This window comes from Chaetodon trifascialis, chromosome 13, assembly GCF_039877785.1.
Source record: "Chaetodon trifascialis isolate fChaTrf1 chromosome 13, fChaTrf1.hap1, whole genome shotgun sequence".
NCBI classification, from domain to species: Eukaryota; Metazoa; Chordata; class Actinopteri; order Chaetodontiformes; family Chaetodontidae; genus Chaetodon; species Chaetodon trifascialis.
This window is the reverse complement of record NC_092068.1, coordinates 15,381,525-15,496,472: the sequence shown is the minus strand read 5'-3', so window position 1 is coordinate 15,496,472 and position 114,948 is coordinate 15,381,525. Positions and strand designations below refer to the sequence as shown.

General features: G+C 43.2%; 4 protein-coding genes and 1 pseudogene across 8 annotated transcripts; 2 read left to right on the top strand and 3 right to left on the bottom strand.

Moving 5' to 3' along the window:
* Positions 1 to 28,710: 28,710 nt before the first annotated feature.
* Positions 28,711 to 70,498, top strand: LOC139341114 (leucine zipper putative tumor suppressor 2 homolog). 2 transcript variants are annotated; one of them, XM_070977460.1, is made up of 9 exons: positions 28,711 to 29,033; positions 48,330 to 48,444; positions 63,157 to 63,810; positions 64,725 to 65,387; positions 65,518 to 65,640; positions 65,951 to 66,097; positions 66,443 to 66,958; positions 67,081 to 67,185; positions 67,322 to 70,498. In XM_070977460.1, the coding sequence occupies exons 3-9, from the start codon at positions 63,190 to 63,192 to the stop codon at positions 67,502 to 67,504; spliced, it is 2,358 nt and encodes a 785-aa protein (XP_070833561.1). In that variant the 5' UTR covers positions 28,711 to 29,033; positions 48,330 to 48,444; positions 63,157 to 63,189; the 3' UTR covers positions 67,505 to 70,498. The 2 variants fall into 2 exon arrangements, with proteins under 2 accessions (XP_070833561.1, XP_070833560.1); XM_070977459.1 differs by lacking the exons at positions 28,711 to 29,033; positions 48,330 to 48,444 and adding an exon at positions 51,426 to 51,846.
* A 78-nt stretch (positions 70,499 to 70,576) lies between these two features.
* pdzd7a (PDZ domain containing 7a) lies at positions 70,577 to 86,684 on the bottom strand. Its single transcript, XM_070977993.1, has 15 exons — positions 86,072 to 86,684; positions 85,329 to 85,466; positions 84,967 to 85,141; positions 84,373 to 84,549; positions 83,572 to 83,719; positions 81,941 to 82,001; positions 80,803 to 81,321; positions 79,057 to 79,212; positions 78,362 to 78,534; positions 77,164 to 77,255; positions 76,965 to 77,056; positions 76,724 to 76,792; positions 74,969 to 75,640; positions 74,544 to 74,644; positions 70,577 to 71,829 (listed from the first exon to the last, which is right to left on the bottom strand). The coding sequence occupies exons 1-15, from the start codon at positions 86,262 to 86,264 to the stop codon at positions 71,653 to 71,655; spliced, it is 2,943 nt and encodes a 980-aa protein (XP_070834094.1). The 5' UTR covers positions 86,265 to 86,684; the 3' UTR covers positions 70,577 to 71,652.
* Positions 86,685 to 88,498: 1,814 nt separating this feature from the next.
* sfxn3 (sideroflexin 3) lies at positions 88,499 to 97,290 on the top strand. Its single transcript, XM_070977015.1, has 11 exons — positions 88,499 to 88,592; positions 90,430 to 90,602; positions 90,919 to 91,089; positions 91,890 to 91,988; positions 92,527 to 92,602; positions 92,761 to 92,846; positions 92,958 to 93,085; positions 93,548 to 93,597; positions 93,796 to 93,845; positions 93,943 to 93,990; positions 94,096 to 97,290. The coding sequence occupies exons 2-11, from the start codon at positions 90,439 to 90,441 to the stop codon at positions 94,190 to 94,192; spliced, it is 969 nt and encodes a 322-aa protein (XP_070833116.1). The 5' UTR covers positions 88,499 to 88,592; positions 90,430 to 90,438; the 3' UTR covers positions 94,193 to 97,290.
* Positions 97,291 to 98,383: 1,093 nt separating this feature from the next.
* On the bottom strand, positions 98,384 to 105,122 carry LOC139340899 (peroxiredoxin-like 2A). Of its 4 annotated transcripts, none has more exons than XM_070977016.1 (7): positions 105,021 to 105,074; positions 102,395 to 102,641; positions 101,140 to 101,325; positions 100,378 to 100,469; positions 100,149 to 100,289; positions 99,292 to 99,456; positions 98,384 to 99,213 (listed from the first exon to the last, which is right to left on the bottom strand). In XM_070977016.1, exons 2-7 carry the CDS (start codon positions 102,588 to 102,590, stop codon positions 99,118 to 99,120), a joined length of 876 nt encoding a protein of 291 aa, XP_070833117.1. In that variant the 5' UTR covers positions 102,591 to 102,641; positions 105,021 to 105,074; the 3' UTR covers positions 98,384 to 99,117. The 4 variants fall into 4 exon arrangements, with proteins under 4 accessions (XP_070833117.1, XP_070833118.1, XP_070833121.1 ...); XM_070977017.1 differs by lacking the exon at positions 105,021 to 105,074 and adding an exon at positions 103,214 to 103,321; XM_070977020.1 differs by lacking the exon at positions 102,395 to 102,641 and having other exon boundaries at positions 105,021 to 105,122.
* A 485-nt stretch (positions 105,123 to 105,607) lies between these two features.
* LOC139340900 (peroxiredoxin-like 2A) lies at positions 105,608 to 107,298 on the bottom strand (annotated as a pseudogene).
* Between the last annotated feature and the right edge of the window lie 7,650 nt (positions 107,299 to 114,948).

Below are 114,948 nucleotides of genomic sequence, written 5' to 3'. Positions count from 1 at the left end.
TCTTACTTTTAATCTGAGCCTTTTGATCTGATCTTTCAGAAATGCCACAGTCAATATGGAACGCAGATTGTTCCATCATCCATATGACCTTTTGTCATGTTCCTGGGTGAGAGGGCAACACCCAGCTATGAGACTGTAACTGTTGTTATAATACAGGCAGCACGACAAAACACCCATAAATAGGACAGCCGCGTCATGCATGCACAGATCAACACAGCCAAAGGGCCATTTGTACAAGTGCCAGGTACCTGCAGTGCGTACAGCCTGACATGTGATTACCAAACTGTCATGGTTGGTCTGTTATTTACGTAAGGCAGCCTCGGTTTAATCACTGTTAACAGGAAGAGCTTGTTCTGCATCAAGAATAGCAGATTGGAATACTTTCACTTCATGCATCTAAACTGTGTAGATTAAATAAAATGCTGAAGGAAATTAACCACAATAGATTACCGTCGTATTTCACATGAGAACTGAATCGATGAAGACTGACGGTGTGGGTTGAGTGGAGGTATTTGTTGATGATTTATGTTATCAGTGGTTTTCTTCTTGTTTCACTAGGCTAACATCTGTGGTTTTAAGTTGTGTGGTTACGCCCTAAAATCTGTTACATATATGTAGTGATCCATTAACTTTCCTCCAGCACCATCATCAGGTCAAATTTTACATTTGCCCAATACTTTCATTTATGATTTGACTCATTATGGATATTAGCCCAGTTTTCTGATTAGCATGAGTGTCTCGCTCTAATTACATTCCCATAGGCTGTAGTGTAGTGCTAATTACCACATATTAACACGCTAACACGCTCAACGAAGATAATGACGATTGCTAACATAACACCTGATTAGCATCAGCATTTTAGCATTGTCATTATGAGCATGTTAGTTTGGTGGCATTAGCATTTGGCTTAAAGCACCTAAGTGTGCTAAAGTACAGCCTCACTCACTGTTTTCTTGTGAATTAATGGACGATTTTACCTGTGCTTCTGAAAATAATTCAAATAAAACAAACTGACAAAAAAGGTTCTTTGGTTGTAATGGTCAAAATCAGTTAATAGCCTGTGACGAGTGATATCTTGGTGGAAAAGGATTTTATTTTTGTCATTGCAACCATCTAAAAATAATAAATCTGTAAGAAATTATGTGCTATGTTTTTTAAGAGACAAGTTCGTTATTGTTGTATACATTTCCTGAACAACAGACATAGTGACAGTGGAAAAAGAGTCAAAATCATTTAACTGTGGAACACCATTTTTCTGCCTGTGCTATTTTTAAAGCACATCTCATAGAAATAACTTGTCAGGTGACTTAATCCGAGATTAAAACACCTGGTCTTCCTCTGGTCTAGATTTAGATCCCAGAGAAAAGATGATTTCAACAGATCTTCTTTCTTCCTCGTGAATCCACGCTGTGGATAAATAGCCCCCCAGGAGAGACAGATGAAAGGCCTTTCAGTGACAGATTATAATAAAAAATAGATTTTAGCTTGCAGACATCAATCATATATCAAGGTAACCTTCAATGAGAGTACAAAGTGTGGGGGGGGGGGTAGGAATCACAATGGTGTGGTTGATAGTTCCCACTCCTCTTGTCCTTCTCTTTTATTCCCGCTGGCTCTATTATCTCTGCTTGTCTTCGTCTTGTTTATTCGTTGCTCCAAATTCTCCTTGAGACGCGAGCAGCGGCACTTTTGTTGTCATTGTCATAAACGACAAGAATGAAAAGACACACCTTTAAAAGTGTGTGTCCTAATTCACGCGAAATCACAGTCACATAAGGTGGAAGATGTCACAACGCAGGAGGTCAGAAAACAAAGTCAGTGTGACTCATTAACCGTGGGGACAGGACTAATAGCTTTGACGTGACAGTGGAACAATTATTGTGCAACACTCATTGCTTTGTAATGAGGATGCAGCATAACAAAGAAATGAGAACTACTGAGCTCACTTCAAGATTTGATGTCTGATGTTTGAGGTCTAAAGGTTCACTTTTAACCTTTTCTTCCAACCTATCCACCCATCAAACCTCCATCCGACATTCCCTGACTCTCTTTTCGTTGCCTGAGTCTTTGCTGCCCCTGTGATGTTGGAAATGTCAGACAGACGGAGATACGGTATTAAGAGTTTTGGCAGTCTGGATGTATTAAGAGGATCCGGAGCCTCAGTCAAGCACAGTACAGCTAATGCCACTGGGATGAGCGTGACATCTATAAAGCCCTCACTGTGGTCTCACATCCAGAAATCAAGAGAAAACTAAATGTTGTAGCCATTCAGTCTTTAGACTTCATGGAAACAGTGATGGTGCGCTGTAATTTCTGTGTGCAGCCATTGTATAGCCAACAGTAATCCACATAAACAGGCTCATAATGTTGTTTCCACTCTGAGATACTTTTGTCACCATTATGGAAAGCCTGTCAATTGAACTGACAAAAGGAAGTGTGTCACTCTGCACTTTTCTTCCCCAATACAAACACACACTGTTGCTGGTTCATGCAAACAAGCAGCTCCTCTGCCTCCTCCCAGACCGGTTTGACGCCAGAGAAGCCACGCGTCTCTGCTGTCACACACACACACACACACACACACACACACACACACACACACACACACACACACACACTCACATATCAATCAGCCCTTTATCTGCTTCCTCCACTCAACGCGACCAGGCTTGCTGTCTGTCTGTCACGGGTTTCTCAGACGTGACACGTGCCTGTCAAACTCAGAAAGGCTGGCAGCTGCTGATAAACCTGACAATTTCAAGTTTCACCCCCCAAGACAACCTGAGTTAATTATAGGAGATTGAGATGATCACTGAATGAGCAAACTGCCATTTGAGGCTTACTGGTTACTGTAAGCTCGGTTGAATAAACCACTCTACTTCTTTGTTACAGATGGCTAAGCATCACTCAATTTTTTTCTCAGATTTTCCCTGACAGCAGCCAACAAAATCAATAACAAAGGCAGCTTTTTTCAAAACAAGTGCATGAAAAGGTGCCCTGTGGTTTTCTGTGCATGCAGCAGGCGTGGAGGAAGTAACAGGAGAAGGAAATTAGAGTTGTAGTCACCTGCGAGGGCAGACACACCCAGGCGATTGTGATCTAGTGACACATCATTTGAGTGATCAGCTTGACAGCCACACACACACACACACACACACTGATATTTCACTTTAACACCAGGTACATGTTTTTGTAGCAGCTCACTGCAGTTTCACTTGAAACCTGCAGTTTCAGGAATGACTCTGAAACATTCATGTTCCTCTCCTTCCTCCTCTTAAACAAATTTGAGCTGCTCAGGTGTTGTGTACCTATGGAGATGTAAAGAGGATTCACACTGACCAGCAGGCTGTAGACACAAATGTCCCGGAGAAGCGGAGACGAAATGTCTAATCTTTGATCTTTGGACTTTTGAAATACTGGCAGTGTGTAAACATTTTCCAGCGCAGCTCGTATATGTCGCTTGCCTTTGTTGTTTGAAACTGGTCTGAAAAAGCAAAGCATTGGTTTTAAACTGGGCCCCAGAGAGTTGCGCTGCATGTTGCATGTTCACCGTGTGCATCTCATTAAATTGTGTGTTCTTCTGCATGTGTGTGTGTGTGCACGCATGCCCATGTATTACAAATCTGTTTACGCAAGTCACATTGTGGGGTCTTGCCACACTTGTGGGGACAAAATGCAGGTCCACATAATGTAAATCATTAAATTTTAGGGTGATGGCTTTGGTTAAGGTTAGGTTTAGGTTAAAGTTTTGGTTAGGCAAGTAGTGATTATATTTATGGTTCGGGTAAGTCTGCAGGAAATGAATGTAAGTTTATGTAATGTCCCCAAAAATTAAGGAAACACAACTCTGTGTGTGTGTGTGTGTGTGTGTGTGTGTGTGTGTGTGTGTGTGTGTGTGTGTGTGTGTGTGTGTGTGTGTGTGTGTGTGTGTGTGTGTGGTAGGCATGTGTGTATTGCCCAAGGCAATACTCTGGCTTCCACTTTGAACCATGATCTGACACCTGACAAAATTCATTCTCACACCTGTGGCGCCACCTAGTGATTCCCCCTTTTCATTAATGTACTTCTGCCGTTTACCACTGGAGGTCACAGACAGTCTGCTTATGGAACGTCCTCACATATCACTAGGCATTTCACCATTTACTCAGTATAACTCCTCAAATACTAACCACCTGCCTTTACAAATGTGATCATATTTTCCCTGCTGTCTGAAATCAAACAGCTGTGGAGATTATCCGGTATAAGAAGAGATGTAAGTAATCTCATTGTGTTCTGTATGGTATGTGTGCAGTAGTATGAACTGTGAGTTTCTTCTGGTCCAGAGGTGAGTAAAGCTTTCATTGCCTTCCAGGCTGAATGACATGTAGGCTGAAGCAGCAGGATTACCTCTCTCAGTGTGTTTGATGCAGGATGCAGGTGGATAGAGAGACCTGGGTCAGCCTGCTCCTTTGTTTAAACCTGAATGGAGACCTAAATGTTCATGTTTTTCTACATGAGGACGGTTCCAATTGTGCCAGAATAAGCCTGCGTTGATTTCCTTTGACTGTCTGACTCTCTCGTTGGACTGTCCTATTAGTCAAAAACATGGCCCCATCTGGCAAAATAAAACAAGCCTGCAGGCTGGCAGAGGGAGAGGGAGACTGACCTTGACGCAGAAAACCTGGCATCAATCCTTCATGTCGACAAGCATCCGACCTGATGAATGTGTCACCGGACAAAAGTGAGGCTGAACTCCTGCCAGCTCCAGAGGCGCTTTTCCATAACTGCCCGTGACCTCTGACCTTCCTGTGCAAAAAGAAAATTCCCCCAGAGGGAATGCAAACATTAAACACTTCATTAACATCATATATGTCACCGTCACTGGGTGGAAACTTTGCACCTCTAAAAACAAGAAGTTTTCAAGAAGAGATAAGAATGTATTTGTACGTGAACTTGTACTCAACAGAAGCCACAAGTGACACAAAACAGTAATTATAAAAACACACTAAACCTGTAACTCCAGACGTGTCAGAAGTACTTGAATTCTTGGCTTAAGTACAGCTTACAGTACAAGACATACCACAATGTAAAAACACTCTGTTGTAAGTCCTGCATTCAAAAATGAAAGGTAAAAGTACATAAATATTATGACCAAAATGCATTTAAACAATCAAAAGTAATGCTAAGTTAAGGGTATTTAAATAACTGTACTGAATTATATTACTTGAGTAAAGAGTCAGTGGCCATTACAACAATATCTATATAAACAGCCTTACAGACATACTTACATTAGTTAACATTAGTTAACATAAGCTACTGGTCATTTAAGACCAACAGGGCAGTACAAGAAGAACATGCTCTTCTTTCAAAAGTTACAGACTGCTCCTTTAATCATTTGCGGCCCAGTGAGCATCGACAGAGATACAGAGCATGGCTGCAGAGAAAAATCCTTTACTGAGAGAAAAAAGAGCCTGTTAGGGAGGAAACGGTGTTGCAGATAAATTAATTTGCAATAAAGTTTAACCCCATTTGCAGCATCGCACAGCCACAGGATTCGGTGCAGTCCTGCGTCGCTAACAGGAGGAGTCAGATTGGTGGCTGGTTAACTGACCGGAAAGCTCTCTTGTTGAGCAGTGTGCACCCTCCGTGCATAAATTCGATCTCGCAAGCAGAATATCAAATCTCTTTCAAATTGGTGTGAGCCAAGCACAAATGAATAAGACTAGATACACACACACACTCATACACACACACACACACGTTGCATCTGTCATGGGGTCCCAGCTCTTGTTTCACTGAGTGTGAAACACAATCAAGAGCAGGAAGGAAAGGCAATTTCAGGCTTCAGCGACGGGAACTCTTGTCTGTATTTCAGTGTCATTCTTGTTTAGGGTGGATGGGGAAGTCAGACATAGAGCACGTATGTGTCTATGTGCGTGCGTGCGTCCTCGCGCGTGTGTGGAAACATGCACGTGTGTCTCCTTTCTGCTGACTTACACCATTTCCCACCTCCTTCCATCATTTCATCGCATCATTTATTGGAGGCACATGTTGCTGGCGCTCTCTGTACGTCAATACACTGTCAAGTTATTTCACTGGAATGATCTTTGCTGCTGACACTTAGCGCCACTTGTGCATCACGCTGTTGGTGGGTGGAGGACACCCTGCTCTAACAGTCCGAGAGGGCCTTCTTTTGCCACATTTGCATTAAATCACTATTGTTTGTTTATTTTTTTAAAATAGATGATGACATTTAGGTTCCAACTAGATCATTTGTGGTAAGCTAAAAGTTACAGTGGAACTATAAATTTCACTTGTGGTGCATTTAAAGGAAATTGGAGACATTTTCAATTCATTAAATTACCACAAACTGTCAGTTTGCATGCAGTAAAATATTGTTTAACATTTCCGCTCACTCAAAATGAAAAGGACTGAATATGTTTTAACTCAAAAACACATTCACACTTGCAGGCTTTTAGGTTCTCCAGTTAGCCTGACCTGACCTCTGTGCCCCAGTCTCACCTGTGCATATTTTGGTGCAACTTTTAAATGAGGCAGAAGGGAAATAAATCATACAATCTATTTCTATTTAGACATCTGTTGTTCCTCTTGCTTTTTGGGTCACAGGAAGAAGAAGGAGAGCTGGCGAGGCAGTCCCATCAGAGTTGCATTTTGTGGCTGTTTGTCAAAATAACTGGCTGGCAAGTATCTGTCTGCGGCGCTCCACAGGCTACAGCAGAAACAGAGAAAACTGCTGCTCGCCAAGGGCGTGAGAGTTGGCAAACATGCATCTGGTGAGATATTGACTTTGTGTAGCTTCAGCTTAGATCCGAATTGAGCTGACTGAATTTGAGCAATGTGAATATTGGGTACTTGCATTTTCTATCTGAATGCATAAACCATAAAAATAAAGGAAAATTGAAATTGACTAACATTTCAAAGAGGGGCATTCAGACCACATAAAGTGAGACAGATGGTTTTCAAAGTAAAACTCAGTGCTATACATCTGTGGCATTTACATTCCAACTTTAAGTATTCAGTCAAAATGTTCAGAATATGACACAGCAAACTCAATCGGCTGATGTAGACCGTCTACGGTGAAGAGCTGCAGAACAAGCAGGCAGGTCGACCTTGACTTCAGATGGTTTTGTCAAATTAAAAAAACAAAAACAAAAATACAGTTTGGTCCTTGTACAACACAGAGTGACACACTGATGTTATATCACTCACACACACCAGAATAAAGGCAGTAGGGCACAGATGACACAGAGAGATGTTTTAATACTCTGGCTGACAGACTGTGTGTGTGTGTGTGTGTGTGTGTGTGTGTGTGTGTGTGTGTGTGTGTGTGTGTGTGTGTGTGTGTGTGTAAGAGAGACAGACTATACAGAGTGTGTGAGATGGTGTATGAATGTGCTCTGTGTAGGTGAATGTGAAGGGTTAGCACTGCGAGATGAGAGGGTTAGAGTTAGTTTTAGAGTTAAAATTACAGTTAGGAGATTTAATGAGTCTGTGTGTGTGTATTTAACTGAGTTAGCGGATCCAGCTCCAATCCTGGATTAAAGCTCATCTCTCCGTGTTTATCTCCCAGTGGACCATCTGAGAGGCAACAGAGGGGTTTGACCCAGTTAGACACACACACACACACACACACACACACACACACACACACACACACAGAGCGGCAGCAGCATTGCACCAGCACAACATGACACACAGACAAAAGCCCAGAAAAGTGAGGCGTAATATAATGAAGAAATCTGTGCGGGTATTCCTGCTTTGGTGATTGATTAATGGAAACAACAGTACCAGGTGTCCAGTCAGCAGGGAACATTTAATGACTTTGTGCCTGTGTGTGTGTGTGTGTGTGTGTGTGTGTGTGTGTGTGTGTGTGTGTGTGTGTGTGTGTGTGTGTGTGTGTGTGTGTGTGTGTGTGAGTTTGCGAATCCACTTGTTACCTGCACCTCAGGCTCAGTGATGCATGTTCCTGTGAGATCTGCATTGCAGCAGTCGCTCTCCCGCCTCCATCATCATCAATACCTGGTCAAACAACCGATGATGCAGTTAGTGAACTGGATAATGGGTAACAAGCATCATACTTTGCTTTGAGATCCATCTGGTTTTATGAGCGAGCAATAAGCTATTGACTCTAATCACCAGGGTCTGTGGGGAAATCTTACACCAGCAGGGCTTAACATTAGATGAGTGTTTGAAGAGAAATGTGAGCACGAGCAGAGCAGCTCTATGCCAAAAATGTCACAGTCATCCTCCAAAAGCCACATTTTTGATATGATTCTGCTTTTTACTGCTGTTTTATTTGATTTTTTTGTGCTGAAAGTGAAGGTCAGACAGTCTCCGGGGTTGATATTAGTGCAATTCTTGACTTTACAACACCGGAGAGACTTTTTCTTCTGTTTCCTTCCTTCCTGATCGTGGCTGATGTGAGTTTTAATGGTGTTGCAGTTTAGTGTGTGTTATGAGCCCAGGGTCAACCCAAAGGGCCTCAGTCACAACATGAGCGTGTTCTTTATACGCTCCCAGGCCTTCGCTCTCTCTAAAATATGAAGCATGATTAAGATGAAATGACGTAGGTGTCCAGAGAGGCCACTTGGAGCCTTCAAGTCCTCGGCAAACAGGAGGAAAATAGTTGTGGAGTTCAGTGGAGGACATGGGAGGAGCGTGTTTTCGGTCATCTCTCCTCCTTTACACTGGAGAAAATGGAGGAAACAAAGAGCAGAACTCAAGGGGCTAAACTCCAACAGCCATGAAAGAATCCATAAATTACTGAACAACTGTTGTGCGATTGTGCTAATTGACCTTAATCACATCCAGTTTCCCTCTCTTTTGAATCGCAATGACAAATGAACGAGAAGAAACCTCCCTTCATTTCCTTCCAATCCTTGTTTCTGCATCCAGACCCGCACATGCTAATCTCTTACGTAATAATGGTCCGCATGCACACATGCTTTGAATTATTTCTCAGGCCCCCACTGTAATAACACTTCAATATTTTTATAGCCTTCTGCTATCAAACAGAGCAGCCCTGACTGACCCTGGGCTGTCGAAAAATAACTGCAGCCTTGCTGTCTCTGCTCGCTGTTAACAGAGTCCTCCGGGAGAGGCCCCTGGTTTTTGCTTTCTGTTGATAAAACACGGGCTGTTTAGAGTCCATTGTGGGCCCAAAAACATAAAATAAATGAGACTCAGAGAGATGCACTGGCAAAAAAAAAAAAAAAAAAAGCAGAGGGGGTCAGGAGGAGGAGGATGGATGGAGAGCAGGGTTTACAGACTCTAAAAACAGATGCTCCCTAGACTGGCCCTGTCTCCCCACATTAGTGCTGTGTACCTGCTTTCCTCTCCTCCTCTGTCATCCCTCCTTCCTCTGGCCTTTTCTCTACCTCTCACATGTACCTCTTACCTCCTGATGGAAAAAGTATCTCTCAGTCTCTCCTCACCTCTCTGATGCAGCTTTTTTCTCAAATCCACCCCAAAACTTTAAACCCTGACGCGCACCTACAAATGACAATATCACTCGTTTTTTTAATTGTGTAAGAAAATAATCTAAACTCAAAAGTCGTCTTTCACGCTTTTCTGAGCTTTTCTCAGCTTGTCCTTTGAAATATCTAAACATCTGCCCGGTGGCCTGGCTGCAAACATGGTACAGACTCAACAATGTGAAAACTAATCTCAGAACCCATCAGTTATTGTCTGATGACAAGTTAGCCTCTGGGGACAAGAATCAATGTTTCAGGGCTTCTAGTGCAGCCAGCAGATATAACAGATAACAACCGGGCCAAGACTTCCTCTTCTGTTCCGTCCGTTATTGTTTACAGTCCAATTAGCAACTGGACTTTCAAACTTGATGTTTCAAGTTTCAGTCTCTAAACAGATATCTGCATATGGATGCAAACAAACTAAAAAAAGTCAATAAAATTAATCAGATGATAGCTGACACGTTCCAGGATCGCATTTCAGCCTATGTGCTGTGCATGCAGACAGTGATGATGAGGCTGTCTGCCTCCCCCTTTCCTGGTGGCTCTGTTTCCTTTTTCCCTGTGTGCTGACTGTCTCTTCCTGTCTGTGTGGCCCACCTACTGGATTGGCTGCACCTGTCCACACCTCCCTCTCATCACCTGAACACACCTGAGACTCATCTGCCAGTCACTCACCTGCTCTCTTGTATTTAAACCCCAGTCGACTCCAGTTTTTAGCTGCTTGTTTGGACAGTTGCTTGCCTTCATTCCTGACTCTCTTTTTTCTTGTCTGCCTCAGGTTGATCCCCAGTTTTGGTGAAGTTTTGAGTGAATCCTTCAGCTCTCTGGAGTCTTCGTCCTCCTCGTTCTCTGCTCAAGATAACAGTTGGACCATCTGATTCGTGTGTTGCACATTTCAAGAGTGGGAGCTGTTTAATTAAAGACTTTTCTCATTTCAAACCTCCCTGTCTCTGTGTCTGACATGACAGAATCACAGCCTGTCCACCACAAAACTGGAATTTCCCCAACAAACAATTTATATTCTTGAAGAAAACAAGTAAAAGTATAAAGCTCTCCAGCGTAATCCACTGAGTAGTTTATCAATAATCCAACGTGTGTGTCTGTCGGTGGTCTCACTGGAGAAGGAAGAAAAAAACTCAACAACTGCTGCCTCTAAAAGATTATTCTACTCAAATGTCCCATGAAACTTTACACACAGCTCACATGAACCAGATTCACCTCATTTGAAATGAAACAACTTGTTATATTAAAGATCTGCTGTTTCTTCTTCTTTCGATTTGCACCACAGTGCACTCTTTCGCTTTTAACAACTCCAAATTTATCTCCATAATGGGAACTATTAATTTTACAGTCATAGACTGCTAATCCATGCTCTTGTTTCATTGCAGTCCCTTACCATCCCTGTAAAAATTAGCCTAAAACACCTATCCAAAGCATACCCAAAGTAAATTGATACCTGTTCCTGAACCATTTGGAGTACATGCACGGTTTTGGTCTATTTTGAAAGGCAACACTCTGAACTTGTATGCCCTGCAAGTGCCAGTGGCAATGAGTAATTGAATTTTGAACACACTGAAGTTTATATATACACTTACCTTGTTGCACTTGTTTTATATTCTCAAAGTAATTACTTGCACTGCCTGCACCTACCTCATACTGTTTATACTTCATGCCAATCTGTATGCATTTATATTTTGGATATTTTGACTATTTGCACTTCTGGTTAGATGCTAAACTGCATTTCATTGTCTATGTGCTGCACTCTGACGATGACAATGAAGTTGAATCTTATCTAATCTAATCTAATCTAATCTAATCTAATCTAATCTAATCTAATCTAACACTGCTCAAAAATGTAAGGAAATACTTAATCATCACAGTACAACACCAAGTCAGTTAAACTTCAGGGATATCACCTTACGTTTACACTTAGGGAAAACGCATATGTTTTCATGCGGTTTGGCCTCTCGTTTACGCGCAGTTTTTTTTTTTCACAGAAAACGATTATTTTTAAAAACTCCGGCCAAAGTGGAGATTTCTGAAAACGCTGGTTATGTGTTGGCGTGTAAACAGGGTTAAACGGCGTTTTAGGTTCCAAAATGTCACAACATGCGACTGCAAATACTTAACATCATGTGAGCGACCTATGTTTACACTCACGCCCATAGGTTTGGCATAGTTATGATGGCGCTTGACGGTGGATTTATCCGGGTTCATGTAAATGACAACATTTTTGAAAATGATGTTGTGTGCACTGTTATTTTTGAAAATGGAGGGGCCAAAATATCCGTTTTCCAAAATACCCTGCTATGTGTAAACGTAGGGTCAATCTGTCCATTGAGGAAGAACATGTGATTGTGGCTCAAGCACACCTGCTGTGGTGCAAATGAAAGTGACAACAGGTGCAATGGAAAGGCAAAACCAACACAACGCCCAGAAAGGGAACAGTTTGCATGTGGTGGCCACAGACAGTTGCTCTCTCCTCATCCTTCCTGACTGATCCTTCTGTAAGTGTCCTTGTCACTAATGGCTGCATGAGTCAGTACCTGCAGCCCAGTCAGGTTGCACAGGTAGTCCAGTTCCTCCAGGGTGGCACATCCATATGTGCGTAAGGTTTGCTGTGTCTCCCAGCACAGTCCCGAGAGATACCAGGAGACCAGTCATTACACAAGGAGAGCTGGCCAGGGCTGTAGAAGGGCATCAACCCAGCAGCAGGACCAGTATCTGCTCCTTTGTGGAGGAGGAACAACAATGTTACATCATTTTGTTATCAATTTATACATGTCAGTAAAGCCTTTCAACTTGAACAATTCATTCATCATGATCCCATGTGTTTTCTCTATTGGTGTATTTAGGCGTTCTCCAAAAAACAGCAATTTACTATATATTTATCCACATAAATATCTATGTTAATATTCATGAAGATCGAATTTTGGCCATCCATATGCATTTTTATATATCTTTACGTTGAGACTATTTACTACATTTATCTCTTGAGATTGTGCGTAATATTGCTATTATCTCTGAAATGCAGATTTGCCGGAGTTTTAAACACGGTTGTTTGTCTGTACTGTAGTTGCCGTTTATTCTGCCTGCTGCTTAGCTAATTGTACTACCATTACATTTTGTTTACTATAATAGCAATCTTATGTGATTGTATGAATATGTGCATATAAATGAAAATATGTCTTTACACATGTATGTAACACACTGTATATGATGTCATGTGCATCATACTGCATCTTACCAGCTGATAGATCAAGTATAGTGTAAACTGTAAGATCCTACATGCTTTTATACAATTGCATCATGATTATTATCAATTATTAGTCACTGTCTTCATGGTTTACCCAAAATCTATCTTCACCTTGAGTTAATGCAAAATGCTGTTGCTCTGCTTGTAATAAATTCACAGAAAATTCCACATCACAAAGAAATAAAGTATTATTATTATTTTAACAGTGCACTCATATATTTGTTCAAGTGTTTTTGAATAATATCTAGGTAGGTGAGAACAAATGAGCATCATCAAGGCCCAAAAATTCAGTGATAATCAGCTCTGAATGTTCTTAACTGTCAAAAAGTAGCAATAATAATACTTTGTAGGGACTCAAAATGTATTTCTAGATGTACTGAGTTAATTCAAATATGTATTTCTGCTTAAGTGCAACAGGTTATCATTTGTGTTTCTGTAGATAAATCCACTTGTTTCACTTTGTTTTGATATGAATTTCACTTATTTGTAGTTTGGGTTTCTCAAGATGTGTTTATAAACGTTTAAAAAATAACATATATATATATATATATACATAACTAACACCAGATATGAAAATACACATGTTTACATTTGAATGACTTACAGCATCAATGCATGGAAATAGAACTGGAACTATAACAAGTCAGACCAAAGTAGTCTGTGTAGGACCAGCCAGCAGTTTCCAGTCAGGCAATCCTTAAATCCAATTCGAGACAAGATTTACAAAGTTACAACGATGCGCGGTTTACTTCGCTTTTGTGGAAAGGTATGTCCTCTAGATATACTTCACATTTTCTATTGTTAATGTGACTTTGACTGTATTCCAGTTTCACAGTTCATACTGTTCAGTAGATGCTTTCTGTGAAGCCTCTTTTTGTCTGCTGTGTAGATACGGCATGGTTCATCACTTTTAATCCTGTTTATTTTTCTGTACAGAAATCAAAATACTCTTCTGTCGTGGCACCAGAGAGTAGACGGACACCCGACTCTCAGAGCAGGTAAGGAAATCCGTAACTGCTATCACTGTTGTCCTGACTCTTCATCCGCATGTTACATTTTACTATATATATTTTACTACATCTACACACTAATCTCCAAACTCTGAAAAGACTGCAGCGACACACCAGCTTTAAACTGTGGTTGTCTACTGTTTCAGCATATAAATGAAATATTAGCAAGTAAATAACACACATTATACCATACCATTATACATTATGGGACAACCGCTCGGTCTCCCGCCTTAGCTGAACGTAGCTCAGCCAGTGTCGCGTGATCCAGAGGGCGCTAGCTAGCTTACTAGCTTACTGAAAACGGCTGGCGTCACTTTGCTCAAAGTAAGTTTAAATATTTCTAACGACTCCCGCTGCATGTAATTATCATTTACATGAGCTTAGTAATATATATAAACTATCCGAAATCACAACGGTACTTTTGAACACCTTCTTACCTGTAAAAGGGCAGATAGTATTAGAGAGACTACAACAGGTTGTTGCTTTCATTTAGCTCTGCATTGAACGAGACCAGCAACGCATCGTCCCCCACAGGAAGCTCTAGCTCCTTCAACATCAAACAACATCTTTAAAATAAAGCCATATAAACTGCTAAATTAACATGTCAGTAACCAAATACAAAATCAGAGCGTGTTAACAAACAAAATGCCTTTATATGGCTATTTTCTCGGTCTACGACACATGGCTTCTGATTAGCTTCCTCGTTCAGTTTGGTTAATGATTTCACACAAAGTGTGTGTGTGTGTGTGTGTGTGTGTGTGTGTGTGTGTGTGTGTGTGTGTGTGTGTACAGTGTGTGTACAGTGTCAGGAAACACAAACTTTTCCCCTGCTCCTGTTAGTAGCACACCTGAGCTGGACCTGTCTCCTGTCACACATGATAGTGACTCAGTTTTGAGCATGATTACGCAACAGAAAAATTAACTGTAGGCTATTTCTTTTTATCAACAGTGTCTCTGTCCCCCAAGCTTTTGAAGCTTTTGTTGATGACACCAAGAAGGCCAAAAGCATCCCGTGGACCCGTCAACTCTTTGGTCGTCTACTGGGAAAGACCTCCTGTGACAAAACCACCAGGTCACAGAAGAAGACAACGAGGTTCTGGAGGTCGGGGAAGGTATGTATGTGTGGCACAAAGTGCAGCACTCAATATGAAGCAGACATTTATGAGTTGATGAGTGTGTCTTTGTATGCGCGTTTCCTTACTCCAATATCATTTCTGGCAGGTTGTACCAGTGACTGAACAAGAGATCCCAAAGGAGAAGAGCAGCCCCCTGCCACCTCCAGCTGAAAAAAAGAAGAAGAAAGAAGATACCATCTCTGCTGTAAAGCCCGGGAGTTTTACCAGTCTGGGGTAAGTACATCTGCATATGGACACACACACACACGCACACACACACACACACACACACACACACACACACACACACACACACACACACTGTAGAGACATGTGTCCATCATAGTGAACCAGGATAAATTGTTGACTTGTGTTTGACTCTTGTGTTCCAGGTTCCCAAACCCTTTAAAGTTTTGCTATATGAACTCCTGCCTGCAGAGTCTCCTGACACTGGAGGACTTTGTTACAACCATCAGTTCTCAGAGGCAGGTTTGGAGTTCACACCGTGAGACTGCACTCATGAGGTACAGCACCCTTAAAAAACAACCACTCATTTTATTCCCAAGTTATACTGCGAACAACAGCAATAGAGACCAAGCCTCTAACCATTTTATCTCCCTCTCTAGATCATTTATGAGGATCGAAGACACCCACTTCTCCACTGATTTTCTTCGGAAGTTTAGCGACCTCATGCACTTCAAGGAGGACGTCTCTATCTGGAATCCAGAATTCGCTGATTTCCAACAGAAAGTACGTAAGCTGGTTTTATGGTTTGTTGTTTCACCGTTTCCTGACTGGTTCTCCTCTGTGTATAAACGTCTTTGTATGATTGTGTGTGTATATCTGCAGGATGCTCATGAGTTCCTCACCACCGTCCTGGACCATATAAGATCATTGGGCATGGAGCTTCAGGTGACAGCAGCCAGCATGGGCTTGACCTACAGATGCCCAGTGCAAGATCTCCTGATGTTTAAGATGCAGAGCACCAGGACCTGCAAGAGGTATGACTACATACAGTAGTCACATGCATTCATGTGCAATGGTGGAGGAAGTATTCAGATCCTTTGCTGAAGTGAAAGTACTAAAACCACTCTGTAAAAGTGAAAGTCTACTCAAGTAAAAGCATCTAAGTATTTAACAAAAAGTATCAAAGTGAAAGAACTTAATGCAGAAAACTGTAATACTATTGTATATCATTAGATTATTATAACTAATGTCAAAGAAGTATTTTACTGCAGTAGTTGGTTGAGGTGGAGTTGATTTTTAACGATTTTAAATTGGACTGCAAGTAAGTATTTCCCTTAGAAATTGTTCTGTTTGTTTTCTTGACTTGTTGATTCATTTTATTGTTTGGTTTGTAAAATTTCAGAAAATAGTGACGCTTTCACAATGTTTTATCCAAACAATTGTCCAAATCTTCAAAAATAAATTGAAATAATTAATTTAACTTCAAGCAAAAGCAGCAAACCCTCACATTTGAGTCACTGGAACCATGAAATGTCAGACATTTTTACATGAAAAATATTTTAAACCATTATCAAAATATTAGTCATTTCAGCTCTTGATGTATGTCCAGAAGTTTATTTTAAAACAAAACATCATAGGTCATGTACTCTTTATGTGTTTTATATGTAAAAATCTAAATGTGTAAAGTAACTAGTCACTAAAAACTGTCGATAAATGTAAAAGTAGAAAGTACAATATTGCTCTCTGAATTGAAGAGGAGTCGAAGTATAAAGTACCATGGGAAGAAAATACACATTTGTACTTGAGTACATGTCAAGGCAGGGTAAATATTTCTATCAGTGACCGCTGCCTGACGCTCATCTTTTAAAATTTGTTTTAAATAAATCAGAACTATTAGACGTATCAACCTGCAAATATGCAAACAGTAAGAAGATGTTTAGATATTCAATTAGGTCACATCACTGAATGGGACTGAAGTCTTGTCATGACCTCTACAGCTGTTTTATAACTCTATTGTCTTTTGAATGTGTAGCTGTGGTGCAGAATCCATCAGAGAGGAGGACTTTACAAACTTGTCCCTGAACCTGTCACCTGGCTGTGGAACAGTGACGGACATGCTCCAGGATTACCAGAAGGTATGAAACACGTCTCCTCGTCATTCCCATCAGAATATAATATGATAATATGATGTAGAAAACACATTTCAATCCCAGCACCACTGCTTATGTTGCTGTGTGGAGGGATATGTAGTGGTCTTGCTGTGTTTGCAGTGTGCATGTAAATCCAATATGGAAGTGAAAACGTGTGTTCTGTGCTGCTCTGCAGGAGGAGGAGTTGGTGTGTATCTGTGAGTGTGGTGCCATCACGTCTAGCCAGCGTTCCTCATTTGTGAGCCTGCCAAAGTAAGTAACATCACATCCATCATTCCTGACCACAATGCACAGTGATGATACTGGTCAACCCAGGGGTGTCAAACTGGGCTCCACTGACCTTTAGAAGGAACTAAAATAGAGAGAGTTAGTAGTGCCATATTCATAAGTTTTTCTGGAACACTTGGTGCTCATATGTCTTCTTTCTGTCTACAGAGTGCTCATCTTGCACCTGAAGCGCTTCAGGTTTGCGGAGGATTTCCAGGTCCAAAAGGTCCATTACCCTGTGGTCCTCTGCAGAGACCTCGTGATGTCCTCTAACCAGGTAAGGAAAAACTGAATGACCTTATACAAAAACTAAATAAATCACCAGACTGTGGATGTAAGTCAATGTGTGGACTGTATGTACTAACTCTGATATCTGTGCTCTGTCTCAGGGTGCTGGCAACTACAGTTTGGTCAGCATAATCAGTCATGATGGCTCAGGGGCAGAAAATGGTAAGATAACATAACATATATAACAGATAACATATTATTTTACTCACATTGAACATAAGTAGAAATCTTTTTTTTTTTGCTAACCAACAACTTTCTTAATTTGGCTATTAGTTGCTGTTGCTGTCAGTCACTGAATGAAAATACAAGTTGTAAATCATTTTATCTTATGCACCTGCTTTTTATTCTTATTGAGAAATTTGTGGGACACAAATATGAACCCTTTATTTCTGTGACAGCCCACCTAACAATGACTCCTCTCCTTTTAGGACACTTCTCCTCTGACGGCCTGGATCGAAACGTCGGAGAGTCGGACCCGAGTGACCGTTGGTTCACTTATAATGACGCACGGGTGACTGAAACAACTGGAGCTTCTGTGTGTGAGCAGCGGACCGAAAGCTCATACATCCTCTTTTACAAAAGACACGTAAGTAGAAAACACCACACACGTGCACTGACGTGAAACACGTGAAGGAAATGTGGCAGAGACACAACACAAACACTGATTTCCTCAGATAGCTCTTCAGATTGTTTACAGTTGAGAAAAGAAATTTTGAAGGAAAAAATCCAAAAAAACATTGATCTTACCGTAAGTGTGTTTCTGTTTCAGTTGGACTGAACTCTGCAAATGACCTGCCAAACTTCCCAACACAAAAGATTTCAAAGGACCAACCCTGGGGTGTGAAAGGTAAGTGCTGTTTCCCCTCTGTGTCATCCTTGCTACAGGGTGGAGATGAACATGGAGGTTGAGACAGTCTACCAGCACACCCAGCAGAGGATGGACGAACACACTGCCTTCAGTCACTTACCTGCTGCCATTCCTTTCATCTTTTCACCTGCTTAGCCAGTACTTTACCCACTCTCACACTCGTTGCCAGCCACACCCACCTGTCCACTCGACTGATCCTCATTTCCAAGCAGACCAGTATTTTAGCTGCTCTCTCACACTCACTCACAGCCACATTGTTCTTTGTATCCATGCAAGACTCTCCAGCATTCACTGTTGGACTGACCTCTTGTTACCGAACCTGCCAGCCTTCGACTACGCTTCTCCTGTTCCCTGTTACATGCGTCAGTTCTCTGTCTTTGACAACGAGTTTTGCCTTGCACTTCCTGGTTTTTCATCTGCCTGTACTTGCTTGGTTTGTGCTTCACCATATATTTCAAGAGACTCTGAAATTTGGTGTTGTGCAGCATCGAATATAGAGAGACATTATATCCAAACTGTACATTTGAGTTTGTTGCTGCTTATCTGTCTCTGAGTCTAAGATTAAAGTCAGTAAAAGCCATCTCTATGCTCTTGGTACTGCATTTGGGTCCTAAATGCACCTGTTACACTTCAGTCTGGCCCTACATAGAAACACCAAGTTCCACCTTACCACAGACTCGCTTCAAGAGGCTTGAGGGCTTCCTCCAGTGACATGAGGCTCTGACGTCTGCTGCTACTGCAGCCAGCCAGTTTGCAGTACCTCAGGAGCTGGTGTTAGATGACTTAGTCAGACAGCTAACTGTCACCCTGACCCAGCGGGTGGTTCTGGGGCCATTTCCAGTCCAGTCACCACCAGTCAACCTCCTCCTGGAGGATGCCCTCAACCCTCTCCAAGCAACTCTGTGTTGATGTGGAACTTGCTGGATCCATGACAGGCCACATTGGACTGTAACAGGTGATCTTCAGACCCAAATGCAGTACCACCAGTACACAGATTGCTTTTACTGACGTTAATCTCAGACTCAGTGACACAAGCAGCAACACTCTCTAAAGTACAGTTTGGATATGATGTCTCTCTCTATATATATACATATATATATATTCGATGCTGCAAAACACTGAATTTCACTCTTTTGAAATTTTTGGTGAAGCACACACCAAACAAGTACAGGCAGACAAAACCCAGGAAGCGCAGGGCAAAACTTGTACTTGTAGGTATGTACCAGAGAACAGGAGATCAAGCATAGTCGAAGGTGGGCAGGTTCGGTAACAAGAGGTCAGTCCAGCAGTGAATGCTGCAGAGCCTTGCATGGATACGAAGAACAATGTGGCCATGAGTGAGTGTGAGAGAGCAGTTTAAATACTGGGCTGATTGGAAGAGGAGAGTGAGAGTGGAAAAGTACTGGCTGAGCACGTGAACAGATGAAAGGATTGGCAGCAGGTTAGAGACTGGGGGCACTTTGAAAGGAATGGGTTGGGAGGTCTGGCAGGAAGGCGGAGGCTGGTCACCAACATTGGACCGAAGACATCAGTGCCTGGTTCCCCGTCGACAACACGAGCAACATCTTCTCCTGGTTCCCCATCGGCAGCACAAGCAACTTCTTCTCCTGGTTCCCCATCGGCAGCACAAGCAACTTCTTCTCCTGGTTCCCCATCGGCAGCACAAGCAACATCTTCTCCTTGTTCCCTATCTGACTTGAGCAACATCTAGTCCTGGTTCCCCATCAGCAGCACGAGCAACATTTTCTCCTGGTTCCCCATCTGTGGCATGAGCAACATCTACTCCTGGTTCCCCATTGGCAGCACGAGCAACATCCTCTCCTGGTTCCCCGTCGGCAGCACAAGCGACATCTTCTCCTGGTTCCCCATCTGCTTCATGAGCAACATCTACTCCTGGATCCCCATCGGCAGTGCAAGCAACATCTTCTCCTGTTTCCCCATCTGCGGCATGAGCCACATCTACTCATGGTAGGAACAGGGAGTGTAGGGATGAGGGTGGCACATGGCACAGACACCCGCACAGGTGGTGAGGGGTTTGCTTTTGTTCCCTCCTGTTTTTCCTTTCTCTAAGCAGGGTCCCCCCCCCCCATGCTCGTTTAGGTGCTGGGGTTTTGTTGTATTAGTTTGGGCTGGAGACTGCCGGTAGTCACGTTATTCGTTTTTTGGTTTATTTCAGGGTTAGGTTGACGTTAGGTAGGTTAGTGGAGAGACGCTGGGAGCGACGGCCCATTGCGTGGCTGGCCCAGTGTCTTCCCTCCTTTTGTTCTTTTTGGCCGGGGTCTCCAGCCCCTTTTCTTTCTCTTTAGATTTTTTGTGTGTTTGATTAAAATTTTGGATTAAAGAAACAATACAGCTTTTGGGGAAACTAATACTCTTGGTGTGGCGTCCTCCTTTGTATGTTGTTGCCTCTTACCCCTATTGAGCCATTATTTCTTTTTATTGTTTGTGTGAACATTAGTCATAATCCACAAACGCTTGTGTGTGTGAATCATACAGCTTCTGGTCATAATGATGATAATAATGATCTCATGCTCATCGTTAAAATAACATTATTGCTTTACTGATACAAGATGAAAAATAATCTTGACTTACGCCAGGCCAAAGTTTAGGGTCAGGTATAGAACATGTATTTAATTTCTTTGTAAGGAGAGGGGCTCCATTCAAAAGATGGTCTTCCTACCCTCTCATTACAACACACAGATACACACAAACACACTCTCTGCACAGCCTTTTACTGTGACAAACAAAGAAGCCGTGCATGACTCATGCTGAGTTCAAGGACCCTGCAACGATAACATTTATGGCTCCAGTTCAGTCATACTGTAGCATTAGCTGGGAGGACACTATAAATGACTGTGTGTGTTCACGCACATCTGCTGAGTGTCTGGAGACAGTCACGCTGTTTGCATCACCTTAGCCAATCCAAATGTTTCCACAGCTGCTGTTTTAAACTAAGACCTCTCATTCTGTTTTCCACACAGCTACTGCATGTGTGCTTGATATTATTTTCCTATTTGTGGTATGAATGAGTAGGGAAGCACAACCTTTCTAGAGCACTGTTGCGTCTTGATTTTCACACCAGGGGTGTGAAAAGGTGTAGAGATGATTTAAGAGTTGTGCTGTCCTGCAGCTGCGGCCTTGACCTCCTTTGATATTAGAAACATGCTGGTAGCTCGAGCAGTAAGTCACCCATCAACATTTCACTGTCTAACCTTTAACACAGCCAATACTGTGAACATGCACACATCCTGTGACTGCATTTGTAATCACATAAAAACTATGCACAATGCAAACAGTGAAAAAAATAATGTATATACAGTGTAAAAAATCCTATTATGGACTTCTGATAGGAATCAGATGAAATAAGGAGTTTTGAAAGTCCAAAGCCAAATGCATTTGGGCCTGATTCAGACATTTTAAAGGTCAGTAAACTCTGAATCTACCAAGGTCACTGAGGCACAAAATGTTATTATTCATGCAGTGCTGATGGCAATGTACAGAAAGTTATTACAAGGGTTGCAGAATGTAAAATCACAACTGCTTGACTGAATGTTACATAATTTTAGCTTTTTTTCTCCATGTTCTCATTCATCATTTCTCAAACGTGCAGTAATCTCGTCATTAACCTGCAGGGATGGACCGCTTTCCTGCAGCACAGATTTACACAACATGACAGCGCGCTGCCTGCAGCCTTTGCCTGACTAAAATAACCATCTGCACTGAGTTCTTTGGGACACGTGCAGCATAATTCACTGCCACTTACTACTAGCTACAAACACAGACGCACATAGATATGCACACTCTAATCTGGGTCAGTACACTTACTACTTGTGATGTGAGAGCACAAAAATGTTTCATTTGACAAAGAAATACAAACTTGTGTTTATGTGTATGAGCTGGTTTCGTCAACTGACATTTTGCATGTGAGAGCATTTGACTGCATCTGCATGTAAAGTGTGGTTATATGAAGTGTTGTGTAGCCGAACAGGGTGTAAGATTAATTCAACCCACCTCCTTATGTCTCATAAAGAAATTAAACCTCAAACCTAAAAGCCCTTATCCTGCACTCACATTCTGCATGTCCAAATATGTCTGTGGCAGCTTCCTTTCTGGTTACTATGACATTTACTCACTGTTTTTTTCCCCATATCAATAACGTAGGATTATAATTGCTCCCCTTTGAAGTGTCTGTTTAAATAATCCAGGGAGGATTGCTCTTGGCATCCCATTTTCGGCTCAGCGAGAAAACTGAGCCGCTGAAAAAAAAAAAAACCTGAATCTGGAGGGTGAGGCTGAGAAGCTGTGTTAGCTACTGGAGGTAGTTAGCTTTAATCTGGTCGGCCTGGAAATCTGCTCTGCTGTGTTCACATCACAAGGAGGTGCAGAATAGGGGTGGTTTTTGATGTAGCATCAAAAAAAGTAATGGTTCATCTGTGCACCCCTGACTCAAAATGTTTTTTTTAAGATGCACTGCATTTTGGATGCAAAGTGTAAAAAAAAAAGTGTTGATTCTGACAATGCTGACAACAAAACCTCATGTGGATGCTTTTAGACTGCCATGTTTTTGCCCTCCATCAGACTACTTTGTACTGCAGCTACTCTTGAAATGCCAGCATTAGGTCACATCATTTGTGTTCAGCCAACCAGAAAAATGCACCACCAAACTGCAAAACAAACCTCAAGATGCAAGGTGCATCACCACAGCAAGAGATTGGACTTCTTTGACAAGGAAAGATGACCCCTTACTTGTCTACTTCATTTATGCTAAAGGGGTGTTCAGCGATACAATGTAATCTGTAAGATATTAAAGTTAAATGTGGGCAAATCCATAATTAGAAAAAAAAGAGACAAAAGATGGAAGTTGGAGCTGAAATACAACTACAAGGTTGTTTTTATTTTCAAAACCCATAACTTCAGATCCTTTGGAGCTTTGCCTCAGTACAGACGGGGGATTTGTTTAAGGGGACACAGACTGAAAGGATGGGAGAACAAAACATAAATTCATACAATTACAGTACACAAAACAGATTATATAATCCTTTTCTGAAAAGCACTGCAATTTGTTATTGGACATTGATGTTCAGAGCAATTTAATGAGGTCACATTCATTTCTAAAGCATGTTATGGTTGTATTTATATATTCCATGAGTATTAATGATATCTTTCCTGAATGCAGGGGTGTTGGTGAGGTCAGGGTTCATCTACAGTGCCAGAGTAGAAGGGCATGGATGAGCATATGGGACAGTAATTAAAATGTATGAAAGTGCATCAGGACGGGGAATAAAAGGAAGATCAAAGTGGTGGCTGGCTACTGAATAAATGATCTGTGTGGTTATTTTTGTTGCACAGACATACTGCTAATGAGCATGTGTAGAATAGCAGTATTAAATAATCATCTTCAGTGCGTGCTTTGAGTGAGTTTGTGCTGCCACGGCCCAGACTGTATCAGCAGCTACAGAAGCAAAGTATTTCACTGAATTACACAGAAACTGAGCCGTCATATTGTTTTACAAGACCAACCTTGACGGCAAAGAGACGAGAGGCTCTGAACAGACGACCATACCACAACAGAGATGAAGCTGTTTTCCGCCTCAGTTCTTCTGCTTCCCAGCCACACTGATTCTACTCGTCGACAAAGAATTCAATATTGGATGAGCTCACAGACTCAGACCAGAGCTGGAATCTGAGGTCTTTCATGCTACACTGCACTCTCCTGATTTCACAATTATGGGAATATGTAAATAACCTTCCGCGGAGTGCTGGACGTGCAGCTCTGGGATTGGCTAGCTCTAATTGGGAACATGACAATGTGACAACCATGTTCAGTCTGCCTGCCTGTGTCTCACTCTGCTCTCTCTCTCTCTTGCAGTTACTGGGAGTTGGCTGGAAGGCGGAGCTGGGAGGGAGTGCCTGCTGGAACCCGCTGTTCTGGGTGGGGCTTGCAGGGGTTATAAAGGACTGCCCTTTTGGTCACACACTCTCTCTCAGTTGGACCTGCTGCAGCCTCTTCAGCCTGTTTCCCTTTGTTTGGTTTGCTGCACCTTACAACACACATTACACCTTGTTTCACCCATCCACACACTCCCCACATGACTGATACCCTTCCTACCACACATGCCATCTGTTATTTACTTTTGCTTATTTGTTTGAGTTAAATAAATTAATTGTTGATTGATATATCTGTGTATGGCCTCCCCTTTGTTGCCGGCCTTGAGCCAGCTGGTAACAACAACGACATCAGAGCACTGGGTGAATTCTCAAATGGCTGAAGCAAAGATAATGGCTTTATTCAAAATCCCAAAGGGTTGCATTGTTTGGCAGTTTCAGCCTGGATGCACTTTGAGCTTCATTGTTTATTGAACAGCTAAAATTCATCATTTGGCAAACGAGGCATAAGCAATTCATGAGTCATCAACTATAAAGGTTTGACAAGTAAAGGGAGGGTTATGTAGAAACAGAAGAAAATTAAAAATGCAATGATGCGCTAGAGGAACTGCTGGGAGCACTGTGATATATCTGAATCATGTTGAGGCTGAGGGTCAGGCTCTGGTCAGGTATCTGGTGGTAGATGAAGACCCTGGGGGGACACAGCATGTGTAAGTCATATGATCCAGGCTTTCAGCCTTCACACAGACAGACCAAAGCGGATTGGAAACAATGGCTCGCAGTGTATTATTCCTGCTGAGGCATGAGTGTGAGGAATTTTCCTTCAATCTGTTTCATCTTGTTTTATGGAATTGTTACACCAAACAATGTTGCGTGCGACATGTGGGAGTCGAGTTGTTTCTCAGAGTCCCCCCTCTTGGGGCCCCGTGCCTGTTCTCACGGTATCGGAGCTGCTGCAGAGGCATATGTGTACTTGACTAATACAGCATGTATTTTCAGTGGAATTCATATATAGACTGTAGCAGTCCAGCAAGGAGAAGCAAACACGGTGGAAATCCGGAAACACCCTGAACACGCAAGGCTTCTCATCAACATTTGAAATATTTAAAAGTTTAATATTCATGTAAACGTGTATTCATGTACACGTGTAAACGGTCTTAACAAGACAAAAGATGCAAGCAGCCATGCTAGCTTGTGCACAGTTATGCTTTGAGCTAAATGCTAACATCAGCATGCTATCACACTCACAGTGACAATGGTAACGTGTGATGTGTAGCAGGTCTAATGCTCATCATTTTCATCGTCTTAGTTTACTGTTTATTTAACATGTTAGTGTTTGCCATAGTAGTAAACACAGAGTACAGCTGATCTGATGGGATTAGTTGGAGAGGATTTGTATTTATAGAGGAAAAGTCAGAGTTAAGTTACTGCAATTCATCCACTGGGGAACATCTGTACCAAACATCATGGCAATCCATTTGATGGTTACTGAGATATTTCACTCAAATTCACAAATGCGGACCTGCTGGTGGCTCAAGAGGAAGAGTCAGGACATCACTGAAGTTGCCAGGATTCATCCTCAAGGGATGCCATGAATTTCATGGCAATCCACGCAACAGTTGTCAAGACATTTCACCAAAAAAAAAAAGCAAAAAATGTTGACGTCATTGGTGATTTTTCTCTGCTTTGCAGGAGCAGCAGCATCCTCTCAGTGATTATGAAATAAACAGTCTTGTGTAAACCTCACAGGCTGCCGAGGGCAAGGACTTTATACAGAGATCTACACACACAGCTGCAACAGTGCACACACACATATTTTGCATATTGTGTAAGTAGACAATAAAGTAAGAGGGCGTTTGTGGTGCTGGAAAAAATAAGCAATGCTTTGCCCACAGACATGAAGCCCAGAAAATATTCACCTCTAATCTTCTGCAGTTCCACCCACCCCAGCCTAATGAAGTAGGCTCCAATGGGAACCCACTGGGGATAAGGAGAGGCTGCAGCACATTTGCACGTTTCATTTCAGCTGGAAATCATATTAGCATTGCAGGCTGCCGAAGCCTGAAGTTTAAATGAACCATGGAGACGATTTAAAGGAGAAAGGGGTTGAAAAGAAGGGCTGTGGTGGTGAATTGGGAAGGGACTTAATATGGCAGGGAGGGAAGAGATGGAGCTCACATTCATGTGGATGAAACAACAGGAGATGAAGATTACTGGATGGAGTGGAGTTAGGGAGAAGAGGAGGAGCAGAGGTAGTTGACAATCGGGAGGGAGAGATGAGCAGGAGGAGGAGAGGTGGGGGTTACGTACTTGGCATTGGTGCAGGAAATAAATTGGTATGTTGTACACAGAGGAGGAGAGGTCAGGTGGAGTTCAGCAGTGACAAGGCTCCTGAATATCCCTCTCCTCGAGCAGGAGGGCCCGACGAACATCAAAGACAGAAGGTGGTGCTGTGGAGGCTGCGGAGTCAGATGACAGTTTAAAGCTGCACAAGTCTAATAATAGAAATGTTTCTACCTTCATGTTTGAGCTGTTTACAATTGTATATAATAGTGTAGATGACTGGTGACTGGCGTATGTGATAAATATGTAATTCTGCACTGCCCAAGAATTCAATTTAATGACTTCCTTCAAGTCAAAAGAGCAAAAGAAATCATCATTTTCTTGCATACTTGTCAACTATAGAGAAAACAGGAAATGAGGAAGATCAAGAGAGTACAGTATGCAACAAAGTTCCTCAGGAAGATTCAAACCAGGGGCATTGAAATTCATGGTCAGTGCCACCAGAGCACCCCACTTTGTCTTTCTATTTGTAAGAGTGATATAGATTGATCTTTCAAGATATTCTTCATTTTTTTAGGGAAAAAAATCCTCAAAACAAGTGAAACTGCACCATTTATCTCTGCTTTCATTTTACCTTTGAAAACTTTAGACAGCATGTCCAAACTAAAGAAAAATAACTGACAAACTGAACACATGTATACGTATAGATTTATCACGACTGGCCAGACTGTCACACCGGTAGAATATGAGGACACTCAGGTAACTCTATATGGATTAACACCACTGCAGCAGCTGCTCTTTCTGACTAGCAGGGATTTTTGCACCTTAAGACTTTGTGGAAATCAATCTGTACATTCCTCAAATTAGGTAAGTCAGGCATTCATTGTGCTCCTCTTACATGGATGAATCAGGCAGGTGGCGGTCTATTGTGGTTAGAAGAGCAGGCCACATATTGTGTTTCCAGGACGGCTGAGTGGACAGGGGGCGGTGGGCGGGAATCTCTCGACCTAGGAGTTCAAAGCAGGATAGTGGAGATGAGGAACTCACCTGCAACCAGCTGGCTCTCCTGTTTTGGACGTTACACAGTTGAAAAAGCATATTAGCCTCATCAAAGAAATATTCTGGATGATTTATTTTTATATCGGCAGTGTCCCTTTGTTCTTATGGTGCAATGCATCCTTTAAATTCCACTTTAAAGTATTCAGATCACCAGATTTGCATATGTTTGGACAGTGTGAGGACAACAAAGGTACCCCAGGTAAATGCAGGCGCAACATGCAAACTCCACACAGGTGGAAAGACAGCCCTATTGTCCCTTAAATGCACATTTAAATGTCTGTTTCATAATATGCATTATGTGCTTCAACAACAGCAAGACAGTGGTTCCATCTCAGGGCCGCCCCAAGAGAACCCAAGACAAATCTGAGGGAGTCACAAGATGGTATAAAGCATAAGAAAGAAAAATATAGATTTCTGTTATACCAATTAGATTTTCATCATTACATTTTGCATTTGTAAATATTTGTGTCAAGAGGACACAAATAAATATTGATTTGTTTTAATGAGTCATGAGACAAAAAGGTTGGGAGCTGTAATGAAACAAGCAACCAGCATTTGAGGAATGGAAGCAGCTTTAATCCATTTCCCTCAAAACTGCCAACTTTACATAGAAAGTGAATGAAATAATACAAAACAGGACATGTAAAAACAATTTAAAAGGATTTTAAAACTTATTTTAAGACAAGAAATAGACAGTGCAACCCCTGGCTTGAATGGGGGCTCCTTATTGGTGGAGCCCAAACATGCCACATGTCATATACCTCGGCTTATACCTCATTCTCATTGCAGCTGATCTGTAGAATAAAGTACTCTTTTTACCTCAAGTTCATCTTCATTGAATATTTAATTGACAGTGTATCTAATGGTACAGCAGACAGCAACTGTACAGTTAAAATAAAGAAATATATCAGATTATCAAAACACTAAAAAGGCACAGAAGGTGTAAAACCAGCATCCAGTGGGAAAAACTTAAATGGTAATTGTACTTCAAAAACAAGTACTACAAGGACAATTTGTTCATCGGTGGTCGCATCCCCCCCTTGCGGACCCCCTGGCCCTTCCTTCCACGGTCCTAAACCTCACTCTGTGGATCAGTAGTCGAGCCCCTGCCGGATCAGAGCGTCAGCCCGCCCCGCAGAGCAGCGGACCGTGCTCCGCCGGTGATAATACCAAACACACTCAGCCTGAGCAGCAGCGGCGGAGCAGCAGCGGATCCACCGAGCTGCCGTGGACTTGGACGGGTTGGAGAGACGGAGCAGACCGTAACTACAGAGAGGAAAGAAGAGGAGAGAAAGAGGTTTTTCTTTTTGAGCTGGCTGCTGTTTGTTAAAGAAAAGTTGCAGCGGGGATACGTTCACTGTTGCGGGAAATATTGCAGTGCGGGCTGCGCGTGAGGAACATCTTGCTTAAGGTGAGTTCAAAACGCAACGTGCAACAGTGATTTAGTGGGAAAGTCTGTGTTTTTCTGCTGTTTTCTCCATCAGGAGGGCTCAGTAAAGTTACTGGCTGTGTTGTAAAGCTTTCTTATACCGTTTTCACACATCTAGTGAAGGATGAGAGCAACTTACTTACTAATGTTATTGCTAATTTGTGCAAAAATACCTATAAACACGCGTGGTTTATAGCCCTTTCTGTCAGTATGTAGGTTGATAATACTAAGTTATAGAAGTAGTAGTGCTGCGTTTGAGTGTGCATGGGCTTAAGTTACATGATTAATTGGTTATTGAGAGTTTGACTTGTTTGAGTGATTAAAGTATAATCTGTAGCTGATCCAGTTAATGCATAGACTTGGTTTTCCCACCAGTTTCTGCAGTTTCCTGCACTGAATTTAGCTATTTTTCCTCAAGAACTGGTGCGTGTGGCCGTGTATTACTCATAATGTGGGGACAAAAATGTGTTTACACAGTCATGTTGTGGGGACTGGCCTTTCTTATGGGGACAACATGCAAGTCCCCATAGGCATGGGTAGTTAGGGTAAGTCTCCAGGAAATGAATGCAATTCAGCCTATGTAATGTCCCTAAAAGAGACAGAAACACGACTTTGTGTGTGTGTGTGTGTGTGTGTGTGTGTGTGTGTGTGTGTGTGTGTGTGTGTGTGTGTGTGTGTGAGAGAGAGAGAGAGAGAGAGAGACAGAGACAGAGAGAAGAGAAGAGAGGGAAGGGGTAATAGAAACTAGAGAATAAGCATTGCTCTGTTATCTCCATCCAGCTGTTTCAGTGAATGGGCTTCGGCTGCCCCTTGCAACTGGCACGCACACACATCTACACACACACAGACACACACACACAGCTGCTCTTGCACGCCACTTTTCATGTTTTGGCAGTTCTCGCTTGATATCTGTGGCTGAGAGGATGAAGGGAATGTGATGAAAAGCAAAGGTCACACAAAGAGGGAGAGACCTTAACGCCATTTGTTTTATGCTCTCAAGGCCTACTTTAATATATGGATTAGTTAGTAGTTGAACTGGAAACGCCCAGGGTCTTATTGGACCATAAATAATCCCTGCAGGAGCAGATATATATTAACAGCGAAGGAGCAGCAGCATGCCTGAGATCCTCTCCGTCTCCTTCCCATCTGTGGTGAACACCCTCCCTGCAGCTGATTGATGGGTTGGACGTCATGTTGTCACAGTTATGAGGCTTCGGCTGAATGCAAACACTAAGACAAGCACACACGAATGCCTGCACGCTGCAAACGTGGGTTCTTAAATGTTCTGTACACACGTGCCCCCTTCTCTCCTGCACAGATGTTAACTTAGTGTTTAGGCATCATGCCACCTCTTTGGGAGACCCTATATCATCCTGCTCTGTCACCACAGCACAGTGCAGTACAGGCAGGAGGGAGGAGGAGGAGGAGGGAGGAAGGTGGCAGGACACACACAGAGAGAGAAGGGGGAGATGGGGGAGTTGGTGGTGGTGGGAGGTGATAACCAAGCTGTCAGCCGATCAGGATTGGAGCAGCTAAGGAGGCGGACAGAGGGCAGGTAGGGGGAGGAGGGGTGTGATGCTGCGAGATCATTTTTATCACATGGCTCCTTCACAGGACAAGAAGCCCTGGGGGGGGGGGGGGGGGCGACCAAAGTCACGGTCAATGTGCTTTTGATAGCGTGTGCTCCTAAAACACCTCTTTTGTTCTTGTCTTTTCTTTCTGCTCCCTCTCTGCTTTTTTTCAGCCTTTTGCTTCTACTCTTGAACACGCCGACCTCCCGTCATCTCCATTCATGCCTGCATTGAGTTGACAAATATGTGTGAGTGGAAACTAGAACACAGCTAGAGGCACAATCACGGCTGATGCGCATCTGCCAGCACTTGTTCTGAAGATGCTGAAACCTTAAAGACACGCCTGCTGTTCAGAATGCAGCTTTTGCGGCTTAATTTGCTCATTAGATAATCTCAGCCGAAAATAGCACACAAAAGTGCACACACGGGGGCACATCTGTGCACTCGGGAGCACTCTTACATAACAAATTAAAGGAAAATCCCAGATTGAGCCGTGCACAGTATATCCCATGTTAAACTGATGCATATAGGGAGAAAAATCTGATCCACACCTGTGATGTTCATTAGCTAAATGCCTCTCCAGCCATCTGGGATTGAAATGATGACGGACTGCCATTTCATCTCGCTGCAATGACGACGATGATGAGTGGTGGACGTGATTAAAAGCACGCAAGTAGCATGTCGGCGTATTTAGCTCATTGTCATCCATCATGATGTAACGTAGACCCCAAAAGCCTTACACAACAGAATCTCCGGCTCATACTGCTCCTATTTAACGCCACTGTAGGTACGTTTGAGACAAATAAGGAATTGCCTTTCACTGTCGAACACAATACTGAGCTGTCACATGAAAATCTTGCGTGTGGAGGCAACACAGGAGCCTCCGACTCTGTGGAGGGACGATGCACTCAGAGGAGCTCAACAGATATGTTTTCTTAATTTTATCTTACGTCTCCCTCCGTTAAACCTATTTCGTGTCTCAAGTTATGTGTCAGACAAGCAGGTCTGTTTGATGTTCTGCTGCAGGTGAGCGTCACCTGAGCAGTTTTTTTTGTCCGGAAACAGTCTGCAGTGCCAGTAATGTTGGTTCTGAGATCCTCAGCTGTGATGTGTCTAACAGCGGGTGAGATTTCCGTCACAGTTTCTCGCTGTCAGCCCATTAAAATGGGACAAGAGCAGGAGCACAGCAGGGCAGAGACAAGCTGTCAGTCAGACTCACACACACACACACACACACACACACACACACACACACACACACACACACACACACACACACACCCCTGTATGGGAAACTGTAATTAGTAGCTGCTTGGGTTTGCAGTGACCTTTCTTTTCCTGCTTTAAAAGGCCCAGTTCTGGACTGAAAGTGTAGCAACAACATCACTAATGGCTTTTCTTGCACGTTCATGCACTTTTTTTTATTTCCAGAGTCATCAACCAATACAGCAGAGTAATTATTTGTTTTATAGGCAAGTTTCAAATATGCTGCATTTCGAAGCGTTTTGCAGCAGACGCAGCAGCAGGTGGATTTGTCATCTGTCAGGTCAGAGCGGTGCAAGATAAGCTGTGAAACTCCTAAAGTTTAGTAAAATGAGTTCTGAAGTGTTAGTTTAAATGAATCTCACATTTGTAGACACATTTCGTCTACTTGCATTCCAGAGATTTTTACACTGACCAGAAATAAACAACACAACATGTACCATTCGTCTTGTAGAAAACACTGGGGGTGGAGGGGGAGGTGGTTCATCTCATGCCTGTTATTGCTTAGTTCCATAATGACAAATCGTCTCTAGCTTTTAAGCTTTTTATGCTTTCAGAGTTTCACATTGAGAATTTCTTCATGGAAAGTTGGTGTTAAAGCAGTTAAAGGATTTTGTATTATTGTCTCTTAGCTTTAGCCTAGTTGGAGTTGCCTTATTTGCCAGAAGAGTCAACCTGCTCGAATCAATAATATCATTTAATTTCCTCATTAAGCTTTTAAGGTTATCTGAGGATTTTTTCAGAGTTAACAAGTTTAATTTGATTTTACGAGCTTGTGGGTTATTGATGGGTCCCAGTAAAATTAGTGAGTTCTTATAGTAGCAGTGTGAAAGAAAAACCAATAAGAGACATTGGTGACTGATCACAGGTGGAGGCATTAACGGTGCGGCACAACAACCCATCCTCTTCTGCATTTCCTCTCTGTTGAATTAATCTGTTTGTTATTTGAAATCATTGAAAAAAAATGAACCTTAAAAGAGATAAAATGAGGATTTTTTTTTTGCATTTCTGAGCCTCTATGCCTAAAGCCAGCTGAGCTGCTTCACAAGGCTCTTTGTTAATTTCCCAAATCTCTCAAAATGAAGGAAGTGTTGACACTGACGTTTTAAATCCAGGTTATTCAGACTCTTAACATTATGCAGGCTGTGTGTAGAAAAACGTTTCATTAGGTGAGTGATTGCAGAGGCCCTCACTTGTGTATTGATGATAATGACCAGGTCTGTGCAGTGCAATCAAACTCAAATACAGTCATTTCTGCCATGAATACTAAAAAGACAGAAAAGTGGAAATATGCACTTCCAGTCAAAACTGGTTTTGATGATTATGAAGCTCCTCTGACATGGATTTGTTCAGGTCACCACTCTTTCTGCAATGATTTTAAATTCTTGGTTTTGTGTGAAATATCTCAACAACTGTTGGACAGTTTGTCATAGAATTTGATCCAGATATTAATTTATTTTAATAACTTTAGTGATCCCTCAACTTTTCACCTTTTTGTCCAATCCTAATGGCATTCCCATCAGCCTCAGTTGGACATTGTCTTTAATGTATGCTAACACGCTAACCAAGATGGCGAACATGGTGAACATCATACTTGCTAACATCACCATGTTTGTGTTGCATTTAGCTCAAAGCACCGCTGTGCCTCACAGAGCCACTAGCATGGATTACCTGACTATGACGAGGCACATGGAGCTATAGGAGCTCGCCAACTCATGTGGCCTGCCTTCATCAGGCCCAAGGTGTGGCTCTACAGACTTGGGTGGACCACTCCTGATCCTGGCCTGTCATAGCCAAGCTCAGCCTGTCATTATCCCCCTTTTGACGTTTTTCAGTCTTAAAAACACCCAAAAGCTCAAAATTCCCCACAAGCTTGTACACTGCCTGTCTATTATCACACTCTTGCAGAGCCCCTTTTCAACACAACAGGAGACTCAAAATGTGTCTCCTTTGCGTAAGTAAATTGCAGGTCAATTAAATTGCCTTTGGAATCTGATAGCTGAGATTGCAGGCAGAGATGAGCTCTGAAAGCCCTTACAGTCTGTAAGGAGACACAGAATCAATGCCGAGTGGAGTAAGTCTGTGTATAATGGACATTAGTGGGCAGAGCTCTGGCACAGATCACATTAGAACCAGGAGTGCTGAAGTCTGCCAACTGCTCCAAACATCCATTAGTAGGCCAATCAAACTGTATTTGCTCAACAGTCGTGTATTTGTTCACTGCACCTCAAAGATACTGTAGACAAACTTCAATTACTCGCTGAAAATGCACTTTGAAGTCCTCATGATGTGACAATAAGTAGGCATCAGCCTTGGCAGTGTGGAAATGCAGCAGCTGTCCTGCATGCAATATATGAACACCATCACTACACGGAAACAGTTTTCATCCATTTGAGCGCGGTCCTCCCTTTCTCTCTTTCTCCATCCGAGGAGAAGGTAAAGTGGCCTCATATGTCACGAAGCGTCACTTCACTGCTGTCAGGAGGCTGATGTATGAGGACCGAAATGGCCAGTGCTGAAACAGCAGACCACACACACACACACACACACACACACACACACACACACACACACAGATACACACAAACACAAGATTGATGGATGACACAAGCATTCGGCCCAGAATTGGGGCTCATTGGCTGGTAGCAGATGAACGGTTTTGGGACGTTGAGGAGGGGACTGGCTGGAGACGACCTGCAGCTGCAACAGTGAGATGTTTTCTTTGGTAGCCGTTTTGTCTCTGTGAGAAAACCCATTCTGGCCTCTTGGAATTGTCAAGTCAAGAGACATTTTTCCTCTTCTAGCACGAAATCAGAGAAGAAATCTTCTGTCAGAGTTGAGTTCTTTACGTGACTAACAACGCCTCACATCCTCACAAGTGAGAGCCCCATTGATTAAGCTGTTTGTTGATTTGCCTCTATTGAAAACCTGATTTGTGGCAGCAAGTGAAGCAAAACATGAATTATTGATCTTCTTTAAAAGCTCATCGTCCCCTGCTGGTTTGGTTTAGCTCTGATTTCCTCAGGATTTTTTAGAGGAGCTTCTGATTTTGTCTTCCATTTTTTTTTCAACCCTGTCTGAAACAACTACCTCAGCAGAATTGAATCAGTGCAGCATGTTGCAGCGGGGCACCTCTGAGCTAATAACATAAGCAAAGATCTGTTGACACCCAGTTGTTTGGACGTGTCTGATTTATAGATTAGATTTCCTCCACCCTCTTGGCCAGCTACTTGTCCGCGTGCTTGTGAATTTTGCTCAGCAGAGTGAAGCCAGCTCAGAGGATGCGTCTGCCAGATGACCCCTCGGCAGAATGCGTGCCACACGGCGCCCCTCCCCCTTCCTGCGTCAGCTGACTCGCTTGGGTAAACTGTGGCCAGCTTGTCTCGTGGAAGCAGAGAGGAGAGGAAGACGGGGGGCTGGGAAGTTTTAACCATGAGAGTGTTTACATCATGACCCCAGCGTATCTCTGCATACCGTACTCTCAGTGGTGAAACTATGGAATTGATCCCTCCTTTTTAATTGCTGACAGATGTTTCCCCTCAGCGTCCATGCCTCCATCTCTTTCTTTCTCATACTCACATGTTGGGCCCCGATGTTCCCAGAATTCTTCCAGGAACCTCTGGGATGCTGTCCCAGCCGTGGTCTTGGTAACATAACTCCCACCACCCTCTCACCCGAGCCAGCCCTCATCCCCCAGCGGTCCCGTTGCACATGGATCGCCAGGCCTCAGCTGGCCTGGAAGCTGGCCTGCACTTATGAAACATTTGGCAGATTTTAAACATAGTTGCAGTTTATGAAGTGATGCTGTCACTGGTTTCAGCTCAGTTTCAGGGGGCTCAGACTGACAGAGCTGAATCTTGTAGGTGCTGTGTGTCTCCGTGTCTTTGTCTGCTCTGCATTATCCTGCAGAGAATTGGTTATGGAGGATTGTGTCCATCTGCTGAGTGAGATTTCTTGGAAATGAGAGACACAGTACGGATAAAAAAGATGAAGGACGGGGTTTGTCTTGTGGCTCATCAGCAGAAAAGTGAAATCAAGTCCTCAGCATGAGATATACAGAGTGTGTGTGTGTGTGTGTGTGTGTGTGTGTGTGTGTGTGTGTGTGTGTGTGTGTGTGTGTGTGTGTGTGTGTGTGTGTGTGTGTGTGTGTGTGTGTGTGTGTGTGTGTGTGTGTGTGTGTGTCCAGCTGAATTTTAAATGTGCAAAACAATGAGTCCAGTGTGATTCTTTCTCATGCACGCGTCATCAAGCCTCTCTCAGCATCCCTCTGCCATTTGACATTGAAAAGATGTATTGTCCAAATAAGGCTTTGATATTCATATTATTAACAGGCCGGATCAGCGTGAAGCTCACTATGTTTGGTGTTTGGGGTCTTGGTGCCCCCCCCCCTCCACTTGCCCCTGCCCCTGACAGCGCAGACCGAGGGTAGACAGAAGTAGGTCAAAGTTTAGTAGAGCGTCCCGTCTGAGCAGATTGGCGGATTGGAGAGGTGGAGGGGCTTACTAAACTATTTAATAATGCCCTAAAGATCAGTAATAATCCATTCTGATGCATTAAATAAAAGTTTGGTGTCTCCGGTTGGGAATCCTGAGTCTTAACATCACTGTGCATGTAGATTGAGGATTAGGTATCTAATCGCCCACAGACAGTATAGAGTCCCCTCCTCTATTCCCTGTATACATATGACTACATCCCCACACAGCCCTCAAACACAGTCATCAAATTTGCAGATGACGTAACACTGGTGGGACTGATAAATGGGGACCAGACAGCCTACGTGTGTGCGAACTGGCAGGATGCTGTACAGAAAACAATCTATCACTGAGCATAAAAAAAAAATCCAAGGAATTCATCATAGACTTTAGGAGACACTTCAAGGACCTTTCTCCTCTGAGCATCACAGGAGTAGAAGTGAAGGTTTCCAGCTTCAAGTTTCTAGGAACCCACATCACAGAGGCAGCAACCTCAAAAACTGCCAAAAACTGCAGTTCCTCCAGTGGCCACTTGAGGCTGGCTCCAAAAGCGAGTCATCCCCATAGACCCCCATTTTAAAATAGCAAACTTTACAGCAGAAATAAACATGTTCACAGCCAGGTTGGTCTCTATCGCTAATTTCCTCGTTCATGACAACTGTACAGGGGGCGAATATTTCTATAACTCACTAATTTAATAAATTAAGGCTTCAAGTCATAAATAATTATGGGCATGGCTGTATTGAGTGACCGTTAGCTGTTCGGTTTCAGAAGCCAGATTTGGCCTTCTCAGCTCCACCCACGCTCCACCTCTTTGCCCATTTTTGGACAAGAGTCATTGTCACTGAGCTTCAGGTTCTTCAGGTGATGTCACAGAGACAGTGTCTATAGTTTATACAGTTTTTGAGAGGACCTTACATGGACAGTCAGCTACACTGCTCTGGTAAAAAACAACGAAAAGCTCAGCAGCCACTCTACTTTCTAAGGACATCAGCCTGACCGTGAAGCTGCTCGTGACCTTCTGCCACAGCTCTACAGAGAGTGTACTGGAATACTGTATTGCAGTATGGTATGCCAACTGTTCAGCAGCAGACAGCAGAGCACTCCAGAGAGTCATAAGAAACACCCCAGAAAGTAATTGGACTTCCCCTGCGCGCACTTGGAGACATCTTCAGCTCACGCTGTCTCCACAGAGCCGGCAGCGTTCTGAAGGATGCGGCTCACCCATATCATCTCTCCTCTCTGCTGTCATCTGGAAGGTGCTACAGGACTTTAAGGACCCGCACTTCCAGGCTCAAAAACAGCTTGTACCCCAGAGCCATCATTGAACTGAACTCCACCCCTCCAACATCATCACAGCATTCCACACTACAGCACTCACAGTCATCATATAATCATATCACATTCATTGCAATAGCATTTGGTACAAATTGTCAAATTAGCCATTTTAGGAGATGCACAGCGAATTTCTTTACACAATTTGCAAAAACAATGAGGGCACTGTCATATATTGTATTCTATTCGACCAGAGAGGGCAGCAAAACACTGCTTTTCATTCTCTCTCAGATGTCTACATTTACTAATGCTACCTTGCTTATGTCATGCAGGTATAATGTTTACCATGTTCACCATCTTAATTTAGCGTGTTAGCATGCTAACATTTGTTAATTAGCACTAGATATGCTGCAGAAGATGGTGCAGAAGATCATTTTAAACTGTGGACATTTACGTGCAATGTGATATCTTATGTTTCCTTTGAGATGGTTCTGGCCTTGTCGACCCTTTGGAGCAAAACATACCTCTGCAGATTAGTGTGTCTGGGGGCCGTGCGAGAGGGGACCGGGTCAAGGAGAGGTCAGACTGTCGGGTTAGAGTTGAGAGGAGAGGGGCTGGAGGGGTGGTGGCTGGTGAGGGTCATGTCATGAGGGAGCTAAGCCTTGTCTAGTTTCAAAGTTTGAAGAAATGTCCCAAGCTCCATTTTTAGAACATGAATGTCTGGAATCTGATCCTAGAAAGGATCTGGAATATTTAGAGTTGTTGTCGAGTTTGCTGAACAGGACTTTGTCCCATTCCTTTCTTCGCTGTCGTGGTTGGTTTGTGTTACATAACAGAGCTTTCTAAAATCAGATGTTGGTGTTGATATGAGAGTAAAGTAAAGTGGGAGGAAGGGATGCATCTCAAACGTCTGCTCATTGTCAGCAGACCCAGATTTGCAGGCCTGCAGAGTTTAAAACGTACGTATCTCCAGTCTGCTGTCAAAGATCAGATAGATTACACTGAAGGCGGAGTGGTTTGGAGGGGTAGCGGCGGCGGATGTGGAGATGAACGGATGAAATGAGGCCAGTGTCATCCTATCTCATTTATGATGCAGGGTTGGGAGGGGATTAGCCTCGCTTACATAACTCCAACTCCCCCATCTCCCCCCTTAACTAGCCCATCTCCCTCCTTTTCCCCCATCTCTCAAGCTCTCCCCCTCCTCTGAGATCACAGGATTGGTGTTGGCCTATTTGTTATTCCAGTTTTTTGGATATCTTTGTTTCTTACCCATCTTAGAAGACGAAGACTGAAAATAGGTGATTCAGAGAGACCATGAGGAGGGGAGATAATAAAGGTGAGGGGGCAAAAATTAGGAAGGGGGTGTCTGGATTCGGTGAAGGATATAGAAAGCAAAATCTGAAAGAGAGCAAATGTAGTAAAAAGTCTGCAGATAAAGCAAAAGGAAAAGAGGAAACGGGAGAAAAAAGGGGGAGTGTAGGGGGTGGATGAGTCTATTTATAGTTTATCCCTGCTGTTGGGTTAGACCGCCTGGCCCAGCGCAGCACAGCTCAGCATCCATGTCAGTCTTGATGTCAGTCTCCATTAGCTCTATACACACACAAACACACATATACTATATATACCTGAGGGTGTAAATACAGGCTCTCACGAAAGCATGGCCACGCTGACCTTTGCCACTGAAGTACGAGTAAAAGAGAATTACACACTGACGGATCTGACGTTGTGTGTGTGTGTTTGTGTGTGTTTGTGTGTGTGCGAGGTGTTGAGGTGCTGGAATTAACAGTCAGACGGTGTCTGACATAAATATGCCGTGAAACGTGGGTGAAATTGCATGCCGCTCGGCTCAGTGGATGAAAAGATTTTGTCTTTTGAGGCAAATGGCGCACTTCAGAGAGCGATGTGTTCAATTTAAAGCAGAATCAAACACGGAGACCGCACGGCAAAGCACATCCTCCACCTGATTTTACTTCTTAATCTCGAGAATAAATTAACTGTGCACCGTCTCCCGTGTCCCTCAAGTTCTTATTTTTTGTTGTTCTTGCATCACATTTGCATATCTGTGTTCTCCTTTTTCTTCCCCGTCTCTCACATACACACAGCTACAAGCACACGTGCAGGTGAGTGCGTGTGTTTCAGAGAGAAACGTGTTCCCTGAACTCCATCTAACTGTGGGCTTCCCTTCTGGCTGACTTGGATGACATCAGTGCACTTGGTTATTGTATCTGCTGCGGGCAAATACACACATACACACACACACACACACACACACACACACACACACACACACACACAAAGACAGCCATGATCTAACTGAGTCACAGGCAGAAGAAATGGCTCTTGTTTTAGACAGTAAATGCAGGAGGTGTTCAGTGTTTCTCCAAATAACCTTTTTTAGTTTATTAAGTATTTTGTGTAGCAGTGCTGGCTCAGGGTGATTTTGATTTATTTTCATGCTTCTTGGGTCCCAGATTTGGCTCTGCTACACAAAAATTGCTTTATTTTTTATGTTGTCAGCAACACATTTTCACAGTCCGCTTATATGTATTTGTGTTTTTGGGGTGGAATATGCCAAAAGCCAGATGGATTTTGTTTTTTTTAATCAGCCCACTGTGAGAAGCATTGCATGGGAGGTTATTAACTGTGAGCTGAAGGGTGCGAGGACTGGCCAGCTACTGTATAAGTTCCTCGATGATTCATGGAACAGTCTCTGGGTTGCACAGGACCTCGTTTGTTTCTGCTGTTGCTGCTCCTGGCTCACCCTGCTCCAATAACACACTTACTGTGGCAGAGGACACACATGTACAGACACACACGCATAAGCGCAAGCATTTACAGCGTGCATGTGTGGAGGCGTCTGCAGAGGGACGACATGCATTCACTCCCAACACGTGGCACATAGGGGCAGAATGGGGAAATCATTTCCAGGCTTGAGACAAATATCAGCGCTTCTTGTGCTCTTTTTTGTCTCATCTCTGCTGTGACACGTCTGTGGCAGTGGTGGAAAGTAATCAAGTACATTTACTTAAGTGCTGGTCTTAAGTACAAGTTTGAAGTCCTTGTATTTAACTTGAATGCTTCCATTTTAAGCTACTTTACACTTCTACTTCTACTTACTGCACCACATTTACCTGGCAGCTATACTCTGATAAACATTAAATGAATAAAATGTAATGAGTTTATAAAATACACTACATTGACTTTTTAGTATTTTTGTCTTGTGACCCCTTATCAAAAAAATATCATGCGTAGAGTCTCTCCTCACATTTCAGATGTCTCTGTGTTGTTTTCAGTCCCACCAGAGAGGCGCTTTTTCCTCCAAACTTCTCAGATGGTTTCATTTAAATAACTTTTCGAGAGGTCAAATTATCTAACATGTCACAAAACAGCCAAGATTACAGAAACATGAATACATATTTGTGTAGATGTACTTTTTTCTCTTTTCAACCTTCATCAATCATCTCACGACCCCTCAGATTTATCTTGTGAGCCTCTGGAGGGGCCCGACGTCCAGGTTGGGAACCACTGGACTGAACTACCTGTGCTGATAGAGAGTAGTTAAAACTAGCTCCACCTTGACCAGCTACATACGTTAATGTCACACTGATAATGATATAATATATAAGAGTATGACACTAAACAGTCCTCCTGCTGAATAAGTACTTTTATTTTGATATTAAGTAGATTTTGCTGATGATGCCTCTGTACTTTTGCATAAGTGGGATATTAAAGGCAGGACTTTTTCTTGTAATGGAGTGCTTTTGCATCATAAACAGTCTGAGCACTTCTTCCACCACTGGTCTGTGAAGCACTTCGCACCCTCAGAGTGGTTTCCTTTCTTGCGACAGCACAAACCATCCTGCGGTATTCATGGATGGTGAAACACAATGGAGACAAAAATCTTTCAATTTTCTGCAGCCAGCGTGAAGCGTGACAGCAGCGGCTCTCGTGTTCTTTGTCTCATTTCAGCTTTCTCCAGGTTTAAGTACAATGCACAGTTCGAGTGCAGCCAGATGCTGACAGGTGCCTCACTGTGTTTCTGTGAAATATGTGCAGATCTCTCATCTGGCGGCCCCCCAACCCCCTCGTCCTGCGGCAGCTTTCCCATGCACACTGTGTTCCCACTTGTTAAAGCTGAGAAAAACAGAACGCGTGCACAAAAATGTATGTGAAATAATGGAAGACTGGGAGAATAATATAAGAGGAGACAAAGTGTGTGAATGAAAGATGATTCACATCCTCCAGACAGACAAACTACAGCAGCAGCAGGCTGAAAGAGCTACAGACAGACCAAAGCCAAGACAAAGCTTTTGGCTCTGGTCGCATTTGAAGCACTGAAAAGGCAAATGAAAACTTTCCTACGGCCTTTTTCTCTCCTTTGTTAATTTCCCCCTGTTCTCTTTATTTCCTCTACTTTTGCTCCTCCTGCCCACAGAAGAGGCTCATTAGTCATCAGCTGTCTGTGAACATGCAAGATCATCCTTTTTTTTTTCTCTAAGAAATTTTCTAGCGGAGGTTGATTGTGTGCAGCTGTGGATGAGCATCAGCTGCTGCTCTTAAGATTGGTGACAGAGATAGATTTGACCCACCGCTGCTGCTGCTGCTGCTGCTGCTGCTCCTGCTCCTGCTCCTGCTCCCCCCTTCTCATGTCATCTCATCTAATCTGGCCACCAAGAAGGACGACTTAAGATCTGATATCTCAGAGGAACATTTCAGAGCAGAGAGAGAGGAGTGTATCGATTAGTCGCTTCACTTCAGGGAGGATTGAGTACTGTACATGATGAGGTCATTCTCCTCTGGCGGTGGTGTATACGCATTTAATACTGTATTGATAAATGCAGTTTGGAAGTATTTGGAGTATTTCCGTTTTATGCTAATTCTACTCCCCTACAAGCAAAGACTTAAAGGACCATGCTTGTTTGGTACAGACGCCAGCAAAAATCACAATATCATCAGTTTTATGTTTTTTTCAGTGAAAATAAAATGCAAAAATTACCTTTCTCACTAAAATTGTGACTCCTATATCAGCCAAAATAATCACAATATGATTTTTTTTTTCTTTTTTGCACATAGTTCAGCCCTAATTTAAATAACTGCTCAAGGCCCAAGGTGATAGAAATATCCAACATGTCACAATAAAAGCAAAAATTAAAGAAAAGTCCAAACTGTAATACACAGATGTGTATAGCAGAACATAGATTTTACCTCATTCAAACCCTCATTAATCATCTCATGAAACGACATGATTGTGACCCTTGTAATACTTCTGTGCTTTGATATTGTTGTATACTGTAGGTACTTTTACACTGTCTTCAGGTCTCAGTTTACACTTTTCTTGGATAAAACATTGCTGGATAAAGATAAAGGAAAGGGTCCAGATTTGTACTGGAGGTATTAAAATCAGTTATTTCCTCTATTATTATTTGTACTTCCTTGAATATCAGAGGAAAAGAAGTGTTAATTAGCACAGCCATCCTGACAGTTGCCAGACTCAGACAGGCTGCCCTCTAGTGAACAGCAGTGGATCTGCACCGAGCATGACCTGAGCTCCTTGATCTGAAGCAAGATCAAACCGACAGGACTGGAGTTTAATATATACAGCAGATAGATCTATCAGAGCAGCTGGGCAAATGCAGTCCCCATTGTTTTTTGTTTTTTTCTTAACCTATAAGATGAATGGCCTTCATTAATCACGGCCATTTGTCTTCGGTTGTAAGTCTAGAGGTCAGTGATTAAACCATGTTCTCTGTAACGTGGCCAACTCTCTCTCTCTCTCTCTATCCGTCTTTCCCTCCCTCGCTCGGGGGATCAGAGGGAGAGTTGCATTTCGCCGCTGCTCTGCTCTGCTTTTCATGGCTCTGATGTTGTCTGCCACCAAATCCCTGCTGAATAAAAGTCAGAAATTGAAGCAGCAAATCATGTTTTATGTATGTGTGCTTACACAATGAAAGCAGGCTGGAAAGTGGGCCAAGCATCACACAGGGCATATTATGGCAACAAAGCAGCTTTCCACTTTCTTGGAAAAACGACAGCGGCAGCCAGCAAAGTGCCGGGCACAGAGTACAATGTGAGCGTTCGCTTAATGACAGCCAAAATGGAGAGAGAGAGATACACAGAAATTGCATTACCTGACTGCTCTATTCCTGGGAAGTGTTTTACTATTCCCATTGATTCTATTCTGGTGTAGAAAATGCACTGTTGACTTCTCAGCTCCATTACTGAACAGATATGTCTACTGAGTAATATAACAATATACACTGTCAGTCAATACAGAGGTGGCTGTCACTTAAATATCTCAGGTTTTATCAGTCGAGGGCTTCAGCTATTGATTGTTTTCATTATCTGCTCACTGGTGATTATTTTCTTGGCAATTGTTTAATGGTTTGGTTTGTAAAACATGAAAATAGTGTGATTTAATAAGCTGCAATTTGGGGCATTTCTGCTTGAAAAATGACTGAAAGTGTAATTTTCTCTCTATTAATTAATCAACTAATTGTTTCAGTTCTATAATTGATTATTATGAGTAATGTTGGAAGTCACTGAGGTTTGCTTTCTGTCAGTATTGCATCAACAGAATTATGGCACCAAAGTGATGAAGTCATGTGATTTATGTGGTATGCACACTAGATTAGCCCAAAACAAATATTCCTCTCTGATTATTTTTTAAGCTAAAGCAATTAGTTGATTAATCAATTAGCCAGTCAACACAAAATAGACTGATCATGTATTTTGATGTATTTTAAAGGCCAAAGGTCAAAGTCACTGTGACCTCACAAAACATGTTTGGTCACAACGCATGTTTCTCACTGGACATTATTCACTGGAATCATACATGTTAATATAGACATAACTTCCACTTCACCAAAAACACACTTAATACCATTTTATTAATCCCTTGAAAGTCTTCACTGCATACTGTACATTACATGAGTCTGGTTCCATCACCCATCCCTGTATACTGTATGTCTAATTTGTGTGTTAATGTGTGTCATTCTTTCAGGCCTGAGCTCAACATTTCTTTCCCTTGTTTCACTCTGCAAGAGTCACCTTGGCACAGATTTAGCCACGCCTTTTGTGTGACGCTAGCTACTTTCCCCTTCACCCTCCTTCGCTCCTCCCCGATCAGTACAGCACTGATACACAGCAGAGACCTGGAGTAACCCAATAACTATAATGATAGAAGCACTGTGATTAACAAAGTGAACCTGAGGCACACGGACTGCATAACCTTAATAACACCCTGAGCTGAAGTTAATACTGCAGCATCCTGTGGGAGTGCGACCCTAAATCATCGTGTCATTGTACTCACTTAAAGTGTGGTCCCTGCAGTGAGGACATATGCTGCTGTAGCGATGTAATCTATCCACCAGTGATCTAAAGGATTAAAAATCTCTATCTAATCTGCACCCACGGGTTCACATCAGCCCATCATGCAGAGTGAGATGTCATCTCCTGATTAGAGATAGTGTGCGTTTGTGTGTGTGCGTGCACGTGTGTAAGTGAACTCCAAGCCCTACAGAGATCATTGCAGCGTCACAGGTCATGTCTTTTGGCCCTGAAGTGGATTTTATGAAAATGAAAAGATGTAAAGCCGGCCATAATCAGGCTCGGGGCTGATCTATGTATTTATGTGTGCATATACGTATGTGTGCGTGTGTGTTTGTATAAATCTTTCCTTGATTATTAGACACGCTGGCGGCATGGCTGTAGGGATGGCAGTGGTTTGGTCCAGACTGAAATATCTTTGTACAGACATTCATGCCTCCCAGAGGATGAATCCTACTGGTGATCCCCTGACCTTTCAAGGGGAGTGGGGGCATCTCAATAAACTTAACCCTCACCCTGTTATCTCACCATTTCCACCCCCAATCCCACTCTGTGACCCTCAGGGAAGACCCTGACCATCTGCCCTCCTGGGGGGACTCCTTGTTAGGACAGAGTGATGTCTTTACCCCACACTCAGCTTCATACGATCAGCGTGTGTCTCTCTACAAGGCACATTGCCATCAAATCAGGCCTCAAATGACCAGAACACAATAATCATCTAATGGCAGAAGTCCCAGATCCTGATTGCCACTTCAATCAGTTGAGCCTCGGCCCACGGCCTCACTGACCTCCAGATTTCATGGAAATCCATTCAGAAGTTTTTGAGATTCCCTGTTGACAGACACAGGCCAACACACGTTTGTTCCATATTGATGCAATTTGAGGGCGGCAGCTACGTCAGAGCTATAAGGAAGCCTAGAGGTTAATCGATAATCATGTTTTGTGTGATCATTTGTCAGAATGAAATGGAGTATATTGATTTTGTTCAAAAGGTTATGCTTTATGTCTTGTTTTCCAAACAGAATTAGCATTTTTGTAGCATCTGTATGGACAAGGTTGAGCTTCCGTTGTTTGGTAGATGGGAAAAACAATGCGCTTTGACGTTTCTCTACTTTATATCTGGAGTGGTGTCATTAAAATTCAGACATACTGAAATCCTCAGTTTATGTGGGAGCCATATGATGATTTCATCTGTAGTTGATCAAAGTTATAGATTTTTTTTGTGCTGCCAAAACACATCAAACTCCAGCTGACACAGTTTGCCTTGACAATACCATTTCTATGAAGGAAAATCTGTCAGCATGACTGTCTGTGTTTCTACAGCTCGTCTGACTGTGACAATAGTCGTGAAAGAGCTCAGTCAGCATCTGTTTGTGGTTCCTGAAAGCAGCTCTGAGGCTCGGCCTGGCAGCCGGGCGATACGGCAGGACTGACCCCTGCACTGGGCCACGAGGGCCAAAATCAATAGTCGTATCGTATCACTTATCAGACTGTAACAAGCTGACTGATTACCTCATCGGCTGCTTGTATGGAGAGAGGAGAGGTGATGGGGGGAGGCTAAGGGAAAATAGGTGTGCGATCAGATGATAAAAATGCATTAATGAAAAAGGGAGGGTGATGTATCATTAATGGGAAAAGAAGTTAAAACCTTTCAGCGCACTAACAGAGGAGCTCATAGTTTCTTTTATTGGAAACCGGCGGGTGATGAAATGATTAAATCAAGCTTCACAAGGTTTTTGGAATAAATACATTGTCACTTTAGTCTTAACTGCGATCCTACACAAGATATTTACATACAAGAAAGGAAAGGAATATCAATAGAAATGAGGATATGAGGAGCAAACACGCAGGAATTCACAGCTTTTTTCACTCATCTGAAGTCCGCTCAGACATTTGTTTTGCTTTATTTTGTCTCTTCTGCAGCCCATAAAACCAGGAAGACGCAATTCAAGCTAATCTAGAAGCAGGAGGAACACGCAATCTCACATTTACACATGTTTTCTATGTGAAGTCAGAGTTTGTATCGAATAATGTCAGAACAGGACATCATTTGATGCTTGGTATTTTTGATTGTATTTTTCAGTTGCATGTGGATTCTTGTTCAGGGGCCAAGTTCTCAAAGACAGACTTAAATTACTTAAATTGGCTCAGATCTAACTAATAGTCACACTTCAGATAGACTTCTAAATTTATCAGTTGGACAGAGACGTCCAAGTGATGTAAAACGCTTTGTAGCTTTGTTTGGAAAATTGCTGTATAAATAAACTTTGTTATTATTGTTGTTGTTAGGTCTTTACTGTCTTCAGTAGAACCAATGTGCTATGAATTCTGGGTAAGTTCAGGCTTAGACTTAAAACGTGGCTGATGGAGCAACTGCATCAGACCACTCAGCTCCCTTCACTACATTAGAAAATGTTTTGCCTTCTGGGGGAATTCATATAGTTTCAATAGTGTGGTTATTGGGTGACTGTGGTCTCTCAAACCTCTTTCCCTTCTGTGTCACTGATTGTGACCATGGAAACATGGCTGTTAATTGAGTGTTAGCCTGGGGGTAGAGTAGCTAACTCCTCAGGCTCAAAACAAGACCCTGTGTACACCTGGCATTAACATGCATGGGTGATGTCATACGTAGGCAGCTGTGAGTACAGATGTGAATGCACCCAAGACACATTCATTGAGATCCGATCGCTCAGACCACGTTCAGAGGTGGTCTGGGCCACCTTCTGTTGCCATTGTGTAGGCGAATGTGTCCTGGGCCACCTACTCGTGTCCTCTGCATAAGGGTTAGCTATGTGGATTACATACTCTTTCATGCATCCACAGTGTCAACATGCAAAAATGGGATTTTCATGGATGGAGTACACATCGAACATGCATGCTGTTTTCAGTTTGGGCAGCAGGTTAAAGTCACTCAAGCAAGTGGAGACGCATTGTCATGCCAGGTGTGAAATGACGTACTTAGAGCTCCACTTGTGATCACATCATCCAAGACGCATGTTAATGCCAGGTGTAAATAGGGCCTGAGTCAGTCAGTCATTGAGCAGCTAGAACCAGATTTTTCCCTCAGAGGTTGGTAGAGACCAAAAACAGCTAAAAGAGAGTGAGTATGGGGCTAATATTTGTCAGGTGGCAGAAACACGTCTCTAAATAAATGATGATGTTGCTTCATAACCATTTTTATGTGTAAATAAACAATTGTTGGTGAACAACTTCTCCATATCAACTTAAAGGTGATATGTCAATGCTCATTTACAGCTTGTTGCTACTGCCCCCAAGTGGTCAGAAAAGTAATTGCAAGGTTAATATAATCCAAATGTTGAGTGTTATTTTGAGTCAACAGGTTTACGTCACCGCTCTGTGTTTTCCCTCAGGCCACATCGCTGGAGAAGAGGCTGAGAGAGGAGCGAGGTCCTGGGATGAGAGCTCTGTGCCGTTTCCCTCTCTCCCCTAGACCTCCAGGAGGAGAACGCTGGGCGACACTCTGAGGTAAAGACCCATACAAAGAAATAAAACTCCCTCTGCAGACAAAACCCTTCTCTGACGATGCTGACCTTCAATATGTGCTGACTCAAGCATCCCCCACTCCTCCTACCTCTCTTGTTCTTTCTCTCTCTGTCTCCCTCCCGCCCTTTCAGTGTTGTTCTTGTTGTCTGTCTTTCGGGGACATTGATCACTGGTCTGACTCGGTGGTGTGGCCTCAGTTTGGAGTGACCCACTCTGGTCACTTTGTCACATGGACAAACACACATTTATGGAAATGGGGGTCTTGACCTCCATCTTTGAAGTGTCCGATTAGGGATTGGGTTTGGAGATGGATGGCAGTTGGAGTGTGTGACACAGGGGGAGGAGGGAGAAGAGGGGGAGGAGGAGATGAAGGGTCAGAGGTCAGGAATTTGTGGCTGAGCCCGTGTTGTTCCATACGGTAGCCAGGTGTCACCAAAGGAGTCAGAGAGGGTGTGTTTATTTACTTCTACAACACATTTTCTCTACACACTTAACACATAGAGTAACCTCTTTTAACCTCAGTAGTGTCTGCGTGCGTTGGACAGCTACAACCAAGTTTTAGTTTGCTTTGCTTTTGGCCCACGAGCAGCCATCCGACACTGAATCCTGACATTAGCTTCTTATCATTTCTATCAGCTCAAGGCCTCACAGTGAAGGGCAGAGTTTGAAAGATATGTGGGGTGATAATAATGTGTGGTCAAAACAGCAGCAGCTGTCTTCCTCTCTCCTTTCCACCGTCTCCATTACAGATCTGCTGCCTCCTCTGCTCTCCGTCTTTTCCTCTTGTCCCAGCCCAGCTGTCCCCTTCCTTCATTAGCTGTCCCACAATGATACCCACCGCCTGCTTAGGCAAGGTCACTTTCAGAACACAAAAGACTCAGTTTAAGTCCTACTCAGCACCTTAGTTTTGGTTGATGCATGTTACTGACAAGTAAAGCTGCACTAAGCCATATTTTTATATTAACAATGGATGAAATAATTATGTAATGTGAAATGGGTTACTTGTTTTGATGATAATTATCACCTGACTCTGCAGGTCCCTTCAGCTCTGCAGAGCATTTTATCATCTTTCAGCTCTTTGCTTTGGTTTTAACAGCTGCAACTTAAGATTTTTGTTTCAGTCTCGCTCCTCTCATCAGCATTGTCTCTAACAGCAGGCAGACGCTCTAATAACTTTACACAGCCTGCGTATAATTTCATTTGTTCCTATTCTTGTTTTGTCTTTGAACTTCTGCTCGCTTTTGCAGGCTCCGTTAAACTACAGTCGGAAATCTCGACACCACCGCATCCGACACAGATAACGGATTAAAAGACAACCTTTGGCACAACCTTACAGACAGCGTTAACTAGCTTACTGTGTGTTGTAATCGAATTAGCTTGATGTTTCTATGGATGCTTAACTTAATTTGCAGTTTACATGCTGATTTTTGCTTTGTTGGTCTGAAAACTGATTGAGGATCATGAATTGTGAATGAAAGTGAAATATACAGGAGAGGTTGTGGACTGTCTCCACTGTGTGTGTCATACACCACTTTGAACTTTTCTTTCACACGCACACAAGACTCAAAAGCTTTCTGTTGTTGTATTTTCAGCATTGAAGAGTGGACTGTGTTAATGGCAGTAAAGTGCCAAGTCAGAGAGCAGAAGTGAAGCCTCTTCTCACTTGTTATACCACCGTGGGACTTAGAGGGATGTACAGGGAAGATCCAGTAAAGAGAGAGAACACACACACACACACACACACACACACACACACACACACACACACACACACACACACACACACACACACACACTTGTCCAGCATTACTCAGCCCTCCTACTGGTTTTCCATGGAAACAGACAGCAGTAAACATAGAGTGGTTAGTGTTGTGTACCACACAGATAGCCACCAATAGCTCAGTGCTGAAACAATCAGTCAGTTGATGGAAAATTATTAAACAATCTCTGATAGTCAAATAATCTTCTACAGCCACGTTAGCGGCTTTGTGAGGATGCGCTCAGGCACAGCTGTGATTCGATCAGCCAGCTAACATGCTCACAATGCTGATGTGCACCATGTTAACTGTCTTAGTTTATTGTGTTAGAATGCAAACTTTTATTAATTAGCAATAAACCTGAAGTACAGCTCAGGTTGATGGAAATGTCATTAGTTTTGCAGGTAAAAAGTGCAAAAAGTGTTGGACAAACTGAAATTTGAAAACCACAAATGTCAACCTTGTGGTGGCGCTAGAGGAAAAGCCAGGGGATCGTCAGACTTCATTAGGATTCCTCGTATGGCCACCATTGTTACAAAATGTCATGAAAATCCATCCATTTGCCAAAGAGCCTGGAACCACCATATCAGAGTAAATGGTAGACAAACTCAACAGATTAAATGACAATGAAGCTAATCTCTGCTTGCATCTTAATGTAGTGTGTAGTACAGTGTGCCTCTCTCACCGCACGCACACTTTCCTTCGCACCACCCACCCTCTCAACTTCACCTTCACCCAAACAGCTACGAACACGTCACTCAATTCTCATTCTCTCACGCTCATTCATTCACCTGCCGAATCCTCATGATCACCTTCATGTGCACCAGAGAGCGTGTGGAGCGTGCAAAGATGAGCAGAAAGATGTTATGTAATTTACCCCATCTGAGCGAGTTGACCCACCCCCTCCCTCCCTGTAGCGGCTGCAGCTCTTGATGTAGTTGGTGTTGTTTGATAATTGGGTGTGACTGCACTGTTATTTAGCCTAATGCCTCTTACCCCAAATGATGCTGAAATTTGGGGTAAGAGGTCCTCCCGATGCCTGCAGGCCAATCTGCCCTCACACACACCCACCAAACAGAAGTGGTGGGTAACATTTCCAAAACTGTTCAATGTGACGCAGGATTATGTCGATGCAGAGAATATGTGTGAAAGAGGAGGGGATGATGAAGCTCGGGCTAAAAAGAGAAGGGGGGAGGAGAGAGAGGCAGAGGAGAGGAGTGTGTGTGTGTTAAAAGAGGGAAACTAGAGGCAGGGGGCTGGCAGACAAAAGTGAGAGAGGGGAGGGAGGAATGAGGAGGAGGAGGGGGAGGCGGTGCTAAGGCAGACAGCAGGGAAGGAAAGCTGAGAAGAGGAACATTGGAGTGAAGTGAGAGGAGGAGGAGAGGACAGGACAGGAAAATAAGGGGGCTTCCATTTGAAAGTCCTCGTGTCGGGATATGAAGTCCTGGTGCGGCGCAGAGGCAACGGCAGGAGGCTGGAGTGTAGAAGAGAAGAGATAGACGACAGGAAAAAGAAGGAGAGACGGGAGGAATCTGAGCAAACAGAGACTGGAGTGATTTTTGCTTCTTTTTTTTTTTCCAAGAGAGACAGAGACAAGTGGAGGCAGCGATGCAGGGCTCTCACAGGGGTGAGTGTGGAGTGAGAGTTTGTGTGTCTCTGCATAACTGTGTGTGTGTGTGAGTGTGCGTGTGTGTGTGCGTGCGTGCGTGCGTGCGTGTGTGTGTGTGTGTGTGTTAAATTCTCCGAACTCAGGCTCTCTTCACCCTGCTCTTTATCCCAGTTTGGCTTCGTTTACATGAAGGCAAATTCGCTCGAGGAAACTTTGTATTCATGAGCGCCTTGAGTCAGTGTGAAGCCACTTGAGAGGGTGTCGATTGCGGATATGCCAATAATGGAAGGTGTTTAACGGAAGGAGTTTTAGACAAAAGTTGCTCGGCAGGCCAATTCACACGGACCCACTGATTTTAACAGCACTGGAAACTAGTTTAGGAATGCCAGTGAAGGCCAAAAAGTTGGTGAGGGCCTCTAATCTGATCTGAATGATCAAATAATGATAAAGAATCCCCATAAAACTTGAGATTGAAGGCAGCTGGATGATTCACAGGCAGCTAATTTGCATCAGCTAAGTTAGTTTTCTAAAGTTGTTACGACTGTAGCTGCTCTCTCTGACCCTGGAGACTGTGGGCCTGCACAGACTGGGACAAACAGACTCTGTAGCTTGCATTTGTTGAGGTGGGATGGTGAGTTTTTGGCAGTGTGTGAGCCCAGGTTTTCTAATCCTGACCCTGGCTAATCTGCTCTTTACGGACTGTTGGGGTATTGATTTGAAATTCCAGCCTTCAGAAAAGCTGTCCCACCCTCTGGACAGTTGGCCTGAAGGAGGAGGAGGAGGAGGAGGAGGAAGGTGTTATTCAATCTGTCTGCACACACACTCACATCGAAGATCATGATCAAGCTATATTTCTAGCAGACAATTAAGATGCATCTCAGGAGTGTGACCCGTACAAATCGTGTTGTTACGCAGAAGACTCAAAGGGAACCTTTGTGTTTCTCCTGATGACGAAGCACTCTGGCTGCTGCTGTTCCTACTCAGTCTTCTCATAATTAAAAGACTCCTCGTGTGCCTCGGGCCACATATTGTAGTTTCTCATCAACCTTGTTATGGCTTCAGGAGTGATGTGTCAGCAGATGTGTTTACAGTCAGAGCAGTCAGTCAGTCATTCACTCAACTCTTTGCAGGAGCTGTCTGTTTGACTGTGTCATGTTGGGGTTTCATTTGAGAGCACGCTGGAGAGAAGGCTGTAATTACCCCGACTGCAGTTAGGCAGAGATGGGAGGAGTGAAGTTTCACCCCTTAAACACAGCGGCTGTCAACGGGCAGGTGTCGAGACGCAAACGCTGACGTGAAGTTGAACTCGGCGGGGGTGAGGTGGAGGGGAGTGAGAGAGGGGACAGAGAGGGAGAAGGTGGGTTACCTCATCTCCTCTGAGCAAAACAAATGAGGTAAATGTGTGTCACATGGTGCAGGTTACATACGTAACCCTTTCCAACTGTGCTTCCTGTGTATGTATCCTGTGTGTATGTCTACAGTATTAAAATACAGTAAAGTGGCTCCAAGTTAAAGTTTTCTCCTTTGCTTTTCCTTTTCGTCCTCTTCATTTTCGGGTTCAGTTCCAATGACCGGTTCCAGCTCCAAGCTCGTAAAATACTTGGATTTTTCTAACTCCACATTCATCTGTCGGTCTCATTCTCCCTCAGATTGTCTCTTGTGCCTCCTTCTGACACTACAGGCATCTGCAGGAAAAAAAAAAAAACTGGTGACACAACAAACTGCAATATTTGTAGGAGGGTACTCATGACAAATGAGAGACCCTCCTGCATGTTAAAGTAAGACCATGTGACATTTGATAACTTGAAGTGCACCGCCCAACGATGGTGTTATACCGTATCCTGTGACCCGTCAGATTCTTTGATCTGTAGCTGTTCTGTTAACATGAAGTGTATCATCTATACAGAAAAATCTGCAACTTATCGAGCTGATAGTTACTGAATGATTAAGCAGGATTAATATTTCCGCAGTGGTGTTTTTATGTCTGCAGCTGTAGCGCAGCCCCCCAGCGAGGAGCAAATGCTGTGTCAGGAGTGAATGTCACAGAGCAGTGACAAAATATGTGGTGGAAGTCCCACACGCTTTCAAATCTGTGTTTTAGGTAGGAGTGAACTTAAAACAGGACATATTTTTGAACTAAACAAACTAAAAGATTTGTTAAGGGATTCAAAACTGGATTCAGATTTTAGCTCCATTAGTTTCCAGCGATCCCGTGGAGCTAAATGTCATGCCAGGTATTTATGTAAAGCCTCCCGTTGAGAGGCATGGTGGAACAGTGAAGGAGGGAGACAGAAACACAGGAAAACCGAGAGACAGCGAGAGATTAGAAGTCGGCCTGGCTTCTGCTCAGTTTGCTGAATGAGTGTTTTCCACACCAGCCCCGTCCCTCCTCCATCTTTCTCGAGTTTACAGCGTCACGGACCGTATGTCTGAGTACGTCTGCACATGTGCTTCTTTGCCATGTCAGATATTTTCTCAGATGAGTGGAAGTGAATTATACATCGAGGCTGGCACAGTTAAACTGAGGCGTCGCTGCTTATGTAACAGCTGCTGTGGAACTCATTTGCTTGGCTGTATTTAGCAGCACTGAGTGTTTATGTGTGTGTGTGTGTGTGTGTGTGTGTGTGTGTGTGTGTGTGTGTGTGTGTGTGTGTGTATTCTGCTTCAGCTATGATCAGTGATTTCACACTAAAGCTGTGACACCTTGGCTGAGCCATTTCAGATATTGTGGCCCACTTTTCCTCACTGAAGCCTGGTAGTAAGCAGTGAAGACTGCTGTCACTGCCCCCTCCTCGCTCCCTCACATTATGGGTCACATTGTCAGTCAGTGTGTTGTTGCTTTCAGTGTGAGATAACAGGCCCCCTCTCTCTGCTCTCTGCCCTCTGCTAAACTGAAACAATGGCCCTCCACTGTGCATACAGCCAAAGCAGCAGGGGGGGAAGGAAGGGAAGTTTAGGAGGGAAAACTTTACTCTTCTCCTCTCATTTGGGACAAGAGAAGTCAGAACGGCCTGAGCACCTGGCTTCTCCACAATATACTCCAGTAAACACCATGCTGAAGAAAAATTGACCTGCTCTTGCACTGATAAGAAATTGTAAGTGCCCCAAATTATTGTATCAAGTCCAAGTCAGTGAGTTAAGGCCGCAGCGGTCATCGATCCTGACAAACAGTAGTCCACTGGCCAGACTAATCCCTGTGTCTCTACCACTGGTATCCTTGGTATTTCCAGTGTCTGCGGGTCTGACCACTGACCGCCGCTGGATAACTGTCAGCGGCTGGAAAAATCTCCTGGAAAATCCAACATTTGGAAGGGACCGGGAACGTCAGCCGGATCTTCCCCCTTTTCACATGCTGTTACCTCAGTTTCTTCTCATGCCAGCCAACTGCAAACAAGCACTCTTCAGCTCCAGCACTGTTTAGAGTTGAGTGTGAAAACTCAGTACTTTCTGGTGCTAGCTGAAATGTGTCCAGTATCAAAAACTGTCAAGTATTTTCTGATTATTTTAAATTGCATTTACATTTAAAATGTAGTATGATGAGCACCTAGAGATTATGGACTTCTGGACTGTTGCCTGGTCACTGGTTGCTGTAGCTGTTTTCAGTTTACTTACACAGGATTCATTATTTTATTGCAAAGAAAGAAATCAAAATCAAAAAATGTCAGGTGATTCCCAGCCTGTGTTCTTAAGACAAAAGAGTGGCATTTAGATGACAGCTGTACTTCCAAGCTACGTAGTAATTAAGTACACACAGCATAGGGAAGCTTGACATGCGCACATACACACACACGGCCATATACTTCGTCTTATTCACAAAATGTGCACTGTACAACCTCAATTTATTCAGCCAGCCAGCGGTCTCCGCGGAGGAGCTAATAAGACAACGCATGAATAAACTACATATTGTAAAAGTAGCACACTGCACCCATAAATAAGCATGTGATTGACAGTTCGTGTCCCCAAATGACCATAGTGTTTTCACAGGGCTGTGTCGCTGCTTTCATGTCATTCAGTTTCAATAGATTGCTGGCTGCTCTCTCTGTCAACCCCCACAGGGAGTTCCTCTGAAGTTATATGTGTCTGTGATGGAGAAAAAGAGAAAAATTCGAGGCCTCCGTCACCCCACTCTCCAGCAGCCTCTCTCGTCTGAATTGAGGCCAGATGCTTTGAGATGCTAAAGAGCCAACCTGTCCACTGTCGGACTGTCAGACACACACAAAACTCACTCACTCATTCACCTATTCACCCGCTCTTTCTTTCTTCCTTCCTTTCCTTTTTCCCACTCCCCCGTCTCTCTATCTCATTTCACCCCATGCATGAAAAATGTGGGCCTCCGTTGCCATTGCGACGCTTCCAAACAGAGGGAGAAGCTGAAGTCTGCAACAGCAACAAGTTGGTTGTAAAGGAGAAGAAAAAAAGCTGGACTGTGGGAGGACCTGTTGCCAATTACTCCTGCACAGACTCACTTTTTAGAAACCTTATTTCTCCTTTTGTGCAACCACAGAAAACCTGTTAATAAAGTCAGAGCTCTGCAGCAGCCTGGACGCAAGAACTCACAACTTTTGTCCGGCCACAATGTCAACCATGTTACTTTGCCAAAGAGGACAATATCTCAATGCTTTGAGCGAAAAGAGACTTGGCACTGAGGCGATGGGTTAATGAGCACTGAGGAGGTTTGCATGCATTCAGCAATCTCAATCACACTGCGAGACTTAAAAGCCAAGTCATGTGGGGGTAGGTGACAGTGAGCGACCGCTCAGACAGACAGTCATTGTGTTGGAATGGAGGCATATTATAACCTCAGGTCTTCTGGCAGAACCTTAAAAGACTTCTCTCATTTTACAGTGGAGTCGGCTGACTTCATTCCAATACCATTCTCTCGCCTGTTTGAACTTTTATTGTGGAGTTTCAGTGAGTAGATGCGTGACAAATAAATGGGAGAGTAGATTAGGTGTGTGTGAGGTATTGTGTGTGTCAGTGTGCTGCTGCCTTGCCTGTACTTGCGGATTTTCTTTTGTTAGGAGCCGTCGAGGATTATTGTGACTCACCTAGCCTGTTGATTTACTCTCTACCTCAGTTTCTCCCTGTCTGTCTGTCTGTCTGTCTGTCTGTCTGTCTGTCTGTCTGTCTGTCTGTCTGTCTGTCTGTCTGTCTGTCTGTCTGTCTGTCTGTCTGTCTGTCTTTCTCACACCCGTCATCTACTGGGATCACTCGTCTCAGGATTAATCAAGGCCACCCAAGCTCTGTATACCAAAGTGGAATATTTCTGCTGGTCTGAACAAGCTCTCAACTCATGCCACGCTCCTTCAATGTCCTGATTTATTTTGAAAACTAGAAGTGTTCGGGTACTACTGACTACTGTTTTGTGATCAGTGACCACCCATGAAAGAAACCTAACTCACCTAACTTTTTTTTTTTTTTTTTTTTTTTTTTTTTTTTTTTATGAATTGTTCTTATTATGGGCTGCACGGTGGCGCAGCAGGTAGTGCGCGTGCCTCACAGCAAGAAGGTTGCCGGTTCGATCCCCGGGTCAGGCGGGGCCTTTCTGTGTGAAGTTTGCATGTTCTTCCCGTGCATGCGTGGGTTCTCTCCGGGTACTCCGGCTTCCTCCCACAGACCAAAAACATGCTCATTAGGTTAATTGATGACTCTAAAAATTGTCCGTAGGTGTGAGTGTGAGTGTGAATGGTTGTTTGTCTCTGTATGTGGCCCTGCAATCGGCTGGCGACCGGTTCAGGGTGTACCCCGCCTCTCGCCCATTGTAGCTGGGATAGGCTCCAGCCCCCCGCAACCCCGAAAGGGATAGGCGGTATAGATAATGGATGGATGGATGGATGTTCTTATTATTGCTTGCATGCTGATGCTTTTGCCCTCGTCCACACAGAGCCTGCGCTGATCGGACAATTTTATGCTTTCCACCTGTTGCCCTTGGCGTCACAATGGCTTCGCCTTCGGTTCGTCGCGCTGTGGTGTTGCTGTCGAAGAGGCAGCAGATGAAAATCTAGCTGCGTAGACCAGTGAGCAGGGAGTCGTAGGGAAGCGGAGAGGGAAAAGGAAAAGGTGACAGGAGAGTGGTGGAGCAATGATCCAGCCCAGGAAGCGAGGAAGAGAGGAAAGGGATGTGGGTGAAAATAACCGAGAACAGGAAAGAGGGATGAAAGTGGAGGAAGGAGGTGGAAGACCCTAAAAAGAAGTCAGTTTGTCAGGAAGACGTCACCTTTACCAGTTAAAGGTGCACTGATCAATATTTTAATATCAGCAATGGATCAAATGTGTCAGGTGATTAACCCACAAATGCAGTTCTCCTCAGCTCCTCTGAGCATTTTAGCATCTTTCAGCTCGTTGTTTTGGTTTTGTCGACTGCAGCTTTAATGTGTAGGTTCACTCACTTTTCACCAATAGTGGCGAGTGACTTTGTGGTGAGCATTCCTCATTTTTGGACATTCTATCTATTACACAATAGATAAAATGAAGAGTAATTTGCAGAATAATTCATAATGTTTTGTAACCAATGCATGGGTTTATATAGTGTGAATGGTTTGCAGTTACCATGATTGGTGAGTACGCTGTAATAGAGAAATGTAAATCAGTTTGTTGTGATTTGTTGGGTTGCTCCTGTCCAGGTTGGCAAAGCCATCAGCTCACTGGAAGCATTGCACTTGTGTTTGTCTTCATGGACCGAAACCAAGCATAAGCACAGTCGCTAGCATCACACTTAGTTATCCAAGTTTCAGAAGGCTTCCACTCAACATCTCGTCTCTTGCTGCTGCAAAGGCGGACAGCCTGCACTGAGGATGCTTCAGCTCAGTTTGTGACAGGTCACTTCAGCTGAAACTCCTGCGAGTATGGCCTTAGCCAACAGGCCACAGTGTAGGTGTCATTTTTGCTCCGTCTCTTATCATTATCGGAAAGGGGCAGACTTGTGGAAGGATGATGATAAAAGAGAGAAAACTCAGCAGTGGTGGAGATGGTTTAGATACGAAATAATGTCTGCCTTCAACTTTGATTTTCCTACTCGGAGATCTTAAAGTGCTCAGGCCTCGCTGTCTGTCTGCTGCCCAAATAATGACCAAACAGGATTATAGGTGCCCAGTGTTCCCAAGAGCTCAGGCCTCTTTGGACTACCTAGTATTGGAATTTCCCTAAACCCCCTACCCTCACCCCCTCTCAGCCTGCCTTTGTGCTCTGGCCTCTGAACCCGCTTCTTTTCCTCCTGCCTTATTTTCACTTTTCTTACTCTGTCCTGAGCCCAGCAGAGTCTCCGGAACAGCTCGCAGGTTGCGTGTGATTGCAACGAGTGATCTGCTGCCGCGGAATAATGGGCTTCCTCTCCTGGGTAATTCTGGCATTATTAACAGACTTATCATAACGGGATTATTTCCCCGTCACAGACCCCACTTCTGGATCTTGTTAGAGAGCTACCTGGGAAACCTCTTTCTTCTGTCAGTCCTGCTCTTACTCATCCTGGGCCAGTCGGTGGCATGTGGAGGGTAAACTCCCACGACCACTTGGTGTATTTACATGTCCTGTCAGAGGCAGTGAGGCTGCCTTTGCGCCATTCAGCATCATTTCATAGTCTTAGAGTGTCAGGATGCGGTGTAAAGTGGCCTCAGGTTGACCCCATAATAGCTGGCTGCAACACAGTTTATTTTTGAACGTCGAATCAAATGCCTCGCTGAGAGAAAGCCTCATGAAAGACTATCAGAATGATTTGAGGCACTTGAGATGTTTTCTATTTTTAGTGACGATGACTGTTTTCTTTCTACCTGTCTTGTGCTGCTGACAGCAGAGGAGGATGCATGTAATGAGGAAGGTGGAGGAGGGCGAAGGGAGGGATGGTAAAAGTATCTTCACTTTGGCAGAGGAATGCAGCCAAGAAGGGGAGGAGAGGAGGAGGGCTTCAATAACTTAAAGAAACAACCAGTGAGCAACATCAGAGGGGGAAATTAGGTTTTGGGATTTGTTGCCTGAGTAGCCAGAACAAAACCAGACCCTTGAAGGTCACAGGGGTGGGAGGATAGAATCAGGCCAGCTCCCCTCCACTCATCAGGGGGTCACAGGGTTATGGCTGGTGGGGTCACGGTTGACGGTCTCAGAGGGTTGTTAATTCTATTATCCGTGCCTGAGAGGTGCTTGTCAGGGCTGGGAGTGAAGAAGAGGTGGGGTCAGCTGCATAAAAGGTGAAAGGAGGTTGCGAGGCGTGATTATTCTGGCATGGGAAGTTATCACATACCACACATATCTTTATCTCCTTGACTCATGTGCACTCATGAAGTCTGTCTCCTCTCGTTGACCCCCCCCCCCCCCCCACACACACACACACACACACACACACTCTCTCTGTCACGCACTCACAGACTGCTTGGAGTTTAGTCAATATGGAGTCAGCTGGCAGGAATTGAGCCACCCTGCTGACTGATTATTAACCAGTTATTCATCAGACCCAATAAGTTTTTTTGCTCAGTTCTCATGCAGTGCTGGATGATAGGACCTAAAATCACCATAATTTACCAAAAATAGTTTGATGAACATAATAACAAGTATCTTTTGTAACACATCAATACAGAGCTTGTTTCTCAAGCTGGCCTACTCATGATTGACCCTGAATGATCACTTAAGAGATTCTTTTGCACTGGACTATCCACATCCTTGACAGTCCAATAACCACGTAACTTCGAGCAAATTGATCATACTGAGGAGGCCAGAATAGAGGCTGTTGTTTTGCAGTACAGTGCTTTACTTGAGTGTTTTTTGTTTGTTTGTGAAAGTGAAAGAGTCTGCAGCACACATATTTCAAACGAATCGGGCAATAAACTGCAATCTGAGCCAATCATTTGGTCAGATTGTGCTCCAGTGACCAAAACAAAAACTATCCCTCCACAGTCTTTATTGGCATTATCTCCAAAACTCATATTCATATCATTGGACTGTTTCTTTTAATTCAGGACTGACTTGAATGTTTTGCTGCTGATGCATCCATTTTGTGTGTGTGTGCACGCCGCTGTGTGTGTGTGCATGTATGAGTGTCAGTCTGTAAGATTGTGTTAGTCCTGGCAGACTGTGCACGGCCATGGCTGGCGTGGATTATTCCACTTGGCCAGACGGATCTTGGCTTGGCACGACAGGCTGAGGATATGTGTCCTCTCTCTGTCCCCCCGGGCAGCTAACACTGATAACACTGTCTGCAAATGGAAGACTTAATCTGCTGCCACTTATTGTGTTAATATTATGTATCCATGTTTCTCATCCTAAAAATAGTGCAGTGACCAAGTGAGGCTATTTCTTCAAAGATTTTTTGCTAGGCGTGCGAGCGCTGTGATCGTGAAGCGGTGAAGTGAGTAGTTTTCAAACCTCTTTAGAAGTAACACATAGATGACTGCTCACCAGGTTCAGACAGGGACATTCAGGAAAATCACAGAGCAGCTGCAGATGGTGATGACCGTGACTCATTCTGTCTCCCTTTGTCTGTTTCATCCTCAGACTTTACTAAATCCATCCTCTTCTCTCCCCTCCTGCCTCGTTATTGACATTGACAATTAGCAGTAGCGTCACCAGAGATATAGGGTGTATTTAATGAGGGATGAGCCTTTACTGGGCGGGGGGATGTGCCCTCCCTGGAGAAATGTTTCAGATAAACAGCTGTAAAGTGGCTGCTAATGTTTTTTGCAAGTGGCAACAGACCTAAAATAGATAATTTAATAAGACAATTTGGCTCAATTGTCGCAAAGGTTGTTTTTAATTGTAATAAGTTTGTCGATACAACTATTTAAGATTATGTGTTTAATCATTTTAATATGAACAATTTAAGGATAATGATAAGGTGATTAGCCCTTTAATTCAAAGCTGACAGTAAAGCTGTTTACCACATAATGAGTCTCATTCACATATTTTGAACACATGGATGAGATGCTGAACACAAATCACATTAGCAACTGTCGGCACCCTGCAAGAACCGTGGCAATTATATTTCATGTTTAGCTAAATGGCTTTACATCTACAGCCGAGAAAGTACAGGTGTAAATAATAGAATTAATCATGGCTGAACTTCCTTTCGCTGCTTCACTTTCATTGTTGTGGTGTTCTGCATGCTGGCTCACTGTCACACTGACATGGCTTGCTGGGAAACAGGACAGAGCCGTCGTTAATGTCATTAGTAGCATCTGCAGTCTCTCTTGTTTTCTGCTGAACTTGCGCGGGAAAATGAAATCAGTCAGTAGATTATCTGTATTGACTCCACACAGGGCAGAAACACAGGGTGTAGTTGTAGTTGCATGCCAACATGCTTACAGTGGCAATGGTGATGCTACCCACACACTGGAATCATAGTTCCCTTACAAGTCTTCATCAAATTACAAGTCTTCATCAAATAAACATACAGAGGAAACAAATCCAAAATGTCTATAAAAACTATACAACTACTGATTATTTATTTCATCATTTATGTGCATTAGTGGAGCTTTAATTTGGAGGCATTTGTAACAGGTGTAACCGATAATGTTAACGATGGACTGTTCCATTCAACAGTAGGGTCTTGAAACTCGGACACGCGTATCAGATAGAATTCAGCCATTGTTAACATTATTAGTTACACTTTTTTTCCACTGTCCTCTATAGCTGCATCCTTCTCTGAATGCATAACATAACAGGAAGAAAAACGACTTGATAGTAAAATTTGTTCGCAAGCTTTACTGAGTAAAACCAGCTGGTAGCCACCAAAAGCTCAGAATTTAAATAATTTGTTTTGCTTGTGTCGTAAATTCAGCTGCCACTGGTGTCGCTACATATTGAAATATTTTAAAGATATTTAGCTTGTAGGTGTCAGTTTTCCTCATATCTCTGTCATTGTGTGTGGCTGTGCAGTCATGATCCACATGGCTGTTGTGGTGTTTCATTGGTTTCCCCACAGTGCAGCTCTGTGCAGCAGTCTTTGCTGGGTCCTAGTGCCCCCCAATTTTTTGGGCATGTTGTGATTTTTGAGCCTACGTCATGTTTTTGCATTATAAATCAGTCAGAAAAGGCATAATAAATTATTTGGGATATCTATTAAATTATACTGGGCTGAAAGGCCATAAACTTGACTTGGTCTTGATATCATTTGGAAGAAAGTATTATGTCTTCTGAATATTGAATGAAAACCATTTACCGCCCTGATTCCAAAAATGTTGGGATACTATGAAAATCATTAATAAAAATAGAAAGCAATAACCGGCAAATGATTGGAATCAGCGTTGCATACATGGATACAACTCTCCAACAGAGCAAGTGTCACGTCTGCTGCATCAACAGTTTGCATTAAAAATGTTTTCCATATTTTTCCTCTTTCATCAGAGTGCGTGGTGTGTCTGACGCCGTCAGGGTGCCATGGCTCTGGTTCAGGCACTACCTGTGACCGTGACTGACCACCCCAATCCAGGTCTCGACGTGCAGCAGTGCCGGCCGCTATCATCCCACTCCCCCTCAGGCCCCTGCCCTGGCCCCTGTGGGCCCTGCAGCTCCGGGCCAGCCATGGGTTCTGTCAGCAGTCTCATATCAGGCCGGACGTTCCAGGAGAGACACTGCCGGGCCGCAAGTGAATTCACCACCAAGCCGCGCCGCTCCACGCCGGCTACCAGCTGCTTCCGGCTTCAGGATAACACCCTCCGCAGTGGAAGCTCCCTGGAGCAGCTGCTGGTTATCAGCAACCAAACGCATCCCGAGGCCCAGGTTCTGCCTCCACCACTGCCCACCAAGAAGCAGCCCCGGCCTGGGAACTCCGCTGGTGCAGGCGGTGGAGTGGTTGCTGGAGCAGAAGGTGGTGGCACTAATGGAAACTTCGGGTGTGTGAGCGATGAGGTGGCGGTTGGAGACTGGAACGACAACTTGGTGCTAACAGCTACGAGCCCCTGCAGTGACTCTGAGGACCAAAGGGACAACAGGACTCTGAACGGGACCATTGGAGGGCCTCCTCCAAAACTCATCCCAGTGTCTGGACAGTTGGAGAAGGTAAGAGCAGTAGACTGTAGAGCTAGACCGATAAATATGATTATTATTATCAATATTATTCTTGACCCTAGAAGTAATTTATTGACAGAATCCTTTTAACTAAAGGTCCTCTTACAGGCTTTTTACAGAGCTTTCAACCACATCGTAGTCTTCTAAGCAAAACAGTGGAAACACTATCTTACTGGAAGTGTTTAAGCACCTGTCAGTATGACACTGAATCCCTATCAGCTCCCTGACCTGAAGATATTTAATTACAGTTCAATATAGCACGCTGTGACATTAAATATCATAGCATGGCCTTTTCTTCTCTGCTCTCCCTGCAATATAGCCTGTACTCAGGAGCATTGCCGGCGTGTTTTACAGCAGATTGCTTCAGCTGTCTAATTGGCTATTTATTTCCATCGATTCACAGGGAAGCTTAATCACCGGCCTGACAGACTCAGATGGATCATTTGACAGCCACTCACCTTGCAGACACATCATGATCAATGTCAGAGCTCGCTTACATTTACTGACGGATTTAGTGAACCCTGAGGAAGATCGTTAAGAAAAATGCTTACAGAACATGTGAGGAGCTTTCACCCCCCTCTGTCTTCGCCTCTTCCTCCACTCCTCTCCCTCCTCTTTGGATGTCTGCCCTGTAATCAGATTTTCTCTGTACTCTCGTCTTTCATTTGCTCCCTCTCTTGCTTGTCTCTCTATCTTAGATGTTTGGGAAATCATTAAGAAAACTGCTTAATGAAGGCCATGAATATCAATTAAACTGAATTAAACTAATCAGAGTCTTGAGGGGTGACCTGCCAGCATATCACTCACCCTTCTCTAATGAGTTTTATTCAACCGTTGCTAATTAGCACAGCTTAGCTGTTATCACTCACTAATACTGTGTTTTTTATACAATTTCGTACTTTCAGAACATGGAGAAAGTGCTGATCCGTCCTACAGCGTTCAAACCTGTCGTTCCCAAGAATCGTCACTCTGTGCAGTACTTGTCACCACGGCCAGGGGGCAGCAGTCTGTCGGAGAGCCAGGCCAGCCTCAACCTCCTGCTGCCTCTCGGAGGATCCAACAGCACCAGCGGCACCACCGGCATCGGAGGAAGCAGCAGCTCCAGCTCTGAAGGGAAGCGCAACTCCTACAGCGGAGGCCGCAATGCTCGGAGCAGTCAGTCCTGCTCCATGTCAGATTCAGGGAGGAACTCCCTCTCCAGCCTCCCTACTCACAGCAGCACAGGTTACAGTCTGGCCCCCAGTGAGGGCTCCAGCTCCGGGTCTGGCTCTGGGGGCCAGCTGGAGCCCGTGGCAGGTCTGGGCCGAAACACTTCAGGTGGAAGTGGGAGCCATGGCCACACTAACTCAGACAGTGGACGTTCCTCATCCAGCAAGAGCACAGGCTCAGGGTCGCTAAGTGGGCGCGGGCAGCCCCTGTCGGACAGCGGGTCCTGTGGCCACACGCCGCCACCAGTGGAGGGCTACGAGGCAGTGGTGAGGGAGCTGGAGGAGAAGCTGAGGGAACGAGACCTGGAGCTGCAGCAGCTCCGGGAAAATCTGGATGAGAATGAAGCTGCCATCTGCCAGGTGAGACATAAAGCCACTCACCTCACCACACTGACCAAACCTTCCTTTAAAAGGCCCAATAAATGACCTGATATGGCATTAATACAGACGAAACATTAACCTCTGACCTCTCATGTCTTGTCTCTGAAAGGTGTATGAAGAGAAGCAGCGTCGCTGTGAAAGAGAGATGGAGGAGCTGAGACAGAACTGTGCAACAAAGATGAAGCAAGCTTCTCAGAAGGCCCAGAGGGCACAGCAGGTGCTACAGTTACAGGTATGCTGAATATTTTAAAACCTTTCAGAACATTTGCACAGAAAGTGGCTGATCTATTTGGAAGAAAAACATTTCCTGGCATTATTTCTAGTCAAGAAGTGCAGCAGCTTTTTTGACTATATAGGAGTCCTGTTTTCACCAAGATACACATCTGATATGTTGTTATGTTCAAATTATTACTAACCTAATCTCATGCTTTCGTTGTGAGTCTGGAGATTCTCTCTTTGAGGGTTCATGTCTTATTCCAGGTCAACCTACCTGTTTTAGTGAGTAAGGCAGCTGTAAAAAAAGGATCTCTGTGTGCCGTCAGGTATTTCAGCTACAGCAAGAGAAAAAGAAGCTGCAGGAGGACTTCTCCTCCCTGCTGCAGGACAGAGAGACGCTGGAAAGGAGGTGCGCCACCATCCAGAGGGAGCAGACCCAGCTGGGACCACGTCTGGAGGAGACAAAGTGGGAGGTGAGTGACAGTCAGATGCTGTTAGGTGATTAAAGGTGCCCACTGTACACTTCAACTGTTTTAGTCTGGCAGTGGAACTCTTGTTCATGTCACACCTCTCTCTACTGTTGACTCACTAATAAAAGTAGAAAACGTCCCAAAAAGAAATGTGTTATGTCAGAGGTGACACCTAGTAGGCTTGAATTAATCTCATAAGCTTATAAGATTTGAAAGAAGTTGAGGGTTATCTTTAAGGAGCATGCAAATCCCAAATGGCAGTTTTTAATCTGCCACAACAGACAGTTTGTTCAGTATTTTCAACATCAGCTCCACCTCTTTTTTTAACTCGCTTTATCTTCCCTTCAGGTGTGTCAGAAGTCAGGAGAGATCTCCCTCCTGAAGCAGCAGCTGAAGGAGATCCAGTCGGAGCTCAGCCAGAAGGCCGGAGACATCGTGGTGCTGAAGGCCCAGCTGAGAGAAGCCCGGTCTGAACTGCAGGCCAGCCAGGCTCGATCCCAGGAGGCCCAGGCGGCCCTGCGGACGCGATCTCTGGAGCTGGAGGTCTGCGAGAACGAACTGCAGAGGCGCAAGAGCGAAGCTGAGCTGCTCCGGGAGAAACTGGGCCGAGTGGAAGAGGAGTCGGGCCGCCTCCGTGACGCTCTGTCCAAACACAGCGGGCTCTCTCTACCTGGAAATGGGACCATGAAGGGGCAATGCATGAGCCTCTCCCTCCAACAGGGTAGAGGTGCGGGAGGAAGAGGGGGTCCCAGTCCCTGCATGTACCGCGATGGAGAGGAGGCTCATCTGGTCTGGGGAGGAGAGAGCGACGAAGCCAAGGCACAGAGGCAGAATGCAGAAACAGTGTTGGGACTCAGACAACAGGTACATTGCTTTTTTTTCTGTACCTCTCCCAGCCATAAGTAGTTTTGAAGTACTTTACATATTCATTTATTATATCTTTTGCTACAGTTTCTAAGTTTCTAACATATCTGTCTTTTTCTCAGGTGGACAGGCTGAAGGCTGAACTCATGTACGAAAGGAGGACTAGTGAGGAGCATCTTTCACGATTTGAGGATGAGAGGAGGGTGTGGCAGGAGGAGAAGGAAAAGGTACAAAAGGAGGAGGGAGGAGATTTTTGTTGTCTAATTTCTGTATGATTGACTTTCAATCATTCGGTGTCAGACATGTCAACATAGATAGGGCTGTTGGGCAGATCACATACTTACTGTACTTCCCTCCACTCAGGTAATCCGCTACCAGAAACAGCTCCAGCAGAACTACATCCAGATGTACCGTCGAAACCGGGATCTTGAGCGAGTGATGAGGGAGCTGAGTCTCGAGCTGGAGAACAGGGACATGGAGGACTACGAGGTCCACAGTGGCAGCAACGACATCCACTTTGAGGAAATCACCGCCACTGAGATCTAAAAAGAGAAAAGAAAAAAACCTGCTTACACTCCAACAGTAATATGTGCACAGAAACATGGAAACAACAAACTCTGAGGATGTAAACCAAACTTTGAATATTTCATGGATCTGAAATATCTACACAGCTTTACCTGGACCACTGAGCGAGCACTCACCACGTGTCACTGTCAAAAGGCAGATTTCCCAAAGGTGCGTTCTTACTTTCTGCTAACAGACATGCACTCCAATATCCTTATAAGGCGTCCTTTCCGGTGCTTTTAATGGGTTTTATTCCACTACAAAGCCAGCACAAAGACCTCTTTCCTTCCATGGGAGCAAAAGCAGTGAAAAAGGTGTTTCTTTCTCAGACCACGTTCAAATCAGGGTATCGAAAGTCGACGGGAACTTAAAGCAAAAAAAAAATAAATGTCACCACATGCACAGTGGCCTGGTCAAAGCGCAGTCACGCCTTTCTTTGCAGCACACAAGGTTAAACACCCGGCCACCAGCATGCGTCACGACAGCAGTCCCATCAACACCACCTCTGCTGGCCGTTAATGATGACCTCATCACCCGTCCAAACTGTGCTCATCGGCGACACAAGCAACAACCGCCGCACTCGTCCTTCAAGTAACTGCTAAAGGGAAAATAACACAGCATGTTACAGTGTCTGCAGTTTAGAGTTTATGGTGTTCAGAGGATCAGCAGCTTGTTTCATTCTGCAGATTTTGAAAGGATAAGAAGTATTTCCTCAGCAGCGTTTCTGAAAGAGAATGTATTGTGACTGTTATCACTCCGGAGAAATGCAGTAGAAATGGTCATCACCGGCAATGAAACAATCAGCTCACCAAGGGAAACAACGTATCGTTTTGCACAACTTTTCCTGCTCTTTTGTTCGGGATACAACTGTCTTTTTATGAAAGCAAATCACCAAGCCTGAACAAGCCACTTTTGACTTTTGTTTCTTGGTTTGCTTACTTATGGACTCCCTATTCTGTCATTTCCCAAATCGCAGAGGACACAGAAACCAAACGTTTGAAGGAAATGCTTTATTTGAACGCCGCTCGTGTATTGTGGACCACCAACAGTCATGCTGTTGCGCTCGATCAGTGTTTCAACTCATTTAGTCAATGCAGCAAGCTCCGACACAAACATTTACATTTTACAATTATGTAGCACTAGGAGGCAGAGTGTAGCATGGGAGATTTCACCAGGATGCTGCTGATTCTCCTCTTTATCTGTCTTTTTTCTGCCTTTGTCTCTATGTCTGCTCTCTTTCCATCTCTATTTCTGCTTCTTAGTCAGCTATTTTTATAACAGTGAAAAGCACCTCAGCAGTCAGTATCAGGAAACTAAAAATGGAGCATATTCTTTCAGTATGGTTGCGACATCACGAAGAGATTCAAGTCGGTGTTTGAACTGTAGGCATGCTTATTCAGAGTTTCTGTTTATTCCCCTTCATTCCCATTAGTGCTCTTTATTTAGCTTTTGGCAGCCCAAAGCCAAATAACACTCTTTTAAAGTCTTCCTAGTCTCCCCTAGACTATAATCTTCACTGACCCTCTATACAGGTAATGAGACTGGCATGTCTGCATGTCTTTGTTATATCAGATTTCAGAAGAAGCCTGTTCAGATAGCGGTGAGATGAGAATTTGCAGATGCGGTAGCTCCAGCACTGAATGTCCTCAAGGCAGGTCGGCCGTTAAAGCCCTAAATGTAAACCGCTGAGGAGCATGTTAGCATTTGAAGCCGTGGTTGCTCTGTTTTCTCACAGTATATGCAGGGCTGTGTTTAACACTGAGCACGGCGGGTCTCTGAAAAAAGGAGTGGGCTGAGAACTTTTATTTTACAAAGAGTCTATATCAAGGAATAATAGTTAAATGGAAATCTATATAATGGAGGAGATGTTGTATATTTTTTTATATATAGCACCTGAAGATATTTTGTTGTAGTACTGGTATAAGTGTGGGTTTAATATACAAAGTATAAAGACTTCTATATATATATATATCTATCACATACCAATATTTCAAATGATGGATCAGTTGTAAATGGAGGCGGCAGCATAGAAAGAGTGCACCTAATACTGTAATGCATGAAAATATGTTTACATTATATAATCTGTGTGACACAAACATACACTCTAATGACCAAACTTTGCAGCTTATAAAACTTTGGGAGCTTTTATTTTGGGCTCAGTTTTGACCTGCTGTCTCTCCATTTTGACTGATCTTTCATTTGATCGTCAGTATCATAATATCACACCGGTTCATGTCTCCATCGTTGGGTTTTGTGCACGTCGTTCTTTTATCGATGCATGAGACAGGTCTTTTTTCTTTTTTTTGTAGGGACTTCTTCGTTAAGTTGAGGCCGGAGCTGCCTACACTTGGGAACCAGCACAGTGTTATGTTGCCTACACTTGGGAATCAATCAGTGTATTTGATCAGTCTACATTTTGCATGACGTTACCACATTCACTGTGGTTTGAGATGCTTTGTAGAGGAAAAAGTCTGCACTGTGCACAAATTAACATAAAGCCATGGGAAGCGACTTTGAATGGGCTTGTCCAACCATATTCAATTTGTTGCCCAGACCAAGACTGTAATTTACTCACCACAGATGCAGCACAGGTACAGATAAGCAACAAACTGACTTCCTCACTGAAAAGTGTGCATCCCAAACATCTGTCTCCTCCTCATATCTCAGTTGTTTTCATCCCCATAACCGTTTTCTGTGTAAATATGTAAAACACTAAATAGTATAACAGAGTGACATTGTCTTTTATTTAGACAAAATATCTATTTCAAATGTAGCCACTGTGACTAGACCAAAGCAACGTAACACATTTCTTTTTTTGTGGCATTTCTCTCATCCTTTCGTGTGCATTTTTTTTTGTTTACTTACGTTGTGTCTTCAGTAATTCATAAAGTATGTAGTTGTCCTTGTATATTTTTATGTGTACATTTCTTGTACAAATGACTGTGTTTTTAATTAAAGAACAAGTTGTCACACCTTAAACTGGCTGTTATTGAACTGCTTTTTTAGGGTGAGCCGAGTATTCTGCCTGAAATAACTCAAAGGCAGACAAACTCAGTTTCATCTATAAATTTAATTTCATGTCTGAATTGAAACATTTCCTTCAGCTTTTCAAGCACTTATTAAAACCACCATTTATGTAACATTTATCGTGTTTTCCCCACTGGCCGTCTGCAGAAGTAAGGCACAATGCACACTATATTCCAGTTACCTTGCTGCCCATATCTCCTCTAGCCTACTTTGATTTAAACTGTGCCACTGGCCTTCATGTCCTGCATTCCTCATTGACATGTTTTTCCAACTCCTCCACATGTCTGCATAAGCTCAGTCCACAGCGTGGTGTAATTAAGCCTCTAAAGTGGCGGATTGCTCCAGAGCACAAGTACTTCTGCCAGAAAAATACAGCACAAAAATACTGAGCAGCAATTTGTAATAATCCCCCCAGATATCCACTAAACCCAAACTATGAGTTTTGACATAATACAGGAGTTTAATCTGGGTATAAATCTATAAATCTCATAACACAGGCTGGGGTAATCTCCCTCTGGCAGGCCTGCTGGACTGAGATGCCCCAACTGAAAAGTGCAGACCACTGACTCCACAATCAGACGGTGCTCAGAGGTCACGCCAAGGTTGCTACGTGTCAAACAGTGGCACAGTTTCAACCTAAGACGAGTTCATGAACCACACGACCCTATCATAAAACACACTTACTTTTTGTCCAGTTCATGTGCAATATATCCCTTTAGTAAACTGTTTGCTAACATTAAGAATTTTATAAAAGTCGTACGGTTGCAACCTTTTGTATCCTACATTTAATTACAGCAAAAGTGATTTACAGTACAACAGTCTTTTATCCTGATAAATAAGCTGGTGTACTGTTTCAGTCTTAAAAATCTGCTTCAAGACGTCTGGCTTTCTCTCTGACATGTTTCCTGCTACTTACTGTCATAAGTGTCTTTTGTAGGACACTATGCACTTTTGTGCATCCATTTCTCTCTATGACTGGAGAGCCACCTGTCCCATATTTCTTCTTCTAGAGGGAATCCTGTCATTTATTCACTCCCGCAGGAGTTGCAGGTTTCAGTGTCCTTCATGCCTGAGCTGTAGTCTGGCTGTGGGGCCCACAGAGGTTAGTCAGCAGGTCTCCTGGGGCTGATGGGGGTGGTAGAGAACTTGGGGACCTTGACCACAAAAACCATCGGGTCTTTGGCCTTGTTGCTGAATGCACTGCGAATTACGTCCACCGCGTGCTGATGTGTCACTCCCTGCAGACTCTCACCGTCTACAGACAACAGCTCATAACCCGCCTGCAAACGCAAACACAGGTAAAAAGGGTCAAAAAGGTACACATTTGATGCTTACATATATCTGTGTGTGTTTCCCCCTGTCTGCATCTCTTTTCCAGTGGCAATCTGTTTCTTTCCAGGGCAAAGTTATAGACAGTTTCCATAAATCTGCAGCGATTGTGTCCCTTAGCGGGAACCTGATTTATGCCAGAGAGAATTGGGGCTCTCACGTTACTTTAATATATTCACACTGAAGGCCGTCACTAGTGCACACATAACATTTCCCTTTCAGCACAAGGTTGTTGAAAAGAGAACATACACTGAGACAACCACACACACCCAGTAGGGGCCATTTGCTCAGTGTTTCCTGCAGGATGTGAGCGGAGAGTGAAAACTTTGGAGCCCTGAGGAGAGGAACTTCCTCTGATGTCATCGGCGTTTGCCAAGGATGCACCTGTCTCATGTGCTCAAGCTCAACGAAGGTTAGCAACACATAACACGGACACGCAAGGCCGCTGGCCATTGTTGTATCTCCACGAATCACGTCTTTTTCCCTTTTCCTTTTCAGTCATTAGACACAAATAGATACATGTTGTCTTTATTCTGTACCAGGTCACTCCATCTATTATAGGCCAAATATATTTGGGTAGTAAAGGAGATTAGATGTGTGCTGTCCTGTGCTTTGCCCTGATCGATTTTCCTTACAGCTCATCACACAGTCTGGTGTTCACCAATAACCTTATCGCCTTCCGTGAGAACAGTATCAAAAGATTTAGATCCATTTAACCAAAGAGGAGATTAAAGGTGCTTTTTCATTTTTTAAAAGTAATTTGTTTGAATTAAATAGATCACAACCTAATCTGGCCCATCCTCTTTATGGCCATTTATGGAGCGCATTTAAGAGGTTTCCCCTTCTCTAGCCAATGGACGTCATGATAGAAAAATAACACTGTATGACTGTGAAAATTACTAAAGCTTGCATGGAGGGAGCAGTGAATCGTTCAAAATGAGGTTTACCAGGCCAATCCACATACATTCAGCAAGATTATTTAGCTAAGGAGTAGTAAAATGTTGGCTCTGTGTAATGTAAGGGAAATCTCTCAATATAGGTGGGACATAATATCCACATTGAATAGGCAGGTCCATTCACTGTCATGTTTTTGTATTTACTAAGCCCTCTTACAAAGTCAGTTAAATCCAGACACATGACACACTCACTTCCAGATTTCCGCTGGTAAAAGCAGGTGGCAGAGTCTAAAGAACAGGACAGCATTCTTCGCTGATTGTATATTATCATAAGTGTAGGTCTAAGGAAACAGGATGCATGTTAACACTTCCCTCTGCAGAGTAGGGGGAGATAGCACTGAGCTGGGGAGCTGATAGGGGTGAGCTGACATGTCTGGTAGTGAGGTGTGAGCCAGAGACAACAGATACCAATAGGCTGCAAGCAGGTTTCTATGTATCTGTGTTTGAGGCTTCTAACCAACAACTTATCTGTTTTTAGCCATGCTAGCGACTTGGCTGTAGGTATGATTATGTCAGCATGTCAGTCAGTCCACCACTGTGGTCCAAACTGAAATATCTTTACAGCTATTTGTTGGATTACCATTAAAATTGCTTCAGTTAATTGTGATCCCCTGAAGAAGAACCCCCCTGACTTTCTCTCTAGCACCACCTGCAGGTCAAATCGATGCATAGCCATTACATCAAGTCTTTAATTTTTTACAATAGACTAAGTAGATTCAGGCTTAAATATTTGTAAATATAATGAAATTCCCACAGCAATGGCTGCAGTCATATAATAATTAGCATATTAACTCACTAAACATCAGTGTGTTACCATTTTGAATACGAGCGTCAGCATAGCGATGTTAGCATTTAGCATAAAGTACTGCTGTGGCTTGGTTCAGCCTCAAAGACCTGCTAGCATGGCTGTGGACTCTTGCTTCAATCTGTCTCTCTTTGTCAGGTGCTCGTTTTTAAACAATGCAAAATACTGCTTTATTTCCCACCTTTGCCATTCCTGCCACTTCTGTTCCACTGTTATTGATCTTTCGCTTTCTCTCCATTATATATCTTCTCTTTCTTTATGATGTGTGGCCGGTGCTTGTGTGACTGTGGGTGCAGACGTGTGCGTGGGTGTGTGTCTGTACAGAGACTGTAAGAGGGAAGTTCTTTGAATTTGAAAGGCTGAGTGGACACTGGATCCCCTCTATGTTTAACACTCTAATCAGACATTAGACCAGAGTAACAAGTATCAATTCACAGCTAACTAAGCTACCTAGCTAGCTAAGTATTTTGATGCAAGTGCTGTTTGACCGCTACATCTCTGACTCTAGCCAGGTATTAGCCTGTGGTTAAGTGCAGTGTGTGTATCATGTGTTTAAGTGCACCAGGCCAAGATCACAGATGACTGTTAAGTTACTGCGCAGTCGATATATTATCAATACATTAGCAGACCAGCACCTGTGTACCTCATCAATAATGGAGGAGATGGGCTACTTGAGATGACTCCCCACTCGTCTGCTCTCCACTCCTCATTGCACACCTTCAACCACTCTTATAGCAACAACAGCTCATGACCACAGAACGGATGGTCTGACTGGTACTCACAGTACCCTCCAACCAGGATGGACTTCTAACGTGCTTTAGCTTTCAACCCTTTGTCATGCAATTAACACCCGTTTTTAGTAATATACTGAGAGGTTTCTTCCTGTCTTTCCATGACTGCTCACCCTCAGAGCTTCATTTGTAGACGCAGCTCCTCCTGGGAAGATTTTCTCAATCTTAATCATGGGCTGGACTCTGGACTCCATACCACCAGAGATACTAATACCTATAAACACAGAGAGGAAATAATAAAATAATAAACTGAGGAACTGGTTGATTCTTGTAATTTAATCTTGTAATTCCAGATTCTTGTAATTTAGTTAATTGTAATTGTAATTGTAATTGTAATTTAGTCTAACAGTGTATATATACTCTCTTTGGTCTTTTTCAGCAATCATTAAATCATTAAACTTTTCAAGTCCTCTCCAGTTTAGTAGTAAGTGATGCCCTGACCTCTACTGGTGATGGAACGCATTAAAATGGACAGCTTTGCAATAGCAGTTTGGTAGTTTCAGATTTCAGAATACATGCCTTTCTGGGCTGTACTCACCCAGTGACTGCTTGGCCTTTGAGATGGTCAAAGTGTTGATTTCATACTCCTCAGGCTGCAGAGCTGCTCTTCTTTTCACACCGTGACCATTTTGTGAGTGTCCATTTAGCTGCTGCCTGCTCTCTCCGCCCGTTGATGGACTCCTGTCTCTTTGGGGCTCAAACACATCAGCTAAAGGGGTTCTTGCCCGTCGCTGTGAAGGAACACGTACGCTGACCTCTGTGTAACCGTCCTGCCTGCTCAGTCTGCCGTCTATGCTGTCAGGACTCGCCTCCCTCCTCACTCTCCCACGGCCATTCCTCACAGGTGACCTCCCTCGCTCAGGAGCCACATCTCTTCGGTCGGACACCGACAACAAGGAGACCTCGTCATACCGCAGTGCCCCATTCTCTCTTCTGTTTGGGGAGCAATGGGGTTGGTGCCCACGTTGGGTGCTCTGCGGGGATTCTGCAAGGAGGGAGCTGAGTGTGGGTGAAGGGCTGAGGGAGCGGGAGCGCACAGTGGAGGAGGTGTAGCTGTCCACGGAGACATCCAGCAAAGGGGTGAAGGCACGGGATGGAGGCACATGGCCTGACTGTTGGCCCGATAAACGTAATCTCTCCAGCTCCTCAATCAATTGACGCTCCCGAAGTGTGTCCTGGACTGGCTGGAGGTGAAACCGCCCCCTGTAGTCTGGACAAGTACAAAACAAGAAGCTCAGCTTTAAATCTGCAAAAGTAGAAGTTTCTTTCAGATGTGGAACCAATTTAGCGCTGCACTCCTAAAGCATCGATGGACTCAAATGGCAAACATTGCCTGAATGACTGGAAAATGTGGATTGAGTTTTATTTTACTATTTGGACATGTTGGTTTAAATGAATTAAAAATAAAAAGCCAAAATTCTCAGGGACAAGAGCAGCATAACAGAACAAAAACATCTATTTTTTGTTGGGACAAATGGATAAAATAAGCACTCTCCTGCCCACTAAAGGCTCTTTGAGATGGTACTGTCATCTTAAATTTATAATTTCCTTGCAAAACAAAAACATCCAACTTCTTTTTGTGGTGCAGAGCATGAAAGTAAAATACAGTGCAGCAGAAGAGCGCCTGTTTCCTCTTATGATGTGCAATTTCTTATCTCTAAAGGTGCAGCTGTATTATCTGGTGATAATTCAACATTTCACTGAAATCAAATATCCAACAGTACAAAAAATGTCCTATTTTGCATTTCTGCGCATCCAAAACACCTAATACTGACCCAATGACCCCTAACCTTTGACTTTAGAAAGTGAGATAGCTGCACTCAGTCTAAAATGAGACTGTATTGATTCTGTCCCAATGACTCTTGAATGTGGAAAAGGCCAAAAGCATCTCTGTATTGTTTAAGTGCCACACTGGCCAACCAGGCACGTCTCAGTCCTTTCTGTTGGCCACAGAGATGTAACTCAAGCCTCTGCTTCTGCGCAGGCACACGAAACCTGAGATATTTGGCACATGGTGATATGTGTGTGTGTGTGCGTGTGTGTCTGTGTGTGTGTTTTGAGGTTGGGGAGGTGGGTGTGCGACACAGATATGAGATGAGGCAGGAAAGAAGTGAGGTGAGGGCGGAAAAGTAAGAGCAGGAGGGGAAGGGGACAAAAGGTGAGAGGTTTAAGGCCCTTGTGTATCTGGTATTCCTCTGGGATTAGAGAAAGCGCAGCAGACAGAAGGCGAGCCAGAGGAAAGAGGTCTAGAACGGGTGAGAGGAAGAGGAATGAAGAGCTGCAGCCCGTGTACCTGGGACTGGGGTGATGAGGTGACGTCGAGGGGTCCCACTGCGAGGGGAGCGCAGAGCAGGAGAATGCACTAAGAGGAAAAATAAAGATATATCACTGATTTTACAGACATTACCTTGCTCTCTGGAATCTCACCTGCTTTTTCCAAAATCTATATCTCTCACTCTTTTGTTTCTCTCTTGCAAACAGGAAATTGCGTATTTATGTCGAACTGCATGAATAGAAAACATTCCTCTGCTCACCAGAGCGACTCTTGAGGATATCGTAGGCTTCCAGCTCAAATGGCATGATCATGCTATCAAACCGACCCAGCTCAGCAGTAGGTATCAGCATTCTGCAGAGGATGTGATCAGAGTCACTTAGACTTATTCAGACATGCCTTTACAGCATTTATACATTTAAATAAAGTACTATATTCTGTATGTACTCTATTTATCTCACCTTATTTCTCTGAGAAGTAGTAGTTTCTCTGGCCTGTCCAAGATTGCCAAAAGGGGACGTACCAAATCCTCAATCACATTGTCGGACAAAAACTGAGAGAAAAATTAGATTGGTTCACAAGTTAGAGGAGGGTAATGAGAAGAAGCAGCTTGTGTAGTTGTTTATGTCGACAGATCTCCTTCAGGTCGTTTTCTGACCAATTTTGCACAATGTCATTTTACTCATCACAAGCAGCACGACACAGCCAGTTAACACTGTTGTATAATGTCATCTGTGGCTCTGGAGGGACTTTTCCAAAGTTTGAAGAATAACCCTGACGATGTCATAGTGATGTCATCAGAGTTATCTCGGCTTGCGCTTGGGACCTTTGACAACAGAAAGTCTGCGTTACAATCCCAAGGTGTGATGTTTGAAAGAAGTAATCCTTTAGGAGGCAGGAAGTGTCCACTGAAAGATGCTGTCCAGGTGCACTTTGGGAAATGTAGGATGCATTGCTTTTCAAGCTTGACCCATATTTGACACTAAAAGCCAAGATGTCTCAGCCTCAGCCGCATCAGTTTTTACTACTCTTTTAAAAATCTGTCTTTTGTGAGTTCCCCACCTCCACTGAAGTGCAATACTGAATCTAGAGTCGCCCTTTAACTGAAGGTGTTAAAATAGTCACTGCAGTGTTCCCGCAAAAGACCTATGGACCAAAGGCAAAACACCTCCAGAAGAGACATTTTCATGACGCAGAGCTAAGTTGTCTCCTCATATGTTGCATGTGCATTAAATATTCACTTTTCCACTGACTCAACTAAGCTCCGCTGTTTTCAGTCTTTGGTGTTTAATTACTGTATTAGCAGGTGAGTCACATGGTGCTCTAAGTGGAGTTGGCATCCTCTGCAGTGAAGGCAAACGGCCGCCTGAGGCGCTGATCCCCTGAAATTGGCTGGAGTGTGAGATGGGCCGAGAGGGACAAGGGGATCAAATGATGGCTGATATTTGATCCTTATCATAAATGACAGGCCAAATCTGTCTTTTGTCACAGCCGCCGCCAGACACATCTATTGCTAAAGGACAAACAGCGGCGCAGGGAACAATACTGCACACTTAAGCTGTGAGATGTCCGGCTGACTTTCATTCAGTGGGAGGAAAAACACGCACAGGAGAGTGCCACTGAGGTGTTACAGATGGGAATTTCAGATCAGGAACTCACTCGCTGGCAGTGTCTCATCACGGCAGCCACCTCATCATGGATGAGCAGTTTCTTTGCCATGTCCTCCACGTGGTGCAGGGTCTCCATTCGGGGCAGCAGGCTGCTGTCTTTAACCCCGGCACGGGATTCCCTCGGGGAGGTCAGGAGCTGGAAGGGACGACCCCGCTCCCTATCTGAGGAATTAAACATTATGTTCGCAAGTTTGTACAAAACATCAGTAAACCATCTTAGCGTATACAAAATTATTACATTTTAACTTGTTTTAAGAAATAAACTTAAAATTAATCATATAAAATAAAGATATCACTTGATAAGTCCATGGATGTCCATGCAAATTGTCCCAGACTCTTTCCAGGGAGGCTGTTCTTATGTTTGATCAAATGTCAGTCTGATATTTGGAGGTTCACATCCCATGATACCAGTGATGCCCAAACTGATGTAAACTTATGAACTACAAGAAATGAGCAAATCGCTCAGTGGGAACCCCCAAACACAGGAAGCATACCCTGAAAGAGGACAGTATGTGTTTGGTTTAGCCTGGTTTCAGACCTCTGAATCGCTGCACATATCTTCGATTTGTTCAGTGATTTAATAAACGAAGTGACAGGAAATGCTGATTCAGACAAAACCCTTGGCTGTAAGGCTTTGTGGGATGCAAAAGAGAGAGAAAAACTGTCCTGTGACCACGCCCTCACCTCTGTCAGCAGGGTGAGACGGTGACTTGGAGCGACTTTTCTCTTTACGGTCTTTCTTAAAAAACAAGTTGACAAAGGTTTTAGATCGCTGCAGGCTGGTTTTACCCTCTGCTGAATGCTTCTCCTTCAGCTGCCTCTTCTTCTTTTGTCTGTCCTCTAAAGGCAGAGAAAAAAAAGACAAAATCGCAGAAAGCCACTCTGAATCAATCATCATGGAACCAATGCAGATATGCTTTCCCACCCAAATGCAGTGAAATATGACAGATTTGAACAGATTGTAACACTGTATGTGAGTCTGCATAGTAGACTTTCACCCTCTACATTATGCAAACAAATACAAACAAGCAATTTAACGAAACAAACTAAACAAACAGATCAAGAGCAGGCAGTTACGTTTCATCTTTGTTGCAATTATATCTTGCTCAAACGAAAAACTTCCATAAGTGGTGTTGAGCTACAGCAAGAATAGGACATTCTGCATCTCTGTGTTGAAAACATAATTCATTAGACTGCTCCTTGCTTAACTGTTAGCCAATAACAGTGGGTGATGCACACTCTCTGCTATGAGTATGGACTGTTCATTTCTCTTCCAGTCAGCTCCTCTGTTCACTGCAGTAAATCTGCCACTGTGGAAAGTAACACAGTAATACTGATGAATTGCAGCTACACCACCCTGAACACACTCCCATCTATTGAGGACACTAGAGCGAAGTGCTTCAGCTTACATAACAAATGTCCAATCAACCCTGGGCTTTGCCCCAAGCCCCCGCCAGGACCTGGAGGTATGAATGAACAGGATGAATTGAAAAGGAAAGTCCAATAACTCAACAGCCCCGCCAAGGCCTGGATGGATATTTCTCCATATGGTTGTTCTTATTCATTTTTCACAGAGGTACAACAAGTGAGAGAAAAGGCCAGTGATTAATCAGGAGTCTGCGTTAACTTTGTGCTCTTGGACAAATTCTGTGTGGAGCTTAAAGCAGCTATGCGGAGCCTGGATGTTCCTGTTTACTTCCTGGACTGACAGAGGGATGAGGGGGTCATTAAACTGACTGATGTCCTGCAGAAAGATCTCTGTAGGGTGTGAGAGTAGATCTCATTACACAGTGAATGCAGGTACTGCCACAAAAATCAGATAAAGAACTGAACCCGACTGTGGCCACAATACTCACTGGGCCGTGATTCTGGAAAGGTTTGTTTCTCAGCTGAGATGGATGATACTGCCTCATAATCAAGAACCACAATGAGTATAGATAGCAATCATTTGCAAGCAAACTGTATTCACTGACAATGGTTTTTGAAAGTGCTCCTGAGCCCATGTAGTAATATCCTTTTCCAATCATGTGTTCACAAAGTGGGGAACCTCGCTCCATCCTTCCTTGTGAAAGACTGAGCCTTTGGAGGACGCCCCTTTCATACCCAATCATGATACTATCACCTGTTACCAATGAACCTGTTTAAAAGTTTAAGAAATTACTTACAAAATATGTAATGGAGACCTCGTTTCTAAACAACTTTGAACATATTTTGTTGTTTTTGGACTGAAAATTCTTGTTCCTTATCAGCAGACTAATGCAACAATAGTGCTATATCTGCAGTAACTTCTATCAGCTGATACATCAGCCTCGTCAACTTATCAGTCTACCTCTAATACATTTTTAATTACTGTTACACTTCAGTCAATAAAGGAGCCTTACATCCACAGCTTCACTCTCCTTACAATCCCACTGAGCCTGCAGGTCTCACCTGACGCAGTGATGTGGCTCTGGGAACGTCTGATTGGTTTCCGTGGCCTGCTCAAAGCCATCAGCGCTGCAGTTTTAGGTGAGTCTTTCGCTACTTCCAGTGATGACAGCGTCCTCGTCCGTCCCTGCCTGGCTTCCCCAAATCCTCCCATCTCCCTGGGTCCTTCCCCTTTCCCATGTATGACTGTGTCCTTCAGCAGCACTGTGGCACCTACTGTCCGACTGGTTTCTGTGGCGACCAGCCTGTCGGGGCACGACCCATTAGACAAGGGGTCTAGGTAGTTTGGAGGGTGGGGGTCGGTCTGTATGGCGGTGTCAGCAGTTCGCTCGGCACTGCTTGGACGTTGGGAATGGCCCTCTGTGGAGATGGCGACATCTACCATCTCAGAGCCAAAGACAGGAGGGAAAAGGACCTGGGAGAGACCACTGAGGGAGCTGAGGGGGGTGCTGGAGGACAATGAGGAAGCAGAGGAGTTGGAGTCTGAACCCTGGGAGGATAGTGGAGGGCCTCCATTGGCTACTGTAGAAGACAATCCATAATTTGAATAAAGTAAGGGTTTTAGTGTGTGTTTAAAACATCATTATGAAAGTGCAACACCATGTGAAATTGCTATATTTGAGCACAACACGCACAAAAGCTGCAAGGTTACACAGTGAATAAGATTTGCACAGGAAGCCTCTTTTTCTTATTTTATGCAGTGTGCTTTGTTTTGATCAAAACCTACATGCCCCCTCGTCCTGTTAATCCTCTAAACTTTTCAGAGACAGAGCATGACCCAGGAGTTTTTCTGTTCCTTTTTTTTCTAATGAAACTCCAAAATGACTCTGCATCTTGACCCAGATGTCAGGTCGTGCTCTGTTCCAGATGACTGAGCTGCCTTTGAGTACGCTGAATTAATCCCTGGCTGTGTTCATATCAAACTGAAAAAAAAAAAGGAATTTGAGTCCTGTGAAGAAACTGAATGACAGGGTTTTAGTATAAGCAGGCTGCATGTGGCTGATGTTCCACTTTTTTTATAAGATTTAAAAGTAGAATCCAACATGAGGCTCTGAAACAGAAATGAGAATGAAAAACTCAGACTGTTCAAGTCATCATCTCAAAATCACATTTTGTGGCACTTTTGGAAAAGTCAACCTACGTTTGTCAAGCCAGCCGTATTCTGCCACCATCTCCTTGTAGGCAGGGTATCTCCCAACTTCCTGTTGATATGCAAAAACACAAAATATTCAGCAAACAAACACACTACAAATTACACACGTCAGAATCTCTATGTTTCCTTGAATCCATCCACTAACTGTTGAGACAGCTCACTGAAAACCACAAATGTGAACCTCACGGTGGTGCTAGAGGGAAAGTCAGGGGATCATCAAAGTCTTTAGGATTCATCCTCCAGGAGACATTAATGTCCATTCGAAATCTAATGGCAATGCGTCCAACAAAGCAGAGAACTGACAGGCCGACATTTCCATCCATAAAACGAGACGACTAATCATTTGTCACTGTCAGACCTTCAGGTTGCACTTTCTCTGATGCCTTCAGTTCTGCACAGCAACACAGCCGTAAAGTGACTCGTTTAGGCCTCTATTGTTTCAGTTAATATTCATGCTAGCTCATATGTCACATCATTTTTAGTTTCTCTGTTAGTTTGTTAAAATAAACCCTTACAACAGAAAGACAGGATGAGTCATTGTGGGTATGCCAGTGTTTTCTGAGAGGAATGAGCCATTTTGTATCAAGAATCAGTCTCTCAAGTCTATTGTAAGTTACTGTCTTAACAATAGAAAGCTGAAGGTGGAAGAGACGCTCAATGTTACATCTATTTCAATCCATTCTCCGCCTTGGAGGGCCAGGTGTGAGAGAGTTTAGTAGCTAAAATTAACCCAGGAACAGTCAACATACGTTTGAGTGACTGACCCAAAAATGGGTCAAATACAGCACAGAAGGAGGACATAAAATTAGGCTTTCTGTTGATTATAACCTGATCCCTTACTGCCTTTGAATAATGAACGTCGTCCCTGGCTGTTTTTCACACGTGGAACCTGAGATCAGAGGAGTAAAATGAGCACGCAGCAATGTTAGCGAGCTAAGAGAGCGCACGTACGCACACACTGCGCAACACACGTGCCCATTCACACACGCAAACATGCACACAACCCCTTTATCTAAAAATGACACAGGTTAAGTGGCGCGGCCCTGCGCACATGCATGCACACACAGACACACACGAGGAATTCAAGGGCTGTAAGCCAGCTGTCTGCTCCGCTGTGCTCAACTCCTGAGGAGAGCTGGTGTTGTTTAACATGCTGCACCATTTATTATTGTGTCACAGCACCTAAAGCACCCAATCATTTGTCATGTTTAAACCCGAGCAAATGATTAACACTGCCGCACAACACTGACTGCACCACAGCTGTGTGAAGGACCAAGGGGGATACGTTTCTGAAATCAGACCCAAACCTGGCTAACTGATTTTCTTTAGGTACACATGAGGGCAACAAGCTGTAAACACAACAAACACATATTATCACATTAGAAATGGTGGATTTTGGAGCTTTTTAGCTGAAAACAGGGATGATGAGAGCGATGAGAGTGAACAAAAAAACACTGAGGCTGAGGGTTGTAAATCCAAAACCAAAAAGCTTAAAGTCACCAGAGAGGTGAGGGGAACTGCAGAGTTGCACATGCTCATTTGGTGCATTATTGATATAAAATACTGTTGATTTGTGCCCTTTTCAATTTGAAACTTTGATCTGTTGCATCGTCTCTCACCCTGATGGTCAACATGACATGAGTGTGGCTCTTCAGGACCTCAACTGCATTGCTATGGGTGATGTCATCAAAGCTGACCCCATTGGCTGCAAGGATTTGATCGCCCATTTTGATGCCATGCTGTTCTGCAAGCCCACCCGGGTCCAACCTGAAGAGATATGTACAACAGCATGCAGACACATAAACATACACAGATATGTGTGGCCATCTATTACAACTGAGCAGCTGAACGAAGTGCGTTTCCTGAATGAATCGGTAAACTGTGGGCACTTACAGTATGAGGTCAAAGATGATTTCTATATCAAGTAACACTTTCATTTTCTCCTCTGGATTCAATTATCAGATGTTTACTTTACATTTATTTGATATACTTTTTTGTCTCACTCAGCATTCATTGTGTATGTTGTGTTAAATGTCAGCATGTTTGTCTTACTCACACTACAGGCTCATTAAAGCAGTTTCACCAGTTTTGTTGTAATGGCAAAGAAATCAGCACATTTCAACTGAAATAGCCCTCGAACTGAAGCCTGGTTGCTTTGATCTAATACGAAAATGCAAAAATAAAAGAAAAAAAAACAAAGCTGCAAAGGAGATAATGATGTCTTGTTGTCCTGTGTGAAAATTCTGTTCTCATTTGTCCCCCCTTCCTCTTCCTTGCTCAAGGACACCTCAAGAGGGTGGGCTGAACCTGGTTGCCACTGCATACACACACACTGCACCACCCTGAATCATGTTGTTTATCTGACGCTGATGGCCTCTTCAGGTGTAAAATAGAAAACATTCACTGAACACGGTTCATACTTAGAAACATAAATTCCCAGTCCAAACTCTTTGCCTCCTCTGATGTTAAAGCCCAGACAGTAGTCATCTGAGGTGGTGAAGAGATGAACGATCCTGCGGAGAGCGTTGTCTGAACTGGCCTCTGACGGTGTGCGACCGCTCTCCTCCACCACCATCCGCCGGTGAATCAGATCCACCCTACACACAGGAAAAGACAACATACATGCACACATGAAAACACTGACATACGCTGCTTTTCCTGTCTCCACTGAGCTCAGGCCTGTCAGTATCGGTTAATCAAATAACCAGAAAGGTCACTGCGGTAATCCATCCACTGCTGCCACATGAAACCAAGATACAGTATATCCCAAAAGAAAGATAACCAGTGTGAGCTACAGTCAAGTGACAAGACTTCACAAAACAAGAGCCATGGAAAGGTCAGTGGTGGTAATACCACGGCTGTGGTCTGTATATACAGTGTAATATACAGTTACTGTTGGCAAAGTTGTTAAATAAACTACACAGTGTAAATATTTAATTGTAGATTAGATGTAGGATATCATTTTTGGCTGCCTTATTCACACTGAGCAGCACCTCTGAGCTGTTTGGCCTCACCATGTCGTCTTCTCCTTGGAGTAGCGGATGCCGGGGATCTTGCCCACCCGTCTCACCACCATCCTCAGCCTGTTGTTGCCTGTCAGGACCTTGACAGCGCTGCTCATGGTGATGCTCTCCAGGCTGATCCCATTCACCTCCACCATCTTATCGCCCACAGTGAGCCCAGCCTGCGCTGCAGACACAGGTGGAACTCAGCATGACACACAAGAGTAAATGTCACATGTCCAGATGTAAGCACACTGAAATATAAGCTTGCTTTCACTATAAGAAACACACACACACACACACACACACACACACACACACACACACACACACACACACACACACACACACACACACACACACTTCCTCCTTACCTGCAGAGCTGTCATCCTCCACCTTGCTGACAAATATACCGAGTCCATGTTCAGAGCCCCCGCGGACACTGAAACCCAGACGCCCATCTGGACTCTTATCTACTGTCACTGTGTGAATGTCTTCACTGTCATCCCCTCCTGCAAACACACAGACCACAGAACACAGTCATGTACACGCCATAAAGGTCTGCACAGTCCCACGGCCAACTATTGACAAGGACTGTGGCGCTTACATTCAAAACCAAATTGTGATAAACAGTAGAAATAGTTTTCTACTGGGTAAAAAGTACTGAAATACTTATATTTTTTAATACTTTTGCAAATAAGCTGCACTAATACTGAACAATAAATAAAGTAACTTCATGCCAACTAATGATTGTTTTCATTATAGATTAATCTGACGGTTATTCTCTCAATTAAGTGTCAAAAGCGATGTCTTCACTTTGCTTGTTGAGTCCGATTGTTGCAAAACCCAAATATATTCTGTTTACTACAACAGAGGAATAAGAAAACCAGTAAATATTTACAGTTTAGGACCAGAGCCACTGTATTTTTAATGTATTTTGTTTGCTTAAAAAAAATTACATCATTTATCATCTACAGCATGTTGCATTAATCAGATTTTGCCCTTCTCTAAACTCTAATCCAAACTTGGATTTCAGACCGAGCGAGCCATGTGCCTCTGCTGCCACTGGCACTGTGTGTGTTCCCACAGCAACAGAGGACTCCTGTCCTGAACTCACCATCAACAGGTGCGTTGATGAGGATGACCCTGCCCATTGGTGAGGAGGACCTGCGTCTGTGGCGCTGCTGTTTCTTCAGCATGTAGCGCGTGGTGCTGTGGGAACCCCCAGTCTGGCCTCCATTGTTGAAGTGGGGGTGCCCCCCTCCATTTGTCATCTCCTTCCAGCCGAAGGGCTGCGAGGAGCGAGCCATGCTATGTGTCCGGCGGTTCTTCCCTTAGTCATCCAGACGGGAGGATATTTGGGGTCTGCTGTCAGGATGGATGAGGTGCAGCCTGAGGTTTGAGGAAAGGAGGAGGGGAACAAGCCTGGTTGGGGATTGGACTTTTTTGCAGCTGCTGGTCCAAAGTGGATGATAAAACACCGGAGTTGGTCCCCACTGGAGCAGGCAACTTATAAAGCTGTAGTTAACATCCCTGATCTTCATTGAAACCAGCGTCAGCCATCAATAAAGTTTACTGAAAGAATCCAAGAGTCAACGGAGGAAATGTGGCTGAGAAAAAAAAATCACATTTAAACAGCTAAATGAGCAAAGTACAGTCGTTTAAAAATGAGGGCAAAAGGTCGTGCTCCGTGATTGAATTGCGGATTCTGGATCCTAATTTTTCTTGTAGGTTAAAGAAGTTGGTATCATCCACTGGTTTTCCTCGCAGCCCATGGTGCCTGTTCCTCCCCGCTTCATCTGACTGCAGAGGAGTCAGCCTTGCATGGTGATTCCCCTCGGGTCATGTTTAATTAAATGGATATCTGTTGTGAGAGGAATATGCAGAGATGAGAAATGTGGGCTCAGAAGTTCCACACAGGATAACAAGATCCCCTCGTTTTGATACACGTAAGATCTATAACCTGTGATCTTTAATAGAAAAAAGAAAAAAGATTCCAAGTAACGTGTTCGTTTTTCTATCAACCAGCACCATGGACAGCGACCAGGAGATAGTGTGCATAAACAAGTTTTAAGGCTAATTATCATCCATTAATGCAGGTTAACTAACTAAACGCGTCTTCTTGTAATCTATACTGGATCCTGTGGACACCTCGAACCGGGAAACGTTACAAAACACAAGTGAAATCTATTGAAACATGGTGACATTTCGTTTAAAAGCGAACAAAGTGTGACAGCGTTACCTGCTGTGTCCATATTGTCCCGGATGAGCTCACCTGTCCGCCTCGCTGACGCATTAACGGACACATCCGGAGTATTAGTGCCACCTCATTTGTTCTCCAGGTGACCATTATTGTCTTAGGAGGTGTAAGCCTTTCACATAAGCCCCTGCAGCTGTGCGGTCATTAGCGCCGGACTAGTGGTGATTAAGTACACTAATGACATTAACAGTACAGTAACACTGACTCAAGTTTTCTCTCAACTCCTGTTGTCCTCGGGTAAACCTCGTGATGAACGTGTTCATTAAGCCCATATTTTCCCTTAAAACTGCAGAGGTGGAAAAACTGAGCTATATGTTGGCTGCCTCCAACATGTCTTTGAGATGGGTAAACAACCCCGCCTGGTGGTCAGCGGTGTTATATCACGACATCTATGTAGAGCCAAAAACTGGAAATCTGACTTCATCTCTGAGGAAATGATTGGTCATATTAATGAAGGTTAATATACTGTAGTTGGGCAGGGGTCTTGACCTTGAAGATTTAGGAGATTTGCTACAAAATAGATATAAATACAACCCAAAAAAACATGACAGAAATATAATTAAGGAAAAGAGATTATAGAGAATAATCTCCATGCTTCCATGGCCTTTTTATAACTGGTTACTTCCAAGACTCTCTCTCATGAAAAAAAACAAAACATCTATAACTCAACAAAAATGATTATTTCATTGCACATTTTACAACTGAAATCCTACGCACAATATGGTTATATCAATCATGTCTGTTAAAGTCTCTCCAAAACTCTGTTCAACATAATTATGCATACATAGGTGCTATGTGTAAAACGTCCCAATGACAGTTAGCTGTTTCTTTAAACAAACATGTGTCGTTTGGCTTCCAGCGACTCACGTCCTCCATGACGAACACCGCCCCGCGTTTCCCTGCACGTGCTGCATTCACTAGCCCTAGAGAAGATCGGATTTGAGAAGAGCAGCCATCTGTGCGACTGATTTGGTCGCATTTCATTAAATAATCATTTTTTTCCCCTCATATGTCATAATTAAGTTAGAGACAAATATTCAACATTTCTGTTTTTAGTGACAACACTACACGGAGAAATAGTAGCTACGCTTTAACAGTGGAGTTGTGGAGTTGGAGTGGATTTAATCATGATTGTTACTGATTTATCACATATTTCTTCTGGCAGATGTTAATCTAACCATCAGTTTATCATTATATGCATGTGGTCTAGATTTTATACGAGTCGGAAACGACCTTTTCACGGGTTACCCCTCGGTAATTTACGATGAATTTACACTTTACGATACTTCCAAGTGTACCAGAAGGCAACGCAATCCACCCGGTGGTGCTGTGATATTGAGAGGTCATACATTTTCAAAAAGGGAAGAAAGGAAAGCAGGTATGTCTCAGTTCTGATTGAATACACATCTTTAATGAATTTGAATCACAGTCCGACTACGTTAACGTTTACCCCGCCTCGATATGTGCCCTTGCAACGCAAATTAAAGTGCTAGCATGTCAGGTAGCTTGTGAAACTACCTGGCTAGCTAGCTGGTTGACTTACGTTTACCAAGAGAACATGAAGTGGTTTGTTTTGATGACACGAGAAGCCTCTTATTGCACCGTCCGACTCAGCATATAATGTTTTGGGAATTTTATTTTGTTTTAATGTCTTCTCTGAGTATTTATGTACTCCATTGTTTGAGATTCGGTGGTATTATCAGCTAGCTTGTTAGCTGCATTCTTAGCCGGCTTGCTGGTAAGAGCCGGCAGCGTGTCGTGACTTCCCCGATCCCATCTGTCACTGAGTGTGTGTCACGCTGTTTCTTTGATCAGATACTCATAATGTGACACTCTGGATTGGCTGGATTGTTATTGTAAACGTTTTGACTTTCAGTTTAAAGTGTGTTTCACTGGAGCAAAATAACAATCAGATGTTTTGGGGTTCAGCAAAAAAAAAAAACCCTCAACATTTGTGTGTTTGAATGCTCCTCAGCATTTGTCACCCCGCCCTTGTGCGTCTTGAAGACATTATCTTTGTGCAGAGGCAGTCTGCAGATGTTGCTGTAGATCTGCCATGAGCTATGGACAGACTGTCTCAGCACACACTGTAGGACTGCATTCTTGCGAGGGTTTGGTGTTTGTACAGAAGTGTCTCCCGTGCACTTACTGAATATCAAAAAGCTTACATTTGTAGTTGCTCATGGACAGAAAAGTAAGGATCAACTATTTTGATAATTGATTGATCATGCAAGTCATTTCTAAAACAAAAAAAAGGTCTCATGTTCACTTCACACTTCCACTTCCCACTCCTCAAATGTGAAAATGTAGCTGCTGCTTTTCCTTGCAATAAGTGACACTAAACTGAATATCTTTAAAATGTAAGGAAGTCACAGCAGGCTGGAAGAAATCACACTAGGCATTTTCCACAATTGACATTTTAAGGACAAATTGATTAATCAGGAGAATAAACAGCAGGTTAATGTACAGTGGAAATCATTGTTAGCTGTCCCCTCAAATGCTGGTATATTCAGCCTCATTTAGAAAGTGCTGACCCGCATTTCTGTTTGTTTTTTAGTGTTGTTCCTTTTATCTTGTAACCACAGCCAGAAACAAGAGCTCTGAGATCAGGCCTGATACAGGCCTATATTCATAACAGTTTTGAATATTTCACAGTAAGAACAACAAATTAGAGCCTTTTATCAGCCTTTAACTGTGTCATTATATTTCTAAATGTATCTGGAGGTAGAACATGCTAAATGACAGTAAACCTGTTCCACTAGTGTGTCTGCATTATTTTTGCAGAGGTAATTTTGTGTATTTGTACATGGTTATCTGCTGTTCAGTGACGGGGGAGGGGGCTTCACCTCAATGCAGCTCTGTACTGCAGCAGAGCTATTAATGGAGGTAGAGGCTTAACTGTGCAGCCAGTGTTTTTTTGATAATAATAATAATAATAATTATTATTATTGTTATCATAATAATTTCACCTGTACTGCTGGCTATCAACAATACCTCCAAAATGTGTAAACAGCACAGAGTATTGAAAACATTCCCATCCAATTTCTGATGAGGCTTTTTTAAACTATATTTCATTTGGACAAAGAGTCAAATTTAACTATTCAATCCCTCTGCAAAAATACTCTCAAAATGGCACACTTGTATTCATGTATGAGTCCAGTACACATTTCTTACATCGTGTGGATACTAATTAACATGTCTGCTGTTAATCAAAGAAAGCTAGGATGTCTGGAGAGTTGTCCCTCAACATAAACATCAAGGAGCCAAGATGGGACCAAGGCACGTTTATGGGCCGTGCCCAGCACTTCTTCATGGTCACAGACCCCCGGAACGTCCTGCTGTCCTCTGAGACTCTGGAGGAGGCCCGGGTGATCGTGGAGAACTACAGGTAGAGGGTCCGGAGATTACAGGATGACATGAGTAGCAATGAGAATTGATGTGATGTGACCAGCCAGGTACTGAGGTGGCTAGATGTACCATTTACACTAAAATTGAGATGTCAGTGGGAGAAGTGTCCTTTAGTTAATGAGGGAACATCAACCCTAAAATCAGTTCAAATCATGTTTTGTGTAGATGAATTTATTTCACACACTGTATGAGTAAGAAGGTGTAGCTGGGATGTGGGTAATGCAATAAGCTGTGGTTGTGTGACTGCTGTGGCTTAAAATAATATGGAAAATACTCCACTGTTTTGACTGTTTCAGGGCTGGCAGCGTGAAGCCCGGCTTGACAGAGGACGAGCTCTGGAGGGCCAAGTACATCTACGACTCCGCCTTCCACCCCGACACAGGAGAGAAGATGTTTGTGATTGGCCGGATGTCTGCTCAGGTGCCAATGAACATGTCCATCACAGGCTGCATGCTCACCTTCTACAGGTACAGCAGAGATTTCATTACACAATTCAGTGTATCTGAAGCACCAAACTGAACATGGCTTCATCAAATAACATGGGCACAATATAAGCAGTCGAAAAATGGAAATATGTCATCTGCCAATATGCTTCCACGTGATTTTGAATGTAACCTAAATACAGCATACAGTGCTGCATAAAAATAGAGATTTTAATCTGAGCACAGAGGGAAAATCCTCTTAAAGAATGAAAAATATCACTCTCACTGCAGAATACTCATCACTGGGCAGCTGAGAGGGCAGTGAGAGTGAAAATGTTGTGCTGAAACAATGCATTGATTGATGACTCCAATTTAGAATTCTGATCATCAATTTTTTGAGATCAAGATAATAGATTAGAATAGATTATTCAGTCTCATCTAGACTGAAGCAGTAGCCAATCACGTAACTTCCTTGATAGGACAGTGTTGGACCTCCATAGTTTACATCATTAGAATAGATTACTTAAGGAATTGTGTTTGGTTTGCACACTGTCATGTTTGCACACTGTTTGCACACTGCCACTGGGGGGCACCAATGTCTGAAATTTCAAATCTTATCCAGTGGCTTTAAATAGTAAAAACAGGCAGAACAATCATGTAAAGATGAAGTAAAACGTAATACATAAAACATACGCAAAATACAGGAAAGTTCGATATATTAGATACAACCCAACTAGACGATCGACCACCACACAATCAGATGTCTTGATCTTTCACTTGTGCAAACTGTCTTTAATCTTAACTAAGCTGCTGCATCGATTGTTGTTGTTCCCTTGTGTTTATAGGACTACTCCGGCCGTGGTGTTCTGGCAGTGGGTTAACCAGTCCTTCAACGCTGTTGTCAACTATACCAACCGCAGCGGAGATGCCCCCATGACTGTGAAGTAGGGAGGACTTCTCACTTCACTTCCACTCTAGATCATTCCTGCCCTCCCTCTAAACTAGTGTCTGTAAGGAGGCTGTGGGAGCTGCTGTCCTCTCCCTCACAGCGGTATTACGTTCCACTGTTAAGCATGTTCAGCCTCATGTCACCATGCACTCATGCTGACATAGGTTATGTGCTCCCGGTTTGTGTCAGGTCAACACGTGTACATTTGCATACTCTTATCACTTTGCCACACAAGCATCCTTCAGATGCTGCAGAAAAACATCCAATGCTTGCATGTATGAAGAACAAGGTTACATTCAGCATGTCAGTGAAACTGTTATACTCTCTTCCTCTTTTACCTTTCCATATTCATATATAGCATGAATTCACAATCTCACTGAGGCAACTCTTCTTGAAATGTTTCACGTTAGTAGATTGTCAGCCGCAGTCATGTGGTGTAGTATAAGTCAGCTATTTATGTTGTGTAAAAATGTTGAAATAGGAAGTGGGTGACAAATGTGTGACATGTGTCTAATGCATCTGTCCCCTCACAGTCAGCTCGGTGCAGCCTATGTCAGTGCTACTACTGGAGCTGTAGTCACTGCCCTGGGACTCAAGTCTCTAGCTACGGTAATGTCTATGATTACAGTGAATAAACAAATCAAGTAAAATGAAAGTAACTCAGATACTGGCTAACTGCTCAGCATATTCTTACATGTTTGTATATTTGTGCAGAGATTTGTTGCTGGTTGTCTGAATGTGTCGCTGATTCTGTCCCGTCTTTGCAGCGTCTCCCACCAATTGTCAGCCGCTTTGTCCCTTTCGCTGCGGTTGCTGCTGCTAACTGTATCAACATTCCCTTCATGAGACAGAGGTGAGGTCTCTGAAAGTAAAAGCCTGGGCTTTGTTCACGCAGGAGCTTTTAGGAACCATGATGACTGTTACAACTGCTCGACATGAGTTTTGTTTCCCTCCCTTCCTCCAGGGAGTTGAAGTACGGTATCCCTGTGACAGATGAGAACGGAAACCGGTTAGGAGAGTCTCCAAATGCTGCCAAGCAGGCCATCATGCAAGTTGTTGTGTCAAGAATCGGCATGGCGGTGCCAGCAATGGGTAATGTCAACATTACATCTGCTAGTTTGTTAAGTGGCTAAATTCATATTTTTGTTTGAACAATATATGAAATGACGACGTGAACACAATGAGGTCTCTGGCACTGATGAACCTACGGAGAAATCTCAATCTGCAAATCCCCTTCGGTTTTATGAAGGTTTAAAGTGAGTTTCAGTTCATTGTTTTGCTGCAGCTGCAACTTCACTGTTTTGATTCAGTCTTGCTGCTCTCATGGTGCCATTTCTGGCTGCAGCAAGAGCAGCACCAAACAGCAGACAGACACAGTTAGCGACAAGCTGGTGAACACATCATCTGTGGGTAAAACAAGATCACAACATCACCTACGAGTAGTTGATGCTGTGAGATAGAAGAGTTTCTCACCCTGTTCCATGAAAGCATGCTCATGTGTGAAAGTTTCTTTTTGTGTTTGTCATTCACCTCACTTATTTTTATCTTTCACAGCAATCCCGCCTGTCATAATGAACGCTCTGGAGAAGAGAGCTTTCATGAAGGTGAGCAGGCTGCATGCATGACTGTCATATTGTTTGTTGAGTCAGTGGATTTACTGGGTCCAGCTGGTGTTGCGTGAAGCTGAAAAGAGTCCTGTCACATGTTACACATACATCGAATGCTTCTGTCCCTGCAGAGAAACGTTTGATTTGTCTGCCTGACTCACTGTAGTTCCTCCCTCTCTGATTTCGTCTCTGTAGCGATTCCCAATTCTGAACGCTCCAGTCCAGGTGGGGCTTGTCGGTCTGTGGTAAGTAAATTACACATAGTAGTGTCTATATTTATTTTAGTAAGTGTCTGAATGAGTGCCGTCGTCTAAAACATCCCTCTTCATCTCCTGTTTTCAGCCTGGTGTTTGCAACTCCTCTGTGCTGCGCCCTCTTCCCACAGAAAAGGTACCAACAGCCACTTTACTGTCTTCGGGGGGCGAGGTGAGGTAAATGTTACCTAACATGTAGCAGCATTATTTTATTTAACAATGTTCAACCATCTCTTCGTAGCTCTATGAGCCTGAGCGGGCTGGAAGCAGACCTGCAGGAGAGGATACGACAGGCCAGTCCCCACACCACCACCGTCTACTTCAACAAGGGCCTGTAGGACCAGCCAACACATCTCCATACACACACACACAGACACGCACACACACGTCTGTTGTTATATGTCGCACAAGTGGGAGGGCAAAACATTTTATTTATGCATTTTCTTTTTGTTATGTGTACTGCTGCATTTTTCTTTTCTATTTGACTGAATGGAGTCGCTGTGAGTAGAGGATTCGCTGAAAGGAAAACAAAACACTCAGAGAAGGAAGATCACTGATAGTTCTCTCTGCACATAGATGGTACACCTTAGAAAGAAAAACTGACTCCTGATTTCTTTTGTCTGTTTCGTGGTGTGCTTTCTGTCTTCCTTCAGTCAGACAGCCTGCAGGGTGGCAGTTCATAAAGTTACTGATTTGTGTTTCACTCACCGATATTTCATGTTGCATTCAGGTTCATGCAAGTTTTAAGTCCTCTGATAAATTCTTTGAAACTCCAGTTTAAAATGAAAGCTTGTGCTTGTGAGTCATGTATGTTCCTGCTTCTGAATGTAACCTCATCTTTTCTGCCTTGTGTTAGATTTCCTCTTGCCGAGTCTTTGTCGCATTATTATGTCCTGAAAAGTAATATTTTAAGCTGTTACACACCCGACTATAGCGTGTTAAGGTTCTTCCACTGTGCAGTTATACTGGAAAAACCAGTGTGCTAATTAGCTCTATAGTCCACCCCTCGATGAATACCTTTTGCTTTTGTTTTACTCCTTGTTTACCAGTGCAGCTTCTTACTCTCTCGACTCTCCTTTAAGTGTACTTATGCCCCTCCATATTCATAGACCAGGTAATAAGGTGCTAGGTACATGTGGCAAAGAAAATATGTAAGAATTATACTGCAGAAGCTCACAAAGCACAGCCATAGAGTACATCAGAGAACACTGAGTGTGATTTTTATCAACATAAATATGTACTGTTACAAGGCCTTTTATCATTTGAGATCACTTTATGAACTAGTGCAGTCCCTATATTTAGTGATGAATTGTTGTAGGTGGTAGTGCTTGTTTGGGTGGAGGAATATACTCTGTTGTGTCTACATATTGTAGCTAAGAGGAAATGCAGGCTAAAAGAAGTCAAAGCTGTATAATTTCAGTTCCTCAAAGCTGGAGATCGTGGGTTTTTACGTGCATCAGCCAGCTAGCCTTCTGCAAAACTGGCTTGCACCTGAGCTGTTGACGTCTCATTTTACCAAATGAAAGGAGCTTATGTTGCATGGCAAAATCAAAATATTATGTGCTTATTTCTTGGTCAGGGTTGTGTGTCACTGCACAGCCTTTGTTGTTGCAGCGTTGAAGTGAACAGTTTTGCTGACTTTGAGCTTCTCTGACCAAATTTATCCACGCTGTCAAACACGTGAATGTCCAGTGTGCTGAGATGGTGATGGATGGTGTAAGCGATAAATTTATCACAGTGTTGTCTGTCTGGGTTATGTAAAAATAAGTATATTTTATTGGATGTATTTATAAATATATTTCTATATGGAGCACATATGCATGGGGGATTTTAGAGATTCTAAGTTTAAGGTGTCCCTCTGGTTGTGAATCCACCAGGTGGCTCCACATATGCATCAGAAAACAATGTCAGCGGCTCCCGATTCAGGAGTGCACAGGTGTGTTGCAAACCTCTTGCTTTAGGCCTAATGAGTCGTCGGAGTAGAGGAGTGTTCCTCAGTCTGTCTGGATGCAGCGGACAGAGATCACCTGCGATGAGTCAACGTTTGTGCACAGTGACGTTTTGTGTTTTCTGCTATATTCACCAGTAAGATTGTGCATTCAGGCTTAATTCATCTACATCATGCGTCTGTTGAGTGAAGCTGTACGATCATTCATGTAAAGTGACTGCAGGTGTAAAGGGACTGTAGCAGCTGCACAACTGTTTTCTGAATCAACAGAAATGCACACAATGATTGTGTTTGTCTAAACCTGAAGGGTTTATTTCCAAAGTGCTATCCTCATTTGTTTTTGATCTTGAGATGACCCCCTTCTCCTGTATGAGACAGTGGATCTCTGTTTTATTTTTGGATCGTGGGTATCTCATTTTGGAATGAAACTCTTCGCTCAGCTTTTCCTCCCATTGTCATATCTTCACGTAAACTTTAAGCCCCCTTTGGAAACTTTCTCGCTCAAGACATTTTCTGTCTGTTATTGTGTGTTGTGTTTGGGGTGTTTTCCTGCTGAGGGTGAATCTGCACTATATAACCTTTGCTGTGCTGCTGTAGGAGCTAGTTGGACTTGTGTTGCTTTTTAAAAGGAGCCTTTTTAAGTGTATTTGAAGATTGTATTTGCTAGATATGATGAATGAACTATGGTCATGTTACTGCTAATTCATGATTCATTCATTGTCTAGCAGCTTCCTTTGCTCATAGCTACGTAGATTAATTTCTGCCTTTTTCCTTTATGTTGTTATCTGCTCTGCAAAAGTTTAAAGAACAAAACTGGAGGGTTTCAGTCAGCATTTAAACACATTTCTAAACGTGTATCTCAGCTTGTGACTGTACTGTACCACCATGACATGTCGCACCCATAGATCTAGCCAAAGATGAGACGGGTATGAATTGTATAAGACTAAGGAGGAGAAGTGTGCAGCTTTTCAAAGTTTTCATTTCAGCTTTATCTTGTGGACCTTTTGCCAGGCTTTTCTCATGCAGAAACATGTTGTAGACTTTTTTCTTTTTTTTTTTACAACACACAACAGCACACCAAATGTTTCATGAACACACAGTTAACAGATTGCAGAGTTGAATAAATCCCAGCACACATTTTAGTTAAGTCATATTTTTGGCATTTATAATAAAAACTCATAATAAACTTGATGTCACTCCACATAGCGCCAGTTCAATTTGGCGCACTGGTTGAAAACTGGCTCATTTCTAAGATTAAAAGTCAAATCTTTGCATACTGAAGGCACTACTGTAAAGACAATCTCTGTTACACTCCATGAATGTTTTGGTTATTTCATGTACATACAGTTTCCACACATGCAGTCCTGTCAGTATTGGTACAAAGTGTTGTCTCCCTCCTTTTTGTATTGTGTTGAAATATATTTCCTTGATGTGAAATGTATTTGACTCAGAGCAATAGAATAAAATATGTAACATGTAATGTCCAAACCTGCCTCTGCAATGCTTAAACACTCATATCATAAACATAACTTCTGCTTTTGAGGAAAGGCCAGAGAATGAAGCAGTGACGCAGCGCTGATCTGATGAGGCGTGTTTGTTTAGCCACGGTGAAACATTCAGATCAGACTAAGATTAAACCATGAATGTCATCTGAATTGTTAGATCGTAGTTTTGGCCACAAACATGAGAAGGAACAACACAGCCTGCAAGTAAAAACATGACTGTACTCCACATCTGCAGTAAGCCTCGTGGAGATCATGGTTTCGATGGCTGAGAATAAAATAATTCACAGGATTAGTGATTTAAACGTGACAGCTGGATTTTTACAGACATGTTGGAGCCCGTCCCCGGCTTTCAACACGAAATGAGAACTCAGTTGTCAGTCACGGTCACAGTGTGTGACATGAATAAGCCTTTTGGACTATGAATTAAACTAAAGTAAAAAGGAAGTGGTCATCTCATGAAGTGCACTGAACCTGCTCTCCATGAAGAGATGGATGTGGCACATTTCCTTCAGTCAGACACGAAGTGGACCACAGATGACAAAAATATGTATGTGCAGCTTTATAAACAGAATAATCTTTGTGTTGAAGTCCATCCAGTCATTGAGAACGCACATTTTTACCATCTTAAATCAATGCATGAAATACATACTGTGCTTATATATTTTTATTGTACTATATATTTTTTACTGTTTTCTACTTTTACTTCACAAGGCTATATTTTCATATTATTATGTATATAATGTGCATCGCCTCTATAGGTGACTGTCTATTTGTTCTTTTTCAGCCTCTTTTTATTTGTTGCTGTTGTAACCAGAAAACTTCCCCAGCATGGGATCAGTAAAGTCTTATCTTATCTTATCTTACCTTATCTTATAAAGGATAAGAAACTGCATACGAGCATAGAACAGCAAACATCTGTGTCATAGGTGTGTGGTTATGCAGCCCGGCTGCTAAAAGTGAATCCGAGCCTGCCAGCCAATCACATTTGAGAATCTTAGGTTGCTGTGGCATAAAGGAACGTATAGATGTGTGTTTTAGTGTGTGGAAATCCAAACACATACACAGTTTACACAGTGAAGTGATGAGGTTTTCTTTATTGTAATTTTCTGCAGCTGGTATTCACATGTACAGATACACACAATCTCTCCCTCTCTCTCTCTCTCTCTCTCTCTCTCTCACACACACACACACACACACACACACACACACACACACACACACAATCACACACACACACACACACACACACACACAATCACACATGCAAGTGACACCTGCTTCAGACACCACAAACGCTCCTCAAACGCGGGCGACAGTGGCTGAAGCTGTATGTGTTTGAGCATCAAACCTGCTCCTCTCAATGCTGAGTTTAGAGTCAAGTTATCATTATCACACACACAGACCACGCACACACTCGTCGGCCATGTTGGAGGCCCGCTCAGGTGCCTGACCAGGAGAAGCGAGTGGAGATAACACATGCGAGTGTTATCAAAAATGTACCACTGAGTCAATGTGTAATCAGCAGGTAGAGGGAAGATTTCAAGTGATCTTTAATGGTTGATGTACCTGAATGAAAACGCTGCCTTCAAGTCCCTTTCTACCTGTTTTTAATACCCGTCTCAAAAATAAGCTTCTACGTGTCTGCAGAGGTAAAGAGGACTAATCTCTGACAACATATTTAAATCTCATTATAATGTCAGTATTTCATTGATGGATGGACTTTGCAACTCAACGTGTCAAGTTAAAAATTATTTCTTAAATCTAGTTTTGATCTAAAATCTGATCTAAATGAACTTGTTTGATCTAAACTCTATTTCACGGGCACAATCTTTTTAACAGCCTCCAGAACGTCTGCGGTCTCCACCTTATCGCCAAACTCCTTCTCACGATGTTCCAGGAGAATCCCCTGCAAACACAGCATGCAGTCAAAATACGGACGCGGGTCGTGAAAGCTTTCATGAAGTCCAGGTGTTCGCTACTCTACCTGGTCTCCTGCTCCCATGACAAACACTCCCCCCAGGATGAAGCCTTCACCGTTCATGTTGCCCTGGTAGCCGGACCTCCAGGCCCGTATGAAGTTCTGCCACACCCCGAGGCGAATGAACCCCAGACCGCCCATCTTCCTCTGCAGCGGGCCGTAGAAGCGCTTCTGCAATCACACAGTTTAGATTAAATCAGCTTAATTTAAATACATGTCAAGGGCAGAATTAGCTAATGAATTAGCTTTTTCGTGTCACATTATGGCTTTCTGTAATACGATGGATTCACTTTACAAATGCTTTCACGGCCAAACTACCTTCATCAACTCATTTACCAAGTTGCCGCTTGGCAGATAATGTGAGTCATTTTCATTTTCCAGCTATAACTAATAATTAATAGCCTAATCTCTTTAAAAGGAGCATTATAAATTGATGAAGGCTGCCCAGTTAACCAAGACTCTAATGCAGTAGGATCCACACCCAAACTGTTAACTTTGAACCTGAACATGAAAAGTTAATCAGTGACCTTCCTGATAATCGATGAATTATTTAATAGCTTCCCAAATGTGAATAATTTCTGTCTTTCTGAATGTCTACCGAAGAAATGTTTCACCAAAGAAGACGAGAAAAAGAGAAAGCGTTCAACCTTTGGATTCTGGCCTTCATTCGTGACTGCTTGCCAAACAAAACGAGCAATTTGGACATGGCAGCTGCCTGCAGTTAGTCTGACTGTGATATCGCCGATTTGGGGACAGGAAGTCATCATGAGTGTGTGCTGATGGGACTGTTTTAATCCTTCTGTTTAAACGGGCTGACATGAGGGTGAGATTGAGAGGATGTGACGTTGTCTGTTACCACTAACCTCTTCGTCGATGTAGATGTCCCCAGCGAAGTGCGGTCTGAAGTCCTGGATCTCTGAGCCGACGTTCTCCTTCACCACAGCGACCAGAGGGACCCCGAGCTCCTCCAGCTGGGGCTTCAGAGAGGACAGCTCAGAGGCCTCCTGCAGAGAGAGAGAGATTATACCATCAGGATCATATTATCACGTGATGTTTAAATATCAGAGTCGTGTGCAGCGGCCTCTCCGTCACCTCTCTGCACAAAAATCATCCAGGTCGTCGCACGGCCATGACCACGGCCCCGTTCCTCTCCCACAGGCTCTTTGCTTTGATGACCTTGCCATCTGCAGACAAAACAAGAAGAAACCAAGTCTCTAATCTAAAAGATGTCTCTAATAAAAAAAGGACAAAAGATGCAGCCTTCAAAAGGAGTGAAAGCAAAATGTTCATGGTCACGTGGAACATCTATATGTTAAAAAAGGTTAAGAATAACACAGCAACTCAACCTGAGGCTTCGGGCAAAGACCTTTCCAGTGATCTAATCTGTAATACCAGCAGATTTAAGAAAGCAGCTTTGCCTTAAGTGCCACACAAAACGCCATTCACTGCATGTACAATGCAATACAAACATGCAACAGCAAAGAAAACTGCAAACTGGCTGATTCTTGTGCGGACATAATGCTAATTCTGCTCCTAATGAGTTTAACAACAGCCGGTGTCAAGACAAACAGGGGTTACTCTTCTCATTGAGGTACGCATATTCACCATTGACTAGTTGCTAATAAGCATGCATGTTAGTAGCATATTGGCTCATTATAAAGCACTTCATAATGCCTTATTCTGGGGGTTAGCTCAGTAAAATCATAATTCATCTACAACATCTTCCTAAGCAGTAATTTGTAGGTTATTTATCGGAAACTTGTCGTTGGAGTAGATGGTCATGCAGGAGGAAGCATTTATAAGTGTTACCCGAATGGGCTGATTGGTGGTGGTGACATTAGAAAGCCTAACTACCATCTACGGTGGAGCGCAGGTCAGTATCCTCGAGGTGCTCCAGCGATGCGTTGGCAGCTTTAGACAGACACAGATCAGTGTTGGCCAGGAAGATCCCAGCTAGCGCGGCTCCGACAGCGCCCAGACCCAGAGACCACATCCCCATCCCGAACAGCTCCCCCTCCAGCCCGGACCCAGACGACAACACTGCAGCACAAAAAGGAATCAACACGGGGAGAGACAGCATCACAAGTCTGACATCTTTTACTTTGAAAACACATGTTTCTGCTGTTTTCTTTCACATTGCTGATCATTATCGGACCGTTAGATGTGCAGACTACTTGATATGCGCACAGTTTCATTTTCAAATCATTTTTCTGTCATTGCTATCTCGAACACAACCAGACCTCAAGTCTCCCTGAGGCCAAGAGACTAACAAGACCCAGCCTGCAGATTTGTGTTTGAGCATCGCGCTGCCTCAATCTGTGTGTGTGGTGCTTTTTACCAGCATAGCCTCTTCTCACCTTACTCTAATCTAAACCTCATCCATGAGATTAAATAGCCCACATAGCTGCTGAAGGAAATGAGATGATACCACACATGACGAGATAACCAGAGTTCGTAGACACAATATTTGACTGCCGCTGTGTGAGTCACTCTGAGACCTTTGTTTGTTTAGTTTATTGTGCTTTCAATTATATTTTAACAGTTTTTAGGAAATCCTGCAGTGTAATGCTCAGCTTTTTCATCATCAATTGATCAGCCTTAATCTTCTTAATTAATTTGCTTGGTCCATATAATGTCAGAATTTTCCAGATCCCAGGGTACGTCTTCAAAAGTCTTTTTTTTGTCCGACAATGGCTCAAAAATCCAAAGATATTCAGTTTGCTGACCAGCAAATATTCACAAAGGAGACGCAGAAGCATTGAATTTCTGACTGCAAATCGATTTTCTGTGAATCTTCATATCGATGAATCAACTAATGGTTTCAGCTCAAAGCACTGTTTGTCTTATCTATCAGCTCTGGATGAAACTCCAGTCCTGAACTAACCTAATTATACACAATAAAAACTCTATCAAAACATTTTACAGTGTGTGAAAAATAAAATCATTGTTATGAAATGGCTCATTTATTTTGCCTTCACTCCTCAGTGTCATCAAGGTCTGCAGTCACTTTGGAAACACAAGTCACACCTCTAACGCTGTTTACACAAAAGGCTTGAAGTTTGGGTTATGGAGAGCAGCTAACTGTGTAGACAGTCAAATATGTCCTTGCCTGAAGCGGGCTTGCTTGGCTCAGGACTGGCTTTGGCTTCACTTTGGTGAAACAGAGCAGCCTGCGGTCTTAGAAACTGGGGTCTGGCTGCGGTGGAGGGCTGGCTGCTCGTGGTAGCACTCCCCAGAGAGAGGGCAGAGCAGCGTAGGGACAGCCTCCACCTCAAAGCCGTCGAGCACCTGGACAGAGCCAGCATCTGGGCCGTGGAAAAAGTCTGACTCTGACTACAAACAGCCTGAAGATTTCGCTGAAAGACAGAAACACAAGCCTTTTCCATGAAAGTTAAGCCACTCGTGCCACAGATCGTCTCAAAGACAATACCACCCACCTCTACTGCGAGCCCTGCTTTCAATGATCCTGCATCTGATTTCACAGATTTAGGAGAAAAATACCTTGACATCTTTCTTCATGCCTAGACTGCCCAGACAAAACATTATACCAGCAGTTTAACCCATTAGCCAGGTTTGAATTATGCTTAAATTAGGAATTTCACATTGAAAAGGGTGATATCAAAATGAAAGCGCGCTTAGAGCATGCAGTGTTAAATGTGTGGTTTTTATCTTAATCATCTCACTGGAGTGTGACAGTTCACCATTTCAAAGAAACTTCCTATTCCTGCACCCGAAGCTCTGTGTGTGGCGAATGCATCGACACATAAATTACAGAATAAAGACAGCTTAACACACAGAGAAACTCCCACAGTGTGAATTAAAATGACCTTTCTTACAGATATTATACAAGAAAAAAAACAACATATGTTTAAGGAGGATAAAATCTGTCTTAGGTCTATAAACAACTGTAAAAATGTTGCATACTAACTTGTCTCAATTTCCAAACTGCGAAGAAATGCTTTTTCTCCTGGGACTGAGCTCATCCGCTGTCAGACAGTAAATCACCCGAATGAATTTGTGTTGTGACACTCCACAACTGGGGACGACAAAAAAAAAGTCTGCAGCAGCAGCAGCAGCCAATAGAGACAGACGCTCGGGCCTGCAACATGAGGAAGAGGCTAGATTCTCTGAATGCGTCTGCAGAGCGAGCAGTGAGAGGAGCTGTCAGCACGGGCGCTGCTAAACGTGATGTAGTGTTAGCCAATACTTTGTAAACGAAGACACGTCATCGACGAAATTAAGAGCTGAAATGTGTAATGCGAGGATGAATGATCACAGAGGTGCAAAGTAAACGAGTAGCTGTACTTCAGTACAAGAGCTCTCTTAATCCACTACATTTATGTCACAGCTGTAGTTATCAGTGACTCTGAAGACTTTTCATATAAAACATGCGATCAGCTTTTCAATGACTGAAAACTATATTATTAACAGTGAGAGTAGCTCCAGCTCCACCACAAGCAACCAGATAAAACATTCAGGGAGTAGTTTTACACGCTGTTATTTCTACTTTTATCTAAGTGAAGGATCTGGTTACTTCTACAGCTGACTGCAGTACACTTTCAGGGTACTTTACTTTCGTATTTCCATGTGACGCTACTTTAGGCTTCTACTCCATTACATTCATTTGACAGCTGTAGTTAACAGTTGCTTTGCAGATTATAATTTTTAATAAAAATACATAAGAGCTTACTTCTAAAAACGATGATTTGTCAGATTTCACCACCCAACAGCACATAAAATAGCTAAAATAAGCTCCTACCTCCTACGTTAAAATGCTGCACACATGTTCATACAGGCAGTCTGAAGAGGGACATCCTGCATACTAAACGTGACTTTTACTTGTAATAATTTAGCTCATAATACTCTCACTCAAGTAAACCTTACTTTTACAGTAGTTAAAATCACAATTTGTAATAATAAAAAAGGGATAGGGACCTTATAACAAAGCATCAGCCTTGCTCCACTTGGTGTTTATCAATCGCTGAACAAAGTGGCCTTTGTTTTAAGCCAGCTTAATAAATTTTGTCCAACATAGCTGACTTGATTTGTACCTGTCATCTGTGTGTCACTGAGATTCTTACTTCCTGATTTTCTGTACGTCATGTTTTCTATTACCAAATTCATAAATACAAAGAAAAAAACGACAGTGTTATTTTGTATACAAGATTTTTACCTGTTACTTGTCACTTTTAACCTGTGACATTGAACTTAATTAGCTTAATGAGAAAGTAGAACTCTCTTGGTAAATGTTGGCAGATCATTTTGCTTAACTGAAGTAACATTTATACCATTTTATTGCTTTTTTCCTTGTTTTTGAGAGCTGACCTTTAGCTTGGTTTACTTCAGACCTGAATACTTCCACTTATGACCCATGATGACCTTGATACTGTCAATCTGCAATCAATGACCTGACTGCTCTACAGCCTACACTTCGACTTGCAACCGAGTAGAGCGACCATGATGCAGCATTTTTGAGGTTACAGAGACTGGTGGTTACATAACGAATGCATACTTTCACTGGCCTACAAAGTTACTGCTGCTCACAAGTGGCACGTAGACACTGACGACCCTGTCGTAGCAACCCGTCGATAGATTAGCTCGGCTGAGGTTTTGTCTTTGATTGATTGAGTCTGAGCCAACAGAGAGCAGTGCTTATTGAGGCAGGTGCACCTGCTAGAAGCTGTACATGTGATTTAAAAGATAATAGAGTAGTTTTGTAATAAAGGCAGACTCACCAGAATCAATGAAGCGACAAGCTACGCCTCTCTTGTCAAGCGTTTTGTAAACAGAGCTCGGCGCAGGCGTACTAGACGATCCACGGAGCAGGGAAACTAATCGAACAAGATGGTTCGCTCAGAAGATTTGAACTTTGGTGAAGGTGTTTGTGACGCACAAGACGAGGCAAAACAAGATACAAGACAGGTAAATAAGCAGTTAGTCTTTCTGCAAGCAGACCTGGTTTATTGCTTTATTAAAGGACAAACACAAAATGCGCCTTATCACTCCAACGGTTCAATCTCCCTCATGTCAGGCCGAGTCTGTCCTTTTTAAAAGTGTTGGATTTGTGTGTTAGCATCAGAGCTGTTCCCTCAAGAGTTTAGAAACAAATCTTCATTAAAAAACACGAAATACCATCACATAACCAAGACCAGAAATGCAGACAGTGAGTCAATAAACAGTTAAAGTGGCACATTTTAGCGACAGAGTTGTGACATTGCAAAAGGTGATGCATAAGATTTACAAACACAATAAATGCAGCATGAGTGGAGTACAGCATGTTAGAGGCGGTGTTGTGTGTTATGTAGAGGAGAAACCTCCTGAGTTAGGCTTAAAAATACAGGCATGCAAATGAAAACATGCTGCAGCCATCACTACATAATGCCACACTAACTAACAGTCCATTCATTCACATATTGAGGCCGATCTCTCCATGTGGTCCTGCATTTTGCGGGCTGTCCGGAGTACTGCCAGCGCATTCACTTTATCTCCAAACTCCCTCTCGCGGTGCTCCAGCAGAATACCCTGGAGGAAAAAAACGCAATCATAACCCTTTAAAATATCAAAATACGCTTATCAGAAAATGTTTCTTCTGTAAGTTACTGCCTACCTGATCTCCAGGCCCGATGACGAAGACTCCTCCCAGGACAAGTCCTTCACCTCTAAGGTTGCCCCTGAAGCCCCTGCGGTAGGCCCGCCAGAGGTTCCTCCACACGCCAACACGCAGGAACATGGAGAGAAACATCCACCTTGCTTGAGGGCCGTAGAAATTTCTCTATGAGGAAAATATAAAAGCAGCTTATTGTCTTAAATCCTGTAACCCTCCATGTTTCACTTGATGTCTTAAGGCTTTATGTAGTAAAAGCAGACCTGCTGATCCACGTAGACCTTCCCATTGAAGTACTTCTTGAAGCAGTCCAGCTCCTTGCCAAGGTTTTCTTTGACCACGGCAAAAAGAGGGACCTCAAGGTCCTGCAGCTGGGATTTCAGAGAGGACAGCTCAGCAGCCTCCTGGGGAGGGAAGGATCGAGCGATCAGACAGCATGAATGAAAGTTAACGAGTCAGGTGACGGCGGAGGCCTCATTACTAATACTCATACAGGAGTGTCATTCCATGCTGTACCTCTCTGCACAATAATCATCCAGGTCGCCGTACGACCATGACCACAGCTCCGGTCTTCTCCCACAGAGTTTTGGCTTTGTGTCGCTCATGAACTGAAAGACGGAGAGCAGCATAATTAAATCCACATGTTGCTAAGGAAGGGATGAAGGAGTCCGTTAAAAATGTTGCCCCTTCACAATGATGCAGTCATTGTGTGCTGACGCACAGGCACAAACAGCTGGATTTTGACCAGTCTTGCATTCACCTTCATCTGAAGTCTTCATCAGTGTTAATTATAAAGACAGGATTTCATACTAAAAAGTTCATCATGTCTGCGAGACTCACCGCCTCCAGTGGTCTTCAGTTCTGTGTCCTCCAGCACTTCTAGGTTGGCCCATTCTGGTTTGGTCTGGAACCAGTCTGTGAAGGAGCTGATGAGCTCTGCAACAAACAGGCTCACCACCTTCAGGGCCGCAGTCACAGTCACCATGACCCTAAACTGGCTCCACGGGCCAGCTACAGAGGAAACATGCAAAAAGATCAGCTTTCAAGATCAGCAGGATTAAGATCTTTTAACCTCATCAGTCACGGTAACATGGCTATTAGCAGGTCTGTGTCTCTGTGCACGAGAAACAGGTCAGTTTCTTCATCTAATTGTTGTACTATGATCAACGTATTTGTCTTCTTAAGAGCTGCAAACACAAAGATTTTCACCTTTTGATCAACCATCGACCATCTGACACTCATTCAGAATTTGATTGGGTTAAGGATGAATTCCACATTTTAACAGAAATACCAATAAGATGAAACAATAAAGTTTGTAATGGCTTAACATTTGATAACATACAACAACAAATGTAAAAAAGTGATACTCACCAGACTTCGCCTTGCTGCTTATGTGAAGGAATCTGATGTTTTCAACCAGCCCCTTAAGCCCTCTAAGAAGAGATCAGTCCAATCACAGTTGAAAGCCTTGCTTATGTGAACGTAACACGACAGGAATTCCTCAAAGACGGCTGTGAAACACGGCTCACGTTGAGCCGAATCCTCGGTACCAGGTTCAGCGTGGTGCAGAGTGGAGCTCTCATCAAAGAGCGACGCCACCTCAGCAGCGGAACAGCCTTCCTTAAGTTATGTTGCCTTGATTGTGTTCAAACTGTTTGCATCCATAAATATAATAAATGGTATCTGTAATTCAGTGTTTGAGAAAGATACTAATACACACAACTCTTCAGTCTCCTGATCTTTGTAATGACGTTACTGAGGACCACCTCAATGGCTTATTTTAACTGATGAAACATACCCGTGTCAGTGGAGAGTATGAAAACGTCTTTGTTTTGGCTTTTCATTGTCTCTTCAGGTCAGTGCCAGAGTGGCTGCAGAGGCCCTGAGACCACGACCCAGCTGTAATAGCTCAGAACAAGACCGCCCCCTTCAGGAGGTGAGTGGACACACCACCAGTCAGCAGCTGACCTCAGGCCTGCAACTAACAATTCATTTCATTAATTATTAATCTGCCAATTCATTCCTCCATTAATAAATTCAACGTCTATGACTTATCAGAAAGTGTTGGAAAAATGCTTGTTTTATCCAAACATCAGGGCAAAACCCAAAGATTTTCAGGTTAAGATCGTACATGACAAACGTCTCCATTAAATACTCACATTTTTCACCCTGAGACCTGCTTTGTGTGTGTGTGTGTGTGTGTGTGTGTGTGTGTGTGTGTGTGTGTGTGTGACAACAGCATGATTTATTGTTATCCAAATAGTTGTTGATTAATTTTCTGGCAATCAGTTTCTTTGTACCCTAATAATGTCAGATCTTATCACCATGTCTAATCATCAAAAGGAAGACTGACTCATGATTATATAAAACATCTAACTGATGTCAAATTACTGAATGAGAGACCACCTTCATTGTAGCAGTAATTCAGTGTTTCCATTTACAGCTTCGTACAGTGAGTTACCAGGTTATTAAATTCTTCCTCCGTAATGCAAACGAAGAAGATCATGTGAAAAGTTTGTTTTGCAGTCTCCCGAAAAGCTAAAGACGTGCACTCCATCCATAATCTAAGAGACTTGTCTTTTTTTCAAGGTCACAATGATTTATAAAGATCGTATTAATCTTCAAAAACATCCTGCCTCTATTTTATGCCCCTTTTTACAACCACCAGCAGTGGCAGTAACAGTTTTATGAGGAACCATTGATAACAGCAGAGTCCACCGCAGTGTGCCGTACTAAAGGGTGTTCAAGGTGTGTGTGACACTTTATGACTTGTTTATGAGTTTTATTGCTCTTTAGTTGCCATTTTCTACTAGCTATCACCGATGAACTAGTGGTGTGAGCACATTGTCTTGCTCCTGCATGATGCGCGTGATGAAAGTGCATTGCTAGAATGGTATTGTGATTATATTTCACTCATTGGTGGCAGCTTCACAGAGGAATGTGCTGAGGGTCAAAAATGGGCTGGAATAGAGATGGGATAGGATGACACTCCACGATCCCAGCTGCTGCGCTCCCTCTGCCTGCTCTGCTCAGCCGTATGCTGGCCTGGGTGTGTGTGTGTGTGTGTGTGTGTGTGTGTGTGTGTGTGTGTGTGTGTGTGTGTGTGTGTGTGTGTGTGTGTGTGTGTGTGTGTGTGTGTGTGTGTGTGTGTGTGTGTGTGTGTGTGTGTGTGTGTGTGTGAGAGTGTGTGTCTGGGTGCTTGTTTTTGTTGTTGTATGCCATTTCAGGTCATCCACCAAAAAACATAATGGATTTTTTTTCCCCAAAATTACATGAGAAATCAGCCATTTGCAGTATAAAAATGTCGATGTTTTGAAAATTTGGCGCATAACAATGCAGAAGACCCTCATCTGTAAGGTTCAAGTGAGGTCTTGGGTGAGTCGGACTGGTTTTCTCATCATGCACACACATACACACAAACATACACACAAATGCATAACTGTGACTCCAGTGCTTCTCCAGTGGGGCGTGTGCGGCACCAACGGCCAATCACAGCTGAAGATTTGCACCCCTCCTCCTGTGTGGTGTTCTCACCCGCAGACATTGGTCGACATGTCAGATTCTTACCGTGTGAGTTTAGCCAATCAGAGAGCAAAATGGGACCACCATAGTAATTACTGTGCGGGTTCATTTGAGAGAGGTGATCTGCCTTTGGATCAGTTTCAGGCTCTTTGATCAAGAGTGTGCTTCCTTTGCTTTGAGTGAACTTTTAAAGACATTGTGCAAAGTTAATTGATAGTTTTATTGTTTCTATAATGGCAAAATTGTGCCTGATAGTACTGCAGTTCTGTTTTCAGGCCAGAGCCCCGGATAAGGCCAAAAATCAACACAGTAGGAAATAAACCTTAATACAGTGAGCCAGCTGAGGCTGTAAAAGTCTGTTAAAATGCTGGGCAACAACACTGATAAAAAGTAAACAATAAATATATAAATTGTATAAAACAAACAATAAATCATTTCTGGTGACAGATTGCTTTGATTATTTACTATTTATTGCCGTGTAATTCCTTAGATAACAAGTTGTACACACTAATCACTCCTCTCCATTCTCTTCGCCATGCAGTAAAAGTTCAGGACTGGCAGCAGCTGACTGATTCTGACCGCCATCCAGATGAAACTGGTTGATAACCAAACGAGCTCAGGGCATGGACAGAGGTAGACGCGGAGGTAAAGCCCGCGTGTCCTTGAACCAGAGGAAAGACAAACAGGTGTTAACAGCCCCTGAGGTTCATTTATCTCATCCTGTTCTGTCAAGTTTCAGTCTGACTCTCAAACCTCAAAGTGACCCCAAAACCCTGACCCTGGCTTTTAAATAGAAATGCAACAGAGGTCAACAAAGCACATTTCAGGTAGCCAATCAGATGGAAGGAGGAGGCACGGTCATATGGCTTCATTTTGTCAAACTGATTTGGGATTGGTTCAGTCAAATAGCGTTTTATAATGTCGCATTTATAGTATTTTGACGATGAATGCACAGTGTGCGTCTGCTTTTCACTGTCCGTGTTGGATGGCCATCGACTGAGCTCGCTCCAGTTGTTTAATGATTGTGTGGAGATTTGAAATAAACTGGAACCCACCCAAACCCCGCCCCCCACCCACCCCCGTACCAACACAAAGGTCAGCAGGCCTTTATCATTCTACTCTTCATCTTCTGAGGGGCCCAACAGTTCTGTGGATGAAGGATTTGAACTTTAAACTTTATCTCGAGTCGGTTTCATAAATCCACCTCTTCACACTGACCTATTGAACTCATACTAGAGCAACAGCAATTATCTCCATTGTAGAGTATATCTACAATCCAATTACCTCTTTACCTGCTGGATCATGTAAATGAATTCATGACTGAATGGAGCACAGGGGCCAAACAGCACTCTGTAAGTGCAGTTTAATTCTTAAGGAGACTGGACATCAGACAGGTTGTTTTGTTGTTATCGTTGATTTGATGGGGGGGGGGGAGTTATAGGAAGCGTGTCCTGACCTTGGGAATCATGATTGCATTGTTTTTCCTGACTTCACTTGATAACTAGTGCACATGGAGCTCAGACATGTCTTTTAAGCCTCTGCTAAGTCTCATGCAGAGCACAGGAAAAGTCACTGACAGCATTGCCTGGATATTATTTTCCTTATCAGTTTGCATTAGCTTGGAAATCTAAATCTAAGTACAGTTATACATTTATTGTCTCAATGTTTCATGCTGACACGTTGCCAAAGCTCTGATAGCGGTTATCTTTCAACATGACCAGAACGATCTTGTTAGAGTAGAAAAAAATCCTTTTCCCTGGTCAGTCATTAACAAATGTTTTGAGGCAAACCACACAAACTCAGAGAGGAGCCAGTCTCTCGCTTTGTTAGATAGCATTCACATGTGCACACAAGTGTGGTGTCTCGAGCGTTCGCATCCCAGCACATGAACTCTAGTCGGGCCAAAATAAACAGAGGTGTATCATCCTGGGGTTGTATGCTGTGCCATCAGACGGTCTCTGTGCTCTCGTTGGCATCAGGCAGGACATTCGTGTTGTCTCTAGTTTAATCTAGTCCATGTCTGTTTCGTCTAACCGTCTCCAGCCTCTGACCTCTCTGCCTGTAGGTGCTGGCTGTGTCCCAGGTCCATGCTTCATGCTGAATTTAAACAGGTTTTGGGCGTGCAGAGTGTTAAAAAATGAAATCTACCGCAGTATGCATACTAACAAAACCTTGATTTTTGACTGTGCTGTTATTGTCCCAGTGCAATGCACAAAGGAAATGAGGTGCTGCTTACAGCTGCAAGAAATTAAAACAAATTTTAGATGGTGGGAAAACGGCTTTCGTAAACAACAAAACAATTTATGTGGTTTTTTGCAGGGTTTAGTTGGAGTTGCTATTCCAAAGTAGCAGTTTGATTAATGTGCAGGGACGGGCCTGCTGGCAGAAGGGAGGGTGGAGCTTTTTTGTGAGCCCTCTTCCGCAGTCACTGAACAATACAATGAGTGACATTGTTCATAAACACAGCACAGAAATGACCTAAAAGTATGTGTACTGACTCACACAGAGTGGGCTGCTGCACGCCCCGCGACATATCGCCTGCATCAGTGCACATGTTGTATCATTTCCTGTTTGTATAAATGCGTATTATTATGTATATAGTGTTAAATACGTTTATCTTTTGTACACTAACTGCTGAAACAGTAGTCTAAGACAGTTAGGATCAAGTATATACTTTTTTTTCTGATTGAAAATGAGCTCGAGGGTCACTTAGCTGACACCACCCATCATGCTCCAAAGGTTTTTAAAGCGCGTGCTCAGTAAAAGATTTGTTTCATACAGTTGAATTGTTCAGGGTGAGTCATTGATTCAGCTGTTTAACCTTTTAGCTACTTTAAATGTTCCTCCATTGCTCTTAGCTTACTCCTTTGCCTTACCTGCTCACTCATTTCCTTGCAATACTTTAGTTTATCTAGGGTGGAGACTTTTCCCAGAAAGAGCTCTGAGCTCGAAAAGCCTTTGGGATAAGACGTCTTTTTTTGTTGGCAGTGAAAGAATATCGGATACTTTCTTTTAGCCCTCCAACAGATTTTATATCACTCTCAGCATGCAGCTCCTGCCTCTCCAGGTTTGATTTGATTCTGTAAGATTAGGTCAGCCTGCTACTTACTAAAGTGGAATTTATTTTAATGTTCGCGCAGCTGTTTCTACTTTCCAACAACACGAACACTAAATTACAGCAAAACGTGTGTTTTTATTGAACTTTTTAGAATGTTGATTATTCTCACAGTGTTCTCATATCATTAAGTTCTTATTACTGCTTGAAAAACAACACAAAAGGCCCACAGGGCCACTGCAGCCTTAAAAATGCTCTGAAATACCAAGGGAAGCTAATGCATCGTATCTCAAAATTCAAGCCATTTCTAGACTTAAAATAAGGTCATGCAATTACTGCTTACAGTCACTCTGTGGTTGTTTGTAGATTTTGTTTTTCTGGTCAAATGAGGCTTAAAGCAGTAAGGAAGAGTGGTATTTTATTCACTGCTGAGAGCTAGTTAAAATTCTCCTCTCATTTCATGAGGCCAATTCAACACCGACTGAAATTAGAGCCAGATGAGAGAGAGAGAGGGTTTGTCCCTCTGCCTGTTTACCCTACAATGAAGGGAGATTTGTTTATCTGTCGCTGTCTGCAGGGCCATATGAAAAGGTCCAGAGTCAGTGTCTGTGTGGTTGTCAGTCCCATTGTTTCTCCAGGTGTATGTTTGTGCACGCACACGCAGTATGTTTGTGTGTGTCTGCTTGTAGCACTTCCACAAACAGTCCTATACAGGCCCTGATTTTCTGCAAAAACACAGGCGCGGTGAGTTACCTGAAAGGCCGGGAGATATCTGAGAGACACATCTTCGTTATTTGATATTCTCTCAGCAAATGGCTCGATATTTTCTGCAGTAGTGTGCAGAGACAAAGGCCTCAGGCTGAGACTTGGATGGAAAAGAGCCAACTGTCTGCTTTAAACTCAATTATTGGCAGTGATGGAAAGTAACTAATTACATAGTACTGTACTGAGGTACAAATTTAAAAATACTTTTATTTTTATTATATATTATATTATTATTATTATTATTATATATTTATATATTTTATATAATATATTTTCTTTTTTATGCTTCTATAAGCTTGTACTTCACTACATTTCAGAGGGAAATGTTATTTTAGTGCGTTTTACTCCACATATATTAGACCCCTGTGGTCGATTAGTTTAGAAAATATGAAGCATTTTTAAAGATTAAACAGCACAGTTCTGTATAAACCAGCCAATCTGCTTAAAAGCATCAATGATGATAATCCAATAATCAAATATAAATATCTAATAATATAGTACTGTGACTAGATGATGAGTACTTTTGCTCTATATCTTTAAGTACTTTTTGCTGAAAAAAACTTTACATCCAACATTTACATTGTGATATTTCTACATAAGTGAAAGCATTGCATTGATTTTGCACTGCATTCAAAATCTTACTTAAGTACAAAAATATACTTAAAACATCAAACGGAAAAGTACTTACTGTGCAGAATGTATGTATTATAATGCTGGAGTGTTATTACGATGCGTTTACGTACAAGCATCATTTTAATGATATTGCAGCTCAGAGTGATTTTAAACTGATGGGATGTTTAATGCATAACAATTAATTCTATTGTCATCCATCCATCCATTTTCTATGCTGCTTATCCCTTTCGGGGTCGCAGGGGGGGGCTGGAGCCTATGTCAGCTGGCGGGCTGAGAGAGGCGGGACCGGGCAACATATATACACAAACAACAATTCACGCTCACACTCACACCTAGGGGCAATTTAGAGTCACCAATTAACCTAATGAGCATGTTTTTGGTCTGTGGGAGGAAGCCGGAGTACGGGAAGCACGGGAAGAACATGCAAACTTCACACAGAAAGGCCCGACCTGGGATTCGAACCGGCGACCTTCTTGCTGTGAGGCACGCGCACTACCTGCTGATATTTCCTCCGACATATAGAGTATATGTAGATATGGAGTATTTACCTAAAGTACTTGATTAAATGTACTTTGATACTTTCCACCACTGCAGTTTACTGTAATGTAAGAAAGAAGAAGGAGCAATTTCTCACAATTTTTGAAAACCTGAAACCATCAAATCAAATTAAAAATAGCTGCATTCATTTTCTTTTAATCGATTGATGGGTTGATTGTTGTGGCTCTACTCCAATCACTTTCCAATGCATTTCATTGTTTTTTCACCACTATTGAACAAACTGACTTTGCTGAGAACATGATGTAAACAGGAGTAATTGCATCATTTTCACAGTTGGCAACAACTGCCTCTCTCTCTCTCTCTCTCTCTCTCTCTCTCTCTCTCTCTCTCTCTCTCTCTCTCTCTCTCTGTCCATAGGTTGACCCAGGCTGGCAGAGTCCCAGCAGACAGAGCTGTCCCACCGGTGTGACGGGGGGGAGGGGAACTCCCCATTTAAGATGTTCCTGCTCTCACCCAGGAAGCATCTCACCCTAAAGCCGAGATGTCAAAGCAGAGCGACGACTCTGAACACTCAGTCGATCATCAC

Coding starts and splice junctions, on each gene's coding strand:
- LOC139341114 (XM_070977460.1), top strand. CDS start 63,190: ATGGCTCTGGTTCAGGCACTACCTGTGACCGTGACTGACCACCCCAAT. Junction 65,388..65,517: donor ATGAAGCTGCCATCTGCCAG/GTGAGACATAAA, acceptor TGTCTCTGAAAG/GTGTATGAAGAGAAGCAGCG. Junction 66,959..67,080: donor TGTTGGGACTCAGACAACAG/GTACATTGCTTT, acceptor TCTTTTTCTCAG/GTGGACAGGCTGAAGGCTGA.
- pdzd7a (XM_070977993.1), bottom strand. CDS start 86,264: ATGGCTCGCTCCTCGCAGCCCTTCGGCTGGAAGGAGATGACAAATGGA. Junction 85,467..86,071: donor CATCAACGCACCTGTTGATG/GTGAGTTCAGGA, acceptor GTGTGTTTGCAG/GAGGGGATGACAGTGAAGAC. Junction 78,535..79,056: donor GTCTCACCCTGCTGACAGAG/GTGAGGGCGTGG, acceptor TTAATTCCTCAG/ATAGGGAGCGGGGTCGTCCC.
- sfxn3 (XM_070977015.1), top strand. CDS start 90,439: ATGTCTGGAGAGTTGTCCCTCAACATAAACATCAAGGAGCCAAGATGG. Junction 90,603..90,918: donor GTGATCGTGGAGAACTACAG/GTAGAGGGTCCG, acceptor TGACTGTTTCAG/GGCTGGCAGCGTGAAGCCCG. Junction 93,846..93,942: donor GTGGGGCTTGTCGGTCTGTG/GTAAGTAAATTA, acceptor TCCTGTTTTCAG/CCTGGTGTTTGCAACTCCTC.